We start from the raw sequence: 144179 nt of genomic DNA, 5'->3' as shown, positions 1-144179 counted from the left end.
GCCGCCATTTTCAATAATGTACAAACTAAATCGAATCTGCTATGCACAACATACTACATTTTTGATAATTGACGCATTTTATCTACTACTTATTGCGTATGATAATCATACAAAAAACATACATAGCTGTAAAATAGATATAATGCAAATTCAATAAATTTATACATAATAAACTAGCATAAAAAATAACACTGTATTTATTGACAATGAAAAAGCAATGAAAAAACTGCAAATAGCATTTCTCGTGTTTTTATTATTTTTCGTGTTAGAGATTGTCATGGAATTTGGACTATTTTAGAATGTATTAAATATTAAGTATCACACTTTTGTTCTATTCGAATTCAACTCAGTTCGTTTTATCTAAAACTAGATTTGACTGTCAAACTCTATCCAAAAACTTTAATTACAAATCGATTTTCGGACATTCAAAAGTTCGACTCAGTTCGGTAGATTAACAAATATACATGTTCATAACCAATATTCAAAAAATAAGAATGCAGTAAACGTCAAAAATATTGTTAATTAATCAATTAACGTAAGTTATGTGATTTTATATTAATTAAACATCGAAATATGTTTATGGGTTAAAAACAACATTTTTCCTAACCATAAAATATTCACACATTATATTAATATTTAATTAAAATATGTAAAGAAATCTGAAACGGTTTATAGATTACTGGGTCATTATTTGTCACAATTTATGAATTTAATTATTAGTAGCTTAGATATAGAAGTTAAGATTAAAATCAGTAAACTCTAAATTTATAAAATATTATTTTATTGTCATATTTATCGATTTACGTTTCCTAAAATTCTATAATCCTTTGTTCATCGATAAAATTCTATACTTACAATCTATAAACCGTTACAGCATTACAAAAATCCTATTAAACTTGTTAAATAACTAAAACATAATTAAAAAAAAACAAAAAAAAATATAGATAATATATACCTGTGGTAGCTAAAATAACTATAAATAAATAATGATTATTTACAATAATAAAATAAAGGAAAATTTGTTTTTATACTTATGAATATATAAACATAATATATTGAAATAATAATTATATATCGAAAACTGATTTTTAGCGGTTACGATCCAACTAAGCAAATATATTTCTTTCTTATGTATAGAAAATATTTATTCGAGTATCGATTTCGGACATTTCAAACAATTACATAAATGTCGTTTATGCGTCGGAAGTGAGCGGGATCAAAAATACAATCGTAGGTCAGTCTCCGAATAGCTTGCTCGTTGTGTTGTCGTCGATTTACGATACACTTACTTGATGTTGCCGGGACACGATATCGCGATATTATTTACACGTGGAGATAGACGCGTATTATGACAAAAATACAAACGAATATAATATTATAAAATAATAAATAAACATATGATATAAAAAGGTATTAATCGTGTTGTATAAAAAATGATAACTAGTACGGTAGATGAGACCAGTAAGGTGGTGAAAAGCCCTGTATCACCATCGAATAATAAAATTTATAAACAGTGACAACACAACGATCTGAAAGCTTAAAACGTATAAAAAATGACTATTAATTTTGGTATCTTACATTGACTAAACCAATGTATACAACTATAAATCCACCATAGTCGGTATTAAAAATTTCATTTAGGTATTTTTAAATAATTACCAATAGGTTCTATGTTTTGATCTTCTTGCACTTTATCTGTAAATGTATTATATTAATGTAATACAAAGCATTAGTTAATTTAAATTTCATATTTACTTTTTTCTAAGATAATTTTAAACCAACGACCTATACATATAGTACATATGATATGCACTATTGAGTGTCAACAGACGTACGTAAGTTTTGAATACAATTTATTTAGATAACATGATGATGCTCTTCTAATTAAAAACAAATTTTAGTCAAAGGATTTTATAACGCGCTTATTATATTTGTAAAATATAAATATAAAAGAGAAGCCTGTTATTTAATATTTATGTTTATACAAACATGATAGACAAAATACATACAGCATAACAACAGAACCTCACCTTTGATCACGTTGACATTAAGAATAGATCATAAATTCAAAAACTAAACTAAAATATATGTGGATCTCCATCATTTGTTGATGATACTTAAGTAGACGTTCCGATCAGGGCTTAGATGGATCGTTAAATCGTTTTGATGTGTTTCATACGCCACACGAAAAGGGGTTGATTGAAATGCTCGGCATTAGTAGTTTCATGTAGACGGTGATACACGTTGCGGAAGAGAATACTTAAACAATGAGCCATCGAAAATGACGCGACTGCGTATGTATGTTGCAAAATCTATAAATAATACTTCGATTATGTGGGAATTTTGAAAGTGTTAAATGTTACAAGTCATTTCTGCAGTAAAGTTGACCGTTGTTATAGTAAGGTGTTTTATTTAAAAACTAGGAAAATGATCAGATTATACTAATAAATAATTATAGTATTTAAATAGAATTATATAGTTGTCATTGCAGAGGGGAATAAATATAAATTAAAAAGATTATACCCATTTAGCTCTTACTTTTTGCTCATTTAGATTTTTATTTTTTATTTTTCATACGTGCTTATGTAATTGTATTAATATGTGTACACTAAGTACATATAATATTTAATTAATTAATTTTTAACTTATTTCCATCATCATAATATTATAGATTATATAGAAATACGACGTCAACTATCACTTATCATAATTTATATTTTTCATTATTATTATTATTAATGTTGTGTTGTTGATTTGTAAGATTTATGATATACATTAGGTATTTACGTATGTATGTTAAATCTTATTTTAGGTAATTGATGCTTACTAGACATCGTCGGAATCGTGTCATTTTTTGGTTATAAAATAATATATTTAAACATATAATATTATTATTCTATAAAATAGTCTTTAATATATGTATTATATCCTTCTAAAAAGAATGTAAATATAATAAAATCAGTACCCCATCTATAATAATTACTTACTCTTAAATCCAGCAATATCCATTAATATATCTGTTAAATTTTTAAATAATTTTTATTCAATAATTATACAAAACTATGCTTCAGTAGATAGCATGGAAAATTGATTATTTTACCGCTTCAAAAATATTATATGTAAATAAAGTAATAACTAATAATATTTTAATGATAATTACAAAGTACCGAGCTTATTTTTGAATCGTAAATAAACTAATTCAACTAGATTCAATATGCTATCAGAAACTACCCTTAAAGTTGAAGATCAAAACAAATGTTCCACCATTTGTTGTTAAAAAAAAACACAGGCATTCAAATAGAAAAATACATACATCATTGAAAATTTTACTCATTCATCTCTCTGGTGAAAATTTAATATAGCCTACATTATTGTACAATTTATGAATTTAACTGATAGATACATAGTTTAAATGATTTTATAAAAAAAATTTTATTTTTTTTGGTCTAAACAGTTTATGTGGTAAAAAATAATTAAGACAGTAAAATATAAATTACACACATACACATTTTACCATTTTTTTCTAATCACTATAACAATTTATAAATACGACAAGTCAACTTCGAAATTGAAAATAACGTAAATTAACAACAGAATTAATCCGAGAACTAAGATTTTGTGTACCTTTCATTTAAGATATCCATCACCAGTTTTGACCATCATTTAAGAACACACAATAATGAAAATTTGAATACTTAAAATTAAGACTATTTTGAGTTAAAAAATAATAAATTAAAATATATTACATTTTAAATCGGCTGAAAAAATAATAATAATATAATATATAGTATTATTAATTATGTTATACATTTTTCCACATAAGACTAGAAATAATTCAACTATCTCTCCAATTATTTTGGATACACTTTTCATATTTTATGAAATTATATTAATTTTATTCTAGACCGATGTAGAAAAAATAATATTAAAATATAGTTAATAGTTATCATTTAGTGTATATTGCTTGTCTATAGCCAAGTAAAATTTCGATATGTAAATGTTGTATGTTATACAATTTGAAATCACTTAATTATTAAAAACAACTGCAATAATATTAACTGAGTATATACAAATTGTATGAAGGGCAGATTCAATATTACTTCTAAAATTATAAACAATATAATTTCATATTTCTTAATATTGTGTAAAAATTTAGAGTAATAATCTGAAGTTATTTTTGTATCTTATCAATAGTAAAACTTCAATAATAATTAATCTCTGCTTGTAAATAATTTATAAGCGATTCTTCACATCATTGTATAATACATCATATGAATATCAATAAAATACGAGTTTAAAAAAAATACTTATTATATATAAATAAATTTGATCATACCAGCATATTCTACTACACATTCAGATCTTTGATCTAAAACAAACAAGATTGCAGGAAATGGTAAGAGTTATGTACAAATATTCAAGTAATAATAATAATTATTATAAAAAATAAATTATTTAATACATAAAATAATAAATATATACATACCTGTAAAGTCTTGAAAATACTTTGAAATAAAAGCGTTTGTTACAATAACTAAATTTGTAAGAACCGCAAAGGTAATAGTTATAATAAAATGCTTAGAAAAATACATTTTAATTATTTGATTCGCACAACTAATAGATATATGCAAAAACCTTAAAACTTGAATTGATAATAAAAATTTTTTTCAAGTGTTTTTATAACCGATTCCTTCATAACCCAACATGCAGTACAAAATAAATAAACAATTTACAAATATTTAACAACAAATATGCTATGACGACAACTATTCTTTATATTTTATTACTAATTCTTGATATCATATTGCGTAAATGTTGTATAAACCTAGTTTTGACGAATTTATTACTTTTATTTCGTTACAAAACTTACAACAAATCGTTTGTTTGTGTAATTATTATAAGAAGGTTTCCTTAATATAGTTTTTAAATAATACTATTTCGTAATGCTAGTTAATATATATATATATAAATATTATTTTTTTTATTGGGGAAAAATTTAATATATTTCTAATAATAGGGTGGTACTGCAAAATGCGTTAATGCCATTTTTAACAAAATCAATGTTATAGTCTTTTCTTATTATAAGAATGGCGGGAAATTGAATGGTGCTATCATTTCGTTTAACGCTCGTTTATAAAAAGCGGTTGTAGATCAAAGCGTGTTACTTCCATAGTGGTTTATTTCAAAATTTGTAACTTCCAATTTTATTGCAAAATGTGCTAAATCTTTTGCAATTCACATAAGAACCACTTTTGTTGTTTACCAAAATGTACTATTGCCATTATTATTACAGAACGTGCTATTTACTTAAACTAAATCTTTTTTATTTCTATTATTATTATACAGATTTAAGTTTTTATTTAAAGACGAAATTGGAGGATGTTAGAATTATTTATGCAAAGATAGCACTTATCTCTCTCCCCTTAGTTACATTGTAATATATAGGTATATTATAATATTATCAAACTCAAGATACTATTTTAAGAACATTTTTGAATAATAATAATTTATTATGAACGTCTTTTTAATTTTGAATTAGTACGTTTTGACAAAAATGTTGTCTTTTTTTACGAAATGTGTTATATCCATTTTTGTACGTCAAAACGTGTTATTGACGGAAATAGCACGTTTTGATGTACTACACAATTTTGCTATTAGATTTATTATATTAATTTAAAATGAAATGTTACTTTTCATAATTAGAACTTATAATAATATGCATCATACATTATGTAGCAGTTTAATTTTTAAAACAGTAGATTGAATATTTAATATCTAGTAAAAGAAAACCTTATATCTACTTTATTGAAAAGTACAGTTTTTGGTATTAACACGTTTTGTAGTACCACCCTTCAATTATGTATTCACATATTATAGAATGAGTAAATTGATTTAAGTGTTTTTTAACAGAAAGGGGGATTAACCCAATAAAGGCATCCCGTGGAACGCCATTGGAAAATGCAGTTTGTGAGTTGTGTCCCGACGAAATTTATAGTACACTGCAAATAGTTAGGTTTGGTAAGGTCCTAATGATAAATGTGGGGTACACGAATTGCGTCCCAATTTATTATGAAGTTTTACACAAGTTGAGTGTTGATATATTCAAATACATATTTTACACAAGAATGAAATACGTAAAAAATTTATAAAAACGGAATCATTTAAATTTTCGCCTTATATGTCACAGTTATGTCTAAAGACTTCATGCCTAATATTTGAGGTTGAAAATTCTATATAAAATTTGGAAATTTCGTTGATGAGTTTCTATTGTATAATTTTGAGCTCTGAACGAGAAACTCTCAAGTTAATCGGTTAGCTACCTACGCTAAATCTTTTAACACATTATTATTCTATTGCGTAAATGTTATCTTAACATTGTTTGGACAAATCTTTCATTTTCAAGTCGTTATTCAACTTAGTTACACAATCATATGTTACATAGTTTTGATATAATACTATTACGTATTGCAAGTTAATTTAATTTAAAAAAGTTCGCCAACATATCGTACATTTACCGCTTTAGATTATATCCTTTTTACACGCGTGTATACACTAATATTATTGCTAATGGCTGTATAATTTAGCAAAGCAATATAGCTAACTAGGTTATCACGTTGACTGTTTACTGACGCCATATTTTATACTCTCATTAACGTTATGTTTCAATACTATAAAAATATACATACGCTACAATATGAAAATAGTTTTCTGTGCTATATCACAGTCATTATACGGAATTCTTATATGGGGTGGTACCTTCGATAAATATTTAAATTTGTTCAGAACTAAAAAAAAATGCACAATTAAGGATGGCTTTTAAGAAACGTTTTCATTCGAATACTGCCATACTATAATATTTTTAATGATTTATTGAACTAAGAAAAATCTCATGCAAAAAAGTACTAACAAATCTGTATTTATTTTTTTAAATTTGAATGTGTCGCCCGATATAAAGATATCCGGCCGTGTATGGTTTCGAGGCCATGCGAAATGGTGGGGTATTGGACCGCCTTCTGTCTTGAATCACCTCAGATCATTACGTGGTTAAGTTTCGTTAGATTAAGGGGAGGTAACTATTGAACAGTTGATAGATTTCCGTCGTATAATTTTAAGTTCTTAGTGAAAAACTCGTAAGTCAATCGGTTAGCTACCTAATCTATAATTTTTAACACACGTGTAAACAATTACATGGTTATATTTAGTGAAAAAAATACTGCAAACTGGGTTAACACGTTTAGTGTGTAATATAATTGAATAAGTTTACAAAACTTTGAAAGAGTTAACTGTTTTTTTTTATCACTAAACACTTCACTCAACAAAAAGTGGACTTTTTTCAAAATTTTTAGTTTTGTGCTTTTCTAAAATTACCTACTATATAATATTTTTTTATTTTTTTTACCCTTATATTTAATGGTGAAATCACTATCAATTTTTGATTTTCAAATGAAAATCTATATTTAAAATGTTATACAATAATAAGATAAAATAAAATAAATTAAGAAAACCTTATGTTAAATTATAATATTTACGCACTTGCATTGTGCACTGATTGAATTTTAAAATTAATAACACTTATCACTATACCTATAACCTCACCAGAGTATAATTATTAATATTATGATCAGTATCATTATTTAGGTAGGTACTTTTATTTAAATACAACATATCTAAATTTTATTCAGATAATTCTATACTTGATTTAGGGTAAGCGGTAAGCGATAACTTTGTACAGTCGGATAAAAAGGTACAGTGCAGAACGCGGACAGTTTGTACTTTTATATACATAAAGTAAAAATTAATGTACATAGTTATATACCCAATTTTTAAGTGTATATAATATAAAATAGTTAAAATGTAAAAATTAAATATAAAAAATAATCATAAAACCTTAATTTAGACCACCGTGGAGTTAAATTTAACTTGGATTTAATTAGCAGTGTATAGTGAACACATTTATCAATAATATGAAAAAAACCCTAAGTACAATTTCAATTAGTGGTGCACTTATTCTATATTATAGTTTGGATAACATAGCATTGAAGCATTGAAGTAACCATAACTGTAGAATTTTACCATAATATATTACACTGTATTTTTTTTTTTAAATTTAATAGTGCCTAACCGATTTCAAAAATTGTTTTTCTCTCCATATTATAAATAAATAACTCTATAAAATGGGTATCATATGGACTACTGGAATATATGTGTACAATTTTAACTCAATAGTATATATCGTAGTGTAAGAAAGACATTATGTTTCCCTGACGGTTTATCAACGTACATTGTTTATTAGACCTTTTATTATATGTCATATTTTCGATAATGCTATTAACCTAATTAATTATACTATTATGAGTTATACAGTAAACTGAATAATTGATTTCTTTCCGAAAACATGCATTTGAAAATATCTTTGTAACCAAGCAAGTATACAAAAAAAAAATTCGGGGGGTGGGGGTTTACAAAAGTTAGCAATACAAATTGTGCCGCAACATGATAAAATAATTTTTTCTCGTTACTCGAAAATATTTCGGTGGGAGGGTAGTTGAACCTCCCCACCTATATACGTGCCTGATTGTAACCTATCTGAGAAATAGAATACTGTATGTAAAAGTTTTGTGTCATCATAAATAATGGTTTTGAATTACAGAAATATAACGAATATCGTTATTGATAATAATTAAAATATTAATATCCTTCGAATATGATAAAATAAAATTTGAAAACTAAAATTAATAATAATAATGAACGTTATATAGATCAAAATAATAATACAAGAAATATCCGGAAAATACCATTCGATATAATATATTGCAGCACCCCTTAAAAGCAAAACTAGTGATGGAGGAGCGAGTTCTTATCACCTTAAGAATAAAAAAATTCTATTATTATAAATACTTATACTATACATAATATGGATTTTCTATGTAAAGTTTTGAGCTCTTAGTGAGAAACACGTAAGTTAATCGGTTAGCCGCATATCATACGTACACCACTGTATAATATTATGTTTTTTAACACGTAATGTGTAATTAATTTTATAATTGTACCTATTGACCAAAGCAATATTGTGAACTAATTTAACACATTGACTGACGCATATTTAATTATACACGAAATAACGTCATATTATATCGATGTAAAAAATTATTTTTATAAATCCAAAATTGTACAATGATATGTTAAAATGCAACGTTTTTGTAAAATTTTATTTAACCTGCAACTTATTAATAGTTATAAATTAAATGAATACCTAATAACCAGTACCGGATCTAGAAGGAGCAATCCGGGGCCTATGTCCCGTTCCCCCGGGTGCTAATCATAGAGGGGCTTCAAATTTTAAACCGATTATTTTTATTTTTTTAAACAAATTGAATCTTTTGTTTTGAATTATACAAGTATTTTAAATTAAATAGTTTTAATTCAATATAGTCACACTGGTGATGATTAATAAAAGACATTCGTCAAGAAATTATCTGGTTGTGAGTTCCGGAAAAAAGCTCTCAAAAAAAAAATAAAATGAGCAAACTTCGGCATATTTTCATAGTTAGGTGAGTAATACTAATACACAATGTAGCACAGGTTAGAAATTATTTATAATTATTATCCTATATTATAATTATTAGATCTGTATAGTATTATAATAATTAATGATATGATTTAATATTATTATTTATTACTATAAATATTATAATACATACTATTTTAGAATTCAATACCTAACCACGAATTTGAAACAGGTATAACTTCTAAAATAATAGTTTTCGTAAAATTTTGTGAATTTATTTTAATAATATATTACTACACTATATTGAAATAACAATACAGTATAATAAACATCTAATAATTTATAGAAAATGAAAAGAATGAGACAGATGTTGAAGAGGATGAGAAACCGAGAAATGTAGTTTTAGGGTTATTGTCAAGGAGATTAATTCTAAATGTGTCCGAATTTATGTCATTGAAATTAAGTGAAAATGAAACTTTGGATTTCAAAGATACATGACTTGAAAAAATATTAGATTCTTAAAGAACTCACATTGTTACAATGAAAATGAACTATATTGAAAAATTGGATCTTACTAGATCTGAAAGAGAAGGGCGACCTGTTAATGTTTCTTGTTTTTTCAAAAATTTTGTGGAAATCAATGTCGTCGAACTTGGCTTAGCTATTCCAAATCAAAAAATGCATTATTTTGTGTACCATGCAAATTGTTTTTAAATCCAAATGACAAAAATATGTCAAAATTAGCATTAGATAGGTTTATTAACTGAAAAAAAGTATCAACAAGAATACCAGAACATAAAAATTCTAATATTCATAAAAAGTAAATTTTTTTTTTATGGAAAATGTTTGAAATGTCAATTTGTGAAGGTAAAGGAATTGATATAGAATTAAAAAATGAAATAAAATTAGAACAAAATCATTGAAGATTAATTAAATCACCTATAATAATCCATATTTTGATACACTTTAGGACACATACATTTTTTATCGTTAACTTTTAAGGGCCCTAATATTATGTTGTGCCCCGGGTTACATAATTTGTAGATCCGGTACTGCTAATAACAATATAAAAAACATAATATTAAATATTATACATACTGATTTAGATTTACAAGACAATTAAATATAAATGTATTAAAATCTAACATTTCCAATGATCAACTGGACAAATATTTATATTTTTATAAATATTATTATAGCTTTTTACGGTAGGTATTTTAATTTTTAAGCGAGTTGCGAGTATTTAAACTATTTAAATTTAAAAATGTTCATAATTCACTTAAAAATTAAAATATCGCACACTACTGACAAGAGAACACAGATAATGTTCTCACATTTAAGTTTGATAATAGGTCATTTCACTCTAATATTTAAGCTAAACACACTAAATTGGTTCTAATGAACGACAATTTGCCATGTTAAATGTTTGTAAGACGGAGACAACACATGCACGTGTCAGGTGCGGCATCTTCTTAATAATTATCCCTATAATGAATTTAATTACAATGTCGTGGATATTATATATTTGTTTTCAGTACACACACATACGATACATGAGAATTATAAAAAAGATCAAAATTAGTGTTCTATAATGATGAAGTACAGAAATTTCATCGTGGTCTACCAGTAACAAAAGTACGAGTAAAGGTTGGGTTGAAACGAAGTGACTCAAAACAATTCGTATATGGATGTAAGGTCGCCGCTGTCGAAAAAAGCTTTTTAGAATATTGTCTCACCTGTCGAATACGCAGGTAGATTCAGACGTAACTAAAGGCCAAAATTAACAAACAAATATTCATATATTATTAATAATTTAACACTTTATTCTAAGACGGCGTACAATATTGATTGTGACATACGATTATCACTTCTGATACCTTTTCGTTTTACATATGGCAATATGTCAATATCAAAAAATATAACATGAAATATCATACATATTGATTTAACTTTATATGTGTTTGACTGTTTGTGGTTTTTTTTAATGTGTATCTGTACACGATCATTTGTGGATAAAATGATTAGATTTTAAGCTTTAAAACTGTTTTTTGATAACAAATTGTATCTAGTTCATACTTTGGAGTATTCACAATTAAATGTTCCCAATATTATTCATAATAATCACGGGGGTGCAAGGTATTCAAGTGGGTAATACTCTGCTGTACATCAGATGTTGAGTAGATTACTATTATTGAAGTATCTGTGTAATTTAGCGTGACTTTTTAATTTTAAATCTTGGAAGTATACTTGTAAGTAGATTTGGTAAAATTGAAGGTTCTATGAAATAACATGTGTCCCGGAAAAAAAATCCCAATCAAATTGTTACCACTTTGTTGTATACGTTAGGTATTAAGTGGGTGGGCTACTGGAATGAATGTGTTAAATATAAATTCAATGGTTTCGTAATACCTGTAAGAAAAACGATATTGATCAGAGACGGTTTATCAGCGTAAATCGTTAAGTATAATTCTTATATACTATGTATTTGATACTGCTAATAACCTAATTAATTTTTCTATTAGCTACACAGTAAACTGAATAATTGAATTTTTTTCGAAAACATATATTTTAAATGTCTTCGTGAGTACCAGAGTACTAACTTATGAAATATAATACTATACGTAAAAGCTGTATATCTCGACAAATAATGTTTTTGAACCACAACATTATAATAAATATCTTTATTCGTAAAAATTGAAATATTAATATCGTCCAAATAAAATAAAATGTACATAACTATATTATGCTAATATAATAATAATAATAATAATAATAAAGGATTTTATTGCAACAACATAATAATATATGAAATATACGTAAAATACGTATAATATACATACAATATAATATATTGCTGAAAGAGCGACTTCTCATCACCTTAATAATACAAATAATCTAAAAACAATATCTTATCCATACTAAGACTAGTAATACTATGCAGTATACCTAGTACAATAATTATATATAATTATATTATTCTCGAAAAACCCATGTTTTTTAGTCTTAAGATAAGTTTTGAATGACTTTAAATTATCAAACTGATTAATATTAATATTTAACAAGCGAGTGTATTATTTGAAATTTTTATTTTTCGTAAATTTCGTTAACGGATTCCGGTGTATAATTTTGAGCTTCAGACACGAAAACTATTAGTCGATCCGTTACCGATATATCGCACGTATACAGCTGTATATTATGTTTTTTTTTTTTAACACGTGTTCAAAATTAGAATGATTTCATAGCAAATCAATATTGTAAACTAGGTCAACACGTTGAGTGCGTACTGACGCCAATTTATTTATACACTCTCCAATAACGTCATGGTAAAATATATAGGTGAGAACATTATGTGAGTTTTCTTGGCTTTTTACAGTAGGTATTTTAATTTTTAAGCGCGATGTAAAATATTTAAATTTAAAAATGCTCATAATTCGCTTAAACGTTAAAATATCGTAAAAAACTAACAAGAGAACACAGATTATGTTCTCACATTTAAATTTGATTATTGGTCAATTCACTCGAATATTCAAGGTTTCTGTTATATCGTTTATAAATAATTACTCGAAAATAATATTATATGGTTTATAAATATATTTTAGCCAATTATTCAATTTGTATTTGACACGGCTACGGCGGTAGGTGCTCGGTGAGTCCGCGATGAGCCGTTCAGTATAAAAAGAACAACACAAATTTCACTATTTGTACGGTGTATTTTTATCGATGATAAATAACGGTACACAATGGCTAGTTGTTGAAATGTCACTATGTCAGGTGTTGATGACATAAAAGAAAATATACAATTATGCTTTACGTGGTCTTACGACTAGGCGACGTTGTCGCCTTTGTCTGTAAGATGGTTCACGTGAGAGAGCGAGACGGCCGGCAGCCGGTACTCGTCCGGACCGACTTTTCTTCCCGTCCCACCAACTGCTATGGCAGCGCGGGGGAAGAATCGACGGTGTCGTGTCGTCGTGGCCCGTGGTGGCGGTTAATAAGGCGTAGACCGGTCACTACGGTGCCTGTACTTTGTACCGGCGACCGTTGCGTACCATATCATATTAAACATTACTTATTTTTATTCTTAATTACTAATAGTTAGAGGAAAATGGCTACAACCCGACTGACCACTAGAATGTGTATCGATGGTATCGGTTGCCATAAATATGAGCATCTTTAATATAATCTCACTTGTACAAAGTACAACACAATAAACTAAAGTTTCTTATTACCAATATTGTAAAAATTATTTATAATATATACCATGTACATGGTTTCTACATTCTACGTATTAGTATACATTTAATTATATGTACCTGCAATGGTAGAAAATTGCATTTGCATGCTTCTTACGGTAATCATAGATTATTCTATAGGATATATGTTTTATGAAATGGTGAAACTAAATACTAAGTTTAAATTTGCATATCTGTACATATTTTGTTCTTTTTTAAATTTGTATGTACGTAAAATTGTTGGGGAAAATCATACTTGAAAAACATTCAAAAATATTTTTTTAAATAAATTGAGGTCGTAGTATGTCGCATCTGGCTCGTACATCTATTTACTATAGTTTCTTTGTCGCTTAAGAATCAACTTTTTATCAAAAATATCGACTATAGCTAACCTTTTATTCTAGTTGTAATAAGACCTAATGAAATTTAGATTCTAAATTGTACGACGAAATGAAAAGCAGTACGTGTTCGTTCGTTAACCACAGTTATGGACTTACTTTATTTTTAAATTTTTATTTTTATAACTAAAATAGACTTTATACGTTTTCAAAAACAAAATAAAAAATTAGCTGCATATTTTGATGAATTTTACTGCAGATTTCAATAAATTTAAGTGTAACATGCCCTAATAACTATACGGATATAGTCCCCCCCACCCAAAAAAAAAAAAAATAATCATTAAAATGATATTATAATTAAAATAAATTATATATATAAACTTTCATGAGATGAAAATTGTACAATACAAGAAAGATAAATACATATTACGAATTCCTCTCCGACTAGCGGGGTAACAAACTTTCCGACCGCGTTATCACAGAAGGCAGCGCACAGGTAACCTCCACACGATAACGCACGGCGCGTACTGATGGAATTGCTGTCTAAACCATAAGACTTGCATTATCACAGTTCAACAGCCGAGTAACGAAGACAGGTGGCTTTCGTAATTGAACTAAACGTACACAGCAAGAACGGAATGACGAGACACATAGACAGTGATCAGACAGCAACAACTGTGATGTGTGTACAACAGAGCGACGTTCACGTTGGTCGGCGATAGGGCGGCAACGGTATGGCACGGCCGCGCAAACTGCCGATGAGTATCAAATGACACGACGTCGTGACAAATTATACATAAGATATTCGCCAAAGCGGCGGCGTTCACAACATTTTGTGATGCACTCTTGTCGTTCAACAATATATTAAAAAACTAATAAATAACATTCACTAATAAATAAAATATAAATAATAAGGCCCTGAGCTACAAGCCCTCAATTGATTAATAACATGAAAAAACGGCCATAAATATAAAAAACAACAAAGATTACAAATTAAATTTATTAAATCGAAAACAGTGCAAGCAGGTACACACAAACAAATATAGCACACCTTTTCTTCCGTCTAAAGCGTTTGCCTAGGCCCAGAATAAAAACTGTTCATGGAAAATATATAATCTAATAACATATCATTTACTCTGGTGAATTCATACCTGTCACATACTCTCTATAATAAACGAGCTTTTCGTTATGTCTGTATCCGGTCGCCGCCGATACCGCACACTGGCGCCGTATCCGGAAACTGTGGGGTCGGCACTTCAGACATTTTTATTTCAAGCCACACATCCGTACAGTCTGTGACCTCAATAAATTGTCATCACCATCAGCTTTAGTTCACGACGGTCGGGCGGTATCACTATCGGGAGGTTGGCACCTTCACCACTTTCGTCCGTCACGCCGATAATGCATACTGCCGTGCCGTCGCTTCACGAGACCAAAGCCGGCGAGCCGCATACTCGTCTTTACATGTGTCTATACATATATTTGATTAAATAACGGTTTCGATCCCGTCGAGCACTGGTGAACCACCCGATCTACAGGACATGCGTGGGGGAAACCTGAAGACATTCGACGATTTTACAAGAGAATCCAAGAAGGAAAAGACCTCTGGGAAAACCCCGAAGGCGGTGGGATGCTTGTGTTAATGAGGGATTTTGTATCCGGATGAATATTGGTGTGGATGGATACAGTTATGATTGGATATGACGTCTTAGAGCCGTAAACGATAAAAAAAAAATGGCGGGCGTGTGATAAGCACGCATAGCTGGGCTCCACTATAGTGTTAAACGCTGGTATTGGCGGTAATGCCTTATCTAGTATAGTATAGATATCTATGGAATTAGCTCAGCTATACCGTCCATCACTATTCACTGATTGAGCTATTTAATACATTACTAGGTTCGCAACCCATCATCCTTTTAATATATTTTATAGCATATCGGTCGGTCAACAAGTAATGGTGCGCGCGAAGCATTTCGTAACCGGATTCTAGGCCTATTATTGTCAGTATCCATAGTATTTATTTTTTTTTTATTAACCATAGGACGCTCAAAACTAACATGTGCTGTCTCTATCTTAACAAGTACGTAAACCCTAGCAAATTTACGCTCAGCAGATCACGTTTAGCTCCGTTAGTTTAAAACTAAGAGTGAATCGACTTATTACGAAACTTGATGGTAAGAACATAATCTAGGTTCATATGATGGGTTTTTACGTTTGTTCAATTTCTTAGCAAGATAGGCGTATATAAAATAATGCAAGTTAAGATGACTTACGTCAGTGAAACTTTAATTAATAAAAAAAGGAAAAAAAATAGTACAAATTAAAAATCGTAAAAAACTAACATACGAACATAATTAATGTTCTTACTATCAAGTTCCATAATAGGTCGATTCACTCTAACTATTTAACGGAGTTAAACATGATCTGCTGAGAGTAAATTTGCTATGTTACGTGCTTGCATTTTTCAGGAAATCCATCGGAAATTTTATAAACAGTAAGGCAAAATGTCTCGAAAGTGAAGTTTGATTTTTTTATAATATAAAGATTTATGTATTTCTTTTGATTTTTTAGTTAGAAACTATATAAACTACATAATTAGTATAATAAATGGATCTCGTTCAGTACCGTCGTGCCACCGCAACTTAGTCGTCATTGCACCACTCAAAGACATGCTGACCATTGTTTGTGCGAGTTTCCGTAATCCCGCGCATGGGTGCACATGGTTTGCGCATATTTAATAAAATTACAACTCATTTTCGCACATTTTTACACGTTTGCGCACAGATTGTTTCTAGTGCAACGACCCGTTTGCGCACACGTTTTCCTTTCCACTTATACAGACTTCAGACTGCAGTCAGTGAATATTTTAACTAATATAATAGCATTTTAATATTGTGTTAACGTACGTCCCTTTTACAATATAATATGTTGTGCGCAATCGAGTAACAGGTTTTAACGGGGAAATTTTAAAATGTGCACAAATTAGTTGTTGTAGCCATCTCGCATATCACATGGTATTTGATTTATTTTTATGTTTTTGCTTTTACGATATCTCAGTGAGACGTCTCCGACACCGACATTGCACGGTTTCGTACGATCGCAAAATACCATTTGCGATATATTTCGGTCGCCGTATTATTTTTATGCGTCCCCGGATTGCGTTATGCCGTTCGTCAGCCTCCGCCCGCGTTGCGACGCGTAAACGTCGTCGACCGGGCCTTTTTTATAATATTGACGTGCGTCCGAGTGTGCCACTACTTCATGACGGCAACCCAATCGGTGTAAAACGCTTGAGTACGCTTATGATATTTTTATCATTGTTGTCCGCTGCTTTTTCGCCGGATGTTCCGTCGCCGCATCACTCCAACTTCTCTACCGTTTGTACGCGTAACGCAGTACACACAGTCTCGGTCTAACTATATACCGTTATGTTATATAATATATGACGTTTCGTGTCCGTCCAGCGGTCGTGTCGCATTGTTCCGTAACGGTTAACATTCTCGACGTCTCGTAAATTAGTAACGAAATCGCCATAAGTGTGCTATCGGTGTCATTAAGGCAGCACCGTTGTCCACTCCGGTACCGCTAGCCACCGTGTCGCCGTCGCCGCCGAGCTGTGCGATCGTAAAAGGCGGGTGTCGTTCGGCTGGTCGCCATGCGGGGGGGGGGGGGGTCTAACGCGTGTACAACCGAGCGTGCGACACCCGTGAACTCGTCACACGACGGGGTGCCGGAGAACGTGCGTTGGTGATTTATCGCCAAACACCGTTGTGCCTCCTCTTTTTCGCATCCCCCAACCCGCGTCGCTGCAGTCGTCCCATGCGACGGCTTCACCCAAGAACCGCAATTTTACGCACGTCGTCGTCGGTTCGTCAACTACCGTATCGTCGACAGCGACATTATTATTGCATTAATTATTATTGATAATCGTCTTAGCTTACAATTGTTTTTCGTATACATTGACATTATATGTATCATTGAATTCCAATTTGAAAGTAAGTTTATTTATTAATACAAATCAAAATATTCTGCTAGTTATTAGTTTTTATTTTATACATTATATGCATTCTAAATAAACTAAAATTATTTTTAATGCATAATTTTTTTAGATTTTTTTAAAGAAGAAAACGTACTTATACTATATTTCTATACACAATTATGCTAAAAACATACGTACTAATAAGTATCTTCTCTAAAAATAAAAATAAAAATAGTTTTTTAAATGTGATATAATTTGAATATTATCCTAACTTGTACACAAATATAGAATATAAAAACAAAATCTACACACAGGTCACACGCATTTAAAATTGTCTATTATAAAATTATAATGCTACTTGTGATGAGTCAACATGCGTATTAATATGAATCTGACTGTCGGGTTAATGTCAATAATTGCAAAACACAATTACGTGTGTCAATTTCTTATTAAACGGTTTTATACCCATGATTCTTAGTAAGTAAGTAAAAATGTAAAAGGATGGCAATCATTATAAAAGTTATGAGACATATACAGTGGATTCCACTTAATGTGGGCACGTTGGGACCAGCTCTGTTTGCCCACATTAAGCGGTTGCCCATGAAAACCGAAATAAGTTGTATTAATTATTTGTATTAGGATCAGACCATTTTGCCCATATTAAACGGATCCCAATATTAACACACATTTGGCGGAATGCACTGTATTTCATAAGCTGAGTTATTAAAATAAATGTATGTATATATAATGCACAAACTCGTATATTCTAGAAATAAAATAATACAAATTATAATTAATAAATAATATATTATTATACTTCATTATACTCTCTCATAATAGAATAGGTTTCTCACATTTCTGATTTTATACTCCATTTATTTATATAAATAAAACATAAATCTAAATTTACATACATATATTTTATTATTTATTTCATATTAAAAAAAAAATAATAATTAATGTATTTGATTGTAACAATTCACTTTTACTTGATTGTAAACATGTTATATTTATAGTCATTAAACTGAATAATATGGATATAGGTACTAAATAGAACATAAATTAAAATTTTTAATTTAAAAAAAAGGTTAATAGTAACCTTGACGATATTATTAAATGAAACTTTAATATTCATTATCCGTTTTGGTCATTTTCTTCATCGAAGATGATTCTTCATCATTGATTTTCCTCTTACTAACCCTTATAATAGCTTTAATAATACTTCTATAAAAATTTTTAATACACTGATTTTTAGCTGAAGTTTTATTGTAATAAAGACAGAATCTGTTCACTGGTCCTTCAATCCCTGTTTCAATTTCTGGAAAATTAAAATGGATTAGATTAGGTAAATGTTTATGAACAAAATACCTTAAAACTCGTTTAAGTATATATGTATACAAATAGTATGAAGGTAAGGTTTTATCACAAACCCTGTAACACTTTATTCAATACTAAATTCAAGCGATGATTTCAAAATCGCCGCTAACATTGCTGTCACTATTATAATCCAAGGACAATACTAATTCCAAAATATTTGTTAATACTTAATTATTATTACTTGAATAATATAAACACAAATTAAAACAAAACCCATTTATAATTATGTAACAAGTCACGTTATTGATATACTACAAATAACCACATAGTAATATTTTAGTATTAATAGTTAATATTGGAACACAATGTAACAATAATACATACTATCAAATTCATTAGAGTAACGCTCTCCCAACTCTGTAAAAATAAAAAACATTGTAATAGTTATCTATACTTTAATGTTATTATTATTATTTTATATATTAAGTAGTGTGGAAATGTATAAAAAATATCTAAAAAATGCATAGATGGGATAACATACAATGAGGTAACAAAAGTGGAATTTATCCAGATAATGATAACCAAATATCCATATGGATAAAAAATATTGTTAATTACTATTATTTAACACTTATTTGTATTTTTATTGAATAAGTTTATACTGGCATGACAACATAAAACTTATGATTACAATGGATTGCTCTGCTCCCTTGTATTGTAATCGTACATTAAATCTCTAATTTTTTTTTTTATCGAACATGTTAAAAATGAAACATCATAAGTCATAACGCATTTTATTCCAATACCACTATTCAAAATGCCACAATTATTTGTAATTATAATATGATTTTTTTTTTTTAAAGAATATGTAAAAAAAAATTAAACATCTTCACAATTGTGAACCACTGTATGTAGTTATATTCATTAAATATGATATAGTACATAAGCATTTGGTTATTTTGAACAGAGTAACATGGTCCGTAGGAATTTGCTGTGTGGAAAGTTTTGGGACCGATAGAGCCCTTATCGTATCTCGCTGTCTGTGCAAATTCAGTGTTGCACCGTCCGGGCATCCCAAAGAGTCTCAGTAATTTAAGTTCACTTACATTTTGTAAACCTTTAATGTTTCTTTGTAATTTTATTAACAAATTAAAGTATAGTGAATAACCGAAATACGCGTTAATTTATCTACGAACAATTCGATTGTGGAGACGCCCATAACATAACACATTTCAACACTATTAAAAAAAATACCACTATTAAAAACTATATAGTTAATTGAACTTTTAGTTTTTATTGATCTAATTTTACAAGTTTTCTTAATCGCATAAGAGTATACCTCAACTCATACATTTTAATAAAAATAAATTGTATTATTTCATAGAAAGAAAACATAAATTTTTACATAAATCATGCCAATGTATTTACTTGCAGTCACTGTCAATATGCTAATTACAAATTGTGATTTAAATATTTCTCCTTAAATTTTTAAAATACATAAATAACTTGAAATTTTCATAAAGTTACTTTATTAACGATTCCTATACATAGCATAATTTATTTTGCTATATTTTATAATTCTAAATATTAAAACTCTTTTGACACAAGATTTTTTTTAATTTATACCTAAAATTGTCGATAAAAAGGACTCATACAATCAAAAATCTTTGAAATGTAATTTAAAATCTCACAATTGTTATTCTTTAAAGTGTAACAAATTTCATATTAAAATAAATATGCATAATCTGTTTTTATAAGTATTCGAATTTCAGATTTGTTCAAGGTCACGAAAATTGGCAATCACTTTTACATTTGGAAATATATAAAATAAAAAATCTTTACAGCTGAGACTGCAATCAACCGTAATATTAATATTGTAATATTTTTTGAATAGCGATATTAAAAAGTATACTCGGTGATTAGGCTGACAGATCGTCTTAAATTGCAATAGTTTTTCGTATAGATTGATATTATATATATCATTGAATTCATATTTGATTGTAAGATGATTTATTTTTATAAATCAAAATATTCTGCTAGTTATTAGTTTTTATTTTATACATTATATAAATTTTAAATAAATCAAAATTATTTAAATGCATAATTTTTTTTAGACTTTTTAAAGAAGAAACCGTACTTCAACGGTTATAAGTATATTTTATACACAATTAAGTTAAAAACATACGTACTAATAAGTATACTCTCTAAAAAAAAAAAAAAGTTTTTTAAATGTGGTATAATTTTTATATTATTCTAACGTGGTGATTAACAAGCGAAGTTGCAAAATGATTGCGTTATATTTTTGGATTATTATTCATAGATCTAGATGAAGCTGGAAATATTTATGTATTCATATTAACTATGATTTGCATACACAAAAATAAAAATTGGTAACTTTTGCTTCATATTTGATTAGTACTTATATTGATAAAGGTGCATCATATTCACCAACAATGTAGATTTCAGCATCGTTATCTACTTCAAAAACAACAATCGCTTGTGAATCGTTCCATTCACATTTATATTAATATTTTTATAGTACTCATCCATCTTTATTTTTATTTATTAATGCCTAACAGATTTTCAAACTAAAATATATAAGTATTAAAATAATATAATGTAAATAAATATTACGAGTAAAAGCAACCATACAAAAATAAAGAGAAAACTGTATCTCAAAAAATTTTAGTTAATAAAGACAAAAAATAGATACCATACGTATTTTTAAATCTGTGTGTTCATATTATCAAATAAACTAAATTTAAACATTATAATAATAATAATATCAATTAATGCTTTTAACTATAATATTATAGTCAAAATATAATAAAAAATAAAAATGCGTAAAATAAATCTAATATATAAAATAAATACAAAATATATAATAAAATAAAAATGTTTAAATTTAATTTTTTTTGATAATAGAAACTCATAGATTTTAAAAAAAACTTGTGGTATCTATTTTTTTGTCTTTATAATCAAATATTTTTTGAGATATAGTTTTTTCATTATTTTTTGTATTACAGTTTTTACTTGTTTTGTTTAATTTATTACAACTTTAAATTTTAATGTATATTTCAGTTTTAAAATGTTGAATCGGGATAGTTTATCATCAGGAGAGTTTAGCACCGCCCTCCCCCCCTCCCCAAGAGAGTTTACAATATGTTTCCATCAGGTAGTACTATAATAGACCCATATGTTAATACATTAGCCAATAAATATAAATACAGTAAATGATATAATCATATTTTTACAATTAGAAAAATTAAAATTTATTATTCTTATAAAGAGGTATGTGATTGATTATGACTTATAATTTATATTTTTATGGCATTAATATATTTTTACAATTCAATTTCCGTCCAAAAGTCTCAAACGTAACTAGTGCCAGTGTCCTTCTTGTCATCCCTTTCTAATAATAATAGAATTAAAAAAAAAATAGTAATCATCGATGTATGTCATTAATAACTGGCTGCTCACAGCAAGCTTCTCATGCAAATATTTGTATTTATTGTTAATTGTTTAACTTGTTTATTTAATTAATATTTAATACGATATGTGTTCCTACTCTCATTATTTATACTTATTGTGCCCCTAGGTATTTATTGTAAATTTAAATGAAGAAAAAAAATTCAATTTTTTTTATATAACCTGGAAATTTTTTGTTATGGCAATATCACTTTAGGAACCACTTACAAAATTTAACTATAGATGAAAAAGTAACACGAATTGCGTCCAGAACGCAATTCATTCAAAACTTCAGCCTTAAATCAAAGTTGCAAACTTAATTGCAACTGTCTTTAAGAAAAAAAATTAATTACTTACTTGTCTTTTCTGTAATAACATAAAAAATGAATTAATATAATTTTTATTAAAAATTCATTATTACCTTACTATAGAAAAAAAAATCATGTTTAACATAAAGATATTTAAATCGATCAATCATTATTAATATAATTGATGAGTGATCAGAATTTAAAAATAATAAGTAATTCCGTAGGATAAATACTTAAATTACAAACTATAATATCGTTATTTAAATTAAATACAAAAATGTCAATTAGTAATCAAAAAGTTTTACATAAAACCTATGGGTTGTTAAATTTAATTACAATTCGAACTGTTTTAGACTGTAATATAATATGTATGTTCCCAGAGAAACATGCGAAATTGATATTGTAACAATTAATAATATCAATCAATAAAATTAGTATTAAAATAATATATAGTCAATAAAAGAAATTATTTTATGGTAATCTTAGATTTATTAAACCACGCAAATAGAACCTATTGGTTTTACTACTGTAATTTAAAAGTAATCATTTATATTTAGATCACAATTAAAAAATAGCTGCTTTATTTATAAGGCATCACATTTGGTTAACTAATTAAATATTAATTTAAAAATTATAATAATTACCATAAGATTCATCTGCAAAAAAATTGTTATTGCAATTGTTATTAGTAAGAAAGAGATAAAAAATAATTAACAATAAATTAAGGTGTTATATTATTTATTGTAATTTCAAAATATTTAGTATGAGTTAATTTTTCAAATTTAGCGACTTAATGGTTTTGATTAAACTGTAAATTTTAATTGATAAATAATAGGTACATTTAATTAATTAATATTAATAAGCTGGGATCAGCTAGTTGTTTTTACAAATAAATGATCACTAATGATATTATAAAGCTATTTTTATGGGTTGTCTCCGCTAAGTGATTAAAAAATAAAACTAATGATTCAGTCTACAGTATTGTACATTTGAGAATGTTAAAAAAGAAGCATTTTTATTATTCCAAAAAAGGAAATAAAAAACATATACACTCCTATCAAAATCAAAAACAACCATCATTATATACAAACTAAAATAAAAATACGTAGGTACCTCCAAAACATGCAGGCAATAATTTTTTAGTTAATTTTTATTATGTACAAATTATTTACTGATGATATATCTGATACAACTAGCCGCACCAGTATCACACTTCCTACATTTGAGGATTATCTAACTTTTCTCAATCAACGGTGCCTGACCCTCGAAACTATCGAAAGAAGATCCCGCGGCAAGTTTGTGGAACTCTCAAAACCATGTGCAACTAACACCCAGCAGCTGGAATCAAAAAAGAGATCTTACGCCACCGCATTTGCCAGTGTCTACATGTACCATATACAACGGGAAACACGCACTACACACATGCAGGCAGTTTTTGGAAATGACCATGGCAGATCGAAGACAAACTTAAAAACAGGTTATGCAATAACTATCTGTGCCCGTGTCATAGGGTAAGCCAATGCTTAGATGGATCTTGCAGGATTCGCTGAGGAAGAAAGCACACTATGTTGCATCCAAAAGCGGTTCAGGCTGCAATAGTCATGGAATCCGTCGAAGAACAGCAATATCTGCAATTACAACAGATCACGGTGCTCTTGTCAACCTCAGTCGAGCTCACCTCCAGCCCATGGGATTCAACCAATTTGGTACGCTTATTATTCGATTCTGGTTCGCAATGCTATTTTATGACTTCGCGTGTTGCCAAACATCTACTGTTAGAAAGGAGAAAATCTTCCACGTGGAAATGTTAATCGGCTAATCGGTAAATCTTCTACCAACTGATTCAACTAGACCAGGTCAAACAGGATACCACCCCGCCAATATTGTTCAAGAATACTGTACTTGGCTGGATTGCATCAGTCAGAATCAGCTAAACCTAACCTTACAGATGGCCAGGGTAACGTTCTCAATGTCACGCAAATATTTAGAATGACCCCAACCATAAGACATATGCATATCAAAATTAGAAACACACATTAATCAAACTTCTTTGCGTAAATATAAAATTGTAGGCCATGCTTCATGTGAAATACCTTGATAACTATTAATTTATTTATAAAATAAAGAAAAAATACGTACTTTCAGGGGCTGTGGATAATAAATTATGTAATTTATTTTGAAGTATGTAAAAATAATATATTGTACATAGATTATAATACATAAATATAATTAAATCACAACAAAAAAGAAATAGTGAATAATCTGTGTAGAAATAATGTTCACATATTTTTAAATGTTACTCTGGAATTTCGAAAATAAATTAATTCTATACTAATAAATGTCTAACTATTTGTATGAAGACGTACAAATCGTACAACAATACTTGTTGAAAAAAATTGAATAGTATAGCAACTCTTATTAAAACAAAACATAGAGATAATATTATTCTGAAATTAAATGTTGAAGCCTTATATTAAAAATATTAGGAATATTTTTTTTTTAGAAATACATTCACGTAAAATATTAATTAATACAAAAAATATGAAGCTGTAAATGCTATACGACTTTAATGCAAATACGACGATGATTAGTAAATATTTATTTTAAAAAGTATTAAAAATACTTTCATTTTAGTCATATTTAAAATTAAAATCCTCATTCAATCCAAATAGAAAATTAGAAAATGTTACAACATTTAATTATCGATGCAAACTTGTAAATAAGAATCGAAACAGATCCATTACAACTGGTGGATACAAATGTCAAATGATAAAAATTATCAACTAAATGGTTTAGTGACCATTTAATTTTTCTCAATATTAAGCTTTGAATCATCAAGTTCACAATATCGTGAACTTATAGGCAGTCAACAAATCAAATGATATTTAAAGAAACGTTTAAAAAAAAAACAACGTTATGTAAAAATCTTGACGGCAAACAACAATGTAGTAGGTAGTGTCCGAGAAGCACAATTCGACAATGTATAATCATTAAAACGGTTATAACAGAAAGCGTTGTTTCAAGAAGCAATAACGTAACACACAACAAATCGATATCGCATTCACAATGATAATGATTACAACAAGACTAACAAACATTTAAATTTAAAAGTAAGTAGATTGGTTTTGCGTGTAACATATTGTCGACTAAGACGTATACCTTAAATGTCAAAAACATTCATTCTCTGGAGACAAATATTATACAAGACACTGGATTTAAAAAAAAAAATAATTTAACACATTTTTATTTAAGAGCACCTGCCATTTGTTAATGTGACTTTGAAATTTCATAAAAATAAAATTAAAAATACAAATGGTATCTACGTACAAGTACGACAAAAAATATCTAAAACAAAAAGTAATTACAAATTTTACTAATAAGTAATTAATAATAATTAACTATTGAAATATATTAAGAATTATGAATTACAGTAATTCATACAAGAATTTCAAAATATTAAGTAATTCCGTAGTAAAGCTACTTAAACTATAAACTATAATAATATCTTCTTTTAAAGAAAAAAAAATTATGAATCAATAAGTTCTACAGTAGAACTGTTTTGGATCATTTGGTTGTTAAATTATTTTTTTTTGTTTAGTTAGAACTTTTTTAAATGCATATTTCTAGAGAAATAAAATTTTCCATCAAAATAATTGATATTGTTATAGTTAAATAATTTAAACGACGTAAATAGGATATTATTTTTAATAAAAATTCCATTTTTTTTTCATGTCGATTAAACCTAAAGGGTTTAATACTATAGTTTAGAGTCTCCTCTAAGCATCCTATTTAGATCATAAAAAATAATATCTGAATTAAATATTGATTTTAATCATTACATACTTAGTCCATCTAGAAAAAAAAAGTTATTATAATTATTAGTGATAAAGTAATATAAGAAAAAAAAACATTAGCTTAAGATTTATTATAAATTATCTACCTAACCTCCATTTTGCGTATTATCGTGTTTATAGCTGATATTTAATCATAAATATTGAAAATTTTAATAATTCTATTTTCCATAATATGTATTACCTCGTAGCAACTATTTACTTATACAACTACGTTATCTGCATACTCCAAAAATGTTACATATTCATTAACCTTCATTCCCTAATTTCTCCTACATCTCTTACGATCTTCTCAAGACCAAGATTTAAAAATATTAAAGAGAGATAAAATGCATTTACCTGTTGTGACCCTAACTATATTTTACAATAAGGGAATAGATACACCTTTTCGATTACAAAACTTGTACATTTTCTGCAGCTTCATTTACTGCTTCTTGAATATTTACCCGTGTATTTTCAACATCGTTCTATAAAGAACAATTAATTTTGTTATATTTAGACTACAGTTGGATATTTTGCTTTGTCCTAGTTGATTTGTTTAGTATTTAACGTATGCTTTTTTTATTCTTTTTCTAACTCACTGATGACTTTGGCGTGGGACTTTTGATTACCGTATAGTGATCGGAATCACCATCTGTTCTCCTATATCATCTTATATTGGTTATGTATTTCTTATGTCTTCTATTAATTAGAGCTCGGTCGATTTTGCATCAGGAGATATCCACATGTTCATAAAAATATTTTTTCTTTGATAAAACTTGCAATTTATTAACTGGTCTATAAAACGGCCCTCGTCAAATGTACGCATTGAAATCCCAAATTAGTACTTTTATGCAATTTCCAAGATGGTTGTCTTATATTATTTCTAATTCTCCGTAAAATTCATATTTGATGTTGTTTCTTTCCTCGGCTGGATCATAGCAATTTATTACCACAATATCCCAGAAATGATCTTCCAATTTTAAAACACACATACGTTACTGGTGTAAAACCGTTATATGTGGACACATGTTATAGTATTGTGTCACTAAGCATGACAGCTACTCCATATTCATGTCCAACCCATTATAGAGTATTGAGTAATTTTCAGATTTTACACTTTCATTGTCAGGCTAAAGTTGTTGTAGTTTGATAGTTATAGGAATTAGGTGATTTATTATTTATTTATATCAAAAAATAGTCGAGAACTAGTTAATGTTGCATAAATATTCTCATTATTCGCTATTTTATTTTTAATTTTAATTTTCACCTCAAATTCTTCCAGCTAGATTCAATTGTATACAAAAAATAGCCCTCAATGTTGCAGATAGAATCATTTTTACCATTCCAAATAATTATATATAAAACACATATTTTCCTTACTTAATTCTTTACTCAGACTCTAAAATTGTTTCACACAAAATACCTTAATTATTATTTACAAAATAAAGAAATAATACGTACATTTTGTATCTGTAGACAACAAATTGTTTATTTGAAATTGTATTATGTAAAAATTAAATATGGTATAATAGGCAAAATGGTCCTGCCCGGTATTCCAAAGAATCCCCATTACATATACATAAAATAACCCTGATCGGGCTGGAATGTGTTGAACCATTGATTTCTTATTTTTTTTGTGACGGTAGTCGGATTGGTCTAAATTCTAGAATATATAGGGATATCTAGACAGATTCTCATTTATTCTGCATAAAATATATGAAATATTTTTTAACAGTTCTAAGTAAAATGTATTAATTTATCATTTTTACGTATAATATTTGAAGTAAATATCTCTTTTATTAATTTGAAAAGCATTTCTGCATTTTACTTCTTATGAATACATCCTAACTGTCCAAATAACGCAACGGTGTATAGTGGGTGAAAATATATAAAAACAATGAACATATAAACATGAAAAATATTTACCAATTTCAGCTAAAAACAGTATATATATATAATGTATTAGTTTTAATACAATTATAATCTTAAACATGTTATGTTTGCACATTGCATATTTATACGTATAAAGCATATACGAGGTGGATGGACATTATTTGAACGAACAAACAAGTGCACGGTATGAGAATAAGACAGACTGTTTATTAATTATTATTTGAATGACCGTTATTGCGTATTCGCACATATACAATAATACTATATTATATTTATAATAATATCAAACGTGCTGTCTTAAATTCTGATATTCGCATATTTATTATATATATACTTGGTGATTATTTTATTAAACAACAATATTTTTTTCAAAAATTACAAATGTTTTTTGAAAATATTTTCTTATATAATTTGAAATCAATAAAAACATTATTATTCTATAACGATATATATTTTACTATTTTTCAACAATATTAATTTTAATTATTTTAAAGATAACATGAATTTTTAATAGAGTATTATTAATTATTATATTGGTCTCAGGATACTTGGATACATATAAATTAAAATTTGGATAAATAGTTTTTTAGTTACAGTCATAGTGGATCAATATTTTTATGAGTACCCATCTGCCACAACATAACTTTAAATGTTTATAACTCAAAAACTACTACCTATTCCAAATTTAAATTATTATGCATTGGTGTATCCTGTAAAATATTCTATTCAGTAATACGCTATTAAAAATACATGCCGATTTTAGAAAAAGTAAAAAATAATACTTATAATAATAGTAATATATATATATATATATTTTTTTTTTTATAAAAAGCTTGTTTTTTTATTGACTTCAAACTGTGTAAGAAAAATATTTTTAAAACCGTTTAAAGCTTTTGAAATAATGAATTTTGTTTGATACAAGAATCACCCAGTAGACCTTATTATGATGTTCATTTCAGTGTATTATTAACAAAATACTATCGTTTTTATTTTGCAAACTTCAAGTGTTAACGGTAAATGGATTTTTTTTTATTTCAATAAAAAAATTTAAATTACAGTTTTGTTACATTTTTTTATAATAGAAGAACTTATACTTCTTTAAGTAATATATGTTCTCTAATATTTCTGAACACCAATAATATCTTATATATATATATATATATATATAAAATACTGTAGCTGAAGCATGAAATAAGTAATGTCACAAATTAAACTTAAATTTTTAAACAGAATAGTTTAACAGATTTTAATAAAATAAAATAAAACAAAATATACATACCAAATACAGCTGAAAAAATGTTAATGGATATATAAAACTATTTTAAACAATTTGAAATAGTCATATTATTATTTTAAACTTGAAAAAATAAATAATGACACAACAGCAGCATATTTGATATTATTTTTATTATGTACTCGTAGTATCCTGCTTATGTTATTTTATTGCGTTAAAATATAAATTAAAATCCTAAACCATACAATACAATTAAAAAAAAAAATTACGTACCATATGATTGAGCTAAATAAAATAATGGGTATGAGTGATTGGTATTATAGTTAATGTGAATAATTGGAATAAACTTTATAAAACAAAATTATTGAATTATTACTTACCAATTAAACCTATCAAAAATTAGTTAAAATATTTTTTTAATAATAACATAATGATAATATAATTTTTCATATTGTATACACTAATACAATAATACATATTATATTTTACTAAAAATTTTTTATAAAATTAAAACAATTGAGATATTAAAAGTAAATAAATTATTAAAAGGAGAGAAACTTAACAGTGTAATTATTTAGAACGTCGTAAAACATAAAGCTATTTCTTTTTAATTCAAAAAACTGTATAAGAAGTAAAGACGTCAAATCGACGGCAAAGATCGATGTTACCCTTAATTCGTATTTAATTCAATAAATCAAGGTATGATACTCTTGAATATTTACTTGATCGATTTGGATCCTCTATAAAATCAAATAAATAGTTTCATATTAATAAAACAAATGTAATACACCTCTTATTTTTTTACAAGTGATTTTATTTTAGAATTTTTTTAAGACTAAGCTGATGTTTTAACATTTTCACTTGTATTCTGATAATATTTATCAGTTATCATAATTCCATAAAGTTTTAAATATTTTGCATCTCCTCGACAGCTGTAGAAATCATAGTTTGCGTCTACACGGGATTACAATTTTCATCTATTTACATGATCACCGAAATCAAAAAATCATGACTTACAAACATAGTTATTCTATAAAACTGTCTTATTCAGAGGGTTGAATGACAACTTAAAATGCAATACATTTAAACTAATTAGGCATATCGATAAAAATATATTTAATAAACAAATACTTACTCTGTAAATCTTCTATAAAATAAAATAGTCATTTTACTGTTAAACATTTTTGATAATAGTGAAAATAAAAAACGTTATGCCAACCATTATAAGAGTAAAAAATAACTAAAAATGGGTCGAAATCATAAATATAATCTCAAACGAACCCAAATAAAAATGTTTGTTCATTTTGTCCAAACAAACACAAACCAAATTTATAAAAATAAACATTTAACAAAAATTGAAATTTTTGCATGCCTATAAATAGTTCAAATAGAGTTTGAGAAGATTGAAAAATTTGCCATATAATGGTATCAATAATATAGATTCTTAGTAAATGTCCAACTAAGGTATCTATAATTATTCGTTTTTGAGTTACACCAAAAAAAAAAACAAATATTTTGGAAAGAAATAATAATACTACAAGTGAACATCAAAATCCTATAATGTTGTACAAATTTGAACTTAAAATGTTCATAAAAATTAATTTAGCTATCCAGTAGATTTTTATTTTATATATCTTAAAACTCCTTTAAAGAATCTTACATTCTTTTTATTTAATTTTCATATCATTGATATAATAAATAGAATATATTGTGTATTTCTAACAAAAAATTACTTGTTTTTCCCAGGTTTTCACAAATTTTTTATGAATTCTAAATTTAAATACTCATAAAAAATATTGTGACTAAATATTTTTCAAATTTTTCAATTGGAAATTAATCACTAAATAGCAATCTCGGATTCATTTTTCAAGCATGTTTACCCATTTACACATTGTATACACATTGATATAAATTAAATCGAAAACTTCAACTCTTTATAGCTTAAAAGTGGTCAAAATATTTTGAAAATTATACTACATATATTGTATAAAATGTTAATATTATTAACATTTAGCTAATATTTAAGGTTTTTGTGGTTATTCATTATTAAATTATAACAAAATAATGAAATAAATAAGCTTAATATAAAAATAATAAATTACAGGAAAAACATACCTAAAAATTCTAAAAAAATATAGATAAATAATAATTTATAAAAATATGAAAAGTTAGAAAAATTTTGTTTTTATATTTATGAAAATAAAAAAAAATAAATATATCATATATCGACAACCTAACCTTGGTGATTCCTGGAATATTACATTCCAACTCAAAATATGTATCCTTCATCAAAACATTTTTTATATCCAATAATGTATACGTAAATACTTATTTGAATTAATACTATTTAACCAAAATTACAAATAAATAATAGACCATACGTACGGACGGCTATGACCCGAATAAATAATACAGAAAACGTGCAAAGAGGCACAGACGGAAAACGACGGCTGCGACGTCTAAAACAATGATCAACTGAGTAAAGTATATATTGTTTTGTTCTACGGTAGTGGAAACGAAATATGTCACACACCGATGATAGACCTACACTGGCTCCACTAGATACTTTATCTTGAACATTAGTAGGTATGATTGCGTTTCTAATTACTCGAAAAATCGTGTCACCGTGCCTTTCATGTGTAGGTAGGTATTGTATATTATTTAATATAATATAAATCTACTAGGCAGGTATAGGTAACAGTAATTATAAAGTTACAATGTATAGATTAATAGAATTATTAATTAAACGGTAAATGTTTTAATTTAAAATCATTTGTTTAAAAGTTTTTTCTTAGTATCTATTACATCGAAGAGTTATTTACAATACAAAGTAAATAGCTGCTCTATTTTTATAGAAGTTAAAAGGTTACAGAATATGATAACTTATTTAGTGTTTTAAATAAACTAAAGAAACATATATACGCATATAATTACATATACATTATACACATATAACAAATATAACATGCATACATTCACCATAGGTTATACTAAAAATTGTATCCAGTTATTCCAACATATTTACCTTTATACTTCACGCTCTTATCTTCTGACACAACATCTGTAAATGTATTATACTAATGTAATACAACGTATTAGTACATTTAAATTATTTAACGTAGCTGTCTAGGAACAAAGTACTGTGGCTGTTTGAAGAATAAGAATCAATAAAATATTATTCATTGATTTTTAGCTTGTTACATATGCTTGATAAGTATTACACATCTTTTTCATAGTTGTAAAATTTAGATGATGTAGTGCTACATAAAGAGTCACAATGAATATCTATAGAGGTGTTTGCCGGATTAGATAAAGGTACAGCAACAGTAGGATTTAAATGTTATGAAGAGAAACCGGCTTCCTGGGTTTTAAAAAAAAGAGAGTTTTCTCCACATTAAATATTGGCTAGTATTGTTTCAACAAATTTTAACAAATTAAACACCTGAGAACAATAATAACAAAACATAGCAAAAAAGCTAATGAAAATAAGGTCAAAGACATAAATAAAAATTCTAAATAACTTATTATAATTATTTGTGTATACATAAAACATAATCTCTAGTACTACATCATTTATAAGCTAACGACCTAGGATAGTGTTCCTTGTTGTGAAAGTTAACTGCTGTACGTTGAACCAAATCTAAACTGACTAGTTCTTAACGCTTCTCGCTGTATCTAAATTCATCTCACAAATTCATCTTCATTCTTTTATGGTTATGAAATTATTAAAGCAAACCATCTTGATAGAAAAGCGCATGGTCAAGCTACATTTATAAACTCCGAAAAAATTGGCCATTTACTCCTAGCACCCCTAAATATAATATAAACCTTAATTATTCAGCTAGTGCATCCTTAAAAATAACTGAGTACCTACTATCTCAAAAACTAAACGCCATTTCCATTCAAGGAGATCATTCCCTTCACCCGAACTGATCAAGCATTTAAAACTAAGATAGTTTAAGATAAAAAAAAAAAAGGCCAAGCTTATAATTGTCTAATTTCCTTAAAAAAATGATAAATATACAAAAAAATTACTACCGTATAAATTATAATTACTTACTCTTAAATCCAAGAAGATGCATTAGCATAACTGTTAGATTTTAAAATAATTTAAATTCAATTATTATATAAAATTATGTTTGAGAAGCATAAAAAACTGATTAATTCAACGCTTCAAAAATATTAAATAAACTTATCTTGTTATAACGATAAATATGAAGTGCTAAGCTTACTATTGATTCAAAAATCAACTAGGTTCAAATTGCTATCATTTATCAGATCCAAGTACATTTTCTACTATTCACTTTTTAATGAGACACGCGTACACACAGAAAATCACATTGTTGTGAAATCACTAAACTCATCTCTCCATTTCTCCTAAAATTGTATACATTATTGTATACTTTATGAATTTAACTGTTAAGTAGATACATAGTTTAAATAATTTTGTTAAAAAAATATAAATTTTTTTTTTGTCGGATTCAATTAATATGATATAAATTAATTAGGATAATGATCTACAAATTTCACACACACACTTTTCAACATATTTTCTAATACCTATAAACATTTATGAATACCACAAGTCAACTTCAAAATAGCAAACAACGTCAATCAATAACAGATGCGAGAACTGTGATTTCGTGAATTTTTCTTATGATATATCGGTCACGACTCTCAACCATCTAAGAATACGCAACATAATATATATATATATATATATGTGTTTTAATAGCTTATATTAATTCCGTTGTATATAGTATTTATAATCAATGATTAATTCTAGAACTATTTTAAGTTACCATATTTTTAATAATAATAAGTTAAAAATATTACATTTACAATCAGCTGAAAAAAAAAATAACATGTAGTATTAATAATATTATAATATAATTATTTGTATATAAGACTGTAATATAATTCAACCATCTCTCCGACTATTTTAAATACACTTTTAAATTTTTAAAAACTTATATTAATTGTATTCTAAACTGATGAAAAAAAACTAAATTAAAATAGTAGTTTGTAATTTATTGTCATTATGTGTATATTATTTGACAAAACCCGGTCAAATTTTAATGCGTTAAATAAATGTTGTATATTATACAATCTGTAATAACTTAGCTTTATTAACCATGTTTATACAAATTTTATGAAGGGCAAATTTATTTTTTTTTTTTTTAAATCATAAACAATATAATTTCCTATCTGTTAATATTGTATACAAATTAAAAATAAGAATCGGTATAAGTTATGTTTGTCTCTAGTCAATAGTAAAACATCAATAATTGGTTTTAGTTTCTAAATAATTTATAATAAATTTTACACACCATTGTATATGAATATAATAAAAACTAAAAAAAATATATTTATTATACATTAATTAATTTGACCATACCAGTTTCATCTATGGCTATTCTCTTAGTGTCTGAAAAAATCAATATTTTAAGTAATGCTATAAGATAATATGTATAATGTAACGTCTCGCACAATCTTGTACCCAGGTTCAGAGTGTGGATCGTACATTGACGAAAACGGTAAGGTCGCAAACCGGAGCATACGGTATTAAAACTTTGCCTCAAATAAAGGTCAAAACAAAAAAAACATTAATAATATAATACCAGGACTGAGTAGTATGAAATATTGCCATGATCTAATACGGTACGGCTCCGATCACCGGTTGCCGACACGTATAATAATAATAATAATATATATATATAAGAAGTACTGTTGAACACAACAATAATAATAAATTGTGCACAATACCTAGTGCCGTTGAGCACAATAATAAGAAATATATATAAATATAAATCAATAAATAGAGCTGTTGAGTACAATAATAATAATAAAAATCAAAACCTAATTATTAGTACCAGCCAAGGTGTTTGTTTTGTGACGTGAATATATGTATATAATATTACCAATTCCAATGTGTGTCCTAAGCGTCGTCCCTAAGACGCTCTAGGTGATGGATTTTCCGTCTACTCACACATGTTGCCCGGTGAAGCGGAAAAAAGAAAGTGACGGGAAAATGGACGTTGGCGGGCGTATCATGATGAACCGGACAAAATACGTCGACGACGTTGCGTAAGGGTTGTATAATACAAATTTGGCCAGTATACTCTGTATTAAATGTTTTAATTAGTGGCTAATTAACTTAATGACGACCGGTCACTCCGAACTAAGGGTACTGGGTAACGGCGATAATGAGTGTGCACGTCTTTATATTGATATTGGTGTTGTCTTCGGGCAGAGGGCACCATCGCATCATACTTTATATTAATAAAAAAATTGAAATTTGGTCCGCTACAATAATTATCAATAAAATAATAAATAAAAAAAAAATAATAATAAATCAGAAAATATGAACATACTCTTAAATTCGTCGAGATATTCCATAAAATGTGGCTCTGCAGTTGTAGGGTGAATTAAAATAGCAAGAACCACAATTGTAGTGGATATAAAATAATGCTTAGAAAAATTCATTTTTATTATTTAATACGCACAAAAATATAAACTATGTGAAAACCTTAAAAAATGAATTTATGGTAAAAATGATTATCAAGTTCTTTTATAATAGATTACTTCATAACCCACCACACAATCTAAATAAATAAATAATATTTAAATATTTAACAACAAATATTTTTTTATTTGTTTTCTTCTGCAATAGCCAAAATAATGTATAGATAATGTATTATTTTTATTTCGTTACCTAATTTAGTTAAACAATCGTATGTTTATTGTTTTCTTACTATAAGTTATTAAATTATGCTATTATGCTGTTACTTAACAGTAGTTAATTTAATGCATTTATTATTTAAAGTTCAATTCAACGCACCCTATATGTACCACCAGGCTCCTACGTAAGGCGGTTGGCCTAGGATGGCAAGTTAATAAAACCCAGAGTATATAATGAACAATCGTACAAGGAGCGGGCGATCAATATTATAATGAATAAACCAATTTAGTTTATATGCACCGTCGTGCTACGAGTATATATATTATAATACTCGTACAAAATACATATACAATATGACTAATTATAATAACAATAAATACGGGCGCCCAAATAAGAGAAACAGTAAAATATTATAATAATTGACAATTTGGCGAGAAACAATAATATTGAACGTGATTGATATCACAGGTGTCACGGATAGTATTATACAAAACAAAATAACGATACCAAACTGCTAATCTCCGCCGACGGCTGAGTCCCTCGCAGTGTGACCACTAAACTGGCTGCGCGTAATTATTGGACCTGATATCACTCTATTTTAGGAAACAGGTGCCAGGTCATTGACACACAAATTTGTGTGATATTTCTTTTACGTACTTAACGGATTTGTAATTCGACAAGGGACGAAACGAAAGGTAATGATGACGTCCCACATAACGACAAAATAATAATAGCGTAGACGACGTAACGACCTGGTAATTAATTAATACGCGGTACCAAACATCAACGACTCACGCGGCCAAAAACGAGTAAATTGGCCCACGCACCACAACAGCGGTGATATCCCGCGCGACAAGATATCGAATAGTAATTAAAAGGTCCGCAAATACTTTCAATAAAAAATACGTCAACGCCGAATGACGCAAAAAATGGCACAAAATTGCCCACAACGAAAAACCACACACACGCGACAAAGGCGACGTCTCGTACGACGGTCGCGTAAGAACAGATAGTATATTGCGCGTAGGTGGATATCCACGGTTGTCGTACAATCAAGAGAGGAGGGGACGACGGATGAGCTTGCCGAGCTTATTGCATACAAAGGTAGTCGTACTTGGTCTCAAAATATAAACGATAATCATATTATATCTTGAACACTATACGTGTAGAATCCGACCGTGTGAAGATTAAATCCTATCTAAATATTCCGAGATATCAGCCGTATAAATCATCGGCGGAGTAACTAACCTAATCATAAGGTTTTTCTACTTTTGAAAATCCAATCTGGTTGTACATCGCTTTCCACGCTTTTCATCTATGTTATTTTCCCATACAACCCATAAATTTAATATTATTATGGTCGTCCCTTCACAAGTTGTTTTTTCGCTCAAAATACTACTAATGGATACGTTGAGATTTTGATAAAATGTCTGATCATTTGCGGCGCCTACGTGAGCGCACCCGTCTACGACTTAGTGGCCATACCGAATAGTAGCGAACCATCTTTCCTGAATAACTTCGGATCTACGAGTGGTTAAGTTTCATTAATGTAAGAGTAGGTAATAATTGGAAATTTTGTTGACGGAATCCTGTGTATTTAGGTCCATTTACCCAGCCCCACTAAAATGGAAATTCTACATTTTTTTTTCATTCGATTGTGCTGCGTCAGTGCCGTTTCTACTTGGTCCCGCGTTTGTGCTGAGCCCCTAACTCTAAGTAACCAAATTTAAATTAAGGCGGGGCAGAAGAAATTTTAACTCCATTAAAAAGGATTTTTCAAAATTAAAAAAATAATAACAACAAAATTGTATAATAAATAAATCTGACAATTTTTTTAAGTAATATATAATAATAATAGTAATTGGTAATAGTAAAATAATAATAATTAATTCTTCCGTAAAAAAAAGCCATTGTAAAATAAAAATAATAATAATGTAGTCCATATAATATTATGTAAGTATTATATTACAAATGTACATTGTACGTATCATATATATATATATATTCATATATTAATAATGTGTTTTATATACAGTAAACTACTATACATAAAAACCTTCAGTTTATATTATTGGTACAAATGTAAAATAGTAATGTTTTCCTTTGATTTATATAGGTTTATGTCTCCTCTATATAGTTTGTACACAATATGGACTGGTAAAGCATACTATGTATTACCAGCTACCGTTGATATAACGGGTACAAACGTTTTAGATTCTTTTCTAGCTAATATCCTAGAGTCCAAAACACTTAGGAGAAACGCAACAATAATATGTATAGTCTTGTTTGCTAAAGAATGTATTCATTGAAAACCAGGTTAAAAATGATAAACAGTATGAAATACTTTATTTTAATAATATAATAGTTCACAAACACCGTCTCAATCAAATATATTTAAAAAAAATAAAAAAATAAAAATATCATAAACATTAGATTATAATATACGTACGACGGTCATAGTGTCACCTGTCAAAGATAACCGATAACCAATACTTTATTGCTATCACGTAACCAAGGGTACATTTATAATACCCGTATACTAATCAACGGTTGGTAAGAGTTGGCCAGGTACCTAGACTATTGTTATGCATTCAGCATCTTTGTGTGGTATGTGTAACACATGGGTTTGTGTTGAGAATACATACCAAACAATGTTAATGAACAACAAGTCCATATTAAGTATGACGCAGTTAATAGCTGTCAAATTCTTGGTAACAAATAAAAAGAGATATGCAATATGTTTTTATCTTAAAAAAGAGAGATAGGACAAATGATATAGGTAGATTTAAAAATTTTAGAATTTAGACTAATTTCAGACTATTATTTTCATTTGCGCATTTGCCTTCGTTCTGAACAGTCTGATACAATATTTTGAATTGTTAATGTTCTGATTTAAACGTATGTGTACCTACAATATTAAATTGTTGAAAAATGTCCATCTGGATCTTCATCGTTAATCTATGATTCAGTAAAGGGTAAGTATATAAATTAAAATATTTTAATTACCTATAATATAATATAATTATATAAAATTATTAATGAACATTAAGTACGTATTGTGATCTTAAAATTTTATAATTATAATTATAATATTATTATTATTAAATTTCATAAAATGTCATAATTATTTTTAAAAAAATGGTATCAATATTATTATATGTATTTATTTATTAGTTAATATAACAACATACAACATATTAATATTACGTCAAAATTAACAATTCTCAATAAGCTTTGCTTGTCAATGGGGAAGGTGAGTTTAATTCTTAAGAATATGTATTTAATTATAAATAAAAATACATAATCAGTACAGCGCAGATTTGTATACATTAAAAACCAACCAAATATGCGAAAAAAATTTTAAATATGCATAAACAATATATGTACTAAAATGTTAAAATATACAAGAAAAATAAAAATATGCGTAAAAAATTTATTTTTTTAACATTAAATAGTTAATACAATATATTTAAAAAAATTAAGGAACCCCTCTATAGATACTTATCAAATTTCATATTTTTCATCACTTTTATCATCTTGGTATAGGTACGTATTTATTTCCCTGATTATTAATCTAAGGTCATATTTGAGAAAACCATTTATACCTACAAATATACCTATTCATTTATCTTGTTATTAATTGAAACTATAAAATACAATACTTTTTTCTTATATTATAATAGACAATAGTACACATCAAAAAACACATCGAAATATACACTTAAAGATGAAATATACAATTAAAATTGTAAAATAAGCTCTTAAAATAGAAAAATATGCAAAAATATTCACTAAAATAGTTTCATTTTTTTCTAAATGTTATGTCATGAAAAAAAATATGTTGGACTTAAATATATACTTTAAATATGAAAATCCATACAAGCCCGCGCTCTAATAATCAGTTACCAAAAAAACAAAATATAATATTTAGTAACTAATAATAAGATGTAGATAATTAGATATCCATATAAAATGCTTAAGTTTAAAATAAAAAAATATTAAGATCAAATGAGTAAATATAGTTAATGAATTGTTTTTTGTTATGTGTTTTGAGATTACCTAAAGTAATAATACATTTTCTGAAGAATGTGATTCCAACATAAACTTTTTTGACCAAATACAGTACTTAACTTCATTGAATTTAAATAAGTTCTAGTATTATATCAAAGTTGTTGGATAACTTGAATAACGTTTATTAAACAGTCCTAAGAGGATTTGAAAATATAACAAACTTAATTTTTTTTAGAATTAATAAGGATCTTCATTACTTCTATGGTATTATCAAACTATACAAAATTCATATAACAAATACATAATGCATCAATACAGTATTTTACCTAACTTATTTTATTTGATTGCAATATTATTCTTTTAGGCCTTATATTATTTTTTGTGTTTTGAAGCGATTATTCAATTTTATTTTATATTTGAACATTATAATGTATCATTTTTGATATTATTTGATAAATAAGTATTTATGAAAGTTTCTTATAAATAAACACTTTAACACATAGATGGACAGTCCAATTTTTTTTTAAGTATCTTTCAAAATTTAAAAATAGCACGGTCTGGTCCTAGTCTCGGCTCAGTTAAATAATTTTGTCCACTTCAGTTTTGGTCAGAATTAAAATTAACTGGTTCGGTCTGATCCGGTTCATTAAAAATACTGACCGCGCAGAGCTATGATAGGGTAGAATCTAGGAAAAAAACGACATTATAAATAATATACATTTAAATAAATGCTATATAATAAATATTACACGACAAAAAACGTTAAATGCAGTTAACGTTAAAATTTCAAATAAGTATTAATTAAGTATAAATATATTATAAAAAGTCAATTATTGTTAAATTAAATAAATAAATAATAATAAAAATAAATTATATAGATATCATATTGAATAGTATACGACACATGCAGTTAACTTCAAAATTTCTCGTCCGGATTATATTGGAATGAATCGATTTTTTTTTTACAAACTAGTGTTACATAAATACACATTTTTTGATAAATTTTAAATTTTAATTATAAAATAACTATTGTAATCGATTTTTAATAAAATATAATTTTATACCCATGTTATGTTAATATTGTGTTAAATAACGTATAAAAAAATACATAAAAAAAATATTAAAAAAGTAACCAAAAATAAATAATTATAAATGATTTTATATGCATTTTAATGTATTTTAATGAATTGTAAATATATATTATTTATTAAAATGTAACTAGCTCTTATTCAGTCAATTTTGGTTTTAGGGCCATGGTTAATAGATCAAAATTATATAAAAAAAAATTTAGTCTATCCAAATTTGGTATCAAAAACACTGGTTACTATAAAAAAAATGCAATTTATATTACACATGCATGTACCGAGGGTTAGAATTTTGAAATGTATCATTTATTTATTATGTTAATTAACGGCACTAACGTAGCACAATCGAATGGAAAAAAAAATTTAGAATTTCCATTTTGGCAGGGCTAACATTTCTTCAGCCCTGTCTTAATTGAAATTTGGTTTCTTAGAGTTACGGGGCTCAGCACAAATGCGGAACCAAGTAGAATAAACGGTATTAACGTAGCACAATCGAATGAAAAAAAAAATTAGAATTTTCATTTTGGTGGGGCTGGGGAAATGGACCTGTATCATTTTAAGCTCTCAGCCCGAAACCCGTAAGTCGATCGATGTTTAATATATTATCATTCATTAGAAATAAAAATTATTATTCTTATTTTTAATTATTTTGAAAGTAAAAATGAAGTGAAAATAAATTTTTGATGTCTTGAGATGATTTTATTTTCATTATTTTGGAATTATCGTTTTTCTTTACTAGAGTATCAGCATTAGATAGCCATACAAATTTGATATTTTTTTCTTTCGCAACGCATCTGGTTTGTAAAAATAGTGCTATTTTTGATTTTGTAATACTTTCATTAATATATATTTTTTTCTTTGGCCAATTATTTTTTAAAGTATCCGCTGTCAATTTCATAGGTTTAACATTGCGGATTAGATCTTTGCGCATGCCCAGTGTTGATAATTTAGCTGATATAATATTTTGCTTTGATACTAAAGAATTTATGCTATAAGCTTCAATTACTTTCAATTCCGTTTTAGTAATTTTACCAATTTCTTTCACAATATTGATACAGTTTTCATTAACTGTTTTAGGTATACCTATTATGTCCACAGATATACCTAAATTGTGTTGTTCAATTTCATCAATTTTAGATTTCAAAATATAAACTTCGTCTTATTTTTAGCAATTATTTTTTCATTTACAAGTTTGATATTTTTCAATTCACTCAGAATAGTATCAATTTTATTATTAAAATTGTCAAATTGTAAGCTCATAAAAGAAACTGAATTCATGAGTTCCTTAATATTTTTTTCTATAGGATTAACCGAGTATACCTTGTTTTCCGATTTTTGAAATTTATGAATATCGATTTGGCACTCAGTGTAAATAAATTTCGTTTTTGTATTATTTGACATTTTTTTAAAATTAGTTTCAGAGTAGATCGATAGAAGTGCAAACATTTTTTACAAATAGAGCACTCTAATATGTCATCCTTTTGTGTAGAAGTATCAAAACATTTGACACACGTAAAAGTCATTGTGATCAAAAAATAAAAATAAACTGAAAAACGAACGAAAAATACCGTAGATTAACAATATAAAATAAAACACAGATAACGAAGACCTGCAGTAAATGAAACGATTTATCCAACGAACTCTATATAAGAACTGAAGAATACGGTTTTATAAATTTATACCCAGGTACAAATTGATAATATTTTTTGAGAATCGATGGTGATGGTAAGGTATAATCTACCCCCAGTCAAGAAAAATATGTTTTTAACGATCATTCGTTGATAAAACGCTTAGATTTTAAGCTATAAACTGTTTTTTTGATAACAGATTGTATCTAGTTCTACTTTGGAGTATTCAAAATTAAAATTTATATTATAAATATAAAACTTTATTATCTAATATTAATATTATTCAAAATAATCGATGGAGACAAGGTAATCAAGTTAATATTATTCTATTGTACATCAGGTGACGAGTAGATTACTATTATTGACGTACATGTTTAATTTGGAGTTAATTTTGAATTTTAAATCCTGGAATTAGAAACACTTCACTTGTAATTATTAGGTTTGGAAAAATTGAAGGTTCTATCATATGACGTGTGTCCCGGAAAAAAAATCGTAATCAAATTGTTATCACTTTGTTGTATTCGTTAGGTATTAAGTGGGTGGGCTACTGAAATGAATGTGTTAAATATAAATTCAATGGTTTTTGTAGTACCTATAAGAAAAACGATATTGATCAGAGACGGTTTATCAGCGTACATAGTTAAGTACAAGGCCGTATCTGGGGGGGGGTGTCCAGGGTGTCTGGACCCCCCCCCCCGAAATTTCTTCAATATTTTACAAATGTTTAAAATAATTATTTATTTTTAACACCAACGTAAAAATATTTTCAGTCAAAAATGACTTAAGCTCCAATTAATCATTGACTGTTTTTAGTTTTATATCATAATATCATATGAAAATATTATAGCGTCTAATAATAATAATCACAGACTTCTATACCAACGCGCGTATTACATAGAAATCTGACGTCTACGCTAATAATAGATTGTTTATTATTGATGGACAACGATCACTGTCGATGCCGGTCGGGGGTCAGCGACGATTAACAACAACAATATTAGTAAGTCGTTCAACAAATAGAATAAATGTGGATACCAACATTCCTGAAGATTATTTTCGTATTGCAATTGCGATTCCATTCTATGATGATTTTATTAGTCAACTTAAAGAACGGTTTTCCAAACACAAGACGATTTTATCGTCTTTGTATTTATTAATACCAAAAATGTGTTTGAAATCTCCAATTTTAGAATCAGATTTTAGTATATATTCAGATTTTATAAATGTTGACACATTACCTTCAGAACTGAAATTGTAGAAAAGAAAATGGATTGCTTTCAAAGATGTAGATCGTCCACATACAGCTGTAGAAGCATTAAATTATTGTAATCCTGAACTTTTTCCAAATATCCATTTTTTATTAAAAGTACTAGCTACACTACCGGTTTCTACAGCAACTCCCGAAACGAACTTTTTCGACATTAAAACGCGTCAAGACATTTTTACGGAACTCTACGGGACAAGAAAGACTAACTGGACTAGCTCTATTAAGTGTCCATAGAGATGTTACGGTTAATCCCAATGAAGTGTTAAACCAGTTTGCTCTTCAAAAAGATAGGAACATATTATTAGTTTAAAATAATATGATTTGTATTTGTGAATTTTTTATTTCTTAATTTTATACTTCATATTTGTATAGTGTAAGGTGACAAGATGTCAAAGTAATTTTGTTTATTTGATTTTATTATATTTTAATAAAAGGAGATTAAATCTTTCTCTGTCTTATTTTTAACCAAATAACAAAAATTAAAATCTAAATTCAATAAAATTACAATATACATGTTTTGGACCCCCCTCCCCCCCCCGAAAAAATTTCTAGATACGGCCTTGGTTAAGTATAACTCATCTATACTGTGTTTTTGATACTGCTATTAACCTTATTAATTTTTCTATTAGCTACACAGTAAACTGAATAATAGAATTTTTTCGAAAACATATATTTAAAATGTCATTGTGAGTACCAGAGTACCAACCTATGGAATATAATACTATACGTAAAAGTTGTATCCACGAAAAATATTTTTGAATCAATATAATCATAAAAACAATATAGTAAATGTCTTTATTCATAATATTTGAAATATATTAATATTGCCCAAATATTAGCAAATAAAATGTGTATAATTATATTATCCTAATATAATAATAATAATAATGAATTTTATTGCAACAACATAATAATATATGAATATACATAAAATACCATACAATATAATATATTGCTGGAAGTGCGACTTCTTATCACCTTAAGAATACAAATAATCTAAAAACAATCTCTTATTCTTAATAATAGTACTAGTAATACTATACATGGTACAATAATTGTGTATAATTATATAATCTTCGACAAACCCATCTACTTATGTCTTTAGGTAAGTTTTGGATGACTATAAATTATCAAAGTGATTAATATTAATATCTAACAAGCGACTTAAATCAAAACCAGTATACAAGACACTTTTTTTTATTGGGTTTATTATGTTCAAATGGTGATTATATCTAGCATTATGTTCATATTATTATGATACATATATTAAATGTTTTCTTAATATAGTTTATAATAATAAAACTTTATTAATAAAACTGTTTGCAGATATTGCTTGTTATATATATTTATTATACATAATTTAAAGCTTAATACATCACATCCTTAACTCTGTAGAATTGTACGTATACTTATTATGTTCTTTTAACACATTTTTAAAAGTAGTATGTTTACTTAGCAAATCAAATTGCAAACTAGGTTAACACGTTGAGTGCGTACTGACGCCAATTTATTTATACTCTCAATAACGTCATAGTCAAATTTATAGGTGAGAACATAACCTGAGTTTTCTTGAACTTTTCTCGGCTTTTTACAATAGTTATTTTAATTTTTAAGCGAGTTGGAGTATGTAAAATATTTAAATTTAAAAATGCTCATAATTCACTTAAAAATTAAAACATCGTAAAAAACATCGTGAACACAGATAATGTTCTCACATTTAAGTTTGATAATAGGTCATTTCACTCTAATATTTATGGTTTCTGTTATATTGTTTAGAACTACTCAAAAAATAGTTACCATTTTGCCGTACAATAGGTATTAAGTAGAATATTGTAATGAATGTTTCAGGCGTATTTACGGTGGGGGGTATGGGAGATAGATCCCCCTTGGACTTTTCTTTACAGATAGGTTTAATAATGTCGTATATAACAGAAATAAAGCAAAAAATTATTGAAAACACTATACTTTATTATACATAAAATATTATAAGAATTTGGAAATATCATGGTTTATGCCCTTAATACATACACGACTTACTTTATAATATGTACATAATTGAAAACTAATCATATCCTGAATCGTACAATGCGACCAATCGTCATTATTGTCAATAACGATCCAGCTACTATCAATTTCTAAATTTGTATATTTATCAATAGGTACCTACTACATATATTATATTCTTATGATTTTCTACGATTTATAAAAAATTAATTATAAATACTACATTTTCAAGACGATAGAATACAGTTTTAAAAATGTATGCCTAGATAAAAATTGATAATAATTTTTGAGAATCGATGGTGATGGTAAGGTATACCCTACCCCTAATCGAGGAAATTATGTTTTTATTATTGTTTATCTGTACACGATCATTAAATGTTTTCTTAATATAGTTTTTAAATAAAAATGTTTCGTATTGCTAGTTAAATTTATTTATACATAATTTTAAGTTTAATACATCACACCCTACACATTTACGATTTACCATAATTAAAAGGCACAATATCACAAAACAATTGATTAAATTATATGATTTTATATTATTGAGGTATATTACTATTATATGTTCGTAATCGAGGTAAAGATAATCATATACCACAGAATAATTTATTAATAATAATTCTATGTATAAAGTATATACTATACAGTGTAGGAATTAAGAGATATTATGGATGTTGACAAATTTGCGAATTTTAAAATAAAAAATAAATGTTTTATTGAATTTTAGTTTTAATTTGATTAATTTTAGTTGCCAGTCGATATAGGTACACACACAAGTAAATATTCAAGGGCAGATCACTCCCCCCTGTATACGTCCATGCGGTCCCCGCGTACCCGACGCCAACACAAATGTCTGATATTTTACGCCGCCTACTACCCATATACAGTTAAGCGGCCACACTTTTTTATCATTAAACTTATGTTAAAATTTTGCTTATATCTATACTCTGTCCAACGAGAGAACGAGCCGCAGACCGACCAAAATCAGTTTTTCCGCGCATTCCCCAATGACACCCAGACATAAGAGAACCAGTTTTGACAGCATGGTGACGCGTGGGGTTGCATAGAATCTACGCGTTCTCTCGTTAGACAGACTATAGTAGAATTATGTTCATATTCTGATATAGGTATTAAATGTTTTATTTATATAGTTTTCAAATAAAACTGTTTCGCATGGCTTGTTAAATTTGTTGAATAAACAATTTTTATACATAATTTAAGGCTCAATACATTATCACACCCTAAACCTGTAGAATATAGGACCGCACAAAGATTTTTACACCTACAGAAGTTAGATTAAATCTAGAATAAAGATTCCGAGATATCGGCCGTCTAAATCTTCGGCAGATAACCTTTCATAACCCTAGGATTTTCATATTTTTGAAATTCCCTTCAGGTTGTACGTAACGTTCTCAGTAATTTCCTCTACAAATCACGATTAATATCTAATTAATTAGTGCGGTCCTTATGTCTTCTGCTATAGATAATGAAAATTATACCAAACCCTTTTCTTTTTACCATCCCCTATAAAATCAGATTTTTACCTAGTCATCACCATTTGTTAAATCGTACTTATTTCTACACTATAGGTAAGATAAACTACTTGTTATTATATTCCGTGAATGTTATCTTAACTTAGTTTGGACAAATGTATCATTTTTATGTTGTTACCCACGGGTCACGAATTTTATTTTATTACGGTCTCCGCGTGTCCGAAGCACACACAAATGTCTGATATTTTACGCCACTTATTACCCGTATACGGTTTAGCAGCTATTTCGAATGGTGTTGTAGACTACATTATCTCAATTCCGAGGGTCAATTTACGAGTGGTTAAGTTTCGTTAGTGTATAATTTGAAATTTTTATGTTTCGTAAATTTCGTCGACGGATAATGGTGTATAGTTTTGAGGTCTCGACACGAAACCCGTAAGTCGATCGGTTATCGATATTTCATACGTATACAGCTGTATAACATTTTCTTTTTACAAGTGTTCACTGTTCAAGAATGGTATGGACTGCGTACTGACGCCAATTTATTTTTACTCTCAATAACGTCATAGTCAAATATATAAGTGAGAACATTATCTGAGTTTTCTTGATCTTTTCTCGACTTTTTACAGAAGTATTTTAATTTTTAAGCGAGTTGCGAGTATGTAAAATATTAAAATATTAAAATGCTCATAATTCATTTAAAAATTAAAATATCGTAAAATATTGACAAGAGAACACAGATAATGTTTTCACATTTAAGTTTGATATAGGTCATTTCACTCTAATATTTAAGCTTTTTGTTATATTTGTTTTAACTACTTAAAATATAATAGTATATGACTTATAAATACATTTTTGCAAAATTATACAATTTGCATTAAGCAAAAACACTACCTATTTTTCTTCTTAATTATTAATTAGTAATTGGAGGAAAATATAATTTAGTATTACTTATAATTATATTTTCGATTTTTATTTTATTTATGTGAAACATAATAAAAATTATTTTTATCCTTAATTTGTTTTTGGAGGAAAATGGTCAAGATGTATTCAATTTTTTGTTTCTGAGCAAAATAAGTAGTGGAGAAAAACGCTATCTAATTTTTGGAGGAAAATGGCTACAACCACAAGAATTTACCAGTTTTAAATAAATACGAGTATCTTTAATTTAATCACATCTGTACAAGGTACAACACCAAATTTTTTATCAATATTATAATAATTCTTTTTATATATATCATGTACTCTGTTTCTATCTATTAGTAGAAATTTAATTATTTGTACTAATTTGTATAGAAATATAAATCGACAATCAAACCAGTTTTTAAAATTATATAGACGGCAGTTAACGATAAATTACAATGGTATCCACATTTTCTTAGATTATTTTTTATTTTGTTTCAATCTTGACAATGATTGCACGGTCTTCATATACTTTTTACACTTTGACATAGTGATCGAAGTGAGTCAGGGATACTGGGGTTGGTACTCCACCAGGTTGATATGAGATAAAAAGAATAAGGCTGGAATGGGCAGGCCAAGCGTAGAGGAAACCTGAATCCATAATAAAAACTATTTTATAAGATAATTCAAGAGGGAAAAGACATTTGGGAAGACCCCGAATGCGGAGAGAGGATTCTGTTAAAAGGGATGTAGCAGAATTCTATCCAGATGAAGATTGATGAATGTTGGCGCAAAATCGGTATGGATGGAGACAGTTATGCTTGGATGTGTGGTCTAAAAGGTCATAAACAAAAAATAATAATATTGTTTTGCCATCCGAAAATATGGTGGACGTGTGATAAGCACACATAGCTGAGCTTCACTAGCTTCACTATACTCAGTGTCAAATGCTGGTAGTGGCGTTAGTGTACCTTATCTAGTATAGATATCTATGGAATTAGCTCAATGATACCGTCCATCACTATTCACTGATTGAGCTATTGAATACATTACTAGGTTCGCAACCCATCATCCTTTTAATATATTTTATAGCATATCGGTCGGTCAACAAGTAATGGTGCGCGCGAAGCATTTTGGTAACCGGATTCTCAGCCTATTATTGTCATTATGCGTATTATTTATTTTTATAATTAACCATAGGACGCTCCAAACTAGCATGTGTTGTCTCCGTCTTACAAGTACGTATAACATAGCAAATTTACGCTCAGCAGATCACGTTTAGCTTCGTTAGTTTAAAACTAAGAGCAAATCTACTTACTATGAAACTTGACATTTTGTAAGGACATCATCTGGGTTCATATGATGGTTTTTACGATTGTTCAATTTTTTAGCAAGTTAGTCGTATGTAATATAGTGTAAATTAAAAATCGTACAAAACCAACATACGAACACAGTTAGTGTTCTTACTATCAGGTTTCATAATAGGTGAATCCGTTTCTAACTTCTATAACGGAGTTAAACATGATCTGTTGAGTGTAAATTTGCAATGGTACGTACTTGTAAGACGGAGACAACAAATGCGGGTATGGAATCTTCTTAAATAAGTTATAGATTAAAACAAAAATCAACTTTTTAATTTAAAAAATAGACTGTGGAAAGAAAAATGGTTTCTCATATTTCTGATTTTCTATTCTGTTTGTTAATAGAAATAAAACATAAATTTAAATGTACATACATATATTTTATTATTTAATGCATATTTAAAAAAAAAATAATTAATGTATTTGATTGTAACAATTCAATTTTACTTGATTGTAAATATGTAATATTTATAGTCATTAAACTGAATAATATGGATATAGGTACTAAATAGAACATAAATTAAAATTAATAATTAAAAATACAAAGTAACAATAACCTTAACGATATCGTTAAATAAATTGAAAGGCTTTCCCTCTCTTTGCCACCCTCTCTCTAATGTCGGTAAAAATATTTTTGTAAAATTCTATAAAATCATTATCTATATTAGTTATTATTCCACTATGATATATGCAGAATCCGTTCACAGGTCCTCCTCGTTCTTTTGAAAAGTCTGAAAAATTAAATTGGATTAGATTAGGTGAATGTTTATGAACACAATATCTAAAAAATCGTTTAAGTATATGTATACAAATATCATGAAGGTAAGGTTTTACCACCAACCCCGTAATATTCTATTAAATACAGTAGAATCTCGGTAATTCGGACGTTTGATAATTCGATAGTCCAGTAATTCGGCTATATTAACCTATACGTACCAATATGTATTTGTATATAAAGTTACTATCGTAATCGATAAAACTAAGTAATAATAGATTAAATCTGAATAAGCCTATTAGATATTTTATTTTTATTCAGCTAACGTTGAAATACAATAAAGTTATTCGTTTTTTAATAATTAATAAATAATTTTTTAATTTTTCATTAAGTAAAAATGATTTTTTTATGTGAACTCTCATTAATTCGCGTTTTCGGAAATCCGGCAGTAGCGTTGTCTGATATTTGTCGGATTATCGAGATTCTACTGATTCGAGCAATGATTCCGAGATCACCGATAGCATTGACCACTACTTTAATTCGAGGTCAATACTAATTCCAAATTATTTATTTATACTTGATTATTACTTGAATAATATTAACACAAATTATAACAGAACCCAGATATTATTTTGTAACAAGTCACGTTGTTGCAATAAACACTGCATATAGCACATAGGTAATATTTTAGTATTATTAGTTAATATTGGTACACAATGTTACAATATTATACATACTCCGAAATTCTCCAAGGTAACGATTTGCCAACCCTGTAAAAACAAACAACATTGTAATAGTTATCTATAATTTAATGTAATAATTATTTTATATAAGTAGTGTGGGAATGTGTAACTAAAAAAATATCTAGAAAATTTGTATATGCGATGATAATGAGTTTACATAAGTAGAATTTATCCAGATAAAGATAACCAAATATTCTTATGGATAAAAAATATTGTTAATTACTATTATTTCACACTTATTTGTATTTGTATTCTATATGTTTATAACGAAATGACTGCATAATACTTATCATAACAATGGATTGCTCTGATTGCTTTGTATTATAACCGTACATTAAATCTCTGATTTTTTTTTTTATTGAACATGTAAAAAATGATACATCATAACTAGGGCTAGGATTTCTATGCATTTGCAAGTTTTTTTCCTTAAGTCCAAATTGATTGGTTTTCAGATATATCTACAATTTTGCTTATTCTCAATTAAATAGAACAATTTTTTTTTTGCTTATTTTTGCATATTTTGAACATAAAATAATATACATTAGTCTTTATTGATCTAATTTTACAAGACTATTTAATCGTATAAGGGCATACCACAATTCATACATTCTAATACAAATTAATTAATTTTATTTCATAGAAAGAAAACATAAACTTGTACATAAATCATACCTATGTATGTACCTGCAGTCATTGGCAAAATGCCAATTACCAGTTATAATCTAAATATTTCTCCTTAAATATTTAAAAGACAAAAATAACATGACATTTTATAAAAAAAACTCCCACAGTCAAAAATCTTAAAAATGTAATTCAAAATCTCACAGGAGTCATTCGTAATAGTATAACAAAATATTTAAAAAATATATACATAATCTATTTAGATTATAAGAAGATAAAATTTGGTAAAAATCACGAAAATTGGTAAAGACTTTTACATTTGAAAATTTATAAAATGTGAAATCTTTACAGCTATGGCTGCAAACATTCGTATTATTAATACTATTGTATACATTTTTTAAATAGCGATATTAAAAAGTATACTTAATGAGTTAGGCTGATAATCGTCTTAGCTTACAATAGTTTTTCGTATACATTGATATATATATCATTGAATTCATATTTGAATGTAAGATGATTTATTGATACAAATCAAAATATTCTGATAGTAATTAGTTTTTATTTGTAGTGTGCCAATCAGCAACGGATATGTAGTGGTGGTGTAGCTGTGGTTAAATACCTAAATAAGAGTGATGCAAATACTTTAAAGTTTAAATTTATTGGTAATATATTCAAAGTACAAATTAATGTAAATTATTCAAAATGTAATTAATTAGAAAAATAGACTGTCGTAATGATTGATTCGTAATGTCAAGTGACGTGAAGGTGCTCGTGCTGGCTCTGATAGATTATGTCTGTCGGAGTCCTCTTTAGGGCCCCCTTATATAATCAGTTTCCTCTTCCTACTTTTCCTCTGTACCTAATGGTCAAATAATGTGACTCATTTGTTGTTCACGAGCTGTTTACGCGGTTTAGGATTCGGCGAACGTGCGATGATCTAGATAGATGTATGGCAGGATGATGTGCCCTTTCCGTACATCTCCATTTATGGTATTCTCTGTCATATTACTACTACGTAGTTCTGATATGAACCAATCTGAACTAAGGGATAAATATTCTAATATTATTTATATTTTTATAGCTGGTGTATTTCGATAGGTTGGGTTCCTTAAGCCTATCTCATTCTTTTATATTGCCTTTAAACTCCGCTTTCTTAGTATTTTGTTGGCACTAGTTGCGAGATGAATTCGGGTGTTTTATAACTCACTAGTCGCCTTATATAGACAAGGGTAAGCAGTATTATTATTATAGAGTGTAGAGGGTTTAATTATTACGTATTACTATTATCATCTAAAACGTCAGAGCACGTAGCAATTTTATACATTATATACATTTTAAATAAAATTATTTTAATTCATAATTATTTTAATTTTTAAAAGAAGAAAACGTACTTCAATTGTTATAAATACATTTTATACACAATTAAGTTAAAAACATACGTACTATGAAGTATCCTCTCTAAAAAAAAAAAAAAATAATAAATTGTTTTTAAATGTGATATAGTTTGTATATTATCCTAACGTGTAATCAATTAAAGAATACAAATAAAATATACACACACGCTTTTACAATTATCTGTTATATTGCTACTTGTGGAGAGTCAACATGCTTATCTCAATGTGAATATGTCTACCGAGTTAAAGATAACTACAATCACAAAACACAATTATGTGTGTCAATCTCTTATTAAACGGTTTCATACTCATGGTTCTCAGTGAGTGTAAATAAAAATATAAAAGGATGGCTATCATTATATAAGTTACGAGACATTATATATTTCATAAATAAATTGAGTTACAAATTCCAATATATTAAATTTATAAAAATAAATAAAATATGTATATATAATGCACATACTCGTATATCCTAGAAATAAAATAATAAACATTCTAATTAATACTTTATTTTATTAGTACTTTATAATACTATCTCACAATATTATTGAAATAGCGATGACCTACTATTTTCTTTATACAAATATATCAATATGTAATAATCTACAAAGATTAACTGATGGAAGTTAAACGTTTACGTAGATGGTTGACAAATTATAGATTGAAAAGTTTCAATTCGTTCACAAATAGCAGAAATGTGCATTCCTTATACAATTTTATGCTGTTATTAATAAAATACTTATTTATGCAGATTAACTTAGAATTAAGAAATGTTATATTTCTATCTTTGTTCCTCCTAACGAAATCCTATAATCATTTCGTTTCACAATTGTCTGAGTTTGTTTGTTTTTATTTATTACTTTTTTTTTTTTTTGTACGTATACACGTTAAGTAGTCAAAAGAATGTTTCAGTTTTTAATTTTGACGATAATTATAATATACAAAAATATTTGGTTTGTATTTTATAAATTTCAAATCAAATATTACCAGTACTTTTTAAAATAATTGAGAACAAACAAATATAATCAAGAAAAACGGAAATTTTGACGCAAAACCAATTTTCGATTTTGATTTTTTTTTTTTTTTTGGTTTAACTCAGCAATGAATAACCGTAAATAATTCAAGTCTTCACTAAAATATTTATATAACCTATTTTTTTGCATAACAGCATTTTCAAAATATTTAAACTCCATATGAATTATTTATAGATATTTGATATTTTCTTTTTTTTGTTGTTGTAAATGTCAATAAAAATATATTTGCTGAGTAAAAATGTTTATAAAAAATGTAATAATGTAAAACACGACTATAAAGGAACATAGCTTATTCTTTTAGATATGTAATGATATTTCAAATACAGAGACATAATTATAGATACATTATGGCATATGTTAATAAGTGATATAGTTGATAGACGGTCTCTACACTCATAATCGTTATTCGTATTCAATGAATAACATTGAATTCAAATTTAACAAATCAATCGTATAGGCAACTCGACACCTACTGTACACCAGAGCACTTACCATTTTTTTACACATGTATAGAAGCACAGTTAAGATTATTCATAATTATACCTAACTTAATCTAGGCTGATAGGTCGTCTCTATCCAGAATCGTTATTCGTTGTTATTTTTGAAATAAGTTGTAACACTTAAATGATTACAGTAAACTTTCCTATTAGATAGTGAACTTTATATCTACAAATATCAAAATGGGTCCATGAATTTTTTTATTCATTAACTATTACTGAGTGTAAGATAACTTATAACTGCAAACCATTTGTATTGAACATATAGAAAAGCAATGGTTATCTTCACTAAGCTTATTTACCAACATAATAAAAAGACAAATGATGGTTGTGGTTTGCACAAAAGCTTCTGAATCTCAAAGAAACTAACATTTTATCTAGATTTTTCAATCTAAAGATGTAAGGACGTTGTGATTAAAAATGTTATCAGTTATATTGAAAGAGAAATTATTACACGATGTCACATCCATAAGTTAAATCAAAGCTGCAAACTTAATTTTAATTGTCTTTTGGAAAATAAAACTCATTACGTACTGGTCCATGCTGTAATAACATAAAAAAGAAATTAATAAAATGTTTATAAAAAATTCATAATTACTCTTTTATACGATAAATAATTGTGTTTAATATTAATATATTAAAATTGAGGTATATCATTATAAATATAACTAGCGGCTGGTTAAACTACATACTATAATATCTTCATTAAAATTAAATAAAAAAATGTAAATTACTAATTAAAAAGTTCTATAAAACCAGTCGGTTGTTGAATTTAATTTTTAATCAGTTCTAACTGTTTTAAACTGTAATTAATAAAAGTTCCCAGAGAAACATGCAAAATTGATATTGCAACAATAATTAACAATATTGAACAATCAAATTAATATTAAAATATTACACAATGAATATAAGGGATTATTTGTTGGTAATCTCCGATTTATTTAATCACTAACCAGGTCCATTAGGATCTTAGTTAAAAAATAGCTATATTTATTAAGCATCATTTGGCTAACTAATTAAATATTAATTTAAAAATTATAATAATTACCATCAGGTAAATCTGCAAAAAAAATGTTGTCATAATTATTATTATTTGTAAGAAAGCAGTATAAATAATTAACAATAAATTAAGGTGTAATATTAATTATCGTGACAATCACAATTACGGTTTAGTTACCATTGATCGTTTTCACCACCCATTATATTATGTTATCTTTATAAGATGTCACAATTCGCTTCAAGTTCATGAATTCATGTTAAATCTCTACGTTCTGATCAACCCAACGTCCCATTTAAAACGGGATTGTCCCTTTTTCAATCAATCAATTACATGTATTATATATTATATATCAATTATATATCAATTATCTATCAATAAATCAATCTATGAAACAAATCTAAAATAGTTTTACAGCCAAATTTATTAATAACACATAATAGTTTTCGTAAAACAAAAATCAAGGACCGATTCTAATGAACAATTAAATTAGTGATAGTGTTAAATAGTAAAAAGAAAATGTTCCTAATTGTTTAACAAAATTGTATTAGTTTTAAAATGCAATATTGTATTGAATAATGATAATAAAAAATTTAATATTCCTAAAAATTCGAACAATTTTATTATTTAGGTTAGGGTAAATTAACTCAAAAGGGTAAAGTAACAATAATAAATTTGTGAAGGGGTGGGGGGGGTGTAACAACTGACCGTTATTTTATTTTTTTTTTAAATGGTCACCCTACTCTACGTACAAATTTATAAATGTAGATTGTAGATACTAGGTACATAATACATATCATAATAAACTTAAGGGTGACTCACCAACAGGTGGTCAGAGTAACAACGTTCTCAATGTCACACAAATGTTTAGAATGACCACGACCATAAGCCATATGTATATCAAAATTAGAAACACACATTACTCAAACTTCTCGCAACAAATCCAGTATTGTAAGCCATGTTTGACGTGAAATACCTTAATAACTATTAATTTATTTATGAAATAAAGAAAATATACGTACCTTGGCGGACTGTGGATAATAATTTATATAATTTATTTTGAAGTATGTAAAAATAATATGTTGTACATAGATTATAATAAATAAATATAATTAAATTACGATAAAAAAGAATTAGTGAATAGTCGGTGTAAAAATAATGTTCATATATTTTTTAAAAATTACTCTAAATTTTCAAAAATGAAGTTTTTCATAAACTAAATGGTTTAGTGACTAGGTATTTACTTTTTCCCAATATTGAATTTTGAATTTTCAAGATCACGATATTATGAACTGATGTCTGATAAAACAATGATTTATAGGCTTCTAGTAACAACGTATGAATAATACATAATATATAATATGAGGAATTTTGTTTTATGTACAAATCTTGAAACCAACATCGATGTAGTGTCCGAGAAACGAAATTCGACAATGTGTGATAATTGAAAACGGTTGAAAAAGAAAGCGTTGTTGCCAGAAGTAATAACATAACATACAGCAAATTGATATCGTATTCACAATCATAATGATTATAACAAGGCTACCAAACAGTTAAATTAAAAATAGATTGGTTTTGTGTATTACATATTATCGACTAAGACGTAATACCTCATAATAAATCAAAAACATTCATTTTTCTGGAGACACATATTATACGAAAAACTGAGCTTAAAAAAAAATTTAACACGTTTTTATTTAAGAGCACCTACAACTTGAAATGTGACTTTGAAATTTCATAAAAATAAAATTAAAAAATACAAATTATATATCTACGTACCAGAAATGATATCTAAAAAAAAAAGTCATAACAATTGTTACTAATAAAGTAATCAATAATAACTAACTATTGAAATGTATAATGAATTATGAATTATAAAAATTTCAAAATATTAAGTAATTCCGTAGTAAAGCTACTTAAACTATAAACTATAATAATATCTTCTTTTAAAGAAAAAAAAATTATGAATCAATAAGTTCTACAGTAGAACTGTTTTGGATCATTTGGTTGTTAAATTATTTTTTTTTGTTTAGTTAGAACTTTTTTAAATGCATATTTCTAGAGAAATAAAATTTTCCATCAAAATAATTGATATTGTTATAGTTAAATAATTTAAACGACGTAAATAGGATATTATTTTTAATAAAAATTCCATTTTTTTTTCATGTCGATTAAACCTAAAGGGTTTAATACTATAGTTTAGAGTCTCCTCTAAGCATCCTATTTAGATCATAAAAAATAATATCTGAATTAAATATTGATTTTAATCATTACATACTTAGTCCATCTAGAAAAAAAAAGTTATTATAATTATTAGTGATAAAGTAATATAAGAAAAAAAAACATTAGCTTAAGATTTATTATAAATTATCTACCTAACCTCCATTTTGCGTATTATCGTGTTTATAGCTGATATTTAATCATAAATATTGAAAATTTTAATAATTCTATTTTCCATAATATGTATTACCTCGTAGCAACTATTTACTTATACAACTACGTTATCTGCATACTCCAAAAATGTTACATATTCATTAACCTTCATTCCCTAATTTCTCCTACATCTCTTACGATCTTCTCAAGACCAAGATTTAAAAATATTAAAGAGAGATAAAATGCATTTACCTGTTGTGACCCTAACTATATTTTACAATAAGGGAATAGATACACCTTTTCGATTACAAAACTTGTACATTTTCTGCAGCTTCATTTACTGCTTCTTGAATATTTACCCGTGTATTTTCAACATCGTTCTATAAAGAACAATTAATTTTGTTATATTTAGACTACAGTTGGATATTTTGCTTTGTCCTAGTTGATTTGTTTAGTATTTAACGTATGCTTTTTTTATTCTTTTTCTAACTCACTGATGACTTTGGCGTGGGACTTTTGATTACCGTATAGTGATCGGAATCACCATCTGTTCTCCTATATCATCTTATATTGGTTATGTATTTCTTATGTCTTCTATTAATTAGAGCTCGGTCGATTTTGCATCAGGAGATATCCACATGTTCATAAAAATATTTTTTCTTTGATAAAACTTGCAATTTATTAACTGGTCTATAAAACGGCCCTCGTCAAATGTACGCATTGAAATCCCAAATTAGTACTTTTATGCAATTTCCAAGATGGTTGTCTTATATTATTTCTAATTCTCCGTAAAATTCATATTTGATGTTGTTTCTTTCCTCGGCTGGATCATAGCAATTTATTACCACAATATCCCAGAAATGATCTTCCAATTTTAAAACACACATACGTTACTGGTGTAAAACCGTTATATGTGGACACATGTTATAGTATTGTGTCACTAAGCATGACAGCTACTCCATATTCATGTCCAACCCATTATAGAGTATTGAGTAATTTTCAGATTTTACACTTTCATTGTCAGGCTAAAGTTGTTGTAGTTTGATAGTTATAGGAATTAGGTGATTTATTATTTATTTATATCAAAAAATAGTCGAGAACTAGTTAATGTTGCATAAATATTCTCATTATTCGCTATTTTATTTTTAATTTTAATTTTCACCTCAAATTCTTCCAGCTAGATTCAATTGTATACAAAAAATAGCCCTCAATGTTGCAGATAGAATCATTTTTACCATTCCAAATAATTATATATAAAACACATATTTTCCTTACTTAATTCTTTACTCAGACTCTAAAATTGTTTCACACAAAATACCTTAATTATTATTTACAAAATAAAGAAATAATACGTACATTTTGTATCTGTAGACAACAAATTGTTTATTTGAAATTGTATTATGTAAAAATTAAATATGGTATAATAGGCAAAATGGTCCTGCCCGGTATTCCAAAGAATCCCCATTACATATACATAAAATAACCCTGATCGGGCTGGAATGTGTTGAACCATTGATTTCTTATTTTTTTTGTGACGGTAGTCGGATTGGTCTAAATTCTAGAATATATAGGGATATCTAGACAGATTCTCATTTATTCTGCATAAAATATATGAAATATTTTTTAACAGTTCTAAGTAAAATGTATTAATTTATCATTTTTACGTATAATATTTGAAGTAAATATCTCTTTTATTAATTTGAAAAGCATTTCTGCATTTTACTTCTTATGAATACATCCTAACTGTCCAAATAACGCAACGGTGTATAGTGGGTGAAAATATATAAAAACAATGAACATATAAACATGAAAAATATTTACCAATTTCAGCTAAAAACAGTATATATATATAATGTATTAGTTTTAATACAATTATAATCTTAAACATGTTATGTTTGCACATTGCATATTTATACGTATAAAGCATATACGAGGTGGATGGACATTATTTGAACGAACAAACAAGTGCACGGTATGAGAATAAGACAGACTGTTTATTAATTATTATTTGAATGACCGTTATTGCGTATTCGCACATATACAATAATACTATATTATATTTATAATAATATCAAACGTGCTGTCTTAAATTCTGATATTCGCATATTTATTATATATATACTTGGTGATTATTTTATTAAACAACAATATTTTTTTCAAAAATTACAAATGTTTTTTGAAAATATTTTCTTATATAATTTGAAATCAATAAAAACATTATTATTCTATAACGATATATATTTTACTATTTTTCAACAATATTAATTTTAATTATTTTAAAGATAACATGAATTTTTAATAGAGTATTATTAATTATTATATTGGTCTCAGGATACTTGGATACATATAAATTAAAATTTGGATAAATAGTTTTTTAGTTACAGTCATAGTGGATCAATATTTTTATGAGTACCCATCTGCCACAACATAACTTTAAATGTTTATAACTCAAAAACTACTACCTATTCCAAATTTAAATTATTATGCATTGGTGTATCCTGTAAAATATTCTATTCAGTAATACGCTATTAAAAATACATGCCGATTTTAGAAAAAGTAAAAAATAATACTTATAATAATAGTAATATATATATATATTTTTTTTTTTTATAAAAAGCTTGTTTTTTTATTGACTTCAAACTGTGTAAGAAAAATATTTTTAAAACCGTTTAAAGCTTTTGAAATAATGAATTTTGTTTGATACAAGAATCACCCAGTAGACCTTATTATGATGTTCATTTCAGTGTATTATTAACAAAATACTATCGTTTTTATTTTGCAAACTTCAAGTATTAACGGTAAATGGATTTTTTTTTATTTCAATAAAAAAATTTAAATTACAGTTTTGTTACATTTTTTTATAATAGAAGAACTTATACTTCTTTAAGTAATATATGTTCTCTAATATTTCTGAACACCAATAATATCTTATATATATATATATATATATAAAATACTGTAGCTGAAGCATGAAATAAGTAATGTCACAAATTAAACTTAAATTTTTAAACAGAATAGTTTAACAGATTTTAATAAAATAAAATAAAACAAAATATACATACCAAATACAGCTGAAAAAATGTTAATGGATATATAAAACTATTTTAAACAATTTGAAATAGTCATATTATTATTTTAAACTTGAAAAAATAAATAATGACACAACAGCAGCATATTTGATATTTTTTTTATTTATGTACTTGTAGTATCCTGATTTTGTTATATTATGATAATGGTAAAAACAAACATTTATAAAATATACTATGTGAAACCTATTGCGTTAAAATATAAAATAAAATTGTATACCACACAATATAATTAAAAAAACAAACAAATTACGTACTAAGTGCTTCATCTAAATAAAATAAAATCATATTAAAGATATGAGTAATTATTTTTTATAGTTAAAGTAAATAATTGGAATTAACTTTATAAAACAAAATTATTGAATTATTACTTACAAATTAAACCTATCAAAAATTAGTTAAAATATTTTTTTGTTAATAACATAATGATAATATAATTTTTCATATTATAAACACTAATACAATAATACATATTATATTTTACTATTAATTTTTTATAAAATGCAAAAAAATTGAGATATAAAAAGAAAATAAATGTCTTAAAAATGATTAAAAGATAAGAAATTTAAAAATGTAATTATTTAAAACATCCTAGAATATAAAGCTGTTTCTTCTAAATTCAAAAAACTGTTCAAGGAGTAAAGAAAACATTAAAGGGGGTATTTGATGGATTCATCCGCTGCCTGCTGGAAGGAAAAGGCTAGGCTTGGGTTACGGCTTAGTCCCCCCCAAGACACAAGTATTTCAATAGAATCCCAAGGTTTTCAAAGATAAATAAATTTTAATATGGTATACTTTTGAAATGAAAGCGGGTACAGGGTCACTTTACATTGGATTATTATAGTACCCCTAAAAATTCAACCAAATAGAAACCTATGGGAAGGTTCCTTTATGTCTCAAAATACTATTATAATCATTTGTGGATTGAGGATAGGAGTAAACTACTTATATTTTTTTTTATATAAACTTGACTATATTTTGTTTTTTGTGAATGGAAAAATTTGACAAAAAATAACGATAATAATAATATATAATATTAGATTATAAATACGCAATCTAGGAGAGAAATCTTAAATATTAATACTTTTATGAAGATACAATTTATCATATATATAATAATAATATAATTATAAGAAAATAACAAGTACAATATACTAATTGAATGATAAAATTGTGGTGTTGATGGTGATAAGATAAAAGTAACAAACGATTTTTCAAAAGATGGTAGTTGGTGATGGTACAAACATGTTCACGACACATTCACGTTTATTTTATCTATGCCATTAGCGGTGACAATCGGCGATCGTCGTCGATGTCCGCCTGACTGCCTCGTATCTGGTAGGTGATACCATAGAATACCAAGTACATGATTGCTAAACAGGTTACGCTACGTGCGATGTGTTTCATTAACGTACAGTACGATTTATAGATTTGAGACGGAATACAAAACTATATATTTATACTATTTTACACTAGCTACTCAAGTTCTTTATTCCTGTACGAGGTATTCTCAAGGTTTTTTTCTGTCGCGTAATGAAATCAAATGGCTATGACTTTATTTGAAATTTCAATATGTGTTGCCAAGTCCCAGAGTTACGTCACTTTAGAAGCATTCAATATCCTTAATTTGTTTTTAATTCAATACATCAAGGTATAAAATTCTTAAATATTTACCTGTTGTTATTGGTTGATCTATAAAAGCAAATAAATAAAATTTCTTATTAGTTATTTATAAAATAATTGCAATAAACCTGTTATTTTTCATAAATAATTTTATTTTAGAGTTAAGTCGATATTCCAACATTTTAAGTTAACATTCTTAACTTGTAGTCTTTTTATAGTTATCAGTTATCACTATCCCTCGAAATTTTAAATCTTTTGCGTCTCCTCGACAGCTGTAGAAATCATAGTTAGGATTACAATTTTCATGGAAAATCTATTTACATGATCACCGAAATCAAAAAATCATGACTTACAAACATAGTTATTCTATAAAACTATTTTATTCAGAGGGTTGAATGAAAACTTAAAATGCAATATATTTAAACTAATTAGGCATGTCGATAAAAATATATTTGAAAAACAAATACTTACTCTGTACATTTTCTATAAAATAAAATAGTCATTTTACTGTTAAACATTTTTGATAATAGTGAAAATAAATGTACGTTATGACTGCCATTATAAGAGTAAAAAATAACTAAAAATGGGTCGAAAACACAAATATAATCTCGAACGAACCCAAACGGAACTTTTTGATCATTTTTCAAACCAAACACAAACCAAGCACTTTAAATATTTTTATACGAATAAAAATGTTCAAAAATGTAGAACCATTGAATAATTTTTATCGACATTTATAAAAATAAACATTTAACAAAAATTGAAAGTATTGCATACTATAACGAAATCAATAATATAAATATTTGGTAAATTTTCAATTAAAGTATATATAATTATTCGGTTTTGAGTTAAACCAAAAAAAAAAAATGAACCTTTTGGAATGAAATAATTATTATATGAGTGAAGATCCTATAATTTTGTGAAAGTTAGAACTTAAAATGTTCATAAAATTTGCTAACTAGTAGATTATTTTAATTTATATATCTTAAAACCCCTTTAAAAGAACCTTTTTACATTCATTTTCATTTAATTTTAATATCTTTGGTATAATAAACAGAATATTCAATGTATTTTTAACAACAAAGTTATTTGCTTTTTCCCGGGTTTTTACATAATTCTTATGAATTCTAAATTTAAATACTCATAAAATTTATTGGGACTAAACAATTTTCATATTTTTCTATTGGAAATTAATCACTCAATACCAATCTCGTATTCATTTTTCAAGCATGTTTACCCATTCACACATAGTATACACATTGATATAAAACAAATCAAAACATCGAATCTTTATAGCTTAAAAGTGGTTAAAATATTTTGAAAATTATACCACATACATTGTATAAAATGTTAATATTATAAACATTTAGCTAATATTTAAGGTTTTTTTTGGTATTCATTATTAAATTATAACAAAATAATGAAATAAATAAACTTAGTTTAAAAATAATAAATTACAAAAAATACAAAAAATACAGAAAATAGTAAATACATACCTAAAAAATCTAAAAAAAAATACGGATAAATGATTATTTACAAAAATATGAAAAGTTAGAAACATTTTGTTTTTATATTTATGAAAATATAAAAAAATATATATATCATATATCGAAAACCTAACCTTGGCAATTCCTGGAATATTACGATTCTACTCAAAATATGTATCCTTCATCAACACATTTTTTATAACCAATAATATATACGTAAATATTTATTTGCTTTAATACTATTTAATTAAAATTACAAATAAATAATTTACCCAACGTACGGACGACTGTGACACGAACAAATAATACAGAAAACGTGCAAAGAAGCACACACAGCAAACGACGGCGGCAACATACACACAACGATCACGATACAACAACGGAGTGTAAGGTATATTATTATTTATTTATTTATTTATTATTCTTCGGCAGTTGAAACGAAACTATGTCACGCACCGATGAGAAGGAGCGCTGTTGGCGTTAGACCTACTCTGGCTCCACTAGATTTTATGTCTTGAACATTAGTATGGTTATGTTTCTAATTACCCAAAAATCTGTGTCACCACGCCTTTGTGTGCGGGTATTATATATTATTTAATATAATATAAATCTACTAGCCAGGTATAGGCAACAGTAATAATAAAAATTACAATATTTAGATTAATCGAATTAATTACAAAAACGGTAAATGTTTTACTTTAAAATCAGTTGTTTAAAAGTTGTTGCTTAGTACCTATCTATTATATCGAAGAGTCATTTACAATAAAAAGTAAATAGTTGCTCTATTTTTAGAGAAGTTAAAGACTTATAGAATATGACAACTCATTTAGTGTTTTACATTAACTAAAGAGACATATATTCTATACATTCATCATAGGTTAAACTAAAAATTGTATTCAGTTATTCCCACATATTTACCTATATAATTCACTTTATTTTCTTCTGACCAAATATCTGTAAATGTATTATATTAATGTAATACAACGTATCAGTAAATTTAAATTATTTAACGTAACTGTTCCCAAATGTTAGTTTAGACCAGCAACGTATAAACTTAATACAAATCGATATGCACTATTAAGTATTGACAGACGTACATAAATTTTGTATTTGTGATTTATAGCAATGGTAAACTACTATACAAGGCATAATTTGTATTATAATTATACTTATATAAATTATCTAGGGATAAAGTACTGTAGCTGTTTGAAAAATAGGAATCAATGAAAGTTTAAAAAAAAAATTCATTGATTTTTAGCTTGTTACATCTCGAGGGTTTTCCTTTTCTCTAATAAACTAATCAGGTTAATTGTGGTATGTATAACGAAAAGAACAATCAAAGTTAAGTCGATAGTCTAACATCGGACCCTTTACCAGTAGCAGTCTTGTAAATTATTCGAATACTTTTATTCGAATACGTATTCTAAATACTTTTTCAACCGTTTATTCTAATACGTATTCCAAACACAAAATAAAAGTATTCTTTACAAGACTGACCAGTAGTCAAGTGTATGTCAAGATGACGCTTTGTCACAAATTTTGTTTATTCTGTTATTGGAAGAATGTATAAGGGAAATGAATATCAATCAGTATGGTTTTGTGTTAGCCATATCACCTATAGGACTGTAGTAGAATAAAATATAACGAGATAGACAATAAATAAAGTGGGAGAGAGATGGAGCTATGATGTGGGGATATAAATGTATTGGTGGATTGGTAAAGTAATGAAATGATAACAAGTAATAGAGATTAAAAGGGAAATAAGTTTGTGTATGATTTGAAATTAAATGCAATTGGTTGTTAAATAATTGAAATTAAATATCCTATCTGCATTATTTTATTCTGCTACTATTTATATTATTGGGTCGACATGAAGCTACGTATTTAATTTTATGTATATATATGTTAAATTTCCACTTACCTTTTCGTCGACGGATGTGTATAGATATCTCGGTGTTATGATTCGATAAGCACTATTATATACGATCCGATTTACTTTATTAAGATAGATACTGAGTTGTTTAGGCTCGAGTATAACCTATATTGGTATATTAATGTTGTAAGATATTTAGAAAGGGTTGGATAGATATTAAATTAGGACTTAGGATCATAGGATAATGTATTAACATGTTATTGGATGTCAGGCAGTATAAATAATTATATGAACGTTTTTAAGTTTTAAGTAATAAAGCCAATATACCAATCTAGGTTTATACTTAGAAAACGGGGAACCAACGCAACGTTACGAAATTAATAATAAATAGGTCTTAGTACGCGAAATCGAATCTTGTGCTGTTCTCGCGTGTCTTCAGTATTTTTTCGTGTTCTTTTGGCGGTGTTTCTGCTTGAAGCTTGTGTGTCGTGTTGGTGAGATTTTTACACTGCGCGCATGCTGTGAGGGCGTTGTGATTTTATATGCCTTCTTCAATGATCTTTTTGAATGTATGTTTGCGGCATTTTTGATATAGATAATTTGGTCTGTCCGTAATTATGTGATTGATATTTTTATTTTAAATTTAATTGTCGTAGTGTTAGTTCCAGTATCTTTATATAATTTGATTATCGTGGTATTTATTTTAATTCTTTAATTGCGGTTTCATCGCGTTGATATGATTGAATGATAGTATATGGTACTTATATTAGTTTGGTCGATTGCTATTTTATCATCTTCGTATAGTTCGTAATTGTAACATTTATTTTAATTCGTTTATTGCGTCTGGTTCCACATTATCTAAGTAAGCCTACAATCGGAAATCTGCCTTATATATTTATTGGATTATTATAACTGTAATATTTATATATTACAGGACTACATAAAAAATCACATTGAATATCTAATGAGGTGTTTGCCGGACTAGATAAAGGTGCAGCGACAGTAGACCTTAAGTATAATGAAGAAAAGCTAGCTTTCAGGGTTTTAATTACTTACTCATAAATCCAAGAAGATGGCATAGTATATCTATTAGATTTTAAAATAATTTGAATTTAATTATTATATGAAATTATGTTTGAGAAGCATAAAAAACTGATTAGTTCAACGCTTCAAAAATATTAAATAAACTAATCTTTCTGTAACGATAAATATGAAGTGTCTAGCTTACTATAAATTTAAAAATCAAGAATATTCAAATTGCTAAAAAAACAATGCCTATCAACAACAAATCCAAAAACGATGATTCGGTGAATATTTCTTTTAAGATATCAATAATGAATCTCATCCATCTAAGTATACGAAATATAATACATCTACCTTAAATATTTTATATTAAAACTAATTATTTCTAAGTTACCATATGTTTAATAAGAATAAGTTAAAAATATTACATTTACAATTGGCTGAAAAAAAAATAATAACATGTAGTATTAATGATTATGATATAAATATTTTCACATAAGACTCATTATAATTCAACCATCTCTCCAATTGTTTTATATACAGTATTCAATTTTAAAAACTAGTATTAATTTTATTCTAAACTGATGAAGAAAAACAGTATTAAAATAATAATTTGAAGTTATCGTTATGTGACTAAACTAGATAAAATTTCAATCCGTTAAATAAATGTATATAATACAACTCGTAATTAATTAATTATAAACAAACACTTTATTAAATAATTTTATAAAAATTTTATGACGAATTCATTTATTATTTCTATTCTAAATCATTAACAATATAACCAACCTGTTAATATTGTTTACAAATTAAAAATAAGAATCGGTATAAGTTATATTTGTCTCCAGTGACTAGAGTCTAGTCAATAGTAAAACATCAATACATAGGTTTCGGTTTCTAAATAATTCATAATGAATTCTACACACCATTGTATATGAATATCAATACAATAAAAACAAAAAAACAAAAAAATTTATAATAAATTAATAAATTTGATTATACCAGCTTCATCTACGTATATCCCATCAAACTCTGAAAAAAATCAAAATTGTAAGTAATTCTATAAGTTATGTATAATTACCAATAAAATAATAAAAAATAAATCAAAAAATGTATAAATCAAAAAATATGAACATACTTTTAAATTCATTGAAATATTGAAGAAAATGTGGATCTGCAGTTGTTGGGTGATTTAAAATTGCTAGAACTGCAATTGTAGTAGATATAAAATAATGCTTAGAAAAATTCATTTTCATTATTTAATACGCACAAAAATATTAACTATGTGAAAACCTTAAAAAATTAATTGATGGTAAAAATGATTATCAAGCTCTTTTATAATAGATTACTTCATAACCCACCACACAATACAAAAAAAATGAACAATATGTAAATATCTAACAACAAATGTTTTTTATTTGTCTTCTTCTAAAATAGGCAAAATAATATATTGATAATGTATTATTTTTATTTCGTTACCTAACTTAGTTGAGCAATCGTATGTTTATTGTTTTCTTTATATAATTTATTAAATTAAACTATTACCTAATAGCAGTAAATTCAATGTATTTATTATTTAAAGTCTAATACGACACTATCTATACCTTTAAGATTCGACGATGTGAAGATTTTTACATCAATTAAATCCGATCTAAATATTCCGAGATATCAGCCGTATAAATCGTCAGCGGAGTAACTAACCTAAGATTTTTCGACATTTCGCTTTCCATACCTTTCATCTATGCTATTTTCCCAGACAACTCATAAATTTAATCTTATTATGGTCCCCACGTACCCTTCACAAGTCGTTTTTTTGCTCAAAATACCACCAATGGAGATACGTGGAGATTTCAATAAAAATGTCTGATCTTTTGCGGCGCCGACTTGAGCGTACCCGTCTACGGTTTCGCGGCCATGCCGAATAGTGGTGTATAACGAACCGTCTTTCCTGAATTACTTCGGATCTACGAGTGGTTAAATTTCGTTAGTGTAAGGGAAGGTAAATTTTGTTGACAGAATCCCGTGTATAATTTTAAGCTCTCGGCGCGAAACCAATATGTATATCGATTATCAATATGCATTACATATACAGCTGTATATTTTGTTCTTATTTTTACACGTTTGTAAACAGTAGTATATTTATATATTTACCGGTAATCGGTAAAAATATCCACGGTAAAATTTTTTAGCAAAGCAATATTGTAAACTAGGTTAACACCTTGACTGCATACTGACGTCAATAATTTATTTATACTCTTAATAACGTCATATTTCAATAAAACAAAAATTTTAATATTTTACCTATCGGACTAATATATTATTATATCTAACACAGGAAATAAATATAAAATTTGAAATATTTTGCAAAGTTTCTAAAAATTAAAGGTTCACCACCTAATCGTGAAGGTATTGTTCTTATTCTTGGAATCAAAATTTAAGTTTGATGTTAGGTCATTTCACTCTAATATTTAAGCTAAACACACAACATTTTTTCTACTGAACGACAATTTGCCATGTTATACGTTTGTTAAACGGAGACAAAACAAGCGAATGTCGGGTGTGGTGTCTTCTTAATAATTTATTATCCCTATAATTAATTTTAATTACAATATTGTAGAATTTTTATTTTCAATACACACACGTACGATAGATAGATGAAAAATATAAATATGATCGAAAGTAATGCCTATAATTATGGCGTAGACAAATATGATCTTCGTCTACCGGTGACAAAGGTGCGAGAAATGGCTGGGTTAATGCAAAGGGACGCAAAATAATTCGTGTATGGATGTAAGCCCCCACTGTCGAGAGAAGCTTTTTAGAATATTGTTTCCACCTGTCGATTACGCAGATGGATTCAGACGATTCGTTTTACATATCATCCTCTATATGGCTATATGTTTAATCAGATTTTAACCTAGTCACTGTTATTTGTTAAATCGTACTTATTAACTATGAGTAAAATTATACTACCTATACTTGTATTACGTGAATAATATTTTAACCTAGTTTGAACGAATTTATCACTTATTGTTTATCGTTACTTAACTTAGTTAACAGTCGTATGTTTGTTTAATCATTACATAATAGTTTTTAAAATAATACAAATACTTAATGCTAGTTAATTTAATTTACAGATTGATTAAAGTTTAATACAACACCTATAATACCTGTGGAATCCGACTATGCGAAGCTTATTACACCATAAGTTAGGTTAAAACAAATCTATAAATTCCAAAATCAAAATAAAATATACAAATTTAACTATTCAATCTACTGTGTATTAATAATTTTGTAAATTAAATTACTTTACCTAATTTTAATATGCCAATATCAAAAACATAACATTAAATATCATACATATTGATTATTACCTTTATATGACATGATGTGTTTGTGTTTTTTTTTTATTGTTTATCTGTACACGATCATTTGTAGATAAAATGCTTGGATTTAAACTTTGAAACTGTTTTTTGGTAACAAATTGTATCTAGTTCATACTTTGGAGTATTCACAATTAAAAGTTCCCAATATTATTCAAAATAAACGGGGGGGGGCAAGTTAGTCAAGTTAGTATTACTCTGCTGTACATCAGGTGTTGTGTAGATCACTATTATTAGGAATTGGTGTACCTATGTAATTTGGCGTGATTTTTAATTTTTTAAACACTGGAATTAGTATGACACTTGTAAGTAGATTTGAAAAAAATATTGAAGGTTCTATGATATGTGTCAAGAAAAAAAAATCGCAGTCAAATTGTTACCGCTATGTTGCCGATACAAATGTGTTAAAATTTAATTTAATGGTATTTCGCAGTATAAGAAAAACGATATTAATCAGAGATGGTTTATCAGCGTAAACCGTTAACTATGTTTTTGATACTGCTATTAACCTAATTAATTTTACTATTAGCTACACAGACACACAGTAAACTGAATAATTCATTTTTTTCGGAAAACATACATTTAAAAATGTCTTCATGAGTACCAATGAGATATAATTATACTATACGTAAAAGCTGTATATCTCCACGAATAATGTTTTTAAATCACAAAAATATAATAAATATCATTATTCATATTAATTGAAATATTATTATCGTCCAAAAATGAGAAAATAAAATGTGTATAATTTTATTATATTATGCTAATATAATAATAATTATGGACTTTATTTATTATTACAACAAAATAATAATACAAAAAATATACGTAAAATATCATGCAATATAATATATTACAGCACCCTCCAAAAGAAAAACTTGTGCTTGAAGAGTGACTTCTTACATACATAGTACAAGTACAATAATTGTGTATAATTCTATTATCATCAAAAAACCTATAAACTTAATTCTTAAGATAAGTTTTGAATGACTTAAAATTATCAAACTGATTAATATTAATATTTAACAAGCGACTTAAATCAAGACCACTATACGAAACCGTTTTTTATCATTAAACTTATGTTCAAATTTGGCGTATATCTAGTATTATGTTCATATTCTGATACAGTTATTAAATGTTTTCTTAATATGGTTTTTAAATAAAACTCTTTCGTATTATTTGTTAAATTTATAAAGCTTAATACATTATATCCTAAATCTCTAGAATATAGGACCGAAAGATATTTACACCTCTAGGAGTTAGATTAAATCTACAATATTGATTCCAAGATATCGGCTGTCTAAATCTTTGACAGAACACATTCACTAACCCTAGGGTTTTCATATTTTTGAAATTCCCGTCAGGCTGTATGTCGCGTTCTATGTCATTCGTCAATGCTATTTTTCTCTATGACCCATGATTAATACCAAATTTACGGTACCGTGTTTTCTGCTAAAGATAATGAAAAATATACCAAATCCTTTTCTTTTTACCATCCCCTATAAAATCAGATTTTTACCTAGTCATCATCATTTGTTAAATCGTACTTATTTCTACTCTATAGGTAAGATAAACTACTTGTTATTATATTCCGTGAATGTTATCTTAACTTAGTTTGGACAAATGTATCATTTTTATGTTGTTACCCATGGGTCACGAATTTTATTTTATTACGGTCTCCGCGTGTCCGAAGCACACACAAATGTCTGATATTTTACGCCACTTATTACCCGTATACGGTTTAGCGGCCATTTCGAATGGTGTTGTAGACTATATTATCTCAATTCAGATCTATGAATGGTTAAGTTTCGTTAATGTATAATTTGACATTTTTATGTTTCGTAAATTTCGTCGACGGATACCGGTGTATAATTTTGAGGTCTCGATACGAAAATTCGATCAGTGACCGATATTTTGTACATATTCTATTGTTTATTATTTTCTTTTTACAAGTGTTCACTGTTCAAAAGTGATTCGATTATTTAAAAAAGCAGTATTACAAACTAAGTTAACACGTTGATTGCGTACTGACAACAATTTATTTATACTCTCAATAACATCATAGTCAAATATATGGGTGAGAACATTATTTGAGTTCTCTTGCTCTTCTTTTGGATTTTTATTATAGGCATTTTATTTTTTAAGCCAATTGCGAGTATGTAAAATATTTAAATTTAAAAATGCTCATAATTCATTTAAAAATTAAAATATCGTAAAAAACTTCCGAGGAAACACAGATAATGTTCACACATTTAAGTTTGATAATATGACATTTCACTCTAGCATTTAAGCTAAACACAAAACATTTATTCCACTGAACGACAATTGTTCATATTAAACGTTTGTAAGACGAAGACAACACATGCGAGTGTCGAGTGTGGCGTCTTCTTAATAATTTATTATCCCTATAATTAATTTTAATCACAATATCGTAGATTTTTTGTTTTTAATACACACACATGCGATAGATGAGAAATATAAATATGATCGAAAGTAGTGTCTATAATGATGGCGTAAACAAATATGATCTTCGTCTACTGGTGACAAAAGTGCGAGAAAAGGTTGGGTTAAAGGTTAAAGCAAAGGGACAAAACAATTCGTGTACGGATGTAAGCCCGTCACTGTTGAGAGAAGCTAGATACAGATAATGTTCACACGTTTAAGTTTGATAATAGGTCATTTAAGAATCTAGCAAACTAAGTTTTTGTTATATTTTTTATAACTTCTTAAAATATAATATAATATGACTTAGAAATATATTTTTGATATTTATTTTATTTGTGTAAAGCATTTATGTTATTTTATTCATAATTCCTTATTGAATGAAAATGGTCAAAATTTATTTTTTTTTTTTTTTTGAGCGAAATGAGCAGTGGAGGATAACGGTAACTAATTTTTGGTGGAAAATCGCTATGACCTGACCGTTTACTAGAATGTGTATCGAGGTTACCGGTTTCCATTAAATACGAGTATCTTTAACTTCATCTCAACTGTTCAATATACAACACAATAAACTAAATTTTTTTTTTTTTATTAATATTATAAAAGTTATTTATATACAATGGATTCCGCCTAATGTGAGCACCGGTTGATATGAGCATCCGCTTAATATGGGCAAAATGGTCTGGTCCCAATATAAATATATATTAACAAGGTTTAAAATAACCGCGTAATATGGGCACTCGATTCGATTTATGTGGGCAATTTTTATTTTATTATAGTGTTAGAATATACACATAACACATATATATTTAAAAACGACTAATTTAATCGCGTTTCATCGTATCTATGAGATAGTGTTTATCGAAAGTAATAAAAAGCATTACCATTTAAACCTTACAACCCTTTTCTGCATATTGTACCAAAAATGACACAAATTAGTTTTTCGTAATTTCTATTGTTGAAAATAAAGTTACAACGTTACTGTATATACGGCCAGATTTAGCACAAAAATGCAAACCATTTTGATGAAAGGTATACGGTAAAATTTTGAACTTCAGATGAAAAATAAATGACTGAAAATATTATTCTTGTGCAAAGCGAAAAATTACACACTTTGTGTTACAACAATAACAATCTGATACTAATGATACTACCGATCTTAGATAAAAAAAATACTATCTTGTAGCACTTTTTGTCCGGAATATTTTAAAAATAAATATAGATTTTTAAGTATAATATTTATTTAAATATATCATAAACTAATTTTGTGCCAAAATTAACTCTTAATCAACTTTTAGGGGTAGTTTCACTTGAATATTTTTTTAAAAATATTTTTCCCATCATCTTGGTGTTTTTTTACAATAAGTACATTTTTATCTGAAAAAAAAAATAAAAATTCACGCAGAAAAGGATTTTGTTAACTTTATTGATATTATAATGTTTTTTTAAACTAATTTTGGTTTTATGGGCAACCGCTTAATGCCTTAATGTGGGCAAACAGGGCTGGTCCCAACGTGCCCACATTAAGGCGAATCCTCTATATACCATGTACATTGTTACGTATTAATATACATTTAATTATATCTACCTGCAATAATTTTAGCGGACATACTATAAAAACATTCATGCGTCGTCATCGATTTCAAACTGATTATTATTATTAATTTATTAATACTATTACTATTCATTATATTGGCAATTCAAGTTTTTACTAGTTTCGATAACTTTTTTTTTTGTATTATTTATTTTTTGATCTTTTTGAGTTTGCATGTAACTATATTGTTTCATACGCATTGTGATGTAGTAAGTAAAAATATTTGTTAACATATCCTTTTAATGTTGAGAATTAATACATAAAAATTTCAATCTTATATTGAGTTTAATTCATTAAAAGTGTCCTCAAATACATTGTTAAATTTGCATGCATTGCAAAACAATTTTCGATGTGTTTAATAATTAATAATTATAAATAAAATTCTGTCAGGATAAGTAAGGTGGCCTTTTGATTTTACACTTATCTAATCTGCTTCCTTACCAATTGAATCTTGTGAAGTATTAATTATTTTTAATCGTCTCACATATATTTCACATTTAGTTTTATGAACTAAACGCTCAGCAATTAATATACCTAGTACAAATATATAAATATATGTATATATAATAAGCAATTAAATAAGTACCTACTTTTAAATTAAGTATAGTTACCCAGTCAAAAAATAAATTACATCAACATATACGGTAGCATATGAGCATAACTATGTTCTAATATAATATCGTCCAGATCCCAACAATTATCCTAAACAACTGTATCTTTTTTTTCAGGTGATCATTTGAACCTGAAATTTGTCTTGTTGTTCTAAAAAATTTTTAAAATTATTATCCAAAAGATGAATTACAACAATCATAATTTTGATTAAAATAGTTTTAATTATATATTAATATTTTATTGAATATTAATTTCTAAGACAATTTTTGTTTTAAATTATAATTACTTCCAAGTTATCTTTATTACACTTGGGTGTTAAGTGTTAGAACGTACAAAAATTCATATGTATCAAAAATATATGCAACTATTTAACAAGTCTATTGCTGACTATATGGTTGTTCCAAATCCTTCGTAAGTCTGTCGTGTTAATAAAATATCTTTCATAGATTAATCCTTGCGATACATTAGTTTCCCATTCATCTAACCAAACTACAAATTGACATAACACATAAAACAATTAAATGAATCAATCTTCAAAATTCGTGTAACCCATAAACGTATACTCGTAACATTTATTATACCACCGAGAACAGCGTAGATCCCAGATTTAGTTTCATCGTATATACAATTTTCCTGGCTTTCCGAATATGTAAATGTCAACTTGCGACACCTCCCGGAACACAGTCAAAAAAATTAAAAACCGCAAGCCGCCGTAGGTATGTACCGCGGTCTTGTACCGAAAATAGTCCCCTGGTGGGCGGTCGGTCGACTAGGAGGACTGTATGTTTGTTTGTAGCACACTCTGCTGAATTACATAGCGCTATCTTGTGGTTTTCGGCAATATAACTGTCGGTTATTGCTTTAAGGTCGGGCGCCTGGTTTATAATAAAATGCAGCCGGGCGTCCAAGGTTTGTTATCGTCATAAAATAGTCCCCAACGTAGACCTATAAACTTAACTAAGTTTGTAGCGCGGTTTAAGATGTACCTATATCTTAAACCGTGTGGTTTATAGGTCTATGGTCCCCAAGCTTTGGTCCCCAACTTCACACACGTAAACAGGGAAATCTCTTCGTGCATATAAATATGTTATCTTTAATATCGCTTTATTACGATTTTTGTCTATCCATGAAATATATAGTTGAATGATAAGAATTATCATAATTCATAACAACACACTGAAATGTCTGATGGCCGTTAATTTAGAAGTTTTGAAGTTTGAAGTTATAACGAAATTAACAGTTTATACCTATGGTTATTGTTAAATATTGAAATGGCTGATGTGAATGCAGAAAGTGCATTTCCATATGAAAAAACTTTATTGAATACTATTGTAAAAAATGCTAAAGAAACCAAGGTAAAAATATTGTTTAAATCTTAAATATAACCTATATTATACTAAATATTTAAGTATGTATATAATATAGAAAATATTATACATTAATTGAAACTGAATTTTGGTGTCCACATAATATAACTGAATTTAACTAAACATTTTTAAGGTAGCTCACTTAAAATTTCTTGATTTTAGCACCCAGAAATAAGTGACTTCAATGTTATTAAACCAATCAGTCGAGGAGCTTATGGGTGAGTTTATATTTTATTATATAAGGTATTCTGTAGATTTTATTAAAATGTCTTAGCTTAATCTAATTTTTTTTCATGTTAATTAACTTAATTATTTGTTGAACTTAGAAAAGTTTATTTGGGTCATAAGAAGAACAATTTGGAACAGATGTATGCTATAAAAGTTATGAAAAAAACTGACATGATAAATAAAAATATGATAACACAAGGTGATTTTTTCATAGTGTTTACTTGATTAAGTAATTATAGTTTTATTATATTTTAATATTGTATTGTTATTTATTGCAGTTGTTAATGAGAGAAATGCTTTGGCATTAGCGAATAGTCCGTTTTGTGTTAAACTGTTCTACTCATTACAGACACCAAGCAGTATTTATTTGGTAATTTAAATAACTGTTATTAACTTTTTCTTAAATAACTATTGTTCTATAATTCATTATTATTTATAATATATTATAAATTATATTGTTAAAAATATCTTCATATTTAATATTAATGAACCTGTAACATTAAGCTTATAGTTATATTTTATTATTTAATTTTGTTTATATTATTAAAGGTTATGGAGTATATGGTTGGTGGTGATGTTAAATCACTGCTAAGTGTTATGGGATATTTTTCAGAAGATGTAGCAACATTTTATGTTGCTGAAGTTGCATTGGCCTTGCAGTATCTTCACAGGTAGTTAATAGTTAATAAATTATAATGATGTACATTTATATTAACCTTTATTGCTATTTATATAACAATAAAATATACAATGTGATTTATCAACATATTCCATAGATAATTTCTAAAAAAATATCATAGATATAATTTTTATTGAAATTTGTTAAGTTTCTATTATTATAATTTTCAAATTTTCTTAACATTATATTATATTTCAATAGTTACGATTAACTAATAACTACACAATGCTAATAAGAATGTAATTTAATACAGCTATTTATTCAAGTTTAAATTCTTGAAACACTAAATTTATATGTTTTAAATACATATATTTTATATTTTCAATGTGTTATTATTTTTATTCATATTTCAGTCACGGTATTGTACATAGAGACTTGAAACCTGATAATATGTTAATATCTGGTCATGGCCATATTAAATTAACTGATTTTGGTCTTAGTCGAATTACAATTCATCGAGGTAAATAGTAATGATATTGTATATTATAATAGGTAATATAATTCATTTTGAAATATTTCAGATTTGGAAATAACAGATTTTATAAATAATTCTCCAAATGTCCCTACTAGAACCCCTGGTCAATTACTATCTTTAACATCACATTTTTCATTTGTAAGTAGAAATTATCTTTTTTATACACTAACATTTATTATTAATCTTATTACTTTAAGAAAATGGTTATAAGGTTTAAAATTAATTTAATTGTTTGCTTTTCATATAGGGTTCAAATGAGAAAACTTTTGCCAGTGGTATGAATATGGGACTTAATATGGATTTGGACGAAGATGATTATAACAGTAGTCATGTATCTGGAATAGTACCATTTCAATCAGCAAACAATACATTAGAAGGAACTACATTTTATACTTGTCAAAATTGTAGCGGTTCTACAGATTGTGGATGTAGTATAAATGATAAGGATAAAGTTCATGATACACCATGTTCAACAAAAAACTTTAGGTACATATAGAATTATTTTTGGTATAAGTCTGGTTGAAACTTATGTTAATTTATTAAAAATTTTTAAGATTTTATTTTAGTAATTGTTAGTGTTATTTATATAAAAAAAATGTAGGTTTTACACTGCTGGTTATAAATCTATTTCAAGCTTGAATCAAATAGTAATAAATATGTAGTTTATTTAGTATATCTTAACTTCTGGCTAAAATATATTTTCAATACCATTCCGTGTTCTTCCACAAACTATGGTAGTCTTTTTTTATACTTAAATATATGTCTTTCTCTACAGGTTTTTAATTCTCTGTGTAAGTAAATATTCAATATATTTGTTTAAATTTATTATTTATTGCAATTTGTGTTGATGTCATACAAATTTACAAAATAATATTAATTTTGTTGAAAGTAAAAGATTCAAATCATCTGGTTCTGATTCCTCAAGAAGATACAGACGAAGAATATTGCCACTCAGAGATTTAGAAGGTAATACATTAAACAGTTGTGGTCTTACTCAACAAATAAAACAAGTGGATTTATCAAGTATTGGATCTAATTCATCAAGCTCAGCCATTAAAAGTGTTATGAAATTGAAGTAAGCTTATCTGGAAGAAATTATTTTTCAAACTTAATTAATATAAATTTAATTTAGAGCTGAAGAAAGATTAAGTAGTGGTCGTGTTGCGATATCTACTCCCGTGCAATGTTCTCGTAAACGTTCCTATGGAGACACACCAAAAACGATGAAAACTACTAGATTTTGTTTACCTACTCCTACAAAATCGCCATCTTTTTTAAAAGGCTCTCATATGGTGAAAATAAAATACAATACGTCATATGAATATTTTATTTATATTATTTATTTATTAATTATAGGAAGAATTGATTATGAGTCCAATTGCAACCCCATATTTACCAAAATTAACTCCATATCGAACTCCAAAATCTTTAAGGAAAGGAAAAAGAGCAAGTGATGGTAGAATATTAGGTACACCATATTATTTAGCTCCGGAGTTAATTCAAGGGATGGAGCATGGTAATTATATTATAATTTTTATTAATAAAAAATCACATAATATGTAATTTCTAAATAAATGTTTAACATAGGATCTGGTGTTGATTGGTGGGCATTGGGCGTTTGTCTTTATGAATTTATGACAGGAGTTGTTCCATTTGAAGGTGAAACAGTACAAGAAATATTTGAAGATATTCTCAGGCGTGGTAATTTTTAAAAAGTATATATTTCATATAAGACTTCTTATAAATAAAAACTTAAATTTTCAGAATTAGAATGGCCATCTGGAGATCAAACATTATCTAGAGAAGCAATGGAAGCAATCGATAGTTTGATGGCAATAGATCAAAATAAAAGATATTCAGGTTCTGAGTTGAGATCTTCTACAGAATTATTTTCAAATATTGATTGGGATAATCTTTTAAATGAAGTACCTCCATTTGTTCCTACACCTGTTAGCATAGACGATACATCGTATTTTATAGCACGAAATGAGCAACAAAATATCCAATTGTCAAATATAGATTTAGGATAAATCATCAATACTTTTCAATAACTTTAGTTTTATTTTGTTTATTTGCACATCTTTTTTTACTGTGGAAACTAAGCCATATTTTGTTTATACACATTTCAATTTCATATATTAGTTATTAGTATAAATAAAAATTAATTTTTAATATTCATTAAAATATTTTATTTGTACACTTTTAAATTTTTTATATTAGTTATCAGTACGTATAAATAAAAATAATTTTTAATAACTATTCTTTTACCAATGTTCTATCAAACTTACTTTTTAGTTATAATATGTATTCTGTATCAACAAATTAATCAATAACCTAATGTACTACTAGTATGTCTATAGTACTAGTATTATATTATTATATATTTTACTAAAATTCAACTTAAATTTATACAATACAATGTAAAAATAAATTTTTATAGTCTAAGTCAAAAAGTTTGTTCTGTTAAAATTAAATTGTTAATAGTATTGTTAATTATTAAATAAATTATCAAACACTTCGTCAGGAGTCAATACTTTAGTTGTTGCAAATTGAGATCCAAGTAATTTCATTATTTCACCATGCTTTGATAAAGGATTTTCTCTTTTTACTCGGCTATAATTTTCTTTCACAAATATAGCAAATTTTGATAGTTTCTTGGGAAGTTTAGGTTTCTGTTGTATATCATTTAAACTGTATAATTCTTTCAATGGGTCTTCGTGAACAACTGGGAAATTGTTATTAGGTATTGGGTTATTATTAATTTTGTTTTTGATTAATTCAAATTCTCCATAACAAAGTCCACATCTTTTTTTCTCCAGGTTTAATGATTTTGAATGACGCCCAAAACTGAAATAAATATTAAGGTTCTATTTATTAAGCCATAAGACTAATCTCATATTACTTATTTGATTATATTATATAATATTTATGTTTAAATATATTTAAATAAAAATGTCAAAATATTTCATTACTCACCTGTAACCACATTTTATACATTTGTAAGTAAATTTAGTTTGTATATCATAACTATGGCATCTTTTTATGACTGGGAGTTCTGGAAACTTTTGCATAGCTTTATTTGCCCAGCTTTTCCATTGCAGACCATGTCCTTCAGAAATACCATTAAATATCCAACAAGCAGCATGGCAAAGTTCATGAATTAATGTATCTCTTAATCTTTCAGCTGTATCAATAATCTATGAAATAGTATATATTTTAATAAAAACAAAACAAGTAAATAAATAAAAATTTACTTTAGAAGAAAGTTCAATGCGAGAAACTCTTTCACAATCTAAATTTTCATTTATTTTGACTGAACGTTTATTGAAACACGCACCAGCAGTTGACCTCAATCGTGCATTCCATTTGAAATTCATATCGGCTGGAAGCTAGTAAAATAAAATATAAATATAAATTTTTATAGTTGCTTTGACTTTGCATGAAGACATTTAGCCGTAGGTGTTAAATATTTTTAAATGATTTAACAATTAAAATGAATATTATAATAATAATTAAGAAAAAAGAAAATACAAATTCATGCTGCTTGGAGTAAAAATGTGACCTTTGAGGTTTATTCTCACATTGAATATACTCAAATACATTAAATAACAGTGTCAGAATTAGAAGAATGATGACATTTTTATTGATAATTAAAACTTATAATGAAATTGTTTTACCTTATCATCAAATACTTCTTTGTTAAACAATTTAAATAATATTGACACTAAATCATCTTTATTTTTTTTAAACTTTAGTTTATACTTTTCAGCTTCAGGATCACATTTCATAGATCCAGTAAAACCTGAAATATTATACTAAATTAAGAAAATAATATGATAGCGTACATTCATTAAATAAAATGTAGTTTTCCATGTGATATTAATGTTATAAAAAATATAAAACTTCATCTAAATAAAATATATTATACCTAATTGGGCAAAGAATGGAAAATGATTTTATCAATTGTAATATTTTTACCATTATTTGTGATTTTCATTACATCAATGACTTGAACTTTTGATTATTAATTAAATTGAATAAGTTTTCCTTATTTGCAATAACATAAATTAAAGAATTAAATAGCATGGATTAAATTAATGTTATCTTTTAATCCATAATGATAAAAATATAGTTTCTTTTTAGTATTAACACAGCGTTAAGATTAATAAGTCAGAAAAACTTATAAAAATAATAAAAAATTTTAGACAACCAAAGTAAAATATGAAAAGAACAAAACAATTTAGTTAAATTTGATGTATGATGATAAATTTCTTTAAAACACTCAAATTATTTAAACTAAAATGTTCATAATCATAAGCTAAAAACGTAAAGTTGAACTAAGACTGTGTTAGATCAGCGTTTCCCACTCTTTTTTGAGCTAGCCTGGTAATTATTATTTTTCCCCTTTGTGACCCACCAAAGTATTTTACATTTATCACTGTATAAAGAAAGGCAAAAAAAAAACACATACAATTTTATAACAAAATTGAAGCATTAATTTGTAACAATATAATAATGAATTTATTTTTACTAAAAAGTTCAAATTATCAAACGAAATGATAAATGATAAAATTTAATATGAGAATTTTATTAAACTCTACGGCCCGGTATTATATTTTTGTGGCCCGGTAGTGGGTCACGACTCACTATTTGGGAAACACTATGTCAAATAATTTAATGTATATTAACCCTCGGGTATCCACACAACAGCACTCCGTTCTGCACATTCACTAAAATTGATACTGCTTCAAAGTGCATGGTAATATTACCAGATAACAAATAGGTATCATATCTACAAATATCAGCCTACTTTATTACTAATAAGTTGAATTTATTGCTTGTTTACTCAGTTGAGTGCTTATTTAAAATAATTCAAATTTAATACTCAACATTGCAAAAGATTTTTTTATAGCAATTCACTAGATATTTTTATTTTTATTAATCATTAGTTAGTTGTTAGTCAGTGATAAACAAAATAATTTTGATTAAATTTTGTGGTATCGGCACGAAGTGCTATCCGTGGGTGCCGGTGTCTGAGATGGCCTAGAGTTAATTAATACTCAATTCACATTGATATAATTTATATAAAATAATAAAGAAATGAAATACAGATTTCTTTACTGAAACATTAGGTCTTAGTTTCATTTTTAATCTTAAGGTATGGTTTCCCTGCAGCGTCCAGATGCCGTGCTGTTCCACTCTTTGACGCTGCATAGAAACCGTACCTTTAGACAGTATATTACTTTTAGTTTATAATTGCAATTTTATTGATAAATTTTCCAGAAATACTTACATGATAGAGAACTCAAAAAAGAAAGCGTTGCTTCTTTATTAGATTTAATCAGTATTTTAGACTGTACACTTTGGTAAGCGTAATTTTTTTTTGTATTGCCATCTTCCTTGAATGTTTTTTCTTTAAAAATTTTTAAATTATTTAATTGTTTCTCATTTGTACAATGTTTCAAAATCCTACAAAAATAAATCATCCAATTATTGTATAGAAGATCCATTTTGGTCTTCCTTTGATTAGTATTATTATTAATTTTAAGAAATACAATAATTGAATTAAAGATTAATGAATACAATTATTTTTAACATTTATATAGGCTTAACTTTCCCTCAAGTTTTTATAATTTTCTTATTCTAATTAAAGCTTTAACTCACCCATTCATAAGAATAATAATATTAATTTATATTTACCTATTTATCATTTTTATTTACTTACTTATCATTTGTTCGACTTGTAGAAGCATGGATAATATCTAATTGATCAGGTATTTCATTTATATCGTTGGATAAACTGAAATTTCTACAACAAATACAGTATGTTAAATTTAAATACATTCATGTCATGAAATTTAAGTTTGTAAAAAATGTGTAGTTATTTTTATTATATTACTATCAGAATAATAATTAATTTTTTTAGTAGTTTCTTTAACTAATAAAAACACTATCAAACATTAGTTTGAGTAATATTTTTAGAGTATTTTAGTTTTTTTTTTTTAATTTCAAATAAAGAGTATAATTCAAATCTGCTTAATAGATTTTAATCCAATAACTGATAAATAAGAGCTAAAAAAAGAATTTCAGATAAGAAAACGGGAATATTATTAATGAAAAGTTTTGTATAACATATTTTATTAGGCTTGTTATGTAACAATCTATAGAGCTCTAAGCCTCTAACATATACAAGATATGCATAGTATTAAATGAAACATACTCTAAAATTATTGAAGTATCATCCACTTTATTTTGAATATTGAATTCTTGATGTTTTTTCAGAACTCCAGAAGATGATGCTAAAATAAATATAATTCAGAATATTTTAAAATTACTATATCATAAACTAATGAAATAAAAACCATTCATACTTACAATATTTAATATCACTGTAATTTTTGCTTGAAATATTTTCACTGTGACACCTAAGATAATTGAATTGTTATGTAATAGTTCTTTTTGGTTTGATTATAATTTATTAGTTTTATAAAATATAGTATAATACAAAGTAAGTATATCAATCTAATTGTATAATACTTACTTATTATAATCATCATTAAGTTCATTATTGATATTCTTAGTTTTTGAATTTTTAAGTACTCCATCAATATATCGCCATTCTTTACCATAGATGCGGTCTAATAATTTAGCAGATTCTGAGAGATGATTGGTTTGAATATGGTTTTTTTCTGGTGTAGTATAATTATTTTTAAACTCATATGAATTATCATGTGTATCATTTCTATCCTTGCATTCAAATGTAGTAATACTGTCTTTTGTACCAGATAAATTATCTTTTGAATTAATATTTTCAATAGGATTAGAATGTAAGCTAGTAAATGATTTAAAACTATCAATTGAACTAGAACTGCTATTATAAATGGATGATTTAGAATTTATATATTTTCTTGATTCTATGTCTGATTCTTTTGTTAAATCAATGTAATCAATATTAATATTATTATTGGATTTTTGTTTAGAATTAATTTTTGTTTTTGATCTGGCTTTAAATGTATCAAATAATTCTAAACTAGAATCAGAAAAATTATCATTTTCTTTATCAGACATATTTTTTATTGATGTCTTAATTTTACTTGAGTTTTCATGAATTAATTTATTTTCTGTTTTTTCATTCAGTTTTGGCTGGTGTTTAATCGTACTGGAGAAATAAATCAAAGGATTATTTATAATCTAGAAAAATTTATTTTTGTAAAGTAGGTACTTACTTTTAGCAGATTTTTTCATGTTGGTATATTTTGTGAAACAGCAAGTTAATTTCTTTTATTGCTAATATAAATTAATTAGATTTAGTTGTTATAACTAAACACATTAACACAAAATACTATAAAAAGTATTGTATTAAAAAATGTCAAATTTGAAAGCTATAAATATTAATTAAATAATAGTAATTTAATAATTCATATTAGGTATTAATCGTGTTTAAGTGGTTTCCTTAAATTGCATTAATTTAAAAAGAACAATTTTCAAACCCAGTCGAGTATCAACTCGTTCAACTCAAGACAGACCACAAACAAGTGTTGTTTAGCGTAAAGTTATAAATTATAGTACAACCAATGTATAGTTACTATTAAGTCTAAAATAATTAATATTAATAATTATTATATTATTATGAAATATTAATGCTGAATTGCTGGATAGTGATTGATTACTGATTAGTGTTATAAAATAAAATAGTGTACTAATTTACTGTCTAGTACTCTAGTGATGACCTAATCGGCATTTTCGTTATAAAAAAAACCGTTAAAAATATTCATAATTTTGTGATAAATGTTGGTTACACTGCGATAACAAATCACAAGTAAAATTATTTATATTGTAATCTTGTTGTATGGTAATATTATTTAATAACAATGGTCGTTATCTATGCTCTATAGTGTTATCAATTATCATAGTACATGACACACAAAACAGTAAACACAAGAATAAGAATACAACTTAGTTGAACTTACAATTACAAGTATTAATTATTAAGTATTACAACTACAACTAATATAAAATATCAGGACGACAGGACTTAACATGCTGAAATACTATTACTTGTTTATTTTTAATACAGTTTCGTGTTTTAGAAAAATGTAAAATTCAAAATACAAATATTTACTGTTTGATTATAGGATTACTAAATTCTAAAACCACTGACTTGTAATAATATTAATTTTAGTTCTATTGGTGAGTGGTAATATATAATTCTAAATATTGTTACCATACCCTGAGCTTTACGTCTAAATGTCTATTGTTTACGTTAATGAATATAAATTATAATACCTAGATGTAGATAAAATTATATCTAAAATCATGCTAATGTTGGATGCCAAGGCTTCAGAAACTAGAATAAATAATATGGTCGTGTGGATAGTAAATAGTAAATGGATTAATTTTTTTTATTTATTTTACAAATTTACTAGACGGATGTCATCATGTATACTCTATAGGTTTGTGTTATGACCACGATCTTATAAATTCTAATATTCTTTGATACTATGTTTAGTTATAAACTTGGATCATAACAATATATTTGTATATTTGGCAGTAGGCAGTGGCAGGTATAAAAATATAAAAAAATATTTGTTAATTAAGTATTGTAATTGTACATTAATTATAATTATGCTATGTAATTTTGGTGCAGAGCTACACTCTTAGATACTGTTTGAATGATTTAGAAAGTAAACGTAAACTCTATTAAGTATAACTACGTAATTACCTACTCTTTTTAGTCATAATTTTAACGTACTCATCATCAAGTTATAACAGAATATTTCTTAAAATAAAATATATTAAGCTATTGAATAGCTAAGAATATAAATATTTGATTTATTTAAATTCACATTACTTATACATATTAATATATTATAGTGATCGTCGTCGCTGTCCGCTGAATATGCTTGTACTGAAAGTGAGGAAAAATATCTCGTCACAATATATCATATTATTCTTATCTATTGTTGATGTTTATTTTTCGCAGATATTTATACCTATAACTTTAATTTAGTTTGTACATATAGTTCAGTTATAAATTATAATCTTAATTCTTAGTTGATATTTGAAAGTTTAGAAATTAATATATCTCAGTACAATTGCTGAATTGCGTACCTTGCTGGTGGGAGGGGGGTTGGGTGTATGCTCCCCTCCCTTTGGAATTTTTTATTCGTGATGTTTTAATCATGGTTATAGCCTTTATAGGTAATACAATAATAATTGGAAAAAGTTGAATTCCTCGCATATTTTGTTGTGTATTACAATAAACAGCCCCCCTCCCCTAGATCGAGCTCCAATTACGCTATTATCTCAGTCATCACTAAAATTATAAAATATTGGACGTCTATAATGAAAAATATACTCATCCAAATCTTTTGATACCCAACAACTATGTTTTGAAACCATTTGGCTGTGTTTTATAATATTTATTAATGAATTTATCAGAATTGTGATTGAATAATCTCTAATCTTATAAGAGCCTATTTAATAGGCTAATATAAGATTATTTTATTAAATTTGTACGCGACGTTGAGAATACGTTTTAAATTTTTAATGCGTTTATAATATAATGTATTATTTATAACACTATAATATAAATGATGCGTCCTATCCTCTTAAAGGTTTGAAAAATCACAAAAGCGCGGGGTCGTGTGGTCGGTCGGACTACAGAACTTGGACTGGACATTTGGTGTCACTGGTTACGGTTCATACCGTTGCTCCGTGTCCGTATTCCCCGTTTTCAGTTTGTGATTGTCGCCGATCATGTATGGTAGTTTTGCGCTTTCGTGAAACATGTGCTGTCCGCTTAACGTAGGCCGACCGTCGATGTTGTTATTATTGTGCATCCGTCTGTCTGATTATAATGTCAAATACGTTTACTGTTGAGAAAAAATCGGAAACCAAATCCAATCCTCAGTACTCGCCCACCATCCGGGTACAAGCCGAATTGTTCGAACCCACTGACAACAGATATCCTGTGTTCAATTATCAGAAGTTGCTCATCGAAGAGGTAAGTACAACGAAGTCGAGACTATACATGTTAGCAATACACGCGTATATACTTCACACACACACACACACACACACACACACGTGAGTACACGCACCAACACTCACGCATAATCCGCGTACGTATTACAAATTGCAATTATGATTATATTATGTGTTTATGAATACACTAATAATTATTGCATTATTATCACATTATAATAATAAATCACGACACATATCGGGATACATATGTATAAGTACAATGTTGAGATCACAGACTTGCGGTTGTATTAATGTTTGTCGGCTGCTATTGTCACGATAACTGTAGCATTGATATATCCTCTCGATTAACGATTATGATACCTATGACATACCGATTTTTCTGTTGTAAACATTGGTCGACTTTTTGATAAGTATTTAGTTGTATTCGATTCCTCGCTCTCAATGTTCTAATATCCACATTGAATTTTCTACTAATTTTTGGCAAAAATTATTCCTATTATGAGGTAGCCGTGAGATTGTATATTTATTTTTTTAATAATATTGATTGGTATATTTAATCGACTACTAGAATACCTAGATTTTTTATGTTATTTCAAACTTCCAGAAATACGTATACCTAAATTAAATTATCATATTATGTAATGTCTTAAAATATTTTATTTATTGTTAATATTGTATTTTTGTTTACTAGAGGTATATAATTTTTGACATTTGTATTATTTTATAAAGAAGAAACTAAGAAACAACCATGTTTTGCCTATTATAATGATATACCCGGTATTTTAATTGGTGATAATACATTTAAATATTTATTATTTTAAATTATTAAATAATGAAATTAGTTATCAGATTAAAAAAATACTATTACCTATTCTAAATAATTATCTGTGTCTATAAGACTTATTTTTGTTCATAAACATTTAATAAAAGTGTATTTTTTATTCAATATAAGAAAATATAAACAATGGGAACAGAAAGTAATTAACCTATTGTAATACCAGACATTATTAGTAACTTGACTTTTGTCATTACACATACCCCTTCTTAAATTGTGTTCATGTTAACTTTAAAATACAAATTTTGTACTGACAAATATGAAGGTTTTGTTCTCAAGCCTTACCTGAATAATTTCTATTAAAAACAATAATATAAGGGTATAAAATTATACTTACATAAGGGTGGAAAGTAGGTTTGTATGAAAGATTTAATGTTATATTTAATTGTTATGCTTCCACAATTTCAATACTCTGTAAATTTATACTTGATGAATGTATCTAGGTAATTATATTTTATTGTTTTAAATGAAGTGATAATTAGAAATATTAATTCCATGTAGAGAATTAGTGTTTAAACTGTAAATTTATATTAGAAATTAGAATATTTGAAATTTGACAACATTTTCCATTAATATTAGTTGTTCCTTCAGTAATAAATTCTTCCTGGATTGTTAAATTTAAAACTATTGTTTTATTAAATATAGTTAATTTAGTTTATGTACTAATAGTTCTAGACCAATTAAGAATGTAACTAATACAATTATAAGATTACTATATACCTATCTACTTTTAGACTTTAAAAAAAATTGCCGTAATTCTTAATGTAAGTATTTAAAAAAAAATAACTCAAAACAAAATATAGATGGTATAGATAATAGGTAGATTACCTAACTATATTCAAAATAGTGTTTTATAATAATTACATTTATTTGATTAGGTACCTATTAGCTATACCTAGATTTCTAAAATTTTAGTTTATTTGTTTTTATAATTGCAATTTAAAGGTCTTGCAAAAATACATTTTTAATTTAGGTATTTATCCTTTTTATCTTTTTATTGGATATATATATATATGTATTTTATTATTAATAATTAATAATTTACAAAATCACCCTTAACATTTAACTTAGTATAATATTTAATTATATTTGTATTATTGTTTACAAATAAAATGATAAATAAATAATTTAATTATTAAATATAATTCAATTAGAGTGGTTTTATTTAGGTGTATATGATACGTTTTATAATTTTGTTATTATTTGTTAGTGGCTTAGTGCAATTTTCTTCTGCCTATCAGTGTGGCCATACATTTAAATGATGAATAAAAACATCTTATCATTAAATTATTTAGTAGGGAGTAAGACTTTCTACAATTATAATATATTTATTATTTTGGATCATATAATGCCATAAAACATGTTATATTATTGTGTTCTATACTAAATTTCCATGGCTAATAGTGGGTGCTGGTTATTTCATTTAAATTTAAAATCAAGAAATATTATAATTATTAATATTATTTTTTATGTGCTGCTTTTAGTTACATGCAATTCTATAACCTATTATTGTATTCTTAGTAGGTATACTGTGTACAAGTATCATGAGCATTCTTTATTGGAATTTCTTAAATAAAACAATTATGAATTATTATTTTATAGGTTAATCAAATATTGTTCATAGTTATGATAAATGTATTGTTATAAATAAGAAGCATATTTTGATATTGTATTACAAAAGAAAAATAAATTAAGTACCAAATTATATATATATAATTGGGCACTCATATTTTACAATGAATTAAATAGTTATGGTAACTGTTTAGTTTAATTTAATTCGCTACTACAACATCAATGCTTATTCATAAAAATAAGTTAATTCAAGTACATGCTACACTGTATTATGTAATATATTTGCTATAAGTTGTCTATATGTATTCAACCCTACACAATATGGTGTATATACATATATGGTTATATTCATAATTTATTATAATAAATTACAAGATTAAATTAAATATAATCCTGGTTTAAAACTTGTTTTGGTATCTATTTCTTATCATAAGGCAGATAACAATATTAATAGAACAAATCTTGGAAAAACAAGGTATAAAAGGACAATTTAAAAACAATTTAAATATATTAGTTAATTATGAAAAATAAAAATTAATTACCTACTATGTACACATTTGTACAACCCATAAAAACACATATAGAAATTGTCTACATTAAACTCCTTAAAAACAATGGGTATCTAATCCCCTTAAGAAAAATAATATTTAGATAATAAAACTAATTTTTAAAAATATTGAAATAAAAAAAAAATATTTCTTTTAAAAAATGTTGTTTTTTCATTACATACAATTATGTTAAAACTGTTAAAAGTGTATCCTTCATTTTTCATCTTTATATAGGTGCCTATTTCCCTAGTACCTATATTTTTATACATTAAATACAATATAACTAAGTATAATATAGAGTAAAATACATTTTTATTACTAGAAATTTCCTATGTCAGCGGTTCCCAAACTGTGTACCCCGGTTCCCCTAAGGGTACCGTGAGCACTTTCTTGATCTGTCTTTCGTGTGTGTTATTCATAGCAGGGCATCGTGGCTAAATTGTGTCCAAAAAAAGGCACAGCAGAAAAAAAGTTTGGGAAACACTGCCCTATATAGAGATCATAATGTTCTTATAGTTGATTATATATATATATAAGATATTTTCATTAATTGATAAATTATTAATAATAATAATTTGATATCAAACATTTTTTGCGGGATAATTATTCTTACATAGTTTTTATATATGTAATTAATCATTTTTTAATCTTCATGATCAAACACCTAATATACTTAGAAATTTCTTTTTTTCTTTTTCCTTGGTTTTTTTACCGTTTACTTAAGACCACAGAGTAAACAATAAATTATTGAAATTTATTGAAAAATGAAGTTATATGGTACAATGTAATATGTAGAATCAGAAAGTTATGTAATAAAGTAAAAACAATATCTTGTATTTTTGTTTATTATTTGTAATATAAATATTATATAGTTTTTCTTGTATATTGTTATAGAAAAAACGTCGAAGAAGGGATCAGCAATCTTATACTCTTGAAGAAAATGATGAATCTATAAAACAATTGGCAGACCATTATGAACAAAAATATGTAAGTTTCCAATTGAATGTTTTATTAAATATAAAATTATAATTGTAAATTAATCAGTAGTTAATAATAATGACTGTTTTACACTAAAATGAAAAAATTGATCATTATTAGTTTAATCATAAGATTCATTAAAACTATTTTTCTGCTGTAAATTTTCTATATTACATATAGTCTATAACTAAAAAATGATTCATTAAACAGTAAAAAAGAATTAACAATTTTTGAAAATATTTTTAAAGGTTATTGCTGACAAGAGCATCTTTTAATATATAATGAAAACAATTCTGATAATTTTGGTTGTAATAAATAATTTAAAATTCAATATAATTTAAACAAATTATGTTTGTATACAATTTAAATGAAAAAACTAGGGTTACTGAAGCCCCTCTATTTTTTTAATGTTATGGTTATGGATATATAATACTATTAAAATCTAAATTAACATAAAATAATTTGGGGGTACTAAAGATACTCCCCCCTATGTTTGTATGATAATTATGTTTATTTTGTCTTTAATAGGGGTTTAGTGGTGTTAAGAAAAAGAAAAAGAAAAAAACTGCCTTCTATAACTATTCGGAACTTGCGGCTGGTTATGATGAAAATGATTCATTCATTGACAATACTGAAATTGTAAGTATTATGTATACTAAATAATAATTCTATTATAAAAAACATAATATAAAGTATATATTATTAAATACTTATATTTGTTTGAAAAAAATTTAAATCCATTTGATAGACATAATTAATAATTTTATATCCTTGAGATTATAATTTTGCAATTTATTATTTTTATCAAATTATACACTATTACAGAAAATTAAAGTAATTAGTATGTAACTGTATAATCCACTATAATCCATTTTAGTGATTAATTTATATTATTTTTATTAATAGTTGTTTTGTTTTTATATATTAATAATATTATTTGTCTTTAAATATAGTGCGATGAAGTCATGCCAAATGAAGTTGAAACAAAGCATGGTGGTTATTATGTAAATTCTGGTTCTTTAGAATTCAAAAATGTTTATATGTCTGAAGATTCTGAAGAAATAAAATCTAGTCAACCTCGTAAGGTATGGTATGGTAATATGTTGCAAGTACATGTTGTAATTATTGCTATATTATTTAATAAAGGTTTTATATTTTAAAAATTAAAATATAAATGTTGTTTTTAAATGTTCTTAGCATTTTATAAACACTGTAATAGAAGATAGTGATGAAAAATTGCCTACTTTTGCTGTTTCAAATAATTCAGAAAAAAATTCGCTAACTGAAACTAAGGTATTTGTAAGAACTATTATTATTTATTTATTGTGAAAATTAATCTTAATACTTTAATATTATGTTTTAAAGACTTCTGATACATCTGATGATTCATCTTGTTCTGATGAAGAAAAAGAATCTTTAAAACCTATATGTACACCAACACTTCCAGTAAATGGCAAAGTTAAACGAAGACAGTCAATTGATTCTGATAGCACTGGTTCTATTATTCCAACTAAAAAAAAGAAGATCAGTACAGTTAAATCATTGATACAAGAAAAAAGAGTTCAGATACCAGAATGCAAGCCAAGTATTTTGATTTTTATAGTCGGATATTTTAAAATAGGATATTCTTGTTACCCTATATCATTTCATTGTAATATTACATTTACTGTTAATTGTTGTCTGTATTTTACCTAGGTAATTGGTATCAGATTACTTATTTACATTTTAAAAGACTTCATTATTTTAAATATTTATTAAAAAAAAAAAAAACTTTTATATTAAACCATGTAAAATGTGTTTGATTAAAAGAATATTCAGAATAATGCAAAATTAGTTTCAATTATTAATAAAATTTTTTAATTATTTTTTAGGTTGTTCAAAAGATACTTTACCCTTATCTTCTGATGAAGCACTTACTACAGAAAATAATGTTAGTTCTATTATTGAAACAATTGAATCTGTCATATATGGTCGTTCAAAACCTTCAACCGTTTCATGTCAGTATATAAATATATATATATGTGTAAATATGGGTTACTTTAAAAATTAAATAATTTATATATTATTAATTTCAGTGAATTTAGAGAATGATACTGTTAAAAGTACTCAGATTGTAATAAATCCACCTATCAGTATTGATGTACCAATATCCAATGGTATTAATAATGCAACAGAAGAACTTCCTAAAATTATAGTGGATATTATAGAATCAATTAAGACTGAAGCTCAAGTAGCAATAAAAAATAATTCAAACATTTTTTCAGAAGAAATAAATTTAAATCTATTAAGGTATAATATAATTACTACTTTTTTTTTCTGATCTTTATTTTTTTTTTTTTGTTATATTATCTATCTAAATTCAACTTACTATTAATGTCCAAAAAACCAATTTATATATGAATTGATTATTTAACACATGAGCGAAGCCAGGTTATTCAGCTAGTTAATATATAGTTAGTACATTAATAAATTTATAGTAAACAATGTGTCTCTATAAAGTTAAAAATTCATAGCGATTTGTTTTCATTTTTTTCTCAGTTATAGTTTTAAAATTCAACTTACTACAGACAATTATATATTAATAAGCATCAGTCTATATATTACTTAGCCTAGGCAAAAATCTATTTTAATGAATTTCCCAAAAACACAAAGCATAATATAAACATTTTTTTAATTGACTTTTATGTGCTACATTAAAATATTATATTAAATTATTTTTAAAGTTCAAATACTTTTTCTTTATATTATAAATTATTTATTTTGTTTTTAATACATTTTATTATTTTTGTATTGAAAATTATATGCTAAACAATTTTCATAACAAAATTTAGTTGATTTATTAGACATTTTTATGCTATTAAATAATGTGTTTCTAACTAATACATAGAATAGTAGTTTTTTACTTTTAGGGTACATTTTACTGGGTTATATATTTAATATTAGAGTGAATTTATCATTTTAAAATTTTAAATGTAAGAATATAATGTAGGGCCTTCAGTTTTTTTTTATATGTACAGTAGAACCTCCGTTATACGAACTGCAATTAGCGTATCTGAACGTTCTGTTATCCGAACATTAAAAATCGTATTTGCGACTTGACTGCAGAAAAGCGCATTGCAGCTCATCATTAAATAAAAATCGATAATTTTGTCAAAAAAATATAACTAATATTATACGTTTCTATATACATTTAATGTATGTAATTCTAATAAAATATTAATAATAATAAATATGTATATTTTATAAAATATTTAACTGTTTGAAAAAAAATTTTTTATTTCCGATATCCGAACTTTTGCATAATATCTGAACTTGGTGCGGTCCCAATTAGTTTGGATAATCGAGGTTCTACTGTATTAAAGTTAGAGTAACTTATGAACATATTGAAATAATAAAAAATATGCTAGTAAAAGAATTATTCTAAAATTGGACATCATTATTTAATGTTTATTAATATGTTTTAGTCTTGAATATCAAAAAGAAGTAATATCATTTAATGCACAACCAATCTATGCAACATTAGCTGAGCATATGTTATGTAATAAAGAAAAGCTTGTAAAACAAGTAAATAAGCTAGTTGATTTAGAAGAAGAAAAAATTACTGAGCCAATTGAACGGTAAGCATTTAGTATGTTTGAATATTTATAAAATATTTTTATTTTAGATTATCCCTTATAAAATTATATCTTACATTTTTAGGTTAAAAGATGCAATTGAAAAAATATTACCATCAGTTATTGAACAACATAATCTCGATTGCGATAAAGTTTTAGATCAAAGGTATGTTCAAGTTTTTTCAATGGTATTAAATATTTTAAGTTATAATAAAGCATAAAAGTTAATGTTACATTTATTAGATTGGAGTAACCTAACCTTTTTCATAAAAGTGTAAAATAAATTGACAATACATTTATTTTTAGTAATAGATATTGATACCATTTGTTATTCAATATCATTTTACGGTATTGTGAAACAATATCGATACTAAAAAAATGCATCACTAAAAACAACTATTGAAAAGTTTTATTTAATTAATTTTAAAATTATAGCATGTGTATTCAATTTTTATTGTATATATGCTACCAATCATAGCTTATGTTAGAGTCATAACATAAGATTAAATATTTTAAATTTTTTATGAGACAAAATGTTATTTTTTTTGATTATTTATTTTATCTATTTGTTAATTATGATTAAATTATATTAAAATTCCTTTTATTCTAAAATTTTTCAGGACTGTTAATGGAACTTCTAATGATGGATTGAAATCAAAACATGGACCTAAACGGCCACGTCGTAAATTTCCTTGGAATGAAGAGTTTAGGTATAATTTTTGTTGTACTATAATATCAATATCATGTCAAAGACAATTTTCTGTCATTTTCAATATCAATATTGAAGTTATACCTCGAAATATCAGTAAAAATTATACGTGATTACGTTATTGAATATATAATTTATATTTTTATTTATTATTTCCATTAAGTAAATTAATTAATACTATAAAAATTAGTAAAAATAATTATTTTCTAATAACCTAACTATTTATTTTCAATTATTCAACATGCAAACAATATAGATTTTCTGTTTAAGTGATCAGAGTTGTTTGTCTTTTAACTTATAAATAAAATGAGTGATAAATTGGTACGTTTTTTTGGTAATAGAAATTGTGTATAATGAAACACTAGTAACAAAGTTTTAGGTGTCTATGTTCTGAATCGAAAACAATTTAAACAATATTGATATTATGAAACATTTTTTCATTAATGATAATCTCTAAATTAATGATAATAATTTTTAATATCTTGCATATTAAACTCATTGGCTGCTATACATAGTGTTTCACAAAGTTCTGACAAATTAAATAACTTGTGTTGTAATTAATATTTAAAAAAAAAATTGTATAAAATTAATAGAAACTTCTACATGTGTAATATAAATAATATAAACATTTTTATTTTATCTGTACCAAAAAAAAAAAAATGTTAAATATTTATATTTCATGAGTAGTACAAGCATCTATTGATTTTATGAAAAAAAAAAAAAAATTATTGATTAAAACACAAGTTTTTTTTTGTCAGAACTTTGTAATGTACTCTGTATAGTTAGAAAAAATAAATTGTTTTATTTGATATGATAATAATTTTTATTATGACACCATTGTGTATTTATATAAATTATTATTATAATATTATCAGTACCTACAATATTACATATTTTTAGATATTAGTTAGCCCACAGAAATATTATCCCAAAAGAGTTAGTAGTTGCTGGTTTAAAATTCTTTGAACCATAACTATTTTTTTTAGCTGCAGATTAGATATGTTTGTTTTTATTTATTAAGCTCTACTTTTTCAACTAAATAGTTAATTATAAAAGAGAAATGTATACAAACATTTTAACTCTCAAGTTTAAATCCTTTGATTTTAATAATATGTCAAATTATTGCATAAAGATGATTAAAAATATTAATTACATATTTATATCATTACAATTAATTAACAGTGTTGCTTAATTAATTGTTTTAGAACATTAGTACGAGAAATTATTAATATCCGAAAAACTACCTATTCTAAAATCAGAAGATCCCATCCGATAGAGGAGTTTATTACCCAATTCATTAATAATCAAATCAAACCATTATGGCCTAATGGGTGGATGAAGTCTACCAATATTTTAAAGGAACTCAAAGTAAAAGAAAAGGATTCTAGGTAATATTTAAATTTTGTATTCATACTTTTGTAAATATAGTATTTGTATCTTTTTATTCTTTTTTTTTTTACCTATTTACCTTATTTATCTTTAAATTTTAAATTTAGTGATTAAATCATAGAAGATAATTTGAAAAAAAAAACACTTTTTTGCAGGCCTAAACTATCAAAAAAACAACCATTACACAATAGCCCAATTAAATTACTAAGTGCTATTAAATTGGCTTCTGAACATAAAGTTTCTAATTCTGCCATGAACAAATTGCATAAATGGAATAAACAAAAATCTTCAAAAATGTCTGACCTTAACACAGGAACAACTACTAAATCAACTAGTCAAACTCCACCTGCAACATTATCTACAACTGCTTTGAAATCTGCTGCAAAGCAATTTTATAGTCCTCCTCACACAGTGGCTATTAGTACTTTAAGTAATGATACTTGTCCTTATCAGGCAACTATTACGACTACGGCAATTAATGGCTGTAAACAAAAAGAATCTGAAAACAACAGTGTTATTGTAAAAACAGATGCACCTAGTGGAGATATATTAGATTTATCGCCAATTAAATCCAGTCCAATATCATATACATGTAACAAATTAAAAGATGTTACTGAAATTTGCAATAATACCTCAAAAGATAATAACAGCCCTTCAAAAACGGTAAGATTGAATAATGTTTGAATATGTTAGTTTTTTATCCACTGAAACAAATATATTATTTTGAATAAAGTTTCTATTTTTTTTTTTTTTATTTTTTTTTTTTTTTTATACAATATATATATATTTATTTTTTTGATACTACATTTGTTATGGCTTAATAAAATGATATGTTCAAATTACAATTAGTTTTATAAATTTTAAATTAATCAATAGTATTACATTTTTGTTTTATGAATGCTTTTGATCAATTTACAAAACTATTAATATATTAATGTACACATTGGCTATAGTTCTTTTCCTTATTTCACACTTATTTATTTTATTCTGTTTTATGCATGTAACAAGCTATATCTAGTCACATAGTAACATACAGTTTTTTATTGACTTGGTTTTGCACTTCAAGGTGTTTGTTATTAATATCTTGTTCTATGTTAACGTTCATAGTTTTAAACAGTTTTTTGGTGATTATAATTTTTTATTGATAATCTATGATTGTATAAATGAAGGATTGATTTTTATCTGTAATTAGTAATTACTAATTATATGTTATTGATTTCAATTAAAATGCTGACATAAAAATCTGAGTTACTATAGTAAACATTTATTAAATCTATTAAGTAAAATGAAAAGAAAAAATTTACATTTAAATACAGTTACAGTGTTTTTTTTTATACATCAATGTGTTTGTTTTGGTTAACATATCGTTAATTATTTTTAAATTACCAGATAACTCTCCTCTTTTTTATTATTGAAAGCCCACATTTAGTGTGAACTAGGAAAGGGGCAATGCCATAGATATATAACATTTTTATAGATCTGTGGGCAATGTACAGTTGCCTTCAAAGATAATACAAATTGAATCAAGTGAAGGTTTAGTTGAAAAAAATAGATTCAAAAGATTATAACACTGAGATCGTCCCTTTACAAAATAATTCAATGTAGGTATTTAACTTTTTTACTTATAATAAAATTAATTTTTGTCAAAAATAAATTAATGGACTGGTAAATTGATCTATGTTTAATGAGGCTGATTAATTATACATGGTTAATAGACAATATGTTGTATATGTTGACTCTCATTAATATAAATGCCATTAATTACGTTGCATTTATCTTTAATTTTACAAACAGTCCTATCTTTAATATATTAATATTATCTATTTGTTATTTTTTTTTTAAAACCTATTAAAAATGGAACAATAACCCTTTTGCCGACAAATAATTAAAATATATGTAATATGTGTGTACCGCCTAAAATATACTTGTTGCAGAAGAGGTTGATAATTAATTAATCTAAGTAAATAGTTCATTTTATTGATATATTTTTCAATAATGTTAAAATATAAAAAGGTTCATTGTTATATACTTTTATGTGGTACATAGTTTATTGACTTAGATTTGTTCTAAATTTGACAAATGGTACTTGATTCGTATTCATTGCTTAATGATTAATAAATAATATATTAATGACATGGATGTGGATCGTTTAATCTAACATTTTAATGGTAATGGTTTCTGGCTTTTTCCATATTTTGTCTTAAAATTAGTTAGTTATGTCATTGAATGATATTTCTTTTGATATCTTAAAAATTATTATTTAAATTGGCTAATTTATTTCATTATGGTGGAATATTATTTTATTTTTATATTAGAATAGTTGCAGTCATAGGCGCTATGTACATGGGTGTCCGAGGGTTCCGGCACCCATTAAAATATTACCATGGGGTATTGGGCACCCATTAGAATATTGGATTTTACAGGGACATAATATTGACTAGTGGCTAAGCCTCATCCCTCAAATAGTACATTTATGCCTATGATACCAAGGCACCCTTTAAGTTTTTTAAAAATTGGCGCCTATAGCTGCAGTATTATATATTACCAATGACACGCAAAGATAGATTGGCATACTAATTATTTGAACTAGTATTATTAAGGAGTTGTTAATATAGGCACCCATGGATATTAACTACTAAGCAAATTAAAAATTGATATAGTATAACTAATGTTCCTAACTTTATTTTAAAGTAATTTATTAAAATATAAATTAAGCAAAATTAATAAGACAACACATAATAATGAAATGGATTTCATTTGTTTTTATCAATTTTAACATAAATATGTAAATTTTAGTTATAAACGTGTAGCGACACAACTTTTAGGTAAACTCCACTATTTAAATAAAATTAGGTTTTGTCAATATTTTGAACATGTTTGCAGGATTTGCAAATTAGCCCAAAGCACATGATTCAACAGCCAATTTCGCGAAAACAAAGATTGCTTCAGGAATTGCATAATAAACCTTTGCCTGATCAACAAAGGTTATCAACCAATAGTTTTACTGTTGATCGACAGAACACAAAACCAAAAGTTGGTTTACTTATATATTTATTGTATATTATAAGCTAATTAAACAAAAAAATTAATTTTTTTGTTTTGTATTTTTTAATTAAGGATGATAATTCAATTTCGTCTATAAATAAATTAGACTGTATAAAAGGTGAAAACAAGTCGACCGCTAAGGATATGTTAAGTCAAATAATCAATGAATCTTTAAAGGACAATACGTTACCATTACCCTCACAATTTACCACTAATAGTAGTTTCTATAAAATTGTACGTGGATAATGGTTAATTTTTCTTACTATGATTTTAATAATTAATGAACTTATAATTTGGTGTTCAGAAAGATGAGACTAAATCGCCAACCTCGGTCGTAGTCAAACAAGAAATCAAAAATGATTATTCAGATTGGTCACATAGTGACCGAAATACAGCATCTAGAACACCATCAAGCCATCGATCATCCAGTACTGAACTTGCGGAAAAAGAAGCACAAGAAGTTATTCAAGAATTGTTAGATTTGAATAGATTATCTTGCTCGTCACAAACCACTAATGATAATACTTTCAAAAAACATTCGTCTATGTATACTTCTCATTCATCGGACACACTGGTTAGTAGTTCACCACTGGGAGTCATCCATCATCCAGCTTTTAGGAATTCATATAGTACAGTATGTATTTGTTGATAAATTGATTTCAACAGTGATATTAGTTTAAGTTGTGTTTATTTTTTTTTTTTTTTTTTGTCAGTCAAGCAGCACAATTAGTAAATCAACTCATGGGACAACAATAGGTATTCCAAAAATGAGTATTGGTTTCAAGGATGAGTTTCTTAAGCACATGGTGAAAACTGAAGAATCCACTTCGCGGCTAACTACAGAAAGTTTTCAGTAATTAATTATTGTTATTACTCATAGGAAGTTTGTTTTTTAATTGATCGCTTTTACAGAAAACATGGTATACCACACTATGGTCTTATACAAACTAATGCTCAAATGTCAGATGTAAGTCGATTTATTACTGGCACACTTAATTATACTTCTAATACTTCTAAAACTACAACAAGTTAAATTAATATTTATAAATACAAATAATTTCAGAACTTATTTCAGCAACAATTCTTTTCAACATTGAATACAAAATCAAATAAAGATAAAATGAGTCATAATTCAATAACATACAGTAGTAAGTTAATTTAGTATGAGTTACATTAAATTTGCACTAATTACAATATTAAATTTCAGATAAAAATGAATAAAGTAAATGTATTTTATATATACTAATATACTATAAAGATATTTGATACAGTCAGAAATATCTTGAATTCACTATCTGAGAATAATTTATTTTTATTTAAATAATTAGTATTATATTAAACTAGTAGTATTATAATTATTGAGGATAGACCTCGTGATTAATGTAAAAAAAAAGTAATGTGTACATTAGGTATATTTAAAAAATAAATATTCATGTATATAATATTGTATCATCCATATTTATTTGCTCAGTGTACATTCCATTAAAGTCCATTCTAAACATAACAAGAACATAATAATGTTAGTACATTGTTGTTAATTATATTTTATAACCTATTTTTTTTCATAGGTCTTATCATAAGTTTAATTTTTTTATTGTATTTTCTTACCTGTACAAAAAATTGTATATAATATTACCACTGTCTAAACGACTCATTTTTCTTATACATTTTAAAAGGTCAATCATTGCAGCTGTAAATTTGTTTTCTAATATTTGTATATTTTTTTCAAAATCCAGTTTCAGGTGATTAAGATGACTTTTGGATAACTGAAACAGTATAAATTAATTATTTAAATTTTAGTCATGTTTGATAAAAGCAATTAAATTAATGATTAACATAAAACACCAATCTAAATTTAAATACAAAAAATAAAAATTATTTTAGTACAAATTTATCACAGTTTAAGAGTTTTATAAATAACAATAAATGATAACATTCTTAAATACAATAAATTCATATTTAACCATATTTTATTTTACAATAATAGCCATTAACATAACAATGTTGGAAACAAATAATCACATCTGTATTAAGTGTTGAGAAACATTTTTTTATTCAAAAAGTTTTTATGAATTATAACATTACTTGATTAATAAAAATAATAAAATGTAAGTTTTAATGTATAAATAAATAGATACTGACAAAATATTAATTAATCTTTTTTCATAAAATAATCAACTCATTATTATCAGTATTTATTGTTTTTTATAATACATCAAACCCTAATTGATGATAAAGCTATATTATATAATAACATACATTAATTTTATATCTTTTTTTGTGGCTCATAAGGCATTTGTTAAGTTTAAGAAACAGTCTTGTAGTATACTTGAGCTTATTCAATTGAATAAATATTTATCATGACTTAATATCCAATAAATATGAAGGAGCTTAAGCCTCCTAAATCTCTACTTAGTTAAGCTGATGTTAATAAACTATATAGCACTGATAATAAAATTGAGTTGTCAATAATCAAGATAAAATTTAACTTACTAAAACATAATCACTGAACTCTGTACATAATTCTAATAAATAACGACTACTTTTCATTAAGTCTGGATTGGTAACCATACAATTTTTTAAACAAAGGTTTAAAAATTTTTGTTGTTCATCTAATAGCTCATCAACATTTTTCACCTAGATAAACAACGCTATCAATAAAAAGTTAACAATTTTATGAAGTATAAATACTTTGTATTGAATAGCAGATGTAAAAGCTTGCCACTGTGTCTCAATTACTTCTTCAAACATGTAATATTCAAGATTTTGAACAAATAATAACATGTTTTGTCTTAAGTTAAAAGCTTTCTTGTAGGTTATTGCTGAAGTATTGGGTATCTTTTTTAAATGTTTGTCACATAGCCATACTCTATAACAATGAAAAATTATTAATTAATAGAGTTAAGTTTTATTGATGCAAAACCAAGACTTTTCACCCCAGCACATGCAAAAATGAAAAAATAAATTAGAATCAAAACCACAGATGTACAATTTCTAATGTATAGGTATATTTTATTCTTCAAAAAAAAACTCCAGGGAAATGTTTCATAAGTTGATTAAGTACATTTTCTATTTAAAACTGTTATTATTGTGATTGGCTTATAAAACTTTTTTTTTTTAGTTGCATAATAACTGAAAGTACATGTTAAATGCTTTAGAAAATGATATGACAATTTTATATAACGAACCACTTTTCTAAGCAGTTTACTCGTGTGCAAAGTATTCTAAATATTTCTGACTTTAAAGAACTAATAATCAAAATATATATATGTGTGTTTTTTAACCAATATTTACTAATACGTACATTCAATTATTTCTTATTGATTTTTTTTAAACATTAAATTAAAAACTAAAAAAATAAGTTTACACTTGTTATTAAATAATTGTATCAAAATTATTATTTAATAAAAAATAAACATATCAAAATATATTATTAGGATAATAAATTATCATCATTAAAAATAAATTTCATTAAAAATTCACTATGAAAATTTCAAAAGCTTTAATTTTTACTCAGTCAACTTGGAAACCTATAATATGACATAAATATTTTCTACTAAATATTATTGATTCACTTACTTAAGTAGTTGCCGTTCAACATTTTTACATAATAATAACAATCTGAATAATATTTGATAATTTGAAATAACAGTTTCATTAAATATAAGAGACACTGGCCATTGTGTTGTTAATCCCAAACAGAATGATTGTATTCCCAATAAATTTGAAGATGGTTGAAAGTTTGTATAATCTATTTAAAATATAAATACAAATACATTTATATTTTAGTATGAAAATTTTATTTTGTAATTACATAATAACTGAATATAATGTTGGTACTCAGTTATGTTTGTTTCCAAAAATAAATTATTTTCTGAGCTTTTGACTAATATTTTTTTAATAGATTTTTGAAAATTATTACATTTGAATACAAGTTTTTTATTTTTAGTTTAACTAAAAAGACAAATTTGTATATAATTGCTATAACTATAATTATTTATAACTTACCTTAATGGATACACATTAATATTTAAATAAATACTTTTTCTTTTACCTTTTTCTTTTTCAGTTTGAATAGCAAGTATTTTAAATATTTGAAAACTCAATGGATCTTTTTTTAATTCCATTTTAATGTCATCTTTGTATTGATCTACACATCCAACATTTACTCGTAAACAAATATCTAACAATGATTCCAATCGGTTGTAAACAATATCATCTGTTGGTTTTTTCAATTCTTCATCACATACATCTAACAGATGTACTACAAAATCTCCTTGTTCTAGTAAAAAATAGCGTTTAATTGATCTGAAATAAATATTATTTTTTCAATGATTCTTTACTAATTTTAAAATTAATTTTTACTTTAATCTGTTCATAAGGTCATAATCAATTAGTAATACATTTAATAGACTACTACTTGCAAACATATAAGCATTATTAATAGTTTTGAGATAATTTGTTGAATCAGAACACCATATAGAATATACTAGTTTTTCATTATTAGTTGATGTATAAATCAAATTTGATTTATTTGGAATGTCTACGATAAAACAAAAAAAAAAAATTATTCATTTTGTCATGTTAGTAAAATAGTTAAAAATAATAATTTATGACTTACTACAGTGATAAAGTGCATTTAAGTATTTTCCAGTTCGTAAGATAATTTCTTTAAATTTTTCCAAGTAAGATGGAACATATTCATTTCTAACTGTATAACATCTATTCCAATATTTCTCTGTGTCATCACTCAATGTTAGGTTACCACATTTAATCATAAACTAAAATAAAACAAAATAAAACTTCATAATATACATTAAAAAAAAATAATGATAACAAAAATCTGGTAAATACCTCCTCACAAGGATCAAATACTTGTCCTTTAAAAATCCACTTTTCTAATGATTGGAAAAATGGAATAGTTGATACTTCAACCATTCCTGCCAAAAGTTTTTTAAGTGATTCATCAATATAACATTGAGTCATTTCTTCATGTAAAACTGATAAAGTCTGACCTCCTTTCTTCTTTTCCTAACATTCATAAGTAAATATTCAAATAAGTATAAATATTTCCAAAATTCCAAAGTTTAATAATAAATACTTGTGTTATTATTGATACAATACGGGCTACAAATTCTATTTTGTAAACATGAGCCTGGGCAGCAAATGATAATGATTGTAGACCAAGTTCTCCAGACTTGTGTTGATTTTCAAGACATATTATAAAGTTCTATAAAAATAATAATTGTACAAATTTATATATTTCTATCTTTTAAGTCTCTAGTTGAGAAAAAACATAAATTCTATAATATTATATTCACCAATATGGTTACCAGGTAAAATTTAATAAAATAGTCATTAAAAACGCTTACCAAATAATCACGTATAAATTTACTTATGTAACAAGCTAATGCTTGATTAACATATCCATTATGGCTCTGACGATTTTCTTCACTATATCTGCAAATAATGGTATAAGCTGATACGAGTCTAAGTATTTTTGGCACTATACATTTAAACTGTGGATCTAGGCAGAAAATTAAACAAATTAGCATACAACACCAAATAAATAAAATTAAAACAAGTGTATTATGATATATTAAACAATAGAATTAATTCTAGTTAAAATTGGTATAAGAAACATATACAATAAAAAGTACTATTCTGCAACCCCTGAAATTTTCATATTTATGGTTTATCGCTAGATAATAAAAAAAAATAAATAAATAAGTAATTATTTAGTTAAGAGGACGTATTAGCATGTGTTGTTTCCGTCTTATACACTTATGACATGGTAAATTTTTGTCCACCAGTTTTAATATTGTTCTGTTAGTTTTGATAAAAGAGTGAACTAACCTATTATAAAATGTAAAGGTAAGATTATTATCCAAGACTCCACATAGCTTTTACATTTTATAATAGGACAGTTCACTCTTTTATCAAAACTAACAGTACAATATTGAAATTGATGAACAAAAATTTGCCATGTCGTGAGTGTATAGGACGATGACAACATATGTGGGTACTACGTCCTCTTAATTAATTATGAAATAAAGAATGTTGAAGAATGAGAAAATTGAGATTAAATAATATCAATACTCCAACAATGAAAATAATATAATTGATTACAGTTTACTATAATACATTAAAATAGAGAACAACAATGAGACTACTACAGCCTACAATTTTAAAATTAAAAACAATTGATATATGATTTGGATACATTTGAATTATGAAAGATTATATGATTTAAAATTTAAATAAAATTAATGTTTGTGTACTATGTATTAACCATAAAAATTTTAAATAACAATTACATGTATCCAAGAAGAATCATAGATTTATAATGTATTTTATATTAATATAATATATTAAAACATTGTTTGTATAACGTTGGGGGGTGGGAACAAAGCCCCCATGGGTTTTGAGCATCCTCAGTCATTTTTGCAACCCTTGGGCCCTGATATGTTTCCCAAATTACACCACTGCATACGATATATATATAAAGAAATATGTATTAATAGTATTTTATTCTAAAAGTGGTTTAATTTAAGATTTTTATTTTGTACATATTTTCTTTATTATTATATTACAAGTGTTCCTAAAAATAATTATCAAGTTTAGAGTGTTTTTTTTTTTATCTTATTAACAAACCTATGGCCTCATTAATATTGAAAGTAAGTGGTATTTCAAAGTTGTTTGGAATAATAAATTTTGTATGGAAGCCTTGAAGACAAGACAAAATATCACCAACTAAGTCGTGTTCTACTGGATTTGTGGTGTCTATAATAAAAAACAATATAATTAAAGATTTATTTAAGTATGATTATTGAATATATTAAAAATAAGACAATGAATAATCATACTATAACATGTCATGGGTATATTAAAGTAATCTAGGGCTTGATATTTTCTTAAGTTTTTCCAAAGTGGAGTTTGTTTGCAAACACTTCTTTTCAAGACCACTTTCTTCTCTTTAATTTCTTTTTTCATTTGTCTTTGTTTTTGAAATTCATTTCTTTTCTATGAAAAAATATTTTAAATACAAAGATTATTTAAATAATTTTTTTGCATTGTTTATACCAGGGTCCTGCCACAGACCATAGGTTAAAGACTCCTGTCTAGACTATTTTATGAGGAATAGAATTATTTCAAAAATAATAGCTCTTTTATTGAGTTATATTAATATTAAATCATCAAATGCCAGATGATATGACTCAATTTTTGTTATTTTGACTACATATATTAGTATTATAATTTACTTGATTTAAATTATAGAACGAAGAAATACAAATAATTATCTTGAAAATATAATATTATCTTTAATTTTTGATTTATATCAGAAAATTGTCTAATTAAAAATTGTAAATCTTCTAGAAAAAAGAAGTAATTAGTTTTAAAATTAAATTAATAATATTTAGGAATACAATATAATATTATAATATATACATTAATACATAATATGTCTATCAGTCTAATGTTTAATTTTTTTACTATTTATTGTTTACTCTCAAGTAGTAGTACTAAATGTAGTAACATACCTCAATTTCATCTTTATAATATTGTGCAACTTCTGAACAACTTGTATCTTTCTCATATTCTTTATACCGCTTTTCCATAAATGCTTTTAATTTTTTGTCTTCTCTTATTTCTTGAACTAATTCCATAAATTTATTTGCCAATTTATGATTCCTGAAAAAAAAAATCAGTCATTAATTAATTAATTATCTGTAAAAATAAACAATAGGTATAGTTAGTTTAATATTTTTCCAAATTTTTGTATTTTTCTACTAAAAACTTAAATATTTACTAACTCAATGCACTGTGCTTTTTCTTTTAATTTATCTTTATCATCACAATTATGCAACAGTTTCTGTAATGCACGCTCTTTTGAATTTTCAAGTGGAATTTGTTGAGAATCATTGCGATTCCATACCTCCAATTTATCAAATATATCTTCAACGGTACTAGTTGATCTAGATAAAAAACAACGAGTTAAGTGATGCTACATTTTACCTATATAAAATATCGATAAACATGAAATTTATAAAATTACTTGAAACTCGTAATAATTTCTTCGATTGGTATTCTTGCACGGTCCATTGTTTTATATAAAAGTTTAGTTATAAAATTTTAAACATTATTTTGTTAGTATTTCATTCTTTGATTTCTAAATTATTTTAACGGAAATGTAAAAAACAGAATTGTATAAACATAGATAATATTATGTATGGTAAAATGACAAGCTTAACAATGTGTTATCAAGAATTGTTGTTGGGCATGGCGGGAATGTTGATAAGTAGTTTGAGTGAACAATCCATACACAGTTGCACCAGAGTACATTTTGTCACAGTTCCAGTACCTACCACTAGATCATTAATGTTAAGTTACAGTTTACTAAGTTTATTCAACTGAGTTGTTACTTGTTATTAGTTAATCAATAATAGTGAAATAATTAAAAGCCTTAATTCTTTTAAATATTAAAACAACATTAAAATATATACTATACTGTTATAATTTATTGTGATACCAAATTTAAAAATCGTAAACTGCAGCCACCTCGGCTTAATGTTCTAACTGTAAAAATTCCAATTTTTCATCGGAGAGAATTATTAACTAATAAAAAATTAATTCGAAAATATTGTTGTCATGTTTTCTCGAAAATGGACTTGGTCACTTGGATGGATAATGATAATAGTTAAGATAATCAGCATAACTAGCAGGTACTCATACTAAAAAATGTAATTTTTTATAAAAATACCAGAAATATTTTTTTCGGTTAATTTCTTATTAAACTCAATAGTTAAGAACCTATATAGTTATATCCATTATCAATATGTATTAATATTCATATACATGTATTTATATATTAGATATGAGCAGTAGCGTATTTTCATTCCCCCCGCACACAAACTAAGTTAGTAAATGATCAAACCACCATTGTATTTTTATTATTTACTAAATTAGCATCTATGTTATACCTAATCGTTATAGATTATCTATTGTTTTTAGTAATTTTTTTCATGAATTGCCATGGTGATTTATCATATTTCAAGAATTAAACTATTTATAACTTTATAGGTAATTAGTTCGATATGTGTACTAAATATCTACAGAAAAATTAATAAAACATAACCTTACAACCTTTGTGGATCGTGTAATTGCACTATTTATTGTCATAAATTACGTCATTAGACTATAAAAAATAGGTAACAAAGAAAAGTAAAAATTAAATGAATACATTGAAAATATTTTATCTAATCAACTGTGAATTAAACCGTGAGATCATTTAAAATTATATTGATCAAAAGGTAACCCAATTTTTAATTAATTTAGTAGGTACACCAATAGTAGATATTCCAAATAAAATGCATACAACTGAGTTTTAATACACTTTTCTAAGTATTGGTAAAAAGATGATGATATGAAAGTCCCCCGGATCAAGTGTGACGTTAAAAGCTATTTTGAAAAAAGAATTTAAAAATATTGATTATTAGAAAGAAAAAAATGATTAGAAATTAGAAATGTTTTTATAAAAATAGCTCGAGGCAACGACATCATTATTTTGAAATTTGTTTAAGAGTATTAAAAAAACTGGGTATAAAAGAGCAATGCAAAATCAACACAATTAATATTAGTCATCCTAATTTACGGTACCAGCTGTAATAATAAATATACATAATATAAAATATGAATATCTACTCTAATAACTTATAGCTTACACGGTATACGTTATAATATTATATATATTATATTAATACCCGTTAGCCGTCAATAATGAATATGAGTCGAGTATATTATAATATGCCGAGACTTTTAAAAATATCAATACGCAAAAACTATTGGAAGTATCTAATTATTTCTATCCATACGTACAAACTTTTAGTAATTTTTATCTTTTTTTTTAATTGTCATAAAAATTGTTTTCTTAAAAAAAAATACTTAGTAGCTAATATAAGCACATTTTACATAATCAACTTTTGAGATGAATAGTAATAAATAATCATTGTAGTTAATAATTTATATATGTTGTACGTTCCTAGAAACCAAATGAAATATCGATTATACAATAGTACCTCCTATGTATTATCATTAATCTTATAGCTATTGCACTATATGAAGAAATTTTTCAGATTCACTCTTTTTTTGAATCACTATATAATTTATTTTTATTCTTTAGTTTCACATACGTTTGTTATTGTAATAACTTATTTTGGATAGATGCAATATAATGTGTGTAACTGTGTAGCATACAAATTATTATAAATTATAATAGAACATTACTATATTCATTTTTAAGAGAGTTTAAAACGTACCTTCTGTAAGGCGTTTTATATAGGCAATAATAAGATTCCATCGAACTGGTCCATTGGTCGTGTGTCTTTAATAAATAATTGTATTATGTATAGTTTGTGAAGATAATTTATAATATGATTACAAATATGGTATGCTATGATAGCATGTCTTGTTTTTGTATGCAGACACAAAAGTAAAAATATTGGTATGTCACATATAAATGCATATTATTTCTTTGTTAAATTGATATATTTTTATTCCATTATTTTCATCATACCAAATAATCCGATGATTTATTTATTTCGCATGAAATACTAAAAAATAAATATCATATAATAATAATCATTAAATATTATCTCAAATAGAAAGATTGAGATTAATATTAAAGGTTATAAATATATGCTTAATATTTTAAATACTGATCTATTATTAGCTTCGGTGGTAATGTGGATAACTCGAGCCTTAAGAAAATATTCTTTTTGAGACTTTTTTTTGGCTTCCTACAAGTCACATTAATATAAAAAATTATTTTTATACTTGAATATTTTAATTTAAGTTAAAGATGCTCATATCTCTCTAGTCGTGTTTTTATACAATTCACGGTCAACTACGTACCAGCTATTTTCTCTGACATTTGACAGAATTTTGTTACAAACAGTTCCATTTATGTGAATTTGATAATGTATTTCTTACAATTATTTATTCAAAGAAACATTATTAACTATTGAATATATAAAAATGTTTATTTTACAAACAATAAATTTTATTTATTGTTAAATTCAAATTATATGAAGTGTATTTTCCAATTGGTTTAAAAGTTATTAGTAGGATATAAAGAAAACGAGAGGAGGAATCCAAATTATAATTTAAAAAAATAATAATTTCGCAAAACTATAAATCAATCAGTACAACAGTTCGTTAGAATGAAAGTACGAAATGTTTAAATAGATTTTTATAGAATAAAAAATCAGTTGTTTTCGAATGTCCTATCACATTCAGTATTAAGAGGTTATGAACGTTTTAAAATTTTAAGTTGTTTGTGCCCTTTAAAATGTCCATAACCTAAAAAACAACAAGATTCACCAAAAAATATTATATTACTTTAAAATTTTATAATATGCAAATTAATTGTAATATTAGGCATAAAGGAGTCAAATTAATTCTTCATAACGTATAATTGGCTATGTTAGGTGTTTGAAAGACAAAGGCCGGAGGCAACGTATAAGGGTATAGTACCCTTTCAACATTAAACTCTATATCTATCAGCTAAATGTGCCGTCGCCTGATGTTATAATATATACTTATAACTTATAAGTTATAAGTAATTATAACGAATATTAAAGGTCAAAATACTCAGTGGTCATAATCGTATTTCCAAGACTATAAAATTAATAATTATACACACCAAATAAATGTGTTCAAAATTATAGTATAATTATTAATTATTGCCATATTCTAATTTAAATATCATTAAACAATTTCATCTCATAATTGATAATGAAAGGTCAATAGGCCATGTACATATAAAGACCAGGTGACGGGCGTTTTCTGTAAATAATTAAGTATAATGAATAGTCAAATAATACATCGGCTATGTTACCTTACCTAACCTAAACATTTAGGGGAAGCCGAAAAATCCAATTAGAATTAAGTTATTGGTGATCCTTGGCAGACTATAATAATCGAATTTCTTAGAATTATTTGAAATTTAATTTCAAGAAAATGTAATCATCAGACTTTCGAAAATTACACTATTTTATACTACAACAGAAACAAATATAAGTAACAGTGCAATTATAATTCAATGATCAGCTTATAAAAAACATTATCTCTATATTTAACTGAAGTAGGTACATTATAACGGATGATTGTGATATACTACGTATACTAGTATAATACTTACCATTACTATATTTAATTGATGGCCGGCGCGTGGGTAAAAGGGTATAAGTAAATTTGTAATTTTTTCAATTATTACGCCATCATCTGGTAGAACATACAAAAATAATATTGTTTCTTATATTTTTTTCTCATCTTAAATATTATTCAAACACATATAGTTGGTCTATTTTTTTTTTTTTTTGTTAATTGCTCGGCACCGTTTTCAGTTTCTTCGTCGGTGTATTTTTTTTTGTGCCACGTCGTCTGTGTGCGTGTCATCTGCCCGCACATCATATCATACATTGTAAGTCCGTCGTGCGTGTACACGCGTTTGTTCAAGTTCGCGCCGTACACCGCCGAATCCGCGGATTGTACTCATATGTTTCATGCAGGGTGAAGGCAATATTATATATTTTAATGTCATCGTAGCGCATTTATCACATTTTTAGTGTAAACGTGCGCAATAGACTTAAGATGACTAAATATTTTTTTGATAAAAACGTAACAAAAAAATGATTATAAACAGAATTAAATATTATTATAAATTATAATATTTATACAGAACAAAAAATTAAATTAATTAATGACACCTATTAATAAATAAATAATTGTAATTATTGATACATTTTTTTATTTAATAACTAAAAAGTAAATTACATAGGTACACTAATTAGTTTATACTAATATTTATTTTTGGAACAAATTTATTTTAATAAATCAGGCGGTGACTTCAGGAACGAATAAAATTCTGGACCTTAGATGTAATATAGAAACCATGGGCGTAGGTAAGAAAGGGTTTTGGGTGTTCAAACACCCCCGAAATTAAATAAAACAATTTTATTATTTAATACATACAAATAAATTATTCATAATTTTATAATATTAATAAAGATTTAGACAAAACCCCTCCGAAAATATTTCCTACGCCCATGATAGAAACAATAATCGGTCAATAAAAATTAATTTTCGTTATACACATTTTCTTTGTCACCATCTGGTAACGGAACATATTTAGTGCTTCGAGACGATGGGGTATAGAAATACGAAAAACGGGATGTATGGTCATCTTAAGTTTACCAACATCCGCTGTATCGCGTATTCGCGTTTTGTGTTTAGTCTGTCACGCACGTTTTACTTACGGATCCGCCACGTTCACTGCCAAAAAGCCGATCGTCGGCCAACCGTGATGTGAGGAAACACTATATCGTCTAAAACGTAAGTATAACGTATTTGTGACGCAGCAGTTCATTATCGTCCGCGTCGTCGATTTTTTTTTTTTTTTTTGTTTAATAGTACGCGGGATTTATCGATCAATTCGATCAAATCATGAACGTTGATTGCATGTGATCATCGTTAGACGTTATTTATCTGACCCATACTCGCCATGTGATGACTGTGTCACTGGGGCATGGGTATCTGTCACGGCTTAAGATTTTCTACGGATTTGTCTTATGAAGTATCTGTTAACGGAGTAACGGTCGACGTTGTCAGAAAGTTAGTTATTATTAATATCAATAATATATGAATAGCAGTACAGCACAGTCCACGTGCTTAATATTTTAATATCAATAAACTTGTACACATATTTTAATATTTAATTACCAGACCGTCCAGTAATACGAATATACGCGATATCCTGCTCTCTAGTAAGTTTTTCAGATACTGTAGAATGATTTTCAAAAAAAAAATATTATAGTAAGTTATACTGTAGCCACTCAATGTGATTTTGATTTGGCGGGGAGGTAATAGCGTTGTGTATATTTGAAAACTAAGCTAACGTGTTCACAGGAATGGCATTTTTTAAGTTCAAAAAAAAAATTGTTGAACATTGTAATTTTAAAAATTGATATAGTATAAGGAGAGACTATGTTGTTGGCTGTTTTTATAAATTTTTAATTTTACGTAATTTTTTGGGGAAGGATTGTAGTGTGAATTTAAAAACTTAAGTTTGGCTGTTTGTAAACATGATATTATGATATAGATATACCATACATGTATACATTTTAATTGTAAATAAATGTTTTTGAAAATTTTACTAAAAGACAGGAAATACGCATTTCTGGCAATTTCAAGTGATTGATTTTGATTTGGTGAGGGAGGGTGTAGTGTGAGATTTTCAAAGTAGATTAGTCACGTGATTTATAATTGCGAAAAAAAAGTTCATTTTTAAAATCAATCTATGGACCATGGGGACTAGAGAGTCCTGTTGTTGGTCATTACTCTTACTCATTAGTAAATACTCATTACTACAAAGTATTTTTCATATTTTACGTTATTTTACAAGGAATGGATTGTTGTATGAATTTCATAATTAATCTTCTCTGTTCATGTGCATAGTGTACAATGAAATAGTTTTATAACATTATTGTATGTTTTAGTATAAAATTGATTTCGTTAAATAAAAGTAATGAAAATTTAGAGAGGTATTTGCTAATCAACTCTTGCTGTTTAATTTAATTATTCCCAGATGGTTAATTTTAAAATGTTTTTAATTAAAAAAACATTTTATTCTATTCATTATTATCACTATTTTATTGATTAAAATAAAAATATATAGTATGGGTATTAAAAAGGTCAATTAGTCCTTTATAATTGCTTGATAAAATTACGAGTATTAAGCAGTATCCGATTTAATCTTCGAGACTGTGAAAGTTGCAGGAAAGCACGCTTAAAAATATAAAAAAATAATAAAATATGAACGCATAATCAGCATAGATTATAATTATTCAGTTTTATTAAAAAAAAAAAATATTTCACAACTATTATTTTGAAATACAAAACAAATTATTTATATAGCAGGTATAAATTATGTAATGACATTATTGACATTTAAAAAACAAAACATTGTTTCTGAAGATAATGGGAATATTATCCTTTAGTCGTGGTGATCTATGTAACTATGTAAGTATATGGAATATATATAAATAGTGTTAAATGATTCTTAAAAATAAATATAATTTTTACTCGGATTGCATATTATAATATGCACGTAGAGTCAAGTAGCAGGATGTATTCGTAAATACTTAAAATTAAAAACCGAAACCCAGTTGCTTCCACATCAAATTTACGTTGTGTCTGAGTTGTGGTCGCAAATTGCAATAAACTAATAATTGTGGTCATAATAATTTGAAAGTAAAAATTATTGTGGTCCGTACTCGATTATCGATTATCCGATAAACTCTTATCCAAATTGCAGTAGGTCAGCATTGTATATTTATTAGCTTATGATAACACGAAATTGTATTAGCAGATGTTTAGAGTAATCGGTTTAAAAATAACAGATATGTTCCTGTTGCACTTAGTTTATTAAAAAATAAAAAGGATATATCAGTTATCGTACAATACTGTTATGTCCACGTTAAAAAGTAAATGTTTGGAAATTAATTTAATATTTAAGTCACAGTATGATATGTAACTATATTAATATTTAAAGCATGATAGTTGGGGCGGGTCCATTTTCCTCCAAAAACGAGATGCCGTTTTCCTCCAAAAGAATAAAAAATAATTCTTGACTATTTTCCTTCACTTTCCGTTAGGTTATAATAAAATCGTTATTCGTTGTCAGAATGTTAAATTAAAAATAAAAGAACAAATTAAATATTTCAAGTATAATTATAATATAATAATACACCGTACGTGCCGAACTTGGCGGATGGTTAAAAAGAGAATGATTATAATAAAAAAGTACGTACGTCGATAAAGACGCATCAATCAATAAATAGAATAATGATAAAAAATAGATAATTATAATTGGTTAAATTAAGTGACCAGACTTTAATCAGATACGCGCAAAATGTGAAACTAGCCATACTCTATCTTTATAATACGGAACGCAACACTACAATACTGACTAAAATATTATTGGAAAATAGACATAATTTAAGTCAAAAATAATGTGGAGGAAAATGGAAAGCAACCTTTTTTTTGTTGAGGAAAATGGACGGTGGAGGGAAACGGTATCCTGTTTTTGTAGGAGAATGGCTACAGCCGATAGTTGTTGTATTTCCCGACCGTAACTATAGGATTTTGATTTTTACCCGTTTTGATTCCGACCGCAGCTCGGTACCCATCCAAATTAAAGGTGCCCAAAAAAAGTCTTTATTTTATGATACATTTAATTTTAGCATCCCGCGTACGTGATATTGATATTATTATTATTATTGGTTGCGCCGATAGATCGTCATCGTGTATTCGTGTATTCGATGATGATAATAATAACGCGATCTAAGCCGCCAATACCACCACCCACCGATCGACAACACACGCGCGTCCGTCTTCGCGCCACGTGAGATCGACGACGTCGTAGTACGGTCTCATGAAATTTATTAACTACGACGGGTACAACTACACCACACGGTTATTATTATTATTACGATATTATAATATATCGGCGCGCGCAGACGGATGTTGTACGCGCGCGCGTGTGTGTGTGCTTACCGACTGCTGCGGGCGCGTCTCGAGGCCCGGAGATTGGGGTAGGGTTGCCGCCGTCACACCGACACCCCCCGCCAGCCGGCCGCGAGTTTTCGGACGGAAGGCGTGCGCGCGAAGATAATCCAACGTGGCGAGCACCGGGACCCGGCGCGCGGCAGTTACAATTCCGATACCGGGCCGGACACCGCGCCGTCCAGTGACTCGCCGACGATTTTCAGCAATAACACTATTATACCACAATAACGTATTATTTTATTACGCCCTCGTCGTAAATATACAGAAAAAAAAATATATCGTTTTTTATTTATTTCCGCGCCTACATCTTAAAATAATACAATCATTATAATCAGTGTGTAGTGTTTCGTTATCAATATTATATCGTTGTGTTTTTTATTTTATTATATGTAAAATTATTAATTTAATTTTTAATCAATTTATTACCGTTATTGTATATCACAATAGCATTATGATGATAAATTGTAATACCGTTGTATGCGAATGACGGCCAATAACATAATGGCCAGTTCGAAACCTAACAATACTAAACGTTTCGCCGTTACCACAGTTTCGTTGAAATTTTCAAGTTTCTGATATATCCGTGGATCCGATCGAGGTGATTCTGCCGTCCAACAGATACCGAGGTTTGTAATTGATTTTTTGAATAATTAATATAAACCCGAAAAGCATTATATAATGTGATAATGGTATGATATTGTTTTATAATATATAATATATTATGTATTCAGAGTCGATATATCATACGCGGAACTACTTTCGAACAACAATATAATATGTGGAACGTGTATTTTTAATTTCGATAATTATTATTGTCGAATATAGCTCTGGGTGTTATGGTAATATTTTTTATGTGTTACATTATTCTAGATGACTGGAAGTGCAAACATGATACATTTATGGTCTTATGGATACATATAATAATTTAGATAAAAGAATACTGTTATAATAATCGTATAGACTTGTTTATTGGTGATGTAGTCGTGTAATAGTATTTATAAATATAATATAAACCGTCGACCCTCAAATAAGGAAATATCCTTGTCCACCCCAATAATTAAAGTAGGTAGTCTGGACAGCCAGTATTACTGCGCTGAGTATATTGCCAACTACGGATCAGCATTGTGTAGCTTATAATATAATTGTGTGTTGGTCAATATAATGTTCCATAATATATTATGTAGCTATTATACGTGTTTGTGGTGTGTCATGTACTCGTGTGTGTATGCGACGATCAAAGGCCAAGGTTTGAAATACGATTACTACTGTAAAACTATGTGATTTTTAGGATTTTTATTTCTTGGTTTCGTGTTATCATGATGTTAGAGTATTCAGTCAAATGTTATATATGTGCAGCACTCTCGCGCTCCCTTTACCGGCTGTGGTCCTATCGATTGCGCCAAATACAATGCGCAAAAATGTCCCAAGGTTCGTCGCTTTTGGCCACCGGAGGGCAGGAACATCAATAAAATGCGGTACTTTTATAACACAGGCTTGAGGTGCTTATAATTAAACACGTGCGCAGTTGTATTACTTATATAATGCATTGAGACTTGAGAAAAATATAGTAGATACCTTTATTTAAAATTTAGTACAGAATAAATAATATAAAATAAGTAGCCAATAAAAGTCTAAATTTTAAAACTATTTTAAAACTTTCTAATAATCTTAGCGTTTAGTTCCACCTTATCGGTTTTAAATAATATTAAACATTTATAATGAATTATGTTTGTTATAATGTTTTGCTGTTTTTGAAAATAATTAAACCTATTATAATACTGCAAATATCAATTTATTATAATATTAAATGTCATTTAATTTATGCAAATTTATATTTAATGAACATTGTACTATAGACTACATTGATAAGTCAGATAAATATAAGCTATATTAGGCTATTTTAATAATATGCAATTTCCAACTTACTTTAAATAACTATTAACTGTATAGCTAATTAAATATAATAATGTATGGTATTATTATTTATAATATTATTCGATATAAAAATCTATATTTTTGTTTAGTTTTAAAATTACTGAATACTTAAAAAAAATATTATAAATGGTTATTAACCAATGTATATACTATAAACGAATGAATAAAATAACTTTGATTTTAGCAAGTTTTACTCGTCGAAGGTAAATTTGGTAAACCAATTATCGTATGATCTTACCTAAAATAAAATTTTAAATATAAAAATAAATTATTAATATTATTAAGTGTAAAATACTATGATTTCAATGATAGGAGAAAATTCTCGGGAAAATTGTTTTCACAGTGCTTTCCTAAAAAATATTTGATCTAAGTCAAAAGTGTTTGCGCTTACCTATTTTGAAATAATGTGATACACAGTAAATATATTATTTTAGATGGGTAGTTTGTTTTTGTCACATGTATGTATATAAATAAGCTAAGAGTTGCATAATTAGTAATTACATATCAAAATAATTTTATAAATTGATATTTAATAGTACCTATTAACATAGGTTTCTTAACAGAAACATAAGCATATAATTTTTGCATTTTTTTTTTCGAGAAACATAAACGTTGAAAATATCTGCAATTATCCATTATTTATAATGTAATTTTTTTAAACCAAGGTTTACTTAAAATAGTTATTTAAATGCAATAGTTAAAAAAAAGTTTTTTTAAATATAAATAAATAATTGCGATTTAAAATTTAAAAACATTTATTATATTATGGTGATCACAAGATAGGTACCAAATTTAAATTATAACAATATAATTTAATCTATAAATTGTATACTGCAGTATACAGTATATAAATATAATATAGTTCCTTATACTTAAAGGAAGTTTATAAAATGTATCGGTATATAATTATTTTAAGTTAAATTGTTCACTTAAATGCTAAATACTATGTAAATTTCATAATCTTAAAATCAATTTTACCGTCTATGTCAGAGGTATATTATATAATATAAATAAACTGTGCGTAGCGGCTACCGTAAGGTGCACCGCGATGCAGTGTTGGCCAGGGGAGCCGTAGCACAGAAGAAAACAAATAATAATTTTAATAATGATAGTGATTAATATTTTATTTTATTCTAAAAATAAAATTTTTAATTTTTGCGTTTTATGTATAATTATAAAATTTGTTGTTAGACAATTATTGATGCATTTACAATATAATATGGCTTCCTTTATTGAAATAAATAAAGACATTTATACATATATTTAAACAATATAATTGTTGGCTATTAATAATCTAGAAGCTACTAAAATGTTGTGAAAAATAAAAAAGCTGTGGCATGAAACATTTTGAATACTTCTGGTTTACGTTGATACATAATATCTAATTATTAAAATAAATACCTACTTCATCTATAGAATACTTCTATTTAGTACTAGCACTCATTAATGTTACTCAGATTTTTATAAGTTGATATGTATATTATAAGTGCATATGTTCATTTTCACATGTGGAACATTTTACTTAACATGTGAAAAATATATTTTTGGTTTGTTCACATCATTTTTAAATACGTTTTTTTTAGTCATAAACTCATAACTCACAGTGTTTTATTTCATTAATATTTGTTATGTGTTTTAAATTTATATTAAGTATTTATAGTTATAATAATGGAACAAATTAAATTGATGTCATCTTGTTAAACAGTTATTATTACTACAATGCTTCATAATAAATTTGTTTTATATTGAATGATTAGATTATTCCCCTCAGTATATTAAAATAACAGCCTAATTTGGAAGTGGTCCGTTATAAACAGTGTGGGCGACAATCATGCCACGTGCGTGCTATTTTTTTTAGTCACACAAAATCCTGTTGTTATATCTAATTTCTTTGCGTCTTTTACAAATTATTTTTAAGGTAGAGTTTATTATATAAACTATTAATGATATGTATTATAATGAATTATACTATATATTCCAGTCATACAATTATTATTTAATTATTTTCGATTGGTACCTACACGCATTTTGATATTATACTGAACTAATTTGTGATCTGAAAATAAGTTAAAATACATTTTTCCATAGTGATTATTAGACTGTAAAGATTTGATTTTTTAATACAAAAATATTTCCTGACATAATATAATTATATTTGGATAATTTGAATTTACTCATAAATGTTATCGTTAAAAGTTTACTTAAAACTATACCAAATTAAAAATGTTCATCCAAGTTTATACATTATCGTATAATCATTTGATATTCAAAAAGTAGATTAATATTATTAATGGCCGATTTTTTTTTTTTTGTAGTTGCCTATTACATTTTAAAATGTTGAATGTCACTCATTAAAATATAATAAAGTAATATGATTCAATGTAAAAATTGAGTCACTTGAAAATCATTTTTTTCGTTTTTTTTTCGAAGGGGTTTTTTATGATAATAATAGTTATTTATTAAAAGAAAAACTGTAATCAATTATAAAATTACAACAATGGTATTCAGGTGTATGAACTCAGCATAGCGAATTATCCGTGATAATCAAAATGTGTAGCATATGCACGATATAGTTACAATGATTTTAATGAATAGTGAATGTTAATAGTGCAAAATAATATTTAAAGAATAAATACACGTGCCGGTACCTATATTTTATTTGTACTATATGCGAATTACTTATAAAATATTTATTTATAATGTGTGACATTTACGTAAAAAATAAAATAGAGAGTAGATTAAAACCATAGGATTTTTAAAGGCTTTTCTTTAAAAATAAAAATAAAATTGATTGATATTTGGTATGTCGGTTTTTGATGTATACAAATAATATGATCGGAAATTAATTAATCAGAACATAAAAATTCGGTAAATGTTTTTTTTTTTTTTAATTGTATCTTGCAACTATTTTGATTTGGAAACATAGTATTATTTGCTTGGAGAAGTACCTATTTCATTTAAAAAGTACTTGTTCAAAACTGTCAGAAAAAATATGATTTTAGAATCGTATTTCTTTATAAAGTATTTTGTTGAGATAATATTAGCTCGTATATGTATTTATTAGGAAATATGTTTGGAATCATTAACCATAACTCAATATTGCAGATTTAACGAAATATTTCTATGAAAATAATTTTCTGAGGAAATAGCAAAATACTTAATATTGTTCAGTATATTATTACAGTTCAAACAAAATAATATGTTTCCAATAGAATGTTGTTTTGAATAAAATTACATTTCAGATTGAATTCGTTTTTGACATAATAAATTTAAAATGACAAATGGATTAGGATTTCAATAAAAATACATTTTAAATGATAATATTTATAATATTTGTTTTCGAATGGTTATTTTTCCACAGAAATACGGTTCCGATTGAATATATATTTTGCTCTCTGTTTATGTATAATTCTATTACATGAACATACAGATCATAATATACTATATGTATAATCAAGAATATCATTTGTGATCTTTTTAAAAAGTATTATGATGTATATATTGTGATGTTATTTATTTATGGAATTTTGTAAAGTTTCAGAGTTTTTAAATATTAATAATAAATAAGCTTTTTATAAGAATTAAATTCTACTTATATTTTTTACATGATTTAATGGTTACAGCATCATATTATAAGTAAAAATACTTTACTGATATTGAGTATTAAATGTCTTTTGTTTAGTAGTAATGTAAAATATTTTATTACAGATGGCATTATTAGTGGAATCACGGTCGTTTCGGCCGTTCAAGTCCAGTGAAGAATATCTTTACGCTATGAAAGAGGATTTAGCTGAATGGCTGAATGGTTTATATCCTGAGCTCTACATAAACGTTAATAATTTCATGGATAGACTTGATACTGGTGTGGCTTTGTGCAAGGTAAAGTTATATTTTATTGTTATTATTAATCACAATTTAGCGTGGTTCATGATGCATTAGTGGGATATAAATTAAAACGCGAACTATATACTGTAATAAAATATTGTCGGACTTAATCACCCCGTTATAATATATGTCAGTAACAACTAAATATATTTAAAGTCTATATTCTAAATAAATCTATTCAATATATTTGTAAGCACTTACCTAACAAATTTTAATGTTTTGTCGGAATCAGAATTGGAATGGACTTGGCATGGATCTTACAGTGTTGAGATTTAATCTCACTGGAAGATTCCATTTAAAAAGGTCATTCCATTTTAACGACAAGTATTTTTAAACTTTGCGGCATTCTTTTGTTAATGTCTACTTCTAGATTTAGAATAAATTTCGATGTACGTGAACAGGGTATGGTAATGTAATTAAATTAAATAACATAATATTATTTTATCGATTAAAAAAAAAATAACTACTACATATTTTTTAATATAAAAAATATTTGAATATATAATTAATATTATGTTTATATAACCAATAAATTATTTATTTATATTTATAAACAATAATTATAATCAAATAAAATAAACAAGATAACTTATGGTTGAATACCTAACATTATTAAGTATTATTATTATTACTTTTGACTGGCTAGCATTGTTTTTTCAAGAAAACCCTAAGAGCATAATTTGTTAATGCTATTTACTAAAATACTAAATAGTTATTATTCATATCTAAATTTAAGTAAGAGTAATGAATTAATAAGTGTCGACAACTTTATTTTTATCTTTCTTGACATTGAATAATATTTTAGATAAATTAAAGAGTTATGTATATATAGTTTAAAAAAACACTGATGAATAATATTGTGTTAGGCATAATGTATTTGTTTGACACTTTAAACGATCCTAACCTACCTAGGATAAAAAAAAACCCATTGATGACTAATTAGCAATATGTATTGTGAACGAAATTCAATCATCAAACATTTTTATTTTTATATTATCTAGTACTTCTACAGTATAATTAATATAGTTTAAATAAACAAAAGTTTATTATACTCGTACTATTTAATCCACATGTAAAAAATATAAACCTGTAAATATTTGAAAATAATATAGATAAATCATGTATAGAAGGTACATTACATTAAATAATTTTTTTTTTTTTTGTTAATACTATTATTTATTGCTAAATAATAATTGATGAATATTTTTTTCATCATTGTTCGTGTTATTTATTCTTCTTGATTAATAATTAGTTTAAACTATTTTAAGTGGTTATGATAAAAGGGTCTAGAGGAAATATCCACTTATAGACTGGAATCTATTCAATTAATCAGGTATAATTTAAGGCAATCTGTTTAAAAAATTATTATTTTTAAAATTATATCATTGCTTAAGTACCTATTAAACCATTAATTTGCATGTGTACTCAACTATTCGCTTACTTGTGTGCACATATATGAGATATTTAGTAAATTACTGACTACAATTATACATCTAAGTGCTATTATATGTACTTGGTAAGTCTTTATTCCAGTAAATCGTATCGGTTATATTATTCATTATAGATATTATACTATTATAGGTATAGATAGTTTCTATTCCGCATACCGCTGAACGCGGTATGCCCGTACAGTATTGTATCGCATACGATTGTAGCACGATTTTCTCTTTCCTGTAGGAAATCACGTACAACGTGCTTCGTCCATTTATTGATGGTCTCCATTATGTGTTTAAAACACCTTAATGTATTAATGGCCACTGAAAATATAGTAAATTGACAAATAATCTATGTATCCATTCAAGTTGTTGTATTATATGATTTAAATTCATACATTTTTTCTGCATTAAACTACTTTGATTAACGGGATTTTAAGATATTGTATTATGGTTTGTTTTCTCTTATTCATCATATTAATATTATCAGTTTTAAAATCGTATAAATCTATTATTATTATTTATTGAAATAATGCATTATTTTGTTGACATAATCCACAGTTATGTATAAATTGTATACAATTTATTGATATACGCTATATTCTTTTGATGATGTGTATTAGTGTACTATATTTGATGTTATCTCTAAAATAGACCGTACTATATACGACTACACAAGTCATTAGTATATACTATACGTGCCATCTAACCATATTGCATTGTTTTTATTTTCATTTTAAAAACATTTATATCAATATGATAGTATTTTATCGCGTTACATACACTGCTTATTATTTTATAGTGGTTGTTATATCATTCGATAGTATAACTTAGAAATTACGTTTCCATATACTAACTATATCGGATACTACAACTTACGATATCTGCAACATACACCTTACTAACAATATCTTAGAAAGATACTCGGCCAATTATACAATTTTTATGTTTTATAAAGTAAAATTTAAATTTTGATCAGTTTTCAAATTGTTTTAAATTATAATTTTGTAATTCTTTATGTTGTCTTTTTATTCATTATTAGTGAATCAAAAATATAGTTCAATAAAATTGATTTTTCTGTTTTTAAATTAAAAACAAACACTTTATTTAAAAATTATAATACTCTTAGTTTTTAGAAATATGTTTAAATTATTATTCAAGTTCAAAATATTTTGTTTTTAGTTCCCATGATTATATGATTGTTTTTCTTACAATGCATGACTGAACTCCGGAAATGATATAATTTAAAACTTTATAAATTATTACTGATGAGTGATGAGTGTAGGTTTTTATATCTCTTAGGAGATAGATTTTTAATTATCATTCAGCAACACATGTTGGATAATAATTATCATTGAAAAATTGATAAAAGTATTATATATGTACATAAATAAAAATAAATAAAAACTTATTACAGACTACAGTTAACGGAACATTTTATCAAGAAAATGATAATTATATACTATCACGTTACTCAATTCTTTTAAATTTATTCAACTAAATAATTATTTTGTTTAGTTATCAATTTTTATATATATATTATAATAACGTTAATTTTTTACTTAACGGTATACGTGAGTACGTGACAAATAAACCTACTACGGGTGTTTTTCATGAACATTATAGAAATGTTTTTTCGGACATACAAAATCGGGTCAAAATGAATGATTATAGTACGTCAAACTAGCGTGTACAATGTACATGATGATTTGCAAATTATATTCAAGTGTAAAGGTCGAAAAGAAATCTGGTAAATAAACCATAATGTTTGAGAGGTCAAAAACTGTAGAAAGTATATATTTCAAATATTTGATATAGGTATTATCTATTTATTTATTATCATAAATTACATTGAATGATAAATGAAAAATTTTAAACCAATAAATATATGATTTAATTATTCCATTTAAAAATAAAACGATATTTAGCCAATAAAATTTTGAAAAACAAACTTTACAAAAGATGATTATAATCTTATAATTTATATTAATTACAGTAATTTAAAATAATATGTTGAATTATATAATAGTTTTATTGTTAATGTGGTATTTTTTAATTAATTATTATTTTCATTTTATTTTTTTTCTCACCAATTATTATCTCAGTTAGACTAATGTAATGTACATATAAATCTACTATTTATTCATAACGAATATCATTTAAACTATTGCATAAATTAGTTTAATCCGAATCTATATTTTTATTAACATAATTTATTTTAAAAGTTCGGTTTATAAGACTACAATAAAATATTTATTAAAATTAGTACTGTTATTGAAAAATTTAAGTCTAATCTGCTCATTTTATAAATGTTCATTACTGGGTACTCCACTATAAACTTATAGATTAATGAGATCCTTATCCGCTTTAATTTATAATAATTTACTTATTACTAATATATATCAACATTCTACTTATAATTTTACAATCAAGGAAGATATTCTTGACTATTTTATTTGATTCCATTTACATTATTTATTGTGGTAGGGTTTTTTTATGTAAAAATATTATATTTTAATACAGCTTATTAATATTTTCCTTCTTTATTCTAGTTTATTTTTTGGTTTTTGGCAAAAACTATAATGTGAAGATTTGCTTATGAAAATGGTAATAATTAATGACAGGAAATAAATTATTTTGATTCGTTTTGGTTGTCGTGCGAGGAAGGACATTACGCTGGTTATTTTCAATCTATTGGAAAGCATCATACCAATGACTATACCTATGTTTCGATTGACCAAAGCAGATGAGAAATATTATATAGTTTGGGCGAAACGAAATTTATGTATTTATAGAGAAATAGAAAACAGTGATACTTTTAACGCAAGTTGAATTCAGATTAAAATGTTTGCTGCGTAAATGGCTACGGTTGATTATTTTTGCAATTCGATTTGCTCTACATTGTCTTTTTTTCACCGCCGTTCTGAAATTGTATATGCGTGGACGTTTTCTTTAACTGAATATATATAATAAAATAATAGTATACCTCTTTAGTTTTAAAAAAAAATATATCTTCACCTATCAATGAGTGACTCTAAGGATATCAGTATCTATAGACATTTAATGTTAAAATAACATTAAGATTAATACAAGTATATACTTTCAAAACTGTATGTTGGTTTTGTATACTATATTTGAAATAAATAATGTTATATTTCTTGTAAAAAAAATTTCCTTTAGTCAATCATGTTTCAAATAAAAAATGAAAAATAATTATTCAACTTACATAGACCATAGGTATATATTTTCTTCCAGAAAAATCACACTATTCATATTTTTATTTTTTCGTCAAAAATATTGGCGCCGAGTTGAATTCTCGGTTAATTTTAAAATTTATAACTTTATAAGAATTTAGAGTTATCTTTAAAATGTTTATAAATAAAATGGAAATAATTAATGTTTAAACTACTAATTTATATTATTATCATAATGGTTTGTTATGATTTATTATTAATGTATTGGCTTATATACTTTGAATTTCTATTTTATTATTTAGAAAAAATATAATAATAATAAATGCTTTAAACAATTATTTATGGTTATAAAAATATCACTCGGGTTGAAAGTTTATGAGTACTTAGCGTTATATATAGATTAGGGTGCAAATAGGTGTAGAAGCCTTTTTAAATTTAGCCTTGTTTTAATAACAATTGATTGACCTAAATAAATCTTTCGCATTGAATACATTTAAGTTTTCACATGAAGTTGTATAATATATAAAAAATATTAACATATTTTTAATGATTGTTTGATTCAATTAATAATTTAAATATATATATTGATAAATTGTGAGCAATTTTCATACAGTATGTAGACTTGCAGATAATATATTTATATGTTATATGATGTAACTTAAGTATTGATAGTCTTTCTGCAATATGCTACAGTGTTTACTGATGTGATCAAGATGCATTCAATATTCATTATCATGTATAGATACATTGTCAACATACGCAATTGTTCCCATCTATCTTATACTGAATTAAACAATTGATTAAGTACAATTACGGTTAACGCATTCAATATAGGTATAGTATTGAATTATTGTTGAATACTGTAGTACTAGGTGTCAAGTCTAGTTAACTCTGAATGTGTGTTTCGCACGGTTTATTGTATTTAACTGTACTATCTCGTCTATACTCTGTTGAATACCTGCTTGGATGACGTATCAATATTCAATATAATATAGTGAATGCTAACATTGCTAACAAACGATCGGTTTAAAGCAAAGAATCACTATTTTAATAATCAGCCTTGACATGCAAAAAACTGGAACATGGTTAGGCTCATCTAAAATTTCGATACTTTTTTATTTAAAATCTACTACGTAGGTGTTAGCTTGAAAATAATAATTTGATTATCTGATTGAAGGAAAATTATAGACATACTCGTAACTGCGTAGTATTGTTTATTGAACATTATACATATTTTTTTATAATTATAAGTTATAACTGTCGACTTATTATCATATATAATATGATAATTAATATATAAAATAAACTATTATAAGTTATAGTAGACAAAGTAATTAAAATGAATACAACCCTTGACAAGATATTTTATTTTTAGCATTCAAACTGTGTAAGAAACTATGCAGAGGAACATGTGAATCGAAGACAAGCGGCTGGGAAATCTAATATTAGCGGCATTGCAAGCATAGTTCTTCAATTACCACCCGTACGATATTTACCCGGCGCTAAAGGTGGTACATTTTTTGCTAGAGACAATGTTTCCAATTTCATCAATTGGTGTAGAAATGGACTTGGTGTGTTTGAGTGTCTGTTGTTTGAAACCGATGATCTCATAATGCGAAAAAATGAAAAACACGTGATCTTATGTTTATTAGAGGTAAAGTTGTATATAAAAAAAAATAATAATAATAAATTATAATATCATAAAATTAATACAGAATAATGGTTGAATTATGTTTTAGGTCGCTAGACGTGGTGCTAGAGTTGGTGTGCCAGCTCCAATGTTAGTACAAATGGAAAGACAGATTGATCGGGAAATCGCAGCAGATAAAAAGTATGCTCAATTTTCACAAGGAACTGATTTTAATGATGGCGATGATACTGACTTGAGTGACAGCGAAGACCTAACCGAATATGCGCCATTGCCTCAAATTGTTACCAACGATTTAAAAAGCTTAGATGAAATGGTAAGTGTGATTATAGAAATATTTAATAAATAATGAACAATGTTTGATGATAGAAATTTAGATTGGCGTTATATATATATATATTATAATACCTAATTTGTAGCTACTAACAAGCAGTTACCTCATAGTTAAACTATGTTTATAAATCAAAATATCTAATAATATTCTACCATTTATCCGTGTATAATAATATACTTAATCGTAATATTAGAAAACGATTCTTCAATTTATTGTACTTATCAAAAGTAATACAACTCTAATTCATAAAAATAATAAATTATTAATATAATATGTCGGTAACCACAACTTTTTATTCATTCTACATGTTAGAGTTAATATTTCATTACTTTTATTAAGAGAAGTACTTACTGTGATGACATAATAAAACCACAAAAAGCTAGGAAGTGAAATGTTTATAGTATTAAATATGTTAATAAACTGAGAATTATTAATTTATTATTCTACGGTATATCTGAAACTGTAGTTCCCTACTTACTTGCCTGCATTTGTATGAATGGTATAATAAAGTAACGGAATAATCACATTGTGTATTATAGTGGTTGTTGTAATTTACAGTCAAAATTATATTATTAATTCTCAACTAAATAATGGTCTAAAAAAAGATACATATGTATAAAATAATAATTATTAGATACCTAATAGGAAGAATTAAAAAAATATTTATACCAGAAATATTTTGAAATAAGTAAATATTTTTAGAATTATGTCATACATATAGTTTATGTAAATCGTTTGAAAGACGTTTAAGTTTACTTAAAGGTGCGTATCTATTGGGGCTTTGAACATTTGTGTAAAATTGTAACCAATAGCCTTTCAGTGTACGAACCATTTTATAATTCCTTAATATTCTTGGACTAAACATAAGGCATTACGCCCTTATGAAATATATTAACTTATTAATTATTATCATAAAAATATGAGCATTGTTTATAAAGTTTAAATTAATTTTATTTTGAATAAGCTTGATATAAATGTACTTATTGCATATTTAATTAATTATTTCGAAATAACCTCATACTATATCCTTTATTTTATTTATAATATATTTATTTTATTTACATTTCTATATATTGTAACAATCAAATTTAGTTACAACAATTAAATTCACACAATAAAAACTCCGACATTTTTACATTTTTCATTCAAAATAAATTGATTAAAATTAGGTTTTTTTATAAATTGAATCAATTTACTCGTTTATACTATAATATTTGTACTTAAATACCTAATATCATGGCTAGTCAATAATTATTTTAGCATCGAAAATCAGTGTCTAATAACATTGTTTTATGTTTGGTTTTGTTTACCAAAATGATGTTCGTATAAAATTTGTGATCCTTTATCGGCGTGAATGCGGCACATAACCTTGATTTTTAATAGACAAAAAGAAAACGTCGTGACACTGCGAATTAGTGAAAACAAAGCGTTAAGAAGTTGCCGACCTTAGCCACCGGTGCAGCGTACCCGGGGCACAACTCACGCGAACACATTGGATTGTGATTGATACAACATCACATACACCGGGCCCAACTTAATTAAAATTTAGTACAATGACACGAGAATAAATTCGGTGCAATGCGCAGTTATATTGCTAATTAAAAAAAAAATAAGTCGGCATTGCAGCAGAAAGCTTAATGACAAACATGGGTACATTGTGCACAATATTGCGTGGAAGTATTGATCCGAACGAAATGTTCGTATGTTGCTTAAATTGTATGAGTAGACAAAACCAAATATTATGTAGTATAATCATGTGAACAAATATATATATATGTGAAACACTAATACTGTAAAACCAGTTATTTCGGTAAACACTTCGTGGGTTGATAATCATTATTGTATAATATAATATTCATATAGCTAATTTCTATTATTTTCCATTATAGTTTTATCTCACGATCAATGTATTAATATTATGTTCTTATTATTTGATGTACGATTACGAGAGAACAAATTATAGTTCAAGTTATTACGTTATCTTTAAATTACTGATAGTCATAGTGAATACTAAATATGTTGAACAAATTAGTAGTTATAACATGTATATATATATAAATACAATATGTATATTATATTATGTTTATCTTTTTTTTAAATAATTAAACATATTTTTTTTTTATATTAGTTTATTGTAATAGAAAGAAATTCATTGTACTTGAATAGGTTACATTACGCAGCCTGAAGTTAGTATGGCAATATAATTTTTACTTTTTTTAAATAATAATTTCAGATTTTTATAATATATTTATAATGTAGATTAGAACTTAAAATTTAGAAATTGAAAAAATATCCAGTTAAAACCTAATATTTCTTAAAAACATAATAGAAAATAAACGAAATTGTATATTTTTTATTATTGATATGGCCTAAAATAAGTATAGTATCAACATTCAACTGAAAAAAAATTGTAAAATTATATTTGATTTGTTTAAGTATTATTATTACTCCATTATTTTTGGCTACTGGTATGAAATTTAATTTTCGAATTGTAGTAGAGTACTTTCTAATATGAATGATAATATTAATCATTTACTAGTTTGCTGTGAAACATGGTACATACATAAGTATGTTCTAGTGCCAAATACAAATTACGGTGTTCAACGTGGTTGCCGTGCCCACAAAATCTCATCTCCTAGCTATTATTTTTCTATTTTTTTTTATACATTAGCCAAACGTATACGCGTAACCTTATTTTTTTTTATTTCATTAGGTACGGGATCTTGTAGAGAGGTGCAAGTGTCCGACCCAGTTCCCGATGATTAGAGTGTCTGAAGGCAAATACCGTATCGGCGATACTAAAGTCTTGATATTTGTCAGGGTAAGTACCTATACTCGTGATTTGTATATTTGCAACTGTTTTTGTAAAATACTTTTGTCTGTTCGATTAATATATTATATTGTTCTATTCGATGTGCGTGCATAATAATATCATCCTTATATAGATACTGAGGAATCACGTTATGGTCAGAGTGGGCGGAGGTTGGGACACACTGTCTCATTACTTGGACAAACACGACCCGTGCCGATGCAAAACTGGTAAGCCACATTTTTCCTAAAGCGAGAGAAAACAAATATAATATGTAATGGGAGGAAAAACATATCTTGTCTGCTAAACAACACACCGTAAAGCCGTACGTTATTATGCCCGCATTTATAATAATATATACCTACGTATTAGCGTATAGTTTATGGGCGGCAGGGAATAAAATAATACGTTTCTTACAAGGTTAACAATAATAAAGTATCGGTGTAGGCCATTTGTCGAGCAATTGATTCTTGCGTAAAATGTTCCACTGGACACATCATATTATTGTGTTGTTGTAGCATCGTAGTTAGTTTTGGTCATGCGTGTTTGTTGTTTTATCGTTTTTAGCTTTTATTTTTTTTTATTGTTTTTTTTTTTTTTTTATTAATTTTACTTAAATAGCTCATCGAGCGCCGGTATCTGCGAAACTGACGGGTGTCAGGAGCGGCGGGCCCACGTTGGAAATATCGCACGCCCAAGTACACTACGAAAGGTCAGTACTTAGTTGTATTTTATTAGGTATATTATGTATGTTTGTATAATACGTTTAGCATGTACCGAGTAGGATTTGCATGCAGTATATTATTCATAGGCATGTACAACTGCGCATTTATAATGCGGAAAGAGTAAAAAACATTTAATAATCCATTTGGTTTTTTGTTTATGAACACATAAAAATCTTGTACTTTTCGTAAGAAATTTTTTCCGATGAGAACATAATATTATGAAACATATCATAGGACTTAAAATATACACTTACTGACGTAATAAAATCGGTAAGATTTAAGCGCTGATGGGTTTTAAAGTACAAGGTTATATATTATTATGACATCGCAGTACAGTTAAAACGAATGGCATAATCTTATAACCAGATACGATAGTAATAAATAAACACCACTCCTGCAATTATGATGGGAGGTTTTTTTATTTCAAATAACGGCATCAGTGTTATTACAATAGTAATGTCTTAATTAGAACTGTGAATATAATGCATTAAACAAATATTATGAGTCCTAAGAATAATAAAATATAAATTAATTATTCATTTTTTATTATTTTTCTTTGAAATTTAAATAATTGAATTAGCGTGATCGTGGCAATTTAGTATATTATTACCTACATATTTTATATAAAAACACTTAATAATTTCATACAATATAATTGGGTTCTAAACGTGTTTCAATAAAACTTAATGGGTAAGTATACTTGGTATACGTTCCAAAATATATTTTAATTGCATTTAGGTATATAAATATGTTTAGAAAGCATATTCTATTTTCAGAATTCCTTTCGAGAACGCACTTTTATTACTGTAACTAATTTACTCCCTCTTTTTTTCTTCAATTTAAATTTCAATCCTATGTGAATTATTGTACAATACCTACTTATAAAGTTATAACTAATTAATTTTTGTCAAGTATAGTATAATTGTACACTTAAAACTAAAGTGGAGAGTAGCTTATCAATCTTATAGGTATTCAAGTGCTTAATCTTAACCATCAGAGTCAACTGTTCACTTATACTATCTTCTATATTTCTTAACTCTACAGATGTATCATATTATAATAAAGTCAACACAAAAATTAACGTCTCGTAAATAGAATACTCCTAATTTAACATATCTACTACTTACGAATATTATAACTACACAATATTCACAGCACTAATAATTACAACACTGTGTCTGTTTCGCCCTGCTATACAGTTCCATACAACAATCGTACACATCATAACACATCATATAATATAATATCACATAATTGTATTTATCATCTCCGTATACATGTATTATGTGTGTAAAATCTATAGATCACCGCCGAGAACACGACGCTCGTCCACGTCCAGCACTGGCAGTAGCGGTAACGGTGGTTATTCCGGTGGCCTGAGCCTGATGTCCGGCGGCCTGGCCACTGCCAAGCGGGCGAGCCGCCGCCGTAGTCGATCGCCGTCGCCGCGGCCGACTGCCAAACTTAGCGCGCCCGTGGACGCGGGCCGCCGGAGCAGGAGCCCCACTCCCCGGCGGGGCGTCGACCACTTGGCCGTGGCCAACGCGGCCGGACGGTCCAGGTCAGTGACGCCCAGCGGGAGACGTGCGCGACGGTCGGCGTCGCCTTCGTCCGGAGCGGTTAACGGTGGCGGCGACCGTCTGCTGCACGTGCCCGACGGACAGCGACAGCCCAGCGACCGCAGCCGTTCGCCGTCGGCCGCGCGCCAGCGGAGCGGAGTGGATGACACGCCGACGCCGAAGATTTCGTTGAACTTCACGTCGGAACTGGCCGCCGAGTTGGGAGACCGTCTGATGCGCTCGTCTAGAGAGTCGTCCGTGGACATACAGCCCGAGACCGGAAAAACCGACTGTGACCGGAACAACGGCGACGATGGCGACGACGACGATGACGACGATGACGACGTGACCGTGGACACGTCGTCCACGTGTCGGGTGTCGGATAACTTCCTGGGCACCGGACAGTATCACGTTCTCAACCCCACGCCCGTGACGGCCATCGGCGAGAGGCGGCCCTCGACCGTCAGAGAGGAAGAGTCCGTCGTGGACACGACGCCGTTCAGCCGCGTGTCGGACAGCTTGAGGGTGGCCGCGTACGATTGTACGCCTGCGCCGGCGGGCCGGAAAAAGTCGTGTACAGCTCGCGGGGACGCCGCTAAGAAGTCGGAACCGGTGGGCACGGATAGCGGTTCGGAAGTATCGGACGAGGGCTACAGGAGTCTAGGAGTGGTGGCTTCACCGCCGTTCAACTCTAACGTGAAAAACGTGCAAAAATCTAATGGTAAGCATCAAAATAAAATAATACGCGAAATATCGTTAAGTTGTTCGTGCGTAGACGAGGGAGAGGGACTCACTATCATACGATAATAATATTCGTGTGTAATACACGTCGTATATTTGTTTAATCCGCACTAACTGTTTCCATATTTTAATCCGTTATTGAAATTCTGTTAAAAAAAGAAAGAAACGCTTTTCACCTAAGTCTCTTTAAGATTTGTTTTTATGTATCATGTATTTTCTTTTACCCAAAGTGAGATGTAAACAGTCTACACTAGGATTGATAATATTATACATTATTCAGTCACAATTATCTGTTTATAATATCATTAGCATAGTACATTTCAAATGTGTATAATAATATATTGCTTTCGGATCATTGACATTGACATTGACGTGATGTAATGACAGAGAATATTCTAATTTAATAATACCTATGTTATTTACGTATAATGTATCCGCGGTTTTATGTCGTTGATCTATCTAAACATCCATACGAAAAAAGTTTTTCGTTTTTTTTTTTCTTATTTGCTCATCGCTATGCTATATGCCTATCTATAGGCTGTAAATAATAAGTAAATGTTGCGATAATCTTTACATTATAGAATAAAATTTACTTAACAAATGAAAATAACTCGGTATTTATATTCACTTTTCATCGAGACATAAAAGATATTCAACTATTATCGTATCCATTTCGTTCTACAATTATATAATATTTTAAATTATCAAATGCTAATTTACATTTATTCTTATTGTGTTTATTTTTAAACGAAATATATATAAGTAATTTTCAGTTCAATAGGAACGATGGTTTATAATTAACGTAACATATCAACATATGTTATAGTTACTTTTGACTTAGGACCACCACAAAGAATTAATTATAATATGCAATAATTAGTTTTGTAATGTTACTATACAGGTAACATCCTACGCGTAGCCACAAGCGTTTTGTCACGATTGGTAATCTCGTTTTAATACATTTTAAATTATACTGAAACACTAATTCTCATGGGCTCAGTAGTCACATGATAAAATGTGTAAATAAAAAGTAGATTGGTATGTATAATACCATTGTGTATATCATATATGTTTTGAAGAAACTGCTTTGCATTTTGGTAGAATTCTTTTTTAAGTCTCGTGCATGTTTTTTGATTTGTCGTGTATATTTTTATAGTTGCATACTTATAATTTATAACCATATGTATTATATAGTATATCTGATTGTGGTTTAAGTTTATGAATGCAATATTATGTGAGAACTCACAGTCGACACGAACACCAAAGGATTAAATCAGGTAGGATTGATTGCAATAATATGTGGATGAGGTGGTAGTAGAGGTACATGTACACACGTTATAGTAATATAAACGTCTCCCTTCCTACGACTAACATCGCAGTTTATATGCGGGAACATCCAACCATCGCTATAATAATTATCTTCTCCGGACAATGTTATTTCGCATCTTGCTGTGATTTCCCAACGCAACATTATTCTTATTCTTATTACTTTTATCATTATCTGTATTGGTAGGTAGGTATGGCATTATTAAACCGATTGAGAAATGTCCAATGTTGACGACCATTCACTTGATCACTATATACATTAGTCTCGTCGCCGTTATCACTGTTGGCACGATATATATTTATTTATGCGTATAATAAATTATAATGCATATCCATGTAAAATATATTATATACATTATAATATTATATGTTACATTTGAATGATTTACGCAAGCTGAATTTATAGCTTAACTAGAATTTCAAAACTACACGAAGTCCATAAATATTCTCGTCTCGAACGCCGTCTCCAGATTTAGTTGACCAATCCCTTATAGTATACATAACTGTCATGCAAACACCTTCCCACTTTCCAGACTACTGTGTCGAAACCCTACGTGGTTCAACATGTTTTCAGTTGGCTGACCCATACATCATCACGTTTGTTATATATTATATGCATACATACACGTATGTTCCAGCGAATAATTTAATCCACGCGCATTTAAAATGTTATGCCGCCCACATTTTGACACGCCGAGCCAAAACCACGTATGCGGTGCAGTGATTTGGGTTCAGATTTTTTTTAAAAAAAATTTTTTCTCAAACCGTCAAAATTGCCCACGCGCGTACTATACCTGTTTGATCGGATTGCACTCCGACCACGATAGAATAAGTTGCAACAGGAATGTCGGGTACATTTACCTATAACTGCGTCGTTTTTCTGAACTGGAATCGAAGGGTGTAGCTCGAAGCGGTGCTGGTGGATTAGTATATATTATTATGCGTATTAAACGTATTATATTATTATTACATAGGTATACTACGCAGGCACTACGTTCATTTTTGGATGATAAAGATATATTGAAGTGGAATAAACGTATACAGTTATAGCGGCGATTTGATTATACAATTTTGAAGGATGAAGAAAATGATTTTTTTTTTAATTTGCATAACTTTTACCACACAAAATATATTTTACATAATAGTTTGGAAATAATAGAAAATTAATCGCATTCGCGATGTTTTGTTTATAGCCGTTTTATACTATTTTATACTATTTTCGAAAGCGTGCATTCAACATTAAACGAAAAGTGGTTTAATTGTATTTGGAGAAAAACGTGTAATGTTTAAATAATAATAAAACATGATGATTGTTCGACGTGATGTGATCTTGAAAATAAGAAAAAATAACTTTTACTTGTCAAATCGACAATGGAGAAAAAGAGGGAAACGAATGAAAAGCGTGGCTAAATATATAATAATATATAATACAGTTTTTAAACAAACCATAAACGCGAATAATGAATAAAAAAATACAAATAAATAAAAATCGTTGTCAATATTATCTTGTATATACTATAATGGACTACCCACGAGTATAATATAATGGAAAATGGTTTTTAGTCGTCATCATATGTATGCGAATTTATTAATCACTCTATGTCGGCTAGATTAGAGTGGTTACTGATTATTTATAATTTTCATTAGAATTTGATATTTATCATATTTTTCAATTGAAAAAAAAATGTTATTTTAACCATATACGAGAGCAGTAAAAAATTAATTATAGTAGTCTAAAGCCTCGATTGCTTCGTTTATAAGCATAACAGTATACAATTCTAATTACAAGGCACACAAATAAAAAAAAGCGTAAAATTGACACGGATGATGAGGGTTTTGAATCTTAATAATCACTCTGTAGTCAGAGACTCAACGAGTCAACGATATATTATGACGATGGACGGTGGGATATCTGCATACGCAGTGCAGCGGCAAATAACGCAAAACGGAAACGCAGCCCGAGCTCGCAGTAAAATAAATACTTGCCGCAGGTTTATTTTTTCAACTCGTTCTCATGCCTGCAGTGTATATGTTACGCGCGCAACGACGAACAAACGAATAACCCATTGCGCATTAATATTTCTGTTTAATTATTAATCGTTGATTTATCTTGGGAGTTGCGCCGTCGATTTCCTCCGTGTGGTGGCGGGAGGGGGAGGTAAACTATACCTATATAATCGTCTGAGCACGTATTCAACCTAACCTGACACTAACCTTACCCAACTTCATGGACATTTCTTGCGCGCGTATACAGATTATAATTAAATGTTTTGTTGTACAACTACGACTATAATATAACATGAAGAATACGACGTCTGAAGCGAACTGCAGAACGTTTTGGGCTCACGATTTGCGGAGACGGCCGAAATATAATTAGCCGCGGGAAAATCGAAACAACGTCGAACGAAAGACGGAATTAAAAAAAATATATTTATGTTTATATTTTATAGTTTGTTACGTTATATACCTACGCCACGCCGGGCGCATAATATAACGTATATATACACATTTTATTATTATTATACGACTTTACCGTCCACACTGTTAGACACGCCTATACATTTTTTAACATATATTATAAAAAACATAATACGTGTGCCGTAATCGTCACCGCGGACGCGTCTGCACGACGTCACGCTAAACCGCCGCGCACATTTGTAATTTTCGTCATCAGTGTGTTATTATAGTAGCCCGCGGGACATATACGCTTTGGCTTATTATTATTATTATTATGTAATAAGTAAATAATGATGGGATTTTGCGCGCATAATATCGCCGACGGTCCCTCCTAAAAATTCTCGGTTTCCGTAAAAATTCAAAACTATTATGCAAAGCAAATAAAAAAAAAAAAAACAAGTAATTGCAGAAGTTATGAAATATAGATATTCTAGACAAATTGAATTCATCTAGATTAGATCTGTGAGGCGATTTTAGCCAACAAACTAGTATTATTACAGGTAAATCTCGAAATCTGCGCGATAAAAAATGCAATTACCTACCAATTTTATCGGATTAAAAAGATATTTATACAAGATAATAGCTTATAATAAATGTCTAAAATTTATAATATGGCTGATTTTAAGTAAAATAATAACTACTAAACATTAATAGTTATATACTGTTCTGCTACAAGCTATAAAAATAGTATACATATTAGGAATACAACTCGTGTTTAAGAGGAGTATTAAAGGTAAAATAATTTGAAATACTTTTAAGTTGTAAAAGTAGGTACCTCATCGTAGGTTGCGCTGAAGTCGAGGGGTCGAAATGTTATTTCGGTCTCCCTCGTGTAGTGACTTAAAAATAAAATGAAGGGTGCACTGCGCATCAACCTGACACAGCCATCACTCATCATTTGTGGTTATTGGCTATTTAGTATTTATTCCCCATGGTGTCGACGTATATATTAAAGTATATAGGTTTACCTCGAGCACAATATCATACCTACCGCGTGTACTTCTCACATATTATTCTAAAAACCTAATCTAACTTAACCTAACCTTTACCCGATCGCTGTATAGTTTGTCATTGTTATGCATTTGATTGCAGGCACGCCACCGGTAACGCGGGTGACGCGGCCGCCGCGTAGCCGTTCGGCTGGCGGCAAGGAGACGCCCAGCCCGCAACAGTCGCCGTTCCGCCGGAACCGGTCCACCACCCAGTCGTCCAGACAGCAGCCGCATCCTTCACCCGCGGTCGGCCGGTCGCAGACGCCGACGCCGAGCCGCAGGTCGCCCGCACCGTACGCGGACGGCGCTGCAGCAGGACAACACCATCAGCCGCCTTTTTCGTCGTCGTCGTCGCCGGCCACACCGTTGCTGGGCCGGAACAACACGTGGAACGCGGCCGGCGGCCGGCACTGGTCGTCCAAACAGCGACCGCAACTGTCGGCCGACACGTTTTGCCAACAGGTGGCCGACATCATCAACCGGTACGCGGTGATGGCGCCAAGTCCGCGGAAAGACTCGAAACCCGATTCGCCGATCGTCACTCGGATACCGGCGCCCGTTCAAAGGACTTGATCGTCGTTAATCACCGTCACCGTCGTCGTCGTCGTCGTCGTCGATCTTGAGGGGTCCACGAGGTCGATTCGTCACGGGAGGCGCGTCATAGCGGTGTAGGGGATACCTCTTGTTTAAAAATAAATAATAAAATATAATAATTGGCATAGAGTTTTGGTTTTTGCTCCCCCCCCCCCCCGATTTGGGCGACTACCGACGAAAAACATATTTAATGTTTTCGTACTCGTATCGTTGTGTCGTCAGCTGCAATATACTGCGGATACGTAATAGTCATACTATATAAGTCCATTTATTTGGAACGACGGCACAACGATACGACGACGACGTGTGATATTTATATATTTATGTATTTTAAAACGTTTAAACTGTTATCGCGATACGCTCGTCTTACGCGTACCTATTTGTTTAATTTTTTTTTTCGCAATAGGATCATATTATATATTATTATTGTCGCGTGCGTATAATATTATTATATATTTATTATGACGTTATGATGTTAGGTGCGTAAATTAAATATTATAATTTCGTTGTTATGTGTTTGTCGACAATGGCAGACGGGGAAGACAATATTATGCTTTTCTCGCGCGAACGAATGGTGCTAAAAACCGACCTTAATTAGTGTTACGAATATAATATTATAAACTGTCGTACATGACTACGTCATGTACGATAATATCGCAATAATAGTATTACCACGGGTTAGCGCAGTGGCAAACTCATGATTTTTTTAAATTTTTTTTTTCAAACGGGTGGCAACAGTAAAAACATTGTGCTTCCCCTAATGAAATGATTCTAATCTTCTTAAAAAAAAAAAAAATGTTCAAGGGCGAGTTTATTAAACACGACCACTTAATCTCCCTTCCTCTTTCGTGCGCCACTGTGTTAGCGTGTATATTAGTTATTATTATTATTATTATTATCATTGTAAAATATATGTGTAGGGTATCTTGTGTATATGCTTATATATATATAAATATATATAGATATTACCGCTGACTGTACGATTTTTTTGCTAGAACACGATCTTCATATTGATATATACATGAATGTATTATAAAAAGTATATACATAGATATGGGGTAAATTTACAATGATAAATATTATGTTTTTATATTATATAGATCGGTAATTTTTTGTAATATCTATACGCGTAGGTGTATAAGGATGATGTGATGTGCGCTATTACTGTTATACACAGCTGTGTGAAATCGTGAAATTGTGTACTTACAATAATCATATTACTATATCCTGCCGTATTGACACACATCATATATTATTATGTAATATTATATCATATAGAAAATTTTATATATACTAGACACAATGCATTATATTCTAAATTAGTTAAATAAATACTAACAAAATTGTTGAGGAATTATTTGTGTTTATTTTGTTTTATTACCGTTAAGTGAATCCATTTATTCATGTACGGTATACGATTGTTTTTCCGTGTATGAATAATGAAAAGCACAAGCTTTACAATAAGGAGGGAACTCATAAACATGTAAAAAACGATTTTATGATATCTGGAAACGTTAATATGCAGTATACACCTAACTGCGTATTATGTACATTTTCGATTATTACCCACTCGTTCCTTGTCACGGCTATATTATGTATAGTTTGTTGAGCGGTATAGACGACTGCCATATTTTGTTGTCGTCATACTGGCCAACGCCGCTGCTGTTCAACCAGTTTTTTATGTACATAATCGGGTATATACCTGTATATACAATCACTGTGTGGCACGGATGAGCGTGTTTTTATTATTATTATCATTATATTCATGTTTAGGTTGTGTGTGTATGTTTTTTTTTCAATCACGAAAATACGTTAAAACAAATTTTTGCGTGTACACTGTACGCGTACGTATAATATTATATTATACTATAGCTAGGTAGTAGGTACTGTATAATATACACTTATATTAATTATTATAATATATGTACAAATATTGTGTAACGCGTACGGCCGCGATCGACTGCAGGACCGCCGACGACTGTATAAAAACATAATATTGTAATCTCGCGCATTCTAAACGACACGACCGTCGCGAAGACGGGCCAAAATTATACGTTATAGTAGAATATAATGTACGCATAAATTCATATGCAACGATATCGTAAAATATACAATCACGATGTACGTCGAACGACGAAGACGACGCGTTGGTCGGTTCGCCGCGGCGGCGGCGCGTGGAGAGGGCAACAATCGAACGACGACTAAATATAAGACGTGTGTGTATATATTATGCTCGTTCGTACGTTAACTATACTATTATTATTATTATTATTATTATGTGTGTACGACAAGCCAGAACTAACGAACATTAATGGACGTTTTTCGTCGTGTTCCTCCCGCGCGGCTAGAAAAAAGTCCGCGGCGGCAATGCAACATAATATATATCGTTTATAATTGCGCAATTATTCCGTTCTTTTTTTTTTTTTTTTTTGTTTTTCCGTTTCAAAACGA

At 27.0% G+C, this 144179-nt stretch overlaps 5 protein-coding genes and 1 pseudogene across 6 annotated transcripts; 4 read left to right on the top strand and 2 right to left on the bottom strand.

The window, feature by feature from the left end:
* The first annotated feature begins 24715 nt into the window (after positions 1-24715).
* Positions 24716-45093, top strand: LOC113547928 (annotated as a pseudogene).
* Positions 45094-77255: 32162 nt separating this feature from the next.
* Positions 77256-80904, top strand: LOC113548194 (serine/threonine-protein kinase greatwall). Of its 2 annotated transcripts, none has more exons than XM_026948941.1 (13): positions 77256-77396; positions 77571-77626; positions 77740-77835; positions 77915-78006; positions 78186-78307; positions 78669-78775; positions 78837-78928; positions 79038-79276; positions 79680-79865; positions 79923-80082; positions 80147-80306; positions 80378-80491; positions 80555-80904. In XM_026948941.1, the coding sequence occupies exons 2-13, from the start codon at positions 77593-77595 to the stop codon at positions 80818-80820; spliced, it is 1668 nt and encodes a 555-aa protein (XP_026804742.1). In that variant the 5' UTR covers positions 77256-77396; positions 77571-77592; the 3' UTR covers positions 80821-80904. The 2 variants fall into 2 exon arrangements, with proteins under 2 accessions (XP_026804742.1, XP_026804741.1); XM_026948940.1 differs by having other exon boundaries at positions 77313-77396; positions 77735-77835.
* Positions 80905-80985: 81 nt separating this feature from the next.
* On the bottom strand, positions 80986-86486 carry LOC113561189. Its single transcript, XM_026967469.1, is given in 11 exon segments — positions 80986-81637; positions 81767-81987; positions 82045-82179; positions 82468-82592; positions 84084-84259; positions 84516-84599; positions 85011-85089; positions 85166-85215; positions 85332-85935; positions 85938-85949; positions 86017-86486. Coding segments are annotated over 11 exon segments (1863 nt in total). The 5' UTR covers positions 86036-86486; the 3' UTR covers positions 80986-81279.
* A 1961-nt stretch (positions 86487-88447) lies between these two features.
* On the top strand, positions 88448-103050 carry LOC113550697 (yemanuclein). Its single transcript, XM_026952700.1, has 20 exons — positions 88448-88796; positions 92630-92722; positions 93242-93352; positions 93667-93798; positions 93911-94006; positions 94079-94298; positions 94585-94710; positions 94789-95002; positions 96178-96330; positions 96413-96493; positions 96948-97037; positions 98242-98424; positions 98581-99088; positions 101309-101458; positions 101543-101704; positions 101775-102104; positions 102184-102323; positions 102383-102437; positions 102534-102618; positions 102678-103050. Exons 1-20 carry the CDS (start codon positions 88650-88652, stop codon positions 102689-102691), a joined length of 3090 nt encoding a protein of 1029 aa, XP_026808501.1. The 5' UTR covers positions 88448-88649; the 3' UTR covers positions 102692-103050.
* Positions 102901-109573, bottom strand: LOC113550704 (gamma-tubulin complex component 2-like). Its single transcript, XM_026952713.1, has 16 exons — positions 109527-109573; positions 109285-109446; positions 109012-109162; positions 108337-108493; positions 108125-108253; positions 106843-106997; positions 106572-106700; positions 106325-106501; positions 106092-106251; positions 105836-106013; positions 105525-105778; positions 105050-105221; positions 104162-104339; positions 103964-104107; positions 103079-103236; positions 102901-102964 (listed from the first exon to the last, which is right to left on the bottom strand). Exons 1-16 carry the CDS (start codon positions 109571-109573, stop codon positions 102901-102903), a joined length of 2415 nt encoding a protein of 804 aa, XP_026808514.1.
* An 8659-nt stretch (positions 109574-118232) lies between these two features.
* Positions 118233-143082, top strand: LOC113550628 (GAS2-like protein pickled eggs). The gene is made up of 9 exons (XM_026952584.2): positions 118233-118722; positions 123740-123910; positions 129919-130197; positions 130283-130507; positions 133239-133346; positions 133471-133564; positions 133956-134046; positions 135363-136339; positions 141235-143082. The coding sequence occupies exons 2-9, from the start codon at positions 123740-123742 to the stop codon at positions 141705-141707; spliced, it is 2418 nt and encodes an 805-aa protein (XP_026808385.1). The 5' UTR covers positions 118233-118722; the 3' UTR covers positions 141708-143082.
* Positions 143083-144179: the final 1097 nt, after the last annotated feature.

The sequence above is a fragment of the Rhopalosiphum maidis genome, chromosome 4, assembly GCF_003676215.2.
Source record: "Rhopalosiphum maidis isolate BTI-1 chromosome 4, ASM367621v3, whole genome shotgun sequence".
Classification (NCBI taxonomy): Eukaryota; Metazoa; Arthropoda; class Insecta; order Hemiptera; family Aphididae; genus Rhopalosiphum; species Rhopalosiphum maidis.
This window is presented reverse-complemented; position numbering and strand designations above follow the sequence as displayed.

Excerpts from the sequence above, each read along its gene's own strand:
- LOC113548194 (XM_026948940.1), top strand. The coding sequence starts at position 77,313 with ATGGCTGATGTGAATGCAGAAAGTGCATTTCCATATGAAAAAACTTTA. Across the intron at positions 77,836-77,914 it reads TAAAAATATGATAACACAAG|TTGTTAATGAGAGAAATGCT; the intron begins GTGATTTTTTCA and ends TATTTATTGCAG. Across the intron at positions 79,866-79,922 it reads AAAAGTGTTATGAAATTGAA|AGCTGAAGAAAGATTAAGTA; the intron begins GTAAGCTTATCT and ends AATTTAATTTAG.
- LOC113550697 (XM_026952700.1), top strand. The coding sequence starts at position 88,650 with ATGTCAAATACGTTTACTGTTGAGAAAAAATCGGAAACCAAATCCAAT. Across the intron at positions 99,089-101,308 it reads ATAACAGCCCTTCAAAAACG|GATTTGCAAATTAGCCCAAA; the intron begins GTAAGATTGAAT and ends ACATGTTTGCAG. Across the intron at positions 102,105-102,183 it reads TTAGGAATTCATATAGTACA|TCAAGCAGCACAATTAGTAA; the intron begins GTATGTATTTGT and ends TTTTTTTGTCAG.
- LOC113550704 (XM_026952713.1), bottom strand. The coding sequence starts at position 109,573 with ATGGACCGTGCAAGAATACCAATCGAAGAAATTATTACGAGTTTCAA. Across the intron at positions 108,254-108,336 it reads TATACCCATGACATGTTATA|ACACCACAAATCCAGTAGAA; the intron begins GTATGATTATTC and ends TTTTTATTATAG. Across the intron at positions 106,998-108,124 it reads CAATATTAATGAGGCCATAG|ATCCACAGTTTAAATGTATA; the intron begins GTTTGTTAATAA and ends TTTTCTGCCTAG.
- LOC113550628 (XM_026952584.2), top strand. The coding sequence starts at position 123,740 with ATGGCATTATTAGTGGAATCACGGTCGTTTCGGCCGTTCAAGTCCAGT. Across the intron at positions 130,508-133,238 it reads TAAAAAGCTTAGATGAAATG|GTACGGGATCTTGTAGAGAG; the intron begins GTAAGTGTGATT and ends TTATTTCATTAG. Across the intron at positions 133,347-133,470 it reads AAGTCTTGATATTTGTCAGG|ATACTGAGGAATCACGTTAT; the intron begins GTAAGTACCTAT and ends ATCCTTATATAG.